Below are 144,179 nucleotides of genomic sequence, written 5' to 3' on the forward strand. Positions count from 1 at the left end.
GTAAGTATAATTTATATAATTTTTCTGTGTTTTGAAGATCAAAGCCAAGCCGAAAATATATAATAAATAATATTTCAATCGATATAATTCATAAAAACGCCAAATTGACAACACTTTTTGGCCATTTCTCAAATCGTAAATACAAAAAACCATTAAATTGACAACACTATTCATTTTTAATTAAAATTTGTTCAAGCTTGTATTCTTCTTTATATAAACGTTATATTAGAAAGATGGAGTAATATTCCTTAAAAAACACTAACTTGACATTATTCGCGTTTAATAAAAAACGCTAAATTGACAACAATGTTTGATAGAGTTTCAGTTCAGTTCAAAATTCAACCGTATTACCATGCCAACAGAAATGCGAAGAATATTCCTTAAAAAGCGCTAACTTGACATTATTCGCGTTTAATAAAAAACGCTAAATTGACAACACTGTTCAAGTGAGTTTCGGTTCAATTCAAAATTCAACCGAATTACCAGGCAAACAGAAATGCGAAGTAGGTGTATTTTACCCACTGAACCTCAAAACCCAAAGCATACTTTCAGGCGCTAAAATATGTCATGACGCCACATGGTGCGTTTTTACACTCTACACACTTTTGCAAAGCATACGCTCACGGCGTATTTTACGAATGTCAGCGTTTGTATTAAGCTTTTATAAAACGATGTAATTTTATTATAGAAAATATTTGTTTTTGTAACAAAATACATAATTATGTGTACATAAATGTTATTAATAAATAAATATTTATATAATATTCTTTTTAAATTTTATTACTATCATCTTGAACACCATTGACACTAGTTGTAGCCTCTTTAGTTTTTGGTTCTGGGGCAATTGGAGATTCCAATTCTATGGTCACTGGGCCATCGTTTTGTATATGAACCTGCATATAAGCTCCAAATTTTCCATCTAAAAATGAAAAAAAGATTAGTTTTAAAAATTTATATATTTTTTATAGATTCTAATTTATTCTACCAAGGTACTAAATAATGGAAGGAAAGAGGTTTAAAACTGCTGGGAATTTTCAGTAATTATTATGAAAATGGGTCATTTGGAATGTATGTTGCAGGTACTACTTGGACTTTTTTAATTTCAGTTCTTTGTATATATATCGACAGTATGTTATTATCTAATAATAATAACTATATGTAGATGAATCTATGGTTATGGCATGGAGGCCGATTGGCTTTACTTTACTTTTTCACAAACATTGCTTTACAGCCTGTTTTTGTAAAATTCCAAAGGAACGAATTCGAGTGACTTACGACCAAACATTTATTTATGTTTATAAAGGTTTTCCGATTCAAAACAAAAATAAATTTTTCAAAACCAAGGAGTTTGGTCGTAAGTCACTAGAATTCGTTCGTTTGGAATTTTACAAAAACAGGCTGTTAATTAACTTCGATTTTTAGATTTTAAAAAACATACAATTATTTAAAAAATGCATTTTGAGCTCTTTAAGGATGCAGATCTTCTTGCATTAGGCATTTAGATAATGATCAATAACACATAAACAACTGAAATAATATTTTGCTGTTACCCTCAAGTATATGTCAAGCTTTCTGATTACAAGTTCCATACCAACTAAGCTGAAAAATATGTCCAAGACTATGTAAGAAATTGAATACACTGTATAAAGAAAGCCATTGGAACTCGAATATCATAATAATTCTTTTTCCAAATGATTTCCCATCTTTCTCAATTTATTTTAATTCTAATGGTTTCCTATATTGAAATCTTCTATATATTTTAAATTACAAAGTAGTGAAAAGTTTAACGAAATTCTACTTACCCTTTATTTTTGTGGCATCATATGACTTGCCCAAACGTTCCAGAAACGTTTGATATAATTGCTGAGCTTTGTCGCCTTGCATGGCCAAATGGAAATCTGGCTTATTTCCCTTCAGTCGATGGTACAGGGTAAATTGTGAAACACACAATATTTCCAATTTTTCATCTTGTACACTTTTTTGCCAGCGTTTTCCAGCGGTATCTTCAAATAAACGTAATGCGAGTAATTTGCGAGTTCTACGAAAAATGGGAATGGTATTTAGTAGAGTAAAATTTAGACAAAATTTTTATAAGACTTACAGATATTCCACATCCTTTTCCGTATCAGAGTGTGTGATGCCAACCAATACACAGAGGCCTCTTCCAATTGAACTAATTAACTCTTCGTTTACTGCAAATTCGTGGGAGCACTTTAAAATTTACTATTAATTTCTTTAATAATATACAATCATATGGAAGAAATCTATTTTACAAGACCGGAGAATTGTGGTGATTCTATGAAAATAAAAAGACCATATCTTTGGACATCACACTAAATTTAAAGGCCAGAATTTTCTTGGGGAATACATTTTTTCATATCATTCTGGAAAACTCTGTTTTAGTAAGAACGATCGGATTCTTCCGAAGGTAGATTTATTATCTCGAAAAACATATTATATAAAGCTTCTGAAAAATCTATTGATGGTAACTCATACCATTCCAGATATATAGCTAGAAAACCTGTTTGGAAACTACAATTTTTAAATGGTCTACAACAAGTTCTAATTAATACGGGTGAACTTGTAGATGGTACGTTGGCCATTTCATTTCTTAAGTTCAGGTCGAAATTGGGGTAGGAGAACAAAACAAATTTTTGATATAATATTTTTTATTAATATTCGGACTACGGTTGAAGTGATTTCTTTATGGGCTTGGGGTCCCGATTACAACTGTATACTTTTTTCTTGCGGAAATCAGTATTTCCTGGAATATGTGCTTCTTAAGTTCCCTTTGGCCCTTTGTGTTCTCTTATGGTTTTCGAAATTTAAAGCGTTTGAAGTCATGATTACACAAACGCTATTCACATTAAGAGAAGATTCGATCACGTAGCCGTAGTTCCTAGTCCACCACAAACATCCATATTGTTTTTTTCAAAATTGTAAGTGTCCCGCGGAATTTTGGAGACCCATATCTAAGAAATTATGAATTTATTTGATAAAAATAGCATATTTGAAAAACGGATTCCGTTGCAATCAGGGTTCCAACGATTATATGTGGTAGGAATTTCAAAACGATCCGCGTTATCCATATAGTTCCTCAATAGGTATAACAGAGATTATGGAACTGACAAAATTACAATAATTTTTGGAATCGATTTTCTGTCTGCTGCACTATTCCCACAGAATCGCTTTCGTATGAGCATGTTTGGTTTTGTCACACAAAGTAAGTCGGAACCACCTCTATACCGGTCCGGTCAATTAAAATAGATACGCTGTGCCTAACTTACCTGTAACTTTGGCTGATGTTACACGCTGAACAATTGCTTTCATTTTTACTATATTTCTTAAACAATTTAATTTAAAAATTATGAAATATTTTTACAAATTCTTCAAATTTGTGTGTTGCGTTGTGTCAACCAGATGAACCTACTTATACAGTTGTACAGTTTTTACGAAGGAACTAGTTCAAAAGGGCGATTCACTTAAAGGAACGTTTGAACTAGGTCTTATAAAGAAACGTTGCCAACCTTTTATGTTGCTGGCATCTTATGTTGGCAAACTACACAGTTATAATTTTCCAGTTTTTTGTGGATTAAAGCCTGTATTTTTTTAAAGTTTTAATATGTCTAAATGTCTGCGGGCTTTGAAATTATTATTAATAAATAAATATAAAAAAACATAGTTATATTTGGATGCATTTTAAAGAAAATGGATCGGCTAGGGCGACATTTAATTATTGCCAAGCATCACTGGGGGATCGACATATGAGGACAGAACACCCTCTTTGATGATGGAAAGGCAAGGAACACCCATGCAAATACAGATTTCTCAAAATTTATTATAACTTGTGGATGAGTGGTACATTTTTAAAGAAGCAGCTGCTAATTTTTGGTATTATCGTGGGGTATCGACCGAAAAGAATGCAAAAAAAAAAATATTTTTTTATAGTTTCCACATAAACATGTCCTTTTTAGAACAAATTTTTACTTTTCAGTAAAAAAAAAACATCCATCAAAAATTAGTCAATATCTTCATTGCTAAAAATAGAAAATGGACTATGTTATTATTGAACGCAAATGCAATTCAAAATTTCAGTAGTAGTTTTGTATTATGTTTTATTGTAATACATTCTTTTCTGAAATTATCAGTAAACAACTGTTGTTATCTACTATTAAAATTGGCATGAACATCTACTGGAATTTAGCAATAAATAGAACGTTATCATTAACCCCCCAAGTGGTTGGTTTTACGGCTGCTATTATCATAAAATAAAAAAATAATAATCTTCTTGATAAATCGACAACAAATGCAAATTGTTTTTCGTTCTTATATTATCGCAAGATTAAACAGCAAAAAGGTTCGATCGATTATAGCCAAAAATATCACTATATATTATATTTATATATACATATGTACAAAAACAAATTTTTTCAATAGAAAAAATTGAATGCAAATCCAGTCTTAAGCTGCAACAATATTTTGTTTGCAATCTGGTGGAATGCCATCGAAAGGACCGCCACCTTCGCCACCGCCACCAGACACAATGCCGCCAATTATTTTCAAGAGATCGGTAAGGGAGTATGCGCCCATAATGCCATTAATTTTCTGTAATACAAAAAAGAAAACATTCAAATAAAAATCTGTATGTTTGTTTAGCTATTGTTACTTACATTTTCAACAAATTTTACAGCACCCATATCTTGAGCTTCCACCCAGACATCGTTTAATAACTCAATTCCCAATTCATTGATTACGGCATGCAAAAAGTCATTGATTCTTGGCTCTTCAATGATATCTTCAATATTTACCCACAGACCACCAAGGCTAATCTGAAATATAGAAAAAAAAACATTGTAGTTATAAAAAAATATTGAAATTAGTATTTCGTAATGTGTTCGTACATACTTCAATGGTTAAACTGCGAATACCAACACTGCTGAGACCAATGCTGAAAATCCAGGAAATTGCTACTCTACCATCCTGAATATAACCCCTAGAATTGGATAAACGAAAATAAAAATAATAAAGAATGTCGTTGTGTATTACAACGATGAACTTACTCAGCTTCACCATCACCATTCATATTAACAACACGAGCAATGGAGCCCTTTGCGGTGTACAATGTTTTCAATACCGCTTTGGGTAATACAATTTCTATATTTGAACGACGCAATGGTGTGGTTGTAATTTTTAGAGATGTCACCTCAAAATCAGACAAGCCTGTTAATTCTAAATCTGTTACAGAACCCGTGAAACTGAAATCGAATAAATCAAACAATAATAACCAACAGTATTCAAAATTATGCAATAATAAATACTTACTCGACAATATATTTATTATCCATTTCGGCTTCAACATGACCAATTCGTAGCGGATCCAAGGCGGGTAATCCAAATTTAGGTATGGGATGGCACATACGCATTTTTAGCTCATCCAAAAACTCTAAAATGGCATCCTCCATTAGGCCATGTGCGGAGGGGATTGTTGTCGAAACAATGGCTAATATAGCCACTAACGTAAACACACTGGACTTCATGTTGCAGTATTTTGAAAAAAGGACCTTATTTGAATATTAAAATTGCAAATTTCCTTAACCGAAACCAAACCAGTGGACTGTTAATCCCTAACTAAAGGCGTAACGTTAAATGTTTACCTTTTTGTTAAATTGTCGTAATCTATAGATATGCATGTTGATTTTATTTCGGGTAGATTAAAATACAAAAAATGCCTTGTATTATCAAAATAACAACAACAAAAATTGGACTAACAATGTTGTTAGTATTTTCTTTTTTGCGAAAACTAAAGCAACTGAAAACGTGTTGTCTTTACATTCCTTTTAACCTTGTTTGACTGTAAATGGTTATAATTTGTTATCAACCGGTAGCTATATTTCTATAGCTTACAATAAATTAACTTTGTTTTTATTTTTATTTTAACAAAACTTTGTTTATTTGCTTACTTTGTTTTTTCTTTCTTTACATACTAATATGAACTAATCGAAACAATATTTAACTTTCACTGGGAATATCCCGTAGATGCTCGGGTATTTCTTGTATTTCGGTCTTTGTAGCATTTAGTGCAACACCTTCAGGCAAATTACGTTCAATATACTCTAAGAAGGTATCCAATGTTGATCCGGTTAGTTTGTGGAAATTCATATAACGGAAATATGTACGAATTTCATATTGAACACGATGTTTTTTATAAATATGTACCGATTTCAATAATGTCATACGTTCCTTGTGGGCTTTTCGTGGTGACCAGCTGAAAAGGGTATAAGAAAAGTACATTTAAATTAAACAAATAATAATCAAATTGAATAAAAATGACTAAGTAATTAATTGGCCTTGAATCCTTTAAACAGACTTAGGAGCGATTAATTTATTATTTTTTTTTAATTGTCTTTATTTACTTTGTAATTGAAGCCGCCAAATTACAATTTAATGGCCAATTTATATATTATTACAAAGAATCCACTTTACATCATAGCTACTCTAAAACAAATTCTTATAAATATAATATAATAAATATTTTAAACATGTTTAAATCTGCATTATATCATGACTACTCAAATATATCCACTTTTTAAACAAGTTATTATAAATAAATGATGTTAACGCTAATAAAACATTATGAATATAATTATTCAGATGCATTTTAAAAACTTCGTGACATCATGGCTACTCAAATTAACATTAGATTAGCATTTGTAAAATAATTTGTTCCGGTTGGGCCAAAGAAGGCCCCTATTTTTTTGGTAATGATGTGTTAATATTTGGGGGATCAAAAGTCAAAGTCGACTTTTAAATATTAAGGAAATCGAAATGTGGACTTTTGAAGATCGATTTTCGGTTTTCTTCACAATGCCCAGATTGCCCAAAAATTACAAATCGTCAGCTAAAATGCAAAAAGGCGTAACTAACAAAAAATTTAAAATTGACTTTTTGAATGAATATTGTGAATGTCAATAAACTACATGTGTTGAAAAAGTTTTACACGTCTGCGGTCAAAAAAGGAGCTTCTATTAACAAAAAACAAAAAGACGTAACTACAAGTGGGTTTATTTGATAAATGCAAAAAAGCGTAACTAACAAAAAATTCAAATTTTTACTTAATTGTTATGACTGCCATTAACTAAATAACTAAATTTGTTGAAAAAATTATAGTCTATTATTTGTCATATGCAATATCACCCTTTCATTTCACATGACATGTTTATAGTTTTCATTCAAAACAGTTTTTTGCTTCCCCTACACAATTATGCTTTTGTTAGTTACGCCTTTTTGCATTTTAGCTAACGAAATTTTAGTCGATTTTGCATTAGTCGTAAAAAGTCGAAAATCGATTTTGAATTGGTTTGGCAAAATCTAATGATCGAAAAATCGACGTTTTATGCCATGTTCTGACGAGCATTCGAACAACGTAGTTCGCTCTCAGAATTACCTACATGAATTAACCCGTTCATACAACACTATTCTTAATTCATGTCATCAGAATTTTCTTTTTAAAATTTGTTGTTTCTCCTTTTACACCGAAATCTCAACATATTTGTGTATATTGCCTATGGATTTAAATAGAAAAAAATATTCTCTTTCTCCTGAATATAGTCAGAACCCATAGCCATTTACTTTTCATTCATGTTTTCCATTTTTTCTGAAAACTTTGTTGTTTTTAACACATTTTTATATTTTCTCAATTCAAATGTCACATACTGTCACATATACAAATTTGGAGAATTTTTTGTTAGTTTCCCCATATTTGTTTCTTGTTTTGTACGCTAATTAGACAAGGGAAAGGAAATGCATATTGCATTATGTAGAAAACAAAATTTACATCCTGCTGCATATATAAAATCTATACAATTTTTTACTTTTCATTCATCATTTTCAATTTTATTAAAAAAGTTCGAAAATTTTATAAATATTTTCAAGCTGTCAAAATTAATTTATTTTCGATAAATGCTCTCAATTGTTAGGGATGGGACAAATTTCTTGGTTATTCAGAGAGTGATTCGAATTGAACTACGTACAAAAATCGGTGTTCGCTCAGAAAAAATTGTATGGGGAACTAAGTAATTACTTCATAATTAAGGGTCGAACAACGAATGAGAGAGCGAACAACGCTCGTCTGTACATGGCATTAGTCAGAAGCAAAAATCGAAAAGTCCAAGTAGATATATAAGGTAGTCTCATCGGCGAATTTCTACAACAAACATCGATTGTTGCATTTTGATATGTCAAAAATATTTTGACAAAACAAACTGACTGAGAAGATTTTTTGTACACAAATTCTTGTAAAAAATTTTAATAAAAGTTTTGCCAAACAAACTCTGCAAAATTCGGAAATTTTCATTTATAATTTAGTTTTTTAATTTTTTGGTTCATTTGGCCGATGCGGCTACCTTATTAAATATACCTTGGAAAAGTCTAAAAGTCGAGTTTTACTTTCAACTTCTTATCCCTAGTCCAGTTATGACCCAAACGTCTCTAAATTTTGCACGGAGAAAGTTATCTAACCAGAAAAAGTATTGATGTTATCATGATAATCGGTGAAAATTTAGCGAGTCAAATAACCTAAACTTTTGCATTATATGGCGTATATTTTAACTTCTGAGAAAAATAAAAAAGAAAAAAGAAAAAAAGATATCAAATCTATTGATGCAAGAGGGCTTTACAAGTGTTATGGGTTTTTATCGTTACCATAAAAAGGAAGTAAATATGTCGAAATGAAGCCCATATCAATCATATGGTTGGCACCGTCCGACTATACTGTTCCGCTCACTGCTCTAAATGCATAAAGCGAAAAATCGATTTAATAAAATAATTTAAAAAAAAAATCGATTTAACAGAGCAAGGGTTTATGAAATACTATATACGAATACTTAAAACGCCCTCATTCTAGACTTTATCATCAAATACTCTCATTTTTGTAGTCTATATAAGTACTAAAAAAGTTCCCTCTGGTTCTCCACAATTAATTTCTATTCTAATAATAATAAAAAAAAACTAATTTCAGACTCTCCAAAAAACCTCCACTTGATAGACTAAAGTCTGTAAATGCCTTTTTCTTGTACTCAATAAACATTTTCTAATAAAAAACGTTAACAAAATTTCTACTGTCTTCAGTAATCATTCTAGTAGTTAGTCGTTAAATACCCCTTCCATCCTAAAAAGGCCCAAAAATTAACTATTCTCGTCTTGTTCGATTTTCTCCTGGTACTTTAGACGACGATAAATATGAGTATTGTTTAATGGTCTCTAGGAATTTCGTTCTTTCATCCAGTAACGCATTTGCATTCCTACTATAAATTGTATAAAAAAACCATTCAATATGCTCCTACATTGTAAAATTTTTCACTCACCATTTTCCCACTTCAATGTCCAAATGATTAGCTGCAGTGGTAGCAAACCAGGAATAACTTTTCAGTACGGCGGGATCAATACCTCTCAATTCAATTTCTAATTTACTATAAAGTTTATCCCTTTCCTCGGCTAAAGTAGGAGGCAATGGGGTAGTAGCAACATCTTGGCTTGTGGTGGTTGCCGCTGTTGATGCCTCTGTTGCAAGACAACGTATGCCAGCTGCGGGAACACGGGAATATAAAAGGTTTCTTACAATCTGCAAAGTAAGTTATAATTTATTTAAAATATTTTTTTATAAAAGATTTTTTTCTGTAATTACAAACCGAAATCATTTTTCTCGTTCGTTCTCAGAGTATAATGAGAGGTTATGCAAGTTGCCGTTTGACACAATAACAAATAACAGCTGATGGCGATAACACCGATAATTGCACAGTGTTACACGGAATGCACAAAAACTTAATATTTAATTAATAAAAAAAGAAGAACATTCTTCACACTTCTTTATTAAATATATAAAGCATTATTATTTATATATTTTTAATTTTTAATAATTCCTGTATTATAGAAAATCGTAGAAATCATAAAACCGGCACACCAATTTTAATCGAAACTTATAGGCGATTGTGTTATCGTTGCTGCAGTGGTTATTTTTGACAGGAGAATGGACATGTTTTGTTTACTGCCAATCGGACAGAACGACCGTCAGTCATACACGTGCATTTAAATTGTTTATTAATTTATTAAAGTAGAGCGAATTAAAACATAATACAATGGAGCATGAAGGTAAATATCTTGTATATACAAATAAATATATATAAAAAATTTATTATTTTTTTTCACAGATATCCCATCTCTAGAACCAGAGGAGGCCGTTAAGAATGGAGCAATTCAAGATGATTCAGATTTTACCGATGATGATTCGGATGAAGAGTTAATGGACGATGGAGAACCAACCACATGTCTATTTTGTAGCGAAGTTCTAAAGACAATTGATTTGGCTTTGGAACATATCAAAGTGCAACATAACATTAATTTTAGTCAAATGAAGACGAAATTTAATATGGATCAGTATTCATTTATAAAATTAATAAATTATATACGTCAGGAAGAGGGTGTCACAGCGGACAAATTGAATTCTACCACAGAAGCCTTTTGGAATGATGAAAAATATCTGAAGCCCAAAGATTATGAACCATGGCTGACATATGGTAAACAGTTTCTAAATATTTCATGGCAAAAAATAACGAAATTCCTTCAAACACTATAACAGATTACGAAGCGTTACTCTCAGAGGGAGACACATCATGTACAAAAGAACCAGATTTAAAATCTTTGCAAGAACTAATTAAAGCCCAACAAGCCCAACTAGAACAGGCGTCCAAGGATATGGCGACAATGCGTCAAGGCTTTCAACGTCTTTTAGAAAAGGATAATAGCACCAAGGACCCAAATGTACGATGTGTTTCCTCGGTATCAGTTAAAGCCGATGAGGGTTATTTTGATAGTTATGCTCACTTTGGTATACATCATGAAATGCTTTCAGTAAGTGGAGACCTAAATTTCACGTGTTGGCAATATTCAAACAATTTATTCCACAGGATACAGTAAGAACAACAAGTTATCGTGATGCTCTTTTAAAAAATAAGGATTTTGTCAAAGGAAAACTTGTGCTTGATGTTGGCTGTGGTACTTCGGTCTTATCCATATTTGCCTCACAAGCTGGTGCTGAGAAGGTTGTTGGTATCGACAATTCCAACATCATCTATAATGCCATGGATATTGTTAAGTATGTTTTTTTACTCTCCTTGCGAAATGTTCGTAGTAACAACGAAAACCATTAATTTTCAGGAAAAATAACATAGAAAATGTCACCTTGGTTAAGGGCAGACTGGAAGATACGAATTTGCCAATTGAGAAATTCGACATTATTATTTCCGAATGGATGGGATATTTCCTCCTGTTTGAAGGTATGCTAGACAGTGTTATCTATGCCAGAGATCATCACCTGAAAGAAAATGGCATACTTTTGCCCAATCGCTGCACAATGTCAATTGTGGGCTATGGCAACGATGCTTTGTTTAAACAGCATGTCACCTTTTGGAACGATGTCTATGGTCTGGACATGTCCACAATGAGAAAAGAGGTTATGCATGAACCCCTTATAGATGTTGTCGACCCCAAGCATATTTTAACTGAACCGAACTGTATTGCCGATTTGAATTTAATGACAGTTAATTTAAATTATTCTAATTTTAAGTATAACTTTGAATTGAAATGCCTCAAAGATGGTAACATATCATCGTTGGTTGGTTATTTTGATAACTACTTTGAACTACCAGAACATGTAATGTTTAGCACTTCGCCTGATTCGACACCAACACATTGGAAGCAGGTGGTGTTCTTTATTGAACAGCCACAAGCGGTTAAGGAGGGAGATGTTATACGAGGTACCATACAATGCAAACGTAGCATGAAGAGTGCCAGATCACTGGACATTAGTATAGACATATTTGATAAAAAATATACATATTATTTGGATTAAGTTTAATAAAAAATCGTATGTATATGCATACATATTTAAATGAAACGTTTCTTACTCATTTCTACATCATATACAATAAAAATAATTTTATTTTTAAAGATTAAAATAATTTATTGTGTGTAAATTTGCCGCTGCATAGACATTTCAATACAAAAAATACTCTACAAATGGGAGTTTCTAACCACATATTCTGTTGACAGGAGCAATTTTCAAAATAGCTCATCTTCCTTCGGCACATAGTTAAACAGCTCCACCTTCTAATTCCGAAGCTGGTATTTCCGGCTCTTCATCATTGTAAACATTTTCAGCCATTTGCCATACTTGCATAATATTATCTTCCGAAACCGAACATATAATCCATGGCTCATTGGGATTCCATGAGAAATCGGATATTTTCGCTGTATGACCACCGTGAATGAATAAAAGTTCTGGTGGCCCATCTTCGGCATCTTCAGCGCTTTGTTCTTCGCCAATCTTGGATAGATCCCAAACATGAAGTCGGCGATCAGTTCCAGACGATGCCAAAATAGTTTCGTTATGGGGTGACCATTGTACTTGGAAAATTTCATCTTTATGAGATTCAAAGGAATGTAATTTCAATTTCAAATTGCGGAGATCCCATAAAGCAACAGTTTTATCTGCCGATCCAGTCGCCAATATAAATTCGGAATATGGATTGAAACTAAGACAGTTCACTTCAGCGGTATGAGCATCCACGGTGTGCGATGGCTTTGACGTGTTGTTGTTACGTGTATCCCAAATCATTAGTTTTTGGTCGTCAGCCACAGAACCGAACAAGGATTCATGCAGCAAATGCCATGCAACATCTTCAACGACAGCAGTATGACCAGTAAATATATTTTTGGCATCAATGACACGATGTTCTTTCGGCGTTGCATTAATATCCCACAAGCAAATAGTATGATCATCAGACGCCGATAAAAGGTAACCATTCAAGTTGGGATTCCAGGACAAACCATAGCCTTCTTTCTGATGTCCTCTCAAACGCAAATCAGGCTGGCATTCGCCCGAGGGTTCCGGCTTACTGGGATGTTTAGTGTAATCGAACACCAAAACATCACTTGACGGTGTTTTTGTGGCAATGACACAGGCGTTTTGCGGCATATATCGAGCTCGGTTTACTTCGCCTTCATGGTTGATTTTAATTTCAATTTCTATTTTGCCACACACCGAACCAAAGCCACCAAATTCACCCTTTTCATTGTCATAATGCGAACCATCGAACTGAGCATCTTCACTGGGCAGCTGAACACTAGCTATTAACAAATGATTTTGTTCGTCCGAGGTATGCGTACCCAATATCAGACGATGAACGGAATAATCTTTTCCCTCCTGTTTGGTCACATCGGGCAACCATTGGGCCGTTAATGAGGGCCACTCTAGAGCGTGGGTCATTACCAAATCATAAAGGAATGGGGTGTTCTTTTTCCATATCTTATATTCTTCGTTGATGACGCGCTCTTCAACAGCATCGTCAAAAGATTCCGCTATTTTGTTTCAATAGAGGCAGGTGTGAATACTTTTAATATTTTTCAACAAATTAAAATACAAATTTAAATAAATTTTCAACTTACCATTGTCACTACGATCCACCATTATTCCGGCGTTGGTTTAAAACGACAAATAGCTGCAGCAATAATTTATTTTTTATATTTACAGGATGGTGAAGCCAAACTGAGCAAAGCAACAATGGCTCCCGCCAAAACAATAGTGTCGTCGTCGTTGATACAAGCTTCGCAATTGTATACACAGACAATCACAGCGACAACAGCAACAAAACCGAAAAAATAACTCTCAACTATCGTAAAAAGTACAACATAAAAAATTCCGAAAATCAGTTAATTCTATTTAAAAATGTATAAACAATTTCCAACAAAAAACAGTATATTTTAAATGTTCTTAATATTTGCTCAACAGTTTAATATGTGGTGCAATTTCTTTCTAGTACCGGAAAAAATGTGCAAATAAATTGCGAGTCTCACAATAGGGATAGGTAAATCGACTTTCGACTAATCGACTTTTTAGGGGGTTACTCTGTGATGCGATGCGTAAGAAAATTTGTACCGGGTCGAGTAATTCGTACTCTCTAATTCGTTTTCGTACCTCCTTTCGCATCTACTTTACACAAATGTGGCATCACCGCACTCTGTAATACGAAAACTTATATCAAACTCGATCGTTAAGCGCAAATATCTTGCGTTAACAAAAGATTTTATTTATATCTAAATTGTTAATTATATTAGGGAAACGCCAAAAAAGGGACAGACTCAGCAGATAGATGTGCTGATCTCGTTTCGGAGGCTAAAAGGCTAAGCAGAATGTCCGCGTTGAGCGTTTTTTGTTATCGCGTTAACACATGCAAAAAATTAAAATATATTTGACTCCAAAGCGCAGCACATCAATTTCTAACGTTGGTGATATAGTTTATTTTTGGATGTTGCATTTTTGATAACCCATAACGCAACGGATGGCTCAACGCGAACATTCCGCTTAGACCTTAAAGGCTGCCGTTGTCTGGTTGCTCCCTTAATATCTAGATTTGCTCAAAGTCCTGCGCTAAAACTCCTTGTACATTAGAACTTTTTAAAGGGTTAACCTATTTTATGAGGATTTGTTTGACATATATGCAAAGGAATTGACAATTGAAACCCACTGTGTTAACGAAATCCGGTTAAATGTAAACGGACTATAAATCGAAATAATTTCAAATACAACCCTGTTTTTGTAACCAAAGTGTTAATGATTTGAAAATTTTATACTTTGTATTTAAATGACGTTCACATTCAAATTTTTACCGGTCAGTACAAAACTGAAGAAGAAAAGTAGCAATTAAAAAAAAAAACTCACATTAGTGATTATGTTCCCTCTCATAAAGACTTTAACGACAACAGAGTAGATTTTCCTATTAGGGAATACTGGACTAGTGGCTCCTTACCTCTGCCATATCTGACATTTTTCACAGACGGGTCAAAGGTGGAGGAAGGCACTTTTGTAGGCGTTTACTGTAGGGAATTAGAAATCTACAACTCATATAAACTTTACAATCTTTGTAGCGTTTTTCAAGCAGAAATCCTTGCAATCACGGAAGCTGCCGATTATACGGGACCGGTGACTATATATGTAGATAGTCAATCGGCCCTCAAAGCTTTAAAGTCGTACACTATAAACTCAAAAGCAGTTCTTGATTGCAAGGCTAATCTGCATGGTATACGACGAAATGGGACTCCAATGGAGAGGATTACTCCGTGACGAGGATGAAGAGAAGCTAGAAACAATTGAACATATTCTCTGTAGATGTCCATCGCTGAGTGGCAGAAAACACAAACAGTTTGAAAGATATGAAATTGATAATCTAGTTTTCTTCTCTAAAATAAACCCCAATCAGATCCTAGGCTTTGTCAAAAATCTGACATGGCTAAAATAACCATCTTCTAGGCTCTCCAACTCCAACTATTTTTCGGCTCTTCCATTCTTATTTTCAGGTATCAAGGATGATCACAATGGACAATTGTCTCTGAGTGAACGGTTGTAATTAACAACCATACATCCCCAACCTATGTCCCCATCATTGTATATTACCTAATTCCGCTTGTCATTTTTGCTACTCATAAAAAAGTAAATAAAAACACAACAACCTTTATATAACTAAATACTAACTTTATTTCTTTCGTTTTTAGTTTATAATTTTTTTCTTGTTTAAAAATAATTATATTTTATATCGAATAACAAAAAAAATAATAAAAATTTTAAAAAAATAATATATTCGTTTGCACAAATACACACGTATATAGTATACAACTACAGCTATAAATTATTATATAATATGCGAATATAATTTTTAATTTATTGAACCAATTTATCTATAAAATGCCTAACTCTAGGCAAATCATCAGAGATTTGTATAGGCAAATAATTCCAAAAAATTTTTTCTAAACTTAAAATTTTTGCGAAAAAAAAATATTGTGGAAATTTGTCCAAAAAATGTGGAGCTGGGGGGAAAAATTAAACACAAACGCAAATAAAAAAATATATATTTTTTACTAATTTTATAGGTATTTGATGTTATTTAGCAGGTTAAATAATACATTGACACATTTATGCTCCTAGTACTTTGTTAATGGATGCACATGAAACAAACGATTCCGTTTTTAACAACAATTACAATAAAATCGTGTTTGGATTCGGATTTTTTTCATTATCTTTATAATACACTGTTCGTGTGTGATTATGTTAACGTTAGGTCGTTATTTATATCATTTTTTTATCATGAGAGAGAATCTTTGTTATTGCTCTATATAAGATACACAAACACAACGCATTCCCCCTTGGATTTGGATAAATTCCAAAAAGTTTGTTATTTAAACATTGAATTGTACCTTTCATATCTTTTATATTGGCAGTAAGCAACAATATCTTCTTATTACAGGGTCCCGAGAAGAACCCCTCATTTGTATGCAGCCAAGAATTGTTTAGATTACACATTTTAATGTTTTTTCGACTCAATTTAATATATTACAATTTTTTTGAAATTATGATGAAAATTGAATTGTCCTCCCCATGGATTTTATTGTGTTTTGTTGGCATATCCATATACTATATATTGGTAGGATTCATCCAGGTTTTTTCAACAAATTTAGGCATATGAAAAAGCAAATCAATCATAAAAAAGCTGTAAACAATTTGTTTTGTATATTACTACACTTTTCAAATATTGGGCTTTCGTTATATATATAGATATATATATATATATATATATTTTTTTTTTTCAATTAATAATTATAACTCTTATTTGATTTGTGTAAATAATTTTCTGTAGTCATTATAATTATTCAAACAATAGTTTTTCTCTTTATTTATATTTGTTTAAGTTCTTCAGGGTTTTGTATTTTTTATTTATTTATAATATATAGTATTATTCTCATAATGATTCTTTATAATGTTTCTGTTTTAATATTGCCCTCAAGAATTGGGGGGGGCGTAAAAGGAAAGTAGTAGGCTGGGTAGAACTTGAATTGATTTTCTTTTAAATGATGGATGATGCTACTAGACGACATTGGGAAATAGTTGCGTATTATTTTTGTTTTCTTTTTCAAATAAATATGTTATATGGAATTTAACAAAATTTTGTAAAATTGTTTATAATTACAATACACGGATTGAGAAGTTTGTTGTGATATCCAATTGCATAATAATTTTGTTTAATATATTTTATTTCTAGGAGAAAGGGAGGAATATATACGTTTGTTTTAATAATTGCATTTTGAGTGATTCTTTTTAGAACGACGAAGATAATAAACAAAGGCCGTAACTGTAACAAAATAGTAGACAAAGGACCGATATAGTGATGAATGACATTTCGATTTAAAAATAATTCATTTTAGTCTTATGTCTAATTGATTGAATGGATTAAATTGAAATTAAAATGTGGAAGAGGATGCTAAATGAAATTGTCCTGATTTGTACCTGTTTTTTTTTTATTATCTTCGCAATGTCTCTTAGTGGTCTAAACATATTATAAATGTGTTGGATTTTTTGTTTCATTGTGGTAATACACTCTTGATCAATCAACTTTTAATGATCTTTTTTTTAAATGTGAAATTTTCATTTGTTTGTTTAAATAATTAGAGATCGTCTGCACAACTGAAACACGGAATACATTCATTTATTTCTTCATAATTTACAATGGTGCCTTTTTTTAAATAAAAAAACACAATTGGTTAATTAGTTTTACTCCATTCATTAGTTACCATCACGTAGATGCATCTGATCGTGTAAATAATGTTAATGTTCCATGAGAGCGGCTGAAATGAGAAGAAGAAAACATGTAATTTTTAATAAAAACTATTTTTATTAAAAGCATAGCTATAGTTCTAGGTGTAGGTATGGAATTAAGAAGAGAAGCCAACACATAAAAAAACATTTTTTTAATCCACGCCTTGGATGGATTCATAAAAAATATTTTTTTAAACAATCCACGCCTTGATTGGAATTATTAAAAAATATATACTTTTTAAACAATCCACGCCTTGATTGGAATTATTAAAAAATATTTAAAAAAAAAATCCACGCCTTGGTTGGAGGTATTAAAAAATATTTTTTTTTTAATTCCACGCCTTGGATGGATTAATAAAAAAATTCATAAAAAAAATAATAATAAATAAATAAACTTACGTGAAGGTGTGCGAACTGCTGCATTTTCATTTGGTGTGAAATTCAGAAAATCCCAAATCAATATTGTATCATCATGAGAGCTGCTGACAATTTGGAACTCATCAAATTGTAGGCGGAAAACACGACCAGTATGTTCCTAGAATGTAAAACAAAATTTGAAATAATTAAGATTTTCTTTTTTCCCATAATAGGAATGTTCGAAGACTAAACATACCACCAATGTATTTAAACATAACGAATTTGACTGAGCTCTAGGATCCAAAGCTGCAACTAAATCCCAAACTTTAATTTTGCCATCGTAAGCTCCGCTTACAATACGTTTTGAATCGAAACGTATGCAACGGACCAATTCTTCGTGACCCTCAAGCACGCGTAGGCAAGCACCGCATTCAATATCCCAGAGTCTATAAACAACAAAAAACAAATTTTAATAAGGATTTAACACTAGAGATATTTTTATATTATAAAATTAAAATATGGGAATTTGTAAGCAAATTTCGTTGTCTAAAACACCTCAAATACCAACCTGATAGAATTATCTGAACTACCACTGACAACTAAACGATCTCTGTATTGTAGACACGCAATACCACGTTTATGGCCATTCAATGTCCTAACAAATTCACAACTAGAAGTGGACCAAACCTTAATTGTACGATCACCACTTGCAGACACAATATATTTCTCATCAAAATCAACAACATTGACGGCGGCACGATGTCCGACCAAAACACGACGCAGTGTTATTTCGCTGGGCGAAGTCATATCCCAAACGGCAATTGAACGATCTTTAGAGCAGGTAACCATCATGCCATTATTGAAACGTAAATGTAGAACAGCTTCACAATGATGTATGAGGGTATTGACCATTTCACCGGTATTAACGTCCCAGACGCGTACCGTTGAATCTGACGAACCGCTAATAATGACTTTGTCATCATATTGTAGGCATAAAACGGAGCCTGTGTGTCCGGTAAGAGTCTGCAAAAAAGTACACATACATCATCAATAGACTCTCTATTCGAATGCAATTTCAATCAAACCTTAACACACTGCAAATCCGTACGGTCCCATATTTTAATAGTGTTATCACGAAGACCAGATACTATTTTAACATCATCGTATTGTAAGCAATAAACACCTTTTGAATTTTCCGAACGACAATTGATGCGACGTAACATATGACGGCCAGTTCTCCAATTGTTTTCAATACTTTCAATGTCCTAGCAAAATAACATAAAATTTAATAAACTTTATCGAAGACTTAAGTTTCTTTCGATTAAACTTACATTCATAATTTTAGGAAATAATGCCCGATAAAAGGAGTGTGGTCTATGTATAGTACCAGGACGTGGCTTGAATAGATACTGAATCCAACCACGACGTTCTGCCAATCCACGCCACAGCGAATCGGTGCGTACCTTACGTTCAATCAATTTCTTCCATAGCATACCCTCCGATATGACACGAAGCCATTCTTTGCATACCAATTCAGCAGCTTTCAAGGAATCCGCATCCAAATATGATAAAATATTTTCGCCAATGTGATCCAAACCCTTTTCTGTAAGAAAGGGAAACGTAAATTGAAAATATTAGAATTTGTTACATTTATTTACTGGACAAATCAAAATTAAATTAAATTTAGGTCCTTGGAAAAATATTTTTTTTTTAAATCCCCGCTCCCTATAAATCCAAGCCTTTTTGGGGTCCTTGAAATTTTTTTTATAAAATCCACGCCTTTTCAGGTCCATGAAAAAACAATCCACTCCTTGGAAAAATAATTTTTATAAAACCCACGCTTCTATACATTTTGGGAAAAATATTGGTTATTAAATCCACGCCTTTTAGTCCTTGGAAAAATAATACACACCTTTTAGGTTCTTGGAAAAATAATCCCAGCCTTTTTTGGGTCCTTGGAAAAATAAACCAAACCTTTTTAGGTCCTTGGAAATTTTGTTTATAAACCCCACGCCTATTTAGGTCCTTGGAAAAATAAAATATTTTTAGCTCCTTGGAAAAATAATCCACGCCTTTTTCGGTCCTTGGAAAAATAATTTTTATAAAACCCCCGCCTTTTTAGGTTCTCGAAAAAAAATAATTTTTATAAAATCCACGCCTTCTGTCTTCTATAGATATAGAATTGAATGCTTCAAGAAGTCTTTTTTTTTGTAATTGAAACCCTCAAAGAGTCTTCTTTGGAATAGAAGACCACAACTGATATTCTTTAGAATAGTAGAAAAGTCTTGCAAGGTCTTCTATAGAATAGATCTCATGTTAAATCTAGAATGTAAATTTTTTTGCTAAAATTATTTTTTTTGTAACTTAAAGATTGACATTACAAACAAATCAGAGACGTCGTCGTCATCATCTCCCTACCCTACCAAGCACATCCACACACACCTTTCACTAGACTACTGCTAGATTAATTACTGTAAATACGTGTGTACAATTTAAATCAATGAAAGAAAGGCCCATAACAATGAAATATAAATCAAATCACGTTTAACCCAATTTTAAAAAACAAACAATCCAACACACTAATCCAGAGATGACGTTGAGGAGACAGACTACTACGGCTGCGGTACGGTACGGTACGGAACGGTGGTGGTGTTGACATTTGTTTATTTGCATTGCATTTAATTTTTGTGTGATTTTTTTTTCTTTGTTGTTGTTGAGGTATGGAAATTCATTGGATATAGAGAAATGACACAGCATCTTAAAATTTGGTTAACTAATTTGTAGTGTGTACGTATGTATGCAGTATTCGGTTGTAAGATCAATACAAAAAGTTTATATTTGCAATAATTTGTAATTCCTTTGAAAGGAAAGGAATCAAAAACAACAACAACAGCAATAGTGACACACATTTAAAATAAACAAAAACAACAAATAAAATTGTCATACATATGTATGTATGTATGTCTTGTCTTACTTTTCTCCTCCTTCTCTTTTCAGTTACAAACTAATGGTTTATTCTTCTTTTTTTTTTGCATTTATTTTCTAAACTTATTGTAGATAATAAATTACCAACATCATCATCATTATCCCAAAATACAGAGAGACGAAATATATATATCTAAAACTGGTTTTCCACCAAAAACAAAAAATCATATTGCTTTCTTTTTCTTCATTGGTAGCGGCGCTTCCTTTCTTTAAATGAATGAAGACTAAAAGAATATAACATAATAAGATTTCTATTCATGGAGAAATGTATTTCAAAGGTTCGAACATAGTTCCAAACATAGAAGCTATCCAAAGCCCGAAAATATAATTTCTGGAATTAAATGTTGAACCAAGATCGCTCAGGTAAGTAGTACACGTTTTTTTTATAATATTGAAGGTTATTATTGTGAAGTTGTATCATTCATTTTTTCGGTATAATTGTCTTATTCATCATTCTCGTTCAGAGTCTTTATTATGGTTTTCTGAGCTTTTGATGTTATTAACGTTTTTATTTTTTGCTTTGTTTTAATATCTTGGAATGAGGAGGAGGAGGAGGAGCAGATTCAAAGGTCATTGCTTTCATTGCAAATACACACGGAAGAAGAATTATAAAAATAAAACGCGTACACTGACAATATGTGTGTCGCGAACAACTCTCGCAATAACTTCGAAAGTAACCAAAAAAAAGATTTATATATGAATTTGAAAACGGGAGAGGAGTTGGTACACAAGGTAGCTTAATTAGGGAATCTAAGGAAAGGAACAAAGTAGAATCCTACACCATCCAAATCCAAATCTGGCTCTGGTATGAACTAGGATTTTTAACATCGCACAAAAATTAACAAATTGGCAAGAAAATAAAGAAGATCTTGTACAGAATACCGTATTGAAATTTGGAATGGATTGAATTATTAGTTTTTGAGTTATTCGTAAAAACACGTTTGAAGTTTGAGAATCACTTCTGCCGTCGCTTGACGCTGACACAATAAATAGGCTATATCTTCCAGAGTTCTTGAAATTCTCACTTGAAATTTTAAATGGATTTCTTGAATTAGTGTAGTTTTGAATTAAATAACAAAACAAAATTAAATTTTTTTCTTTCACCGTAGACCTAATTCCGTAAGTTATACATTTTTTAGTGTCATTCGGACAGACAGTGCTTAAAACTAACAATGTATTAGTTTAATAATATCTTAACGTCTATTCAGTTGGAGGGGGTCGGGGCCCTTGTACTTCAACTACATTTAAGTCGTTTTACATATATACAAAGATCACATATTTAATGCAGCCCACTTTCATGTCAATGGGCCTTCAAAAATGTCAAATGTCTGATTGGATGCATCTCTTGATATTGATATCGGCCCCTCCGACTTTACTACTTTTTTACTATTTTTTTTTTTTAAAAAATAATTTTCTTTTGGATTTTAATCCACCATTCCATTCCTACTGGAATAGTTATATATACATTTTTTTGTAACACGTTTCTATATAATTTGCTCTTGTTTTTAAATTGGTAAAAAAAAAATTAGAAGTCCAATATCCCTCCCCCTTTTACATATAAGGCGCTTTATAATAATGAAATTTACATTTAATTGTGAATTGTAGTTTATAGCCTTAAGATCGAAATAAGTAAATATATTAAAATCTCCCTACCATAAATTATCTATATTGACTTAAGTTTCGTTGTAATATCAAATTTTCAATCGAATTTTTTTTATGTTACACTTCGTAATCTTGTTGTGTATCAAATCATCAAAATATCGATTTTAGGTATTTGGAACACCCATCTACAGAAGGAGGGTATGAAAAGTTCGGTCGGATGTTTTTACTTTTTAGGTTAACAATACACTGACTTCGAATTATATTTAAAAACTGACCCTATTCATAATGAAGTAAAAATTATAATGTTACTATTATTTGTTCTGCGTTATTACTTACTCGGCAATAGGGATATGAAATCTCTTTGTAACATAGGCTTTAGGAACGCATCAATGTGACCATGCTGATAATGACACATACGCGATAATAGTTGCTCAACAAAATCCACTTGATCAGTTTCGTTCCACTGTGAAAAATATGTTAAGCAGGTATCGCGTTCAACTTGAAATGTGGGTGAGGTTTCTTTCTTTCGTACGGGGTCATACAGCATCGTTGTAGTAAACTGCAAAAAAAGGAAATGAAAACGTATAAACCAAATTCAAAATGAGGAATAAATAATTTAATAGTACGCTTGATGAAAGGAATTTCGAATGACAATACCGTCGAAATTCTACATTATGTGAATTTAAAATGTTTAAAGATCTTGGAGTTGGGAAATGTGGAATTTATTGTGAAACTTTAGTGTATGCGAATTCCCATACCACACTTTTGAAAAAAAAGAGTTCAAATTTTCCAATTCCCAAATTTTTATAATGGATGTAAATATAAAGATGAACAGTACGGGAACAGACCAATTATCTATTTCATATATATTTCTTAACAAGGTGGGGCCCGAAATATAGGATTTTTATATAAAAAAATATAATTAAAATTTATGTTTTCTTATTTATGATAAAAATTGATTTTGTATTTATATATGCAGCATAATGTTCCATTTTGCAAATTTACAAACATAGACTTGCGTTAAAGTAATAGCGCACATTATATTTTTTAGAGACAACAAAGCGACGACAATTAGAGAGCATTGCTAACAATGTCAAGACATGTTACTGTGCTGTTGCTGCTGCCTAGACTTTATGATACGTCCGAAGGTAACGTACACAACAACAACTACTTAAATAATTATAAATAATAAACACAACAACAACGGTAAACCTAACACATATTTTGTTTGAAGCTTATAAACTGTGTGTGAGTCTGTCTGTCTGTTGGGTAATTGAAAACAATATAAATTATAAATGGTTTTTTTTTGGTGGTAGTTTTCAAAATTCCGAATTCAAATAGACAACATTAAGAAATGTTTACATTTGTAACCTTGACACTTGAAGCAAAAAAAAAAATGATATTTAAACTTGGATACGAAACAAAAAAACTAAATGTATTTAATGAAGGTAAGCTAGAAAACAGCAACAACAACAACATACAAATTTACAGTATATAGTTTCATTAAAAAATACGTTACCACCGCATTGCACTATAATATGATACTTTAGATATAAATTCAAGTTGATAAATTTCAATACAGAACAACAAATGTCTGAATCTGAATAAAATAGATCGTGAAAAGATGTTCTAATGTGGGAATAGTGTTTTTTTTAGTGCACTTCCACTTTGAACTCTGCCAAACGTGTCATTCGCATCCAAAGAGATTTAGTAACCCACTAGACACAAGAAATATTAAAATACAACATATTTAAAGAGAAACCTCTTCTAAAATTGCAATGTTGTCCAAATACCCAAAATTGAGGCTGCTTTTAAAACGGTGCTTTATATAGGCGTGGACCAATATTGAGCGGGATTGTTATATAGGGGGTATACCAAAATAGATTTTAGACAATTGTTTCCAATGCATATTTTGTAACCGACTGACCAAGAAAAATACAAACCTTTTGTAAAATTTCAACATGGTCAAAATACCCAAAATTGAGGCTGATGTTAAAAGGCGCTATATCTAGGCGAGAAGCCATATATTACAAATATTTTTAGAAGATTTTTTTAAAAAATTTTTAGAAGACCTAAAAATATAAGCATAGACGTGAATGTTTTAAAAATGATTTTTGGAAAACTCAACAATGGACGCGAGAAAAAAAAAAATGTTTTAAATTCTCAAAATACCGAATGGTGAAGCTACGGTTCTATGGGGCTATACGAAATCGGGGACCGATATTGATAATTTTTGGTAGTGAGACTTGACACCCAATTAGAATACAAAATAAACAAGTGAAAAAAGCGTTAAGTTCGGCCGGGCGGAACTTTGAATACCCTCCAACATACATGTACTGACAGATACTTGCAATGAAAATTTAGGGAACATACCAAAAAGTGGGCCTACACCGAAATTATCTAAACGTGGACTGGTACTGACAACGCACGGTACTATAATTTAGATTACAAAGTTATATGAGGCTATGCCTTAAGGGGGACCAATATTGACTACATAGTATAGGAATCAGCGAATATTTCGGGTTATCATTATGTAAATTTTCATAACCAGTATTTTGGTTTTGTATCTCAATTCTTTCCTTCAGGAGGTATAATTATATGAGAATGTGTAAATGATGACCGATGTATTTCATTATCGTCAGGTTCAAGTTTTTTTATCACGATGTTTTTAGAAAGCGGAATGATTACAAGCGATGGCTAAATCGCTATCGAATTCCATAATTTGTAGGGTAAAACTGACTATTTCGAGTAACGACTATCCTTTATACTATGCTATAATACGTCTATATGGGACAACCCCAACACACGGAACTAATCAGTTAACTATATTAATATCAAATATATAATAAATATAAATATATACTAGATTAAATATAAAAACTACCCCTAAAAAAGGCGAATATTATTAATTTTTGGTAGGAAGATTTTTTACCATATGCGACTTCAAAATATCAAATTACAGCGAAATCGGTTGAAAATCGCGCTCAAGAATCCCAAAAATACCGAAAACTTGGGGTACCTTAATGTGGGGGCTACCCGAGAAAATGCACCCATATTTATAAGTTTAGTGAAGAAATTTGGTACCCAATAAGAACCTTTATGTGGGGGCTTCCCGAGAAAATGCACCCATATAAGTTTTAGTGATGAATTTTGGTACCCAATTTCAGCGAATTCGGATAAAAAAAGAGCTTAAAACCCCCCAAAATACCGTAAAATGGGGGCTATCAGAAAAAGTGGTCTGATATTTTTAATTTTCGGAGGAGATACTAAATTTCAGCGAAATCGGTTGAAAAACGCGCTCAAGAACCCCAAAACCCCATGTCAATTGGGGGTACCCTTATATAGGGGCTACCAGAAAAAGTGGACAGTCGACCGTAAGAGCTCAATGTATCAAATTTCAGAAAATTCGGTTGGAAAACGTGTCCAAAATTAACTTGAAACCTGGAACTTGTTATACAATGAGAAACCAAAATAACTCATATCAGACAGTTCGGTTGGAGAATGTGTCCAAAATCTCTAAAATACGTAAAATGGGGGCACCGTTTTATGCAAGCTACAACAAAACGTGGACTAACGTTTTGTAATGCCAAATATACTTGAAGTACTGGTGATGTCTGCGCAAAAAATGCAGGGAAATATTTACCTTATAGTGGAGGGAATAAAAATTTCCGAAAAATTTATTGGCATAAAGAATAGGATTCGAATACTTTTTCTTTGACATCGTAAACATGTTTTTTTCTTGTTGTTATGTCAAAAATTCTAACACTTGTCTCTGAATTAAATCTAAATGAAATGTACTGTAATTAAGCATCAATATTTCTATCATTTTGGAAATTCACATATAAATTCCGCCAAATTAACCCAAACATGCATGTGAAATCTACCATTTCTTAAATTCTCATGTAAAATCCCCCAAACTAAATCTTATTCTAATAGGATAGGCCAGACCAAGTCATGTGCAGGCCTACCGCACTTTGTCACCAAATACCCTTTTATTTCTAAATCCAAGTCATCTAAAACCCATAATCCCATCCCAATAACCTATATCTTACATTTTGATCATTATTCACATAAAAAAATAATATATATATCACAGCATTGGGGGAAACCTCAGCAGCAGCAACAACAACAATTCAACGATCAAATCAAAAATCCTAATAAAGGTGAAACTAAAGTTAAATAACTAAAACCTTGGATTACACACAATACCAATGAAATATATAAACGCACAAACACACACACCCGTACACCACCACCAACCACCATACAAATGAACACGAAAAAAAACCTAGGGATCCAAGCAAAAACAAAAAAAAGCAAATAAATCTAGAAAAAGTTGAGTTTTTAAGAAAAAAGAAAAAACATCAAATAAAATTTACTTACAGGTTGAGAATTGGAATTAGTTTCATCCATTATTTTATCAGTCTCCATTTTCAACATGTTTTGTTGTAACTATGTACTTCAACAGATTTTAATATATTTAGTTATTTTTTTGCTTATAGTTTTCTATTCAATTGGATGCTGGGTTTTGCAATGTTTTCAATATTAACAAATATACACCACTAAAGTATAATTTATTATAAATATTTTTTTTTCTCCCTTTGGGAGCACACACAAATTAAATTTTCAATAATTACAAATAATTAAAAAAATATATATGGAAATCACAGTGAAATATCAAAAAAATATTTTAATTTCTTTTATAATAGAAAGGTAAAAAAAATCTTCTTCTTCGCACAACAATAATATGGCGACTCATCACCAGCAACTTCACAGAAGACAATTGAAAGTACTCGGTACCCTGATACTCAATACCTAATTCGTACCAATGTTGAGTGAATTTTTTTTCTTTTTTTGCTATTTGACAATGGTGGGCGATGAGCAGTTTGTTGCCTTGGCTTTAATCTGATCTGTTTATTAGCAAATTGGCTTTGCAATTTTTGCATATGAATTGCTTAAAATTGACGCCATTGGTATATATTTTTTAAGAACTCTATTCGTTTTGAATGCAATTTGTTTCTTTTTCGTGAAATTCAATACGAACGAACGACCATCCGTCGTTTGGCGAAAAAATAACTAAAATGGTACCTATAGACTAGGGGAAACTAAGTCGACTTTTGACAAATCGATTTGTTTTGTATATCGATTTATAAGCGGTCTTCTTCTTTGGATTCATGGCCTATAAATATATATATTAATAGATCTTGTTTGGATTTTATAAATGCCTGTCCAATCCAGACAAATTCTTGGTTTGTTCCAAAACCTACAAGAATGTACCATTTTTTACTACGATAACATATTTTTCTTTATGATATCGAAGAAAATAGTAAAAATTAGTAGATTATTGCAGTACGGGAACAGGCCATCTATTTATTTTTGCTTTGCCTAAATTTTCATTGGACAACTTCTAACTAATTTTTTGATATGAGCTTTTTTTATTTTAAAGTTGTCCTCGGAATATTGTCGAGTGTACTCCGAAGGTTATTTGGCCGCTATATCACCATGAAACATTGGAAGGTTTTACAGGTTAAATTCTATTTTCTCCAGAAACTTGATTAAATCATGAGTTTTATCAAATCCATATTTGTTTATGAAATCCACCGTGGATACTGAATTTTGGTATAAGCTTTTTTCATTACATGTTTATCGACATGATAACCGATATTGATTATTTTTTTATTATTTAACGATTATTAAAGCTGTGTACACACTATCACTTTGAAATGACACTCCTTCCAAAGTTTTTTTTTTTTTTTGATAGTTTGCCACAAAAATATTTATTGTTGTTGGACAGCCAGTAATCGATAAAAGTACTGACAGTCCAAAATGATGGTGTGTACGGCATATACAAGCGGTGTACACACAATTGAAACCCACTGGGTTAACGAAATCCGGTTAAATGTAAACGTACTATTAAGCGGTGTACACACAAGCACTTTTGAATGACAATTGGTCTGTTCCCGTACTACAAGAATCTACTATTTTTTACTACGATAACACTTTTTTCCTTTATGTTATCGAAAAAAAATAGTAAAAACTCATAGATTCTTGCAGTACGGGAACATAATGAATCTTGCTAAATTTTTGCTTGTCATCAGCAACCAGAAAAATATTCGTGGTTGTTGGACAGTCGGTTCCATATTGTGGCTTGGTATGCCAAAGTCTGTTCGATAAATTTTACTATTTTCTTCGATATCATAAAGGAACATTTGTTATCGTAGTACAAAGAAGTAGATTCTTGCAGTTCGGGAACAGACCAAAAATGTGTGACTGCGTGTGTAATGTTTTGAAAAATATAAAAACATATATTCTAAAATCCATTACTTTACAGATGAATTCATGGCATAATTTCAGAAGGTAGTCTCATTTGAGAATTTGATGATGGCAACCCTTTTAAATTTGGAACGCATCTATCAATTTTAATTAATATGAAAAATAAATTCCATAAAATTTTATGTATGTTGATTGACATATTGTCAATTAATTAAACAAAATGTATTTTCTAAAGCTAAACATTGCTCTCAAGATTTAACCATTGTTGTTACATCTTATATTTATAAGTTTTAGAGGCAGGAAACATCAAAATTGTTATAAATATAAATTATTTAGCAATTTTGGCCATGAACACATGATATGCGTACATTTCGAATGAAGATATTTCCATTTCAATTTTGAAATCTGAATACTGTCAAAGACAAATTTATAAAAAAAAAATGGGAAACATATGACGTTTTAGAGGCAGGAAACTTCAAAATTATTATAAATATAAATTATTTAGCAATTTTGGCCATGAACACATGATATGCGTACATTTCGAATGAAGATATTTCAATTTCAATTTTGAAATCTGAATACTGTCAAAGACAAATTTATAAAAAAAATGGGAAACATATGACTGCATGAGACTACCTTGTATAATTATGCCCTGAGATTAATTTTACAACATTTCTAAAAGGAAATTTATGATTTGTGTATGAATCAATATCTAAATCATATATCCAAAACGATTTTGAAAAGAAAATCTGGCATTCCATTCACTTGTTGTGTTTTTAGTAAATTTTTAAATATATGTCAAATTAACAAAACGACTTCTTGCATTTGTTTTTATTTATTCTGACATTATTGCCCATAAGATAGAGGTGTATTTATTCTTTGTTGAAAAAAAGATACAATAACTTGTTTAATTGTACCATGATTTTAGCATGTAATTTACAATTGTCAAAAATTAGCTAACGCAATACGCCGAGCATTAGGCGGAGACATTACGCCCTATGGAAATCGCCGTTATTTCTGACAACGGCTCTGTTTTCTAATTGTCGTCTTATGACTTCTTGTTGATAATCGTGCATCGGTGCATTTGTTTCGTCTGTTTTTTTCTTTTCTTATCAAATAAAATCCTAAAAATATATAAATATGCCAAATAATATAAGCGATATCAATAATCTATTGGATTCTTTGTATTTGGAGCTCCTAAATTTAATTGAACAACACACAGAATGTCGCATAAATATTGAACGTACAAGTAAGATCAATGAAGAATACACACACACACACACAAATTTCTTATTGCATTATTTATAAAATGTTAATTTTCTACAGGTAATTCTGGACAATTGCTTTTAGCCAAAACCAGATATAATCAAGGTTCCAATGCAATAAGTACAGCACAAATCCCAACAGAAAACAGTGAAGACTTTAAAGCTCTATGCTATGTGGAAAAGGAGGATAGTACTGAAAACACAATTGCTGGCGAGAGAAAACATTTAATAAGACATAAAGTGGAAAAAAGTCAAGGATTTGTGGAACCATTACATTGGTTTGCAGCATTACCACCCATGACTTTACGCAATGCTGCTGAACATTTTAAGAAATCCGTTGAATTGGTTGTCGAAGCGGCAAATATACAAACGGAATTATTAGCTGTTATGGATAGAATAGATAGTTTAAAACAAATTAAGAAACAACTGGTGCATTGAAATACATTTACATTGTAAGGCCACAAAGTTGCTATTGTTTTATTCACTTTTATATCAACGCCACCGCGTTTCTATTCGTTTTTGCAGTTAAACTTCATTTTAATTATATTGCCAATACCACATTCAATCACATCGCCGTCTTTAACTGGTAACGAATTTTTGGGTGTTCCTGTTAGTATGATATCATTGGGCTCCAATGTCATATATTTGGAACAGAAAGAAATCAAATCGGCAACATTAAAAATCAGATCTGCAGTGTTGCCTTCTTGTACAAGTTTGTCGTTAACTTTCAGCCACAAATCCAAATTGTGGGGGTCGACAATTTCTTGAGGTTTCAGCAAACGTGATACTGGTGTGGAAGTGTCAAATCCCTTGCCCAATGACCATGGATGTCCATTTTTACGTGCTTCACCCAATTCACACTGAGCAGTCATATCTAAGGCCAAGCAGTAGCCACCAACGTATGACAAAGCTTCTTCGCGGGATACATTTTTGCATGGCTTTCCGATAACAACACCCAATTCAACTTCATGTGCCACTTTGGAGAACACTTTTGGTATCTACAATGAAATAAAAACAAAAATATTTGAATATTTTTGTTTTCATTTTGAAAATCATCACGTGCATACCACAATATCCTGGCCCTCTTGAATCAAAGATGTTGATGGTTTAAGAAATACAACGGGATCTTTTGGTACAGGAACATTTCTTTCACGCACAATGTCCCTATATAATAAGAAACAACATCAAATCAAAAATGGGATAGCTTTCAAAATGTATGTCATACTTACATATAATTCAGTGCCGCCCCCAAAATTTTCTTGCTGGTGGTAGCAAATGATTCCAGATCACAGCCTGTAGACATGGTTCTACGTACAAAATGTTGACCGGCAATTTTTGCAAAATTCACTGCAATACAAAAGGCTATTAATATGAGTTTTTACAAAATATATTATTTTTTAAATAAAATATACGTTTAATTACAATGAACAATAGGGCCTCTTCACTCCTCTAAGGGTCGTTTCAATGTGAAACATTGTCTGCGCGTGTTATCACTTAATAAACTACTCTAAAGCACACAGACAGACACAATACATGGAACAACTCTCACTTTTTCCTTAATGCTGGAATTCTCTCCGAATTGTTGTTTAGAAAATTATTAATGTTATCGTTGCTGTGACCCCCACTGCTGATCACTTATTTAACAAGATTTTGCGCGTTGGAACAAAGCAACAGGGATGGAGAGAGGGGTGGTTATGGGGTTGACGTGTTTATTTGTGTGGAGCTATGTTAAAATCAGCTGTTATAAAACTAAATTGCATTTAACAGCTGAGATAGCATCAACAATTAAATTGTGTTTTTTTTGTGTTTTAATATGAATTGTTTTGTTTAAGAAATTTTAATATAAATATAACTGTGTAAAAAAATAATTTTAATTTACTATTGTGTAAGGGTTTGTATGGGAGCAAACAACAGGCGGAAATTTAAACTGTTAACTATTTTGACATTTCATTACAAAGCTGCCTTCGTATATTAACGGCGTTGGCCATGGACAATAACAGCTGTTTTTTATTGCTTGCTCAGCTGTTTCCCATATTCCCCACATTTTGGGCTCGCAATTTTCTTGTTGCGACGGCGTTATTTCTCTACGAAACGCTTTGTAGTCTACTGCAATTTGCAATCTGCTGTCTAGTGACCCCACAATTTGAAATAAATAATATCGATAAAATTAAAACAATAAATAAATTTTCAATAAATTTCTCATGGTATAATTATTCAAGTTGGCTATGGCGTTTACAAAATCTGTGACTGTGTATGTGATGTTGTGAAATATATAGAAGAATCTACTAGATTTTACTATTTTCTTCGATATCATAAAGGAAAATTCGTTATCGTAGTAAAAAGTAGTAGATTCTTACAGTATGGGAACAAACCAAATGTGTACAAAATGTTCCTACTGCTTTTACATAAATCATACATGTCATATCGAACTTGACACGAGTATTTCGATACAATCAAATCAGCAGGGTATTGCAGTTTCCTTGTATAATTGTACCATGATGTTTTCTGAAGAATGCCAAGACACCTTCTCTGTTTAAATGAGACCACAATGGAGGCATTCTATAAGACTCTTATTTTCAAAAAGGAGTTTTCACTAAAATGCCTTCTGCCCTATATGATTACCTTAAAGGTGTCTTCGATTTTATGGATATCGTTATCGAGGTCTTCTCAATTTTCTTGTTGCCACGGCGTCTGTTTCTATTCGAAAAAGCTCTGTAGTTTACGTAGTTGTATTTAATAAGGTCTTTCTAGGTCTTGAACATATAAAATGACTCCTCCAAGCCTTTTTAGATAGAAGACCTTCTTTAGATTTTGTATATATTTGGATTGCTTAATTTATTCTATGGTTTCATTTCATTTATTTCATACAATGTAATATAAAAAAGCCAGCATGGCCAATGACTTATGCGAATTCGGTTGAAAATCGCGCTTAAGAACCTCAAAATACCGAAAATTTGGGGTGCCCTTATATGGGGGCTACCAGAAAAAGTGGGCCGATATTTATAATTTTTAGTAGAGATATTTGGTACGCAATATGAACGCAATGTACAAAATTGCAGCGAATTCGGTTGAAAAGCGCGCTCAAGAACCCCAAAATACCGAAATTGGGGGGTACCCTTATATGGGGGATATCCGAAAAAATTGACCTATATTTAAATTTTTTTGTGGAGAGATTTGGTACCTGCTAAGAACTCAAAATACTAAATTACAGCCAATTCGGTGAAAAATACGATAAAAACCCAAAAAAATACTGAAAATTAGGAGGTACCGTTATATGGGGGCTACAAGAAAAAGTGGACCTATATTTATAATTTTTTGTGGATACATTTACTACAAATTCGCTTGAAAAACGCGCTCAAGAACCCCAAAATACCGAAAATTGGGGGGTACCCTTATATGGGAGCTATGCCTAAACGTGGACCGATATATCCCATCTTCGAACTTGACCTGCCTGCAGACAAAAGACAACCCTATGCAAAATTTCAGCACCCTATCTCAATTCCTTCAGAAGATAGCGTGATTACAACAGACGGACGGACATGGAGATCGTCTTAGAATTTTACCCTGATCAAGAATATATATACTTTATAGGGTCGGAAATGAATATTTCGATGAGTTACAAACGGAATGACAAAATTAATATACCCTCCATACTATGGTGGAGGGTATAAAAAGTACTGGAACAGACCATTTGTTGGCGAAGGTTTGCGTACGACGTCGCTTGAGTCTTGGCAGAACGACGATTAACAAGCGAATTTTATGAAGGCTGGAGTCTTGGAGGCTTCCCACTGTTCTTTTGAATCTCTCTCTCTCTCTCTTTTATTATTTTTTTTTCGTTTTTCCATATATAGTTCCTTTGCTCCATATAGTTCCTTTGCTCTTTATAGTTCCTATGCTCCAAATAGTTCCTTTGCTCCATATAGTTCCTTTGCTCTTTATAGTTCCTTTGCTCCATACAGTTCCTTTGCTTCAAATAGTTCAAAAAAGGAACTGGATCAGAGAAAGGAATTATATTAATTAAAGAACTGGAACTAGTTCCGTTCGTTCCTTTCTCGGAATAGTTCCAATGAACTAGTTCGTTCCGGAACTACCCAACTCTAGATTTTATTTTTCTCTTTTTCTCTTGAATAAATATTATAAACATTTGAATTATTGAATAATTTATTATTTCTGAAATTGTTCGTTACGTAGCAATAATTAAAGAAATTGCAAACATGTAAGTGATTGATAAATAAAAATAATTTATAAATAAAAAGACAGTGGTTTGCAAAAAACCACAACATAGAAAAAGAAAACAAATCAATTGGGTGGCTGATGAAAAGTTGAAAAAAACCGAGACAAACATCCAGCCAAATAAAATAATATGTATTGGTGCGGGTAGTTGTGGGGATTCAATACTATTGGCTTTGGTGCCACTAGTGAAAGCTTAGTAGTTAATACACACATCTATTATTTTTTAATTAAGTAGTGCAAATTACAATTATTAACTATAATATACTATTATTATTAACTTTCATTCTTTTAGCTCCAACACGTGTGAGTGTGCCAACAAAATAGTAGTTTCTCATCTGTGTTGGTTGGTTTGGTTTTTTTTATTGATATTCATAAAATGTTTTCTGAATTTGTTAATTTGCGAAGACGACAACGTCGACGTCATAGCACCTCTATTGTCACGGAAGAGGCAAGTCGAGTATTTTATTTGCAATATTATTTCAATTTGGAATAATGATAATAATAACTTTAAGAATTTGACCACAAACTTTCTAAGCCTTGTGTATCAGTGAACTCTTCTACTGTGAAGGAGTCACATAGTAGCGAAAAGCATCTTCTTTTGCTATTAAATTTACGAAAATTAAAAATTTCAAGCTGTTTGGATTTTGTTGAACACAATTTATAGGTTATCCGTATTTAAAAACACACGTGTTAGTTAAGCGAACGCTTAACAACCGCCATTTTGTAAAAATCTATTTTTAAGCCCGTGGGCGTGTAGTACTCATTTAAAATTTTTTTTACGTCTTTCTTGTGAGCCGTCCGAGGACGAACTGGATTATTTCAATTTGGAATAATGATAATAACAACAACAACCCCTTTGAGCACTCTTATCTATCGCCCAAAAAAATACTAACAACTGTTCACAAATCACCCTTACGTCGCAGATTGTTGGTCATTTAAACAAACATACGTTTATTCCATACTAACAATAACAAGACATATCTTGTGTTTTTCGTCCGTCTTTAGAATCGGTTCCATAAATCCAATCATTGAGCCTGAAATTCGAGGGTATGCTACAAGACACTTCTATTCTTCAATTAAAACCAGGAAATTTTAGTATGACTTTAAATAATTTTATAAATTTTAAAAGTATTATGGAAAAATGGAAATTTCTACGCACATTATTTTTCAATGGGCTAATATCAGAATGTGCAATACTCCCATGTCAAATGCATTTGTCTTCTTTACAATTGCAATTTACAGTAGCCAATCCCAATCTCCACATCGTTTTCAATTGGTTGTGTCAAGCCAATCATTAGGAGGTCACTATTTAAACAAAATATGTAATATTTATTTGTTGTAAATCAATATTGACAAAAGGTGCTGTACACATGGAAATGTTTGGATTATGGGCTTTTGTTTGCATTGCAGTATGTACGTATGTACAATATTAGACGAGTTGATATTTATAATTTAACCATTGTTTTAAGATATATTTTCAAGTTAACGTTAAATGACAACTACAATTGATTCCCCATAGTTACAGGTTGGGTTAATGCACTAACGACTGTCTATTTTGGCAAGGAATGAGATCATCAGTACGATAGTTTTGGATTTTGCTGATAAACTGAATTCGTTTGATTTTGATACGGTCAGAAACCCAAAAAATATTAACGAAACGAACTTTAGCACACAATGCTATTTTGAAATCATGGATCTTATTCGAATTTATAGCTCCCCACCGGCAATCCGAATTTATAGTCATAGGTCTTCCGTTGAAAGAGTCAGTGGTGTTCATGGAATTTGCATGGGAGCTCTGCAATGTTTATTGGTTTTATTTGAGTTTATATACCCTACACCATAACTACAGTAATTTTCATCGGAGACTGAATGATCAGATCAAATTTCTATGTACATTCAGACATCCTCATCTACCTGTTTATGGGGATTCTTGGATTTGAATATTCGATATTTTATTTTTATTTAGTTTGATCATATTTCAATTTCATATTGATCATATTTCAATTGACAACTTTAAAATCTTAATGGACCAATAAGTTTCATCTTCGGATTTGACTTGGGCTTGATCGGTTATTCCATTTGCTGATATTGTATTTAAAAAATATTGGAAATGTTGAACCTTTGTGGGGGAGGTACAAGGAGGAGTGAACGAATGGGTCACATCTTCGGATAATAGGTTGTGCAAAGTTTGGTTCTGATCTTCCCCATATTCGAACTTAAACTAAGTTTGGAAGGAATTTTACGATGTGCAAAGTTTGGACCAAACCGGTTCCTCACTTCGAAATTTGTCGTCTGGCCGACTGTAGAGTTAAAAGTCTTCAAAATAATATATGTTCATTTGAAAGGCAGATAAAATTCGTCGTAATTTGAAATCGAAAATGGGGGGTCCCCTTAACCGTTTTATTATATAAATGTCAATACCCTCAGGAATACCAATACCTATTTTGAATGTATAGATCGCTGTGGAACCTCTTAATTAATTTACCATTCAAGACATTTTAAAGATCTAAGCTGTCTTTTCAAACCGAAGTGGATGTAATTTCAAATTTCAGTGAGACTGCTCTCTGTATCATGGTGGCGCTGAAAAGGTATCCACCTTCAACATTAGTTTATTTACTTTTTTATTGGGAGTGGCTTCAAATTTACCCATATATTTAACATGGCAAAAACTTGACCACAATGCCTAAAACTTGTTTAGACTCCCACAATCAGCACGCGCCCCCTCTTATCACATGACACTAAGTTTGTCTACTTTTATAATGGCTAATCTTTTGACTTTAAAGTTGTACACTAAATCTTATATATACATATTTGCCTTAACACACAAAATTCGCCTATTTCTTCCATCCAGTTTATTACCCCACCAAAAATTGACTCATGCTAATACATATGTATATTTCAAAGTGCAAAAATATACGAAAATACAACAATTCCTATAATATGAATCTGTTTTGTGTTATCTTATCACAGAATGATCATCTTGTTTTTTATAAAATTTTTTTTTACTAGTAACATCATATTTCTTTTTTCTCTTTTTCGAACAGTCACAATTGCTACACTCATTAGGCCAAACCGCTGTTTCTGCTAATTTTTTGGCGGACAGTAAAATGTTTAGCGGTTTTGGCAACACTCCATTCATTGATAACGAAGACGGCAACGACGACGACGCAGAATATACTCACAACACGCGATCCAATCTTCCGGCAATACAACGTCATCCCGGCAATTTTGATACGTATCCGCCAAAGCGTATCAGCCGCAACAGCAGTAGCATTAATAATAACCCGTCCTATACCAAACACCAGCAACAGCACCAATCCATCAATAGTTTAGAACCACCAACCACCAAGAATAATACAACAATGTCAATGCGTACGTCACCGTTACGTGTTACAAATACCGGACGAATCTATACGAAACGATTGTCGGCCAAAAGAAGTTACAGTGAAAGTTCGGCCGAAAAACAATTGCACAAATATACCACAAGTGATAGTAGTCAAGAGGAGGATGAAATAATGATGAATGCTGCGGATAAGAGAAAAATGACCCGACGTAGTATAAGTAATGGTCTACAACAATACAGTAGTAGTCATCATAAGTATAGGAGCAAACATATATCCGATCATTCGGGCGATAATATTGTGCTTGACGGCTGCACGTTGTTTGGGGATTTTTCAAAACAAGTCAGTGATTGGATTGATATAGGAATACGTGTTCTATTGGTTGTTGTTTTTAGGTAAGTTAATTCATTTAGAAAACAAAAGAAATTTGTTTTGATCAATTTTTTTATTTATATGCAAAATATCCGATCGAGATTAGGAGGGTTAACGTATGATAACAAGCGACTAAGGAGTGGAATGTTAAAACAAGGAATTTCAATGTGTTTGGAATACTTGAAGGTTAAACTATTTATGGAAACTTCTTCGACAACTGAACATAATTTTAGGAATTTGTGTTGGTCTTTCCAAAAATTAATACTTCATCATCACACCCTTAATCAATTCGGGGCTGTGGATCAAAATGGTCAGCTAAAACTAAATTCAATATTTTGTACCTTTACGATCCACAGGAAGATGAAGACCTCCAGCTCTTCCACAATAAGAATAATACCTACCTCTCCTATAGGAAGAAGGATACCAGCAGCTCTTCCATAGGAAGAAGAATAGCTGCAGCTCTTCCACAGCAAGAATAATACCACCAGCTCTTTCAAACGAAGAAGAATATCGGCAGCTCCTTCAAAATAAGAAGAATACCTGCAGCTCTTCCACAATAAGAATAATATCTACAGTTCTCCTATAGGAAGAAGAAGACCTCCAGCTCTCCTACAGGAAGAAAAATACCTCCAGCTTTTCTATAGGAAGAAAGTTACATGCAGCTCTCCTACAGGAAGAAGAATTCTTCCAGCTCTTCCATAGGAAGAGGAATAGCTGCAAAGACCTGCAGCTCTTCAACGGGAAGAAGAAGAAGAAGACCTGTAGCTCTCCTATAGAAAGAACATTTAGCTTCTGAATATAATTTTAGAGTATTGAAATACATGGTCCAGATGAATTTTTGATGCTCTTATAAAAATGTTTTCTAGATCGATGAACCTTTCTTTAGCCATGTCGAGACTGTGGGCCAGATCTAAAACAAAATTGACTTAATCTGACATTTTAAGTTCTCGGAGGCAATTTTCTGTCCTAGTTCATACCAGAGTCAGACATGTACTCTTTCGAATGGCGTTATAATTTTTGGAATCGGATGTTCCAATTATCGGAAAGTCTTCAAGTACTTATACACAAAGTTACAAGTCTTCGATGTAAAGCACGCCCATTTGCAATCGATTGAAAATCTCCTTAAATAGATTCCACCCCCATTTTTTGTATTTTAAGGTCTTAGCCGAATATAACATCAAATTATTTTTTATTTTTATTTTACAGTAAATTGGAAACCCAAACGGCATTTAAACGTGTCATACATCCCGAAGAAATGTGGATGTATAAAAATCCACGTACAATGGATTATGTTTCACCGTTGGCGCTGCTGCTGGCCGTTATAATTGGACCATTGGTAATAACATCGTTGCATCTGATGTTCACTAAAGATAAACGGGATTTTCGTGCCGCCTCATGGGCTTGGACATTAATATTGGGCCTAAATGGCTTGGCAACAAGTCTACTGAAAATTAGTGTCGGACGTCCAAGGCCGGATTTCTATTATCGCTGTTTTCCCGATGGTGTAATGCATTTGACTAGCAATGTCACCTCCAGCACCGATAACATGTTGGAGCTATTCAATTGCACAGGCAGTATTACAGCCATTAATGAGGGACGTAAAAGTTTTCCCAGTGGCCATTCGTCATGTAAGTTGGAATTTGTTGTGGTATTTTAATTTTTAGTAAAATATTTTTTTAAAATTTCATTACAGTTGCCTTTGCTGGTTTTGGTTTTATTACCTACTATGTGGGCGCCAAGCTACATGCTTTCAATTATCGTGGCCGTGGCCAAACCTGGCGCTTTTGCATTGCCATAGCTCCCCTGGTGTTGGCCACATTGGTGGCGGTTAGCCGCACCTGCGACTATCATCACCATTGGGAAGATGTAACAATTGGTGGTCTTATTGGTTTATTTGTTTCCTACTACATCTATCGACAATATTATCCATCCATTTTCTCACCAAATTGCCATCGTCCATATCCTCGAATAGTCCAACAACAACAGCAACAAAGCAAAAGAGAAATACCTGAAAGTGACAGAGTCACATCATCGTCATGTCGTCCCAGAAGACGTCAGATTTCGTACAAACGTGTACCCAGCGAAGAGCTAAGTGAGGCTAGTCTAATGTGTAAAGAGCAAATATTGGACAATGGGCAATTTGTCAATGGCAGTGACAAGAGGCCGCTAATCAATGACCCAAAGACAGATAATAAATGGTTTTAAGTAACCACAAAAAAGTAGAAAACAAAACAAAGTTAATTAAATAAAAAAAATATTTTATTAGTTATATACAAATATGTATATCATGATGTCGTGATACTGGCGACTGGAATATATTGAGCTGTGCTTTTCATTTTATGTATTTGTTTATCCTTTTTGTTTACAATGTTTTAAGTAGTATCATAAAGACATATTGTATTATTGTTTTAATTATTCATTATAAAAAAATGTGAACTATGAACGCTTAAAGTGAATGTAATTTTAGATAATTATATTTGTTTATTTTTAATAATATTCAATGATATAATTAATTATAGAATTTAAGTTATATAATAATAAAAATAGTTTAAGAAAATATAAAAATGTAAAAAGCCCACTATGCTGTAAAATAAATAAGTAGTTGTTGGAAGTCAGTGAGTTTGGGGAGAGTCTGGGAGGCAATGACCGATATCCTGTGATTCCAAGAATCAAAGTATCGAATTATATACGAGGGTTGTTCGGAAAGTTCTTAGCCTAGCACATAAAACTGTTAAATTTTGTTTCGATCTGGCAACTCATTCATATAGAAACAGGTGTCCAAAAACTACACATCCGCAATTTTTTACAATGGAAACATTAGAAATGCGTGCTTTCATTGTAAAAAATTGCAGATGCGACTTTTTTGAATACCTGTTTCAATATGAAGAAGTTGCCAGATCGAAAAAAATTTAACATGTGTTCATAACGGAGATGGACGTTTGATGGACGCGGATTTTTTCGCTTTACGTCGCTTTAAAGGGAAGAGCGAACAAATTCAATTCAATTTCTTTATTTTTCATGAATGGGAAGCTAGCCACAAAGCCATGATCGGTTCCAAAAACCACTATACATCTACTACTCCAAAATCTTAAACCTAACAATAGATTTATCTTAACATAAAATCTTAAAAAAACATAATTAAATAATTTAAATTTTAACATTAAATCACAGTAGGGTGTATAAAAAATAATTAAGTAAAATAAGCAAAACAATTAAATAAATCAGCTATGCAACATCAATATCAGGGCAAGTATACGAAAGAAAATACATCAAAATCATTCAAATTAGCATATTCAATCAAAGCTTTCTTATAACATTTAATGGAACCACTAAATGTCTTGAGACCCTGTGGTAAACCATTGAATACTCGAGCAATTCTTACATGAAAGGATTTCTCCAACAGAGGGGTCAAACGAGGAACATGAATTTGTGTATTTCTTACAGACCTACTAAATGAGAATAACGCATGACTCGATTAAACAAGAGCCTAAGTTTGCGCAGGACGTAGCCACAACTACCACTAACAATTTCAATACAATACAAAAAGTGTGGCATTATCAGCGCATGTACCACCTGAATTCTTATATCCCTAGGGAGAGCAACATCCAAACAATATAACTTGTTTCACAGTGAATTGATGCCCAGAATATCTCTTCTTCCGCCTTGCAAACTTGATTTCTTTTGAATAAAAGGGGGGGTATGAAATAAAAATCAATATTGTTTTTATAACCATAAATACATTTATTTTAATAAATTTCTATATATATATATAATAATTCAGTGTAGTACAAAAAATATTCTTGTATGTATATATAAATGAAAAAAGTAGGAGCAATATTTAGAGTAACATACCTTTTGTGCTTGTTTTATTAACCCTCTCGTTATACTTACAATTTATTATATAGACGGTGGAATTTTTCTTTCCTAAAATAGGACTCCTTTACTTTAATTAGAAAAAGGAGATGCGAAATTAGTAAAAATATTTTTTTTGTGTGGAAAATATGGCCGAAACAAATGTCTGGTTTTATGTAAACAGTTTGTGGCTAATATGACTTTCAATACAATTTCGATCAATAGCGGGGGCATCTGAGTTATTAATTTCGCGATTATCAGCAATTTTTGTAATTTCTTCGTCTTAGTAATTTAGCTTTAATAGATCGGGTTGCTTCAAATTATAATCATAATAAATATAATCAACATTTAACAACGTTCTTTAAACGTTATAAGTTTCAATAACGACTTAGAATTTTTATCATAAAAAGTGTATTTGAAAATCCACTATTAGCCATCACGTAGCCAACCACTGTAATTGATACATTTTGCCAGTCATTGTTTTCCATAGACCTGTGACTGGACCATGCTACTTTTTCGCCAAGTTGTTATAACAATTGCACGGCATCCAGTTTGTGTTTGGGTATTTCTCTTCCCTCCTTGCTGCAAAAAGATTCAATACAAATATCGAAATTACAAAGTTCTCTTAGTGGTGTGTGTTGAGTCTTTAGTTGAACCCACCTTAATTGACCGATGCAACTTGTTGTGTGACAAGCTGATCAGCACTATAGCCGGGTTGTCTCAGTAGGCGCATCCAAGAAGGTGCATTTGCCCTGAAATGGCGAAAATAATGTTTAATACCGTTTGCTTGAACACGCATACAAAAATGTAGTCTACTCTAACTAGTGCTCCCACTTTGGTTCTTATTTTGTTTTTGTTTCATTATAAATTTAAAATTTAATATCATTAATTGGGATTGAACTTATTTCTAATTTTGTTTTGTAAACCTAACCTTAATATTTAATTAAATAATTATATGTATGAAAAACATAACAAAAAATAATAAGAAAGAAAAACTAACAATATAATTTTTATGACAATAGTTCATCGTTGAAAAGTTGTAGGGGTGGACTTTGACTTGGCATATTACAATTACATATTATACAGAATTCATCTGTACAATCCTTACCCCGATTTATGTGCAAACAGCTTCCAGCAGATGTGGGTGCTAGGTACCCGACATCATCGTTCCAATTGAAATCGTTGTAGGTGGCTGTGAAATCTGGTGATGATTGGGTCTCCGACGAGGATGATGACGATGTAGTTGCATAGGGGTGTTCATCAAAAACATTGCATGTTTCTGAAGAACTAAGGGTTGCCTCACTTGATGTATCACAATTAATATTCCACAGGATATCATCCAATGTAGAGCGACAATCATTCATATCTAATTGAAAGTTGGAGAAATTAAAAAAATCGGACGATGAAAAGTCATGTAAATCATTCATGTTGCTCATGTTGCTGTCTGTACCCGTACCATTGTTATCAAGTTCCAAATCTGTTGCTGCTGAATCTCCATAGTTACAATTGCTGTTTTGATCTTGATAACCACCAGCAGTTTGCTTCGATAATTTCTTATTTTCCAATATTGAAAGTAAACTTGATATTTCTGCTTGATTGGCTATTATATTCTGGTAGTATTTTGTCCTCTGCTCCAATTGTTTCGATATGGACATTTGACGTTTTAATGCCTTTACCAAATTCCGATTGGCAATACGTGCCTCTTCTACTTCCCTCTCCAGTGACTCCAAGTAAATTTTTTTCTTGCGACGATTTTCTCTGGCCAATAGTGCATTCCTATTATACACCTTGGGATCTGGACGTCGCGTTGGCATTCTTTCTTCTCCATTGCGTTTTCTTGTTGCCGTAACCTTGCTTCTCTCATCAGAAGATACTGAAAATGGTGAAACTACTGCGTATTTTTCTAATCCATATGGCGAAAATTCATCCACGTCGTCAGAACATGATGAATAATCATTTTCGTGTCGTGCCAAGATACAGTTGCCATTAAAAGCTTCCATGTTGGTGGAGGTTTTTTTGTGTGAAATTAGGACAAACAGATGCAATAACAGTAGTAACTTCGTGAAATTTTCTGCAATTTCTTTTTATTACTTTACCTTTATTTAATTTTATAGTTTTTTAGCCTTTCTAAATCGCAAATATATCAATTATATCCAGAAAACTGCGAAAATGTGAAAAAATGCGTTGTGAAATATAAGCTCAATGACTCAGTGATGATAAACGTGATAAACGTTTATTGTAGAGTTGGGTAGTTCCGGAACGAACTAGTTCATTGGAACTATTCCGAGAAAGGAACGAACGGAACTAGTTCCAGTTCTTTAATTAATATAATTCCTTTCTCTGATCCAGTTCCTTTTTTGAACTATTTGAAGCAAAGGAACTGTATGGAGCAAAGGAACTATAAAGAGCAAAGGAACTATATGGAGCAAAGGAACTATATATGGAAAAACGAAAAAAAAAATAATAAAAGAGAGAAAGAGAGATTCAAAAGAACAGTGGGAAGCCTCCAAGACTCCAGCCTTCATAAAATTCGCTTGTTAATCGTCGTTCTGCCAAGACTCAAGCGACGTAGTACGCAAACCTTCGCCAACAAATGGTCTGTTCCAGCACTTTTTATACCCTCCACCATAGTATGGAGGGTATATTAATTTTGTCATTCCGTTTGTAACTCATCGAAATATTCATTTCCGACCCTATAAAGTATATATATTCTTGATCAGGGTAAAATTCTAAGACGATCTAACCATGTCCGTCCGTCTGTTGTAATCACGCTATCTTCTGAAGGAATTGAGATAGGGTGCTGAAATTTTGCATAGGGTTGTCTTTTGTCTGCAGGCAGGTCAAGTTCGAAGATGGGATATATCGGTCCACGTTTAGGCATAGCTCCCATATAAGGGTACCCCCCAATTTTCGGTATTTTGGGGTTCTTGAGCGCGTTTTTCAAGCGAATTTGTAGTAAATGTATCCACAAAAAATTATAAATATAGGTCCACTTTTTCTTGTAGCCCCCATATAACGGTACCTCCTAATTTTCAGTATTTTTTTTGGGTTTTTATCGTATTTTTCACCGAATTGGCTGTAATTTAGTATTTTGAGTTCTTAGCAGGTACCAAATCTCTCCACAAAAAAATTTAAATATAGGTCAATTTTTTCGGATATCCCCCATATAAGGGTACCCCCAATTTCGGTATTTTGGGGTTCTTGAGCGCGCTTTTCAACCGAATTCGCTGCAATTTTGTACATTGGGTTCATATTGCGTACCAAATATCTCTACTAAAAATTATAAATATCGGCCCACTTTTTCTGGTAGCCCCCATATATGGGCACCCCAAATTTTCGGTATTTTGAGGTTCTTAAGCGCGATTTTCAACCGAATTCGCTGAAATTTGGTACAGTGGGTTCATATTGGGTACCAAATATCTCTATTTAAAATTATAAATATCGGTCCACTTTTTCATTGTGGGGTGCGCCTCTGTTTGCTATTGAAAATAAGAAGAAGCATGCATATTTACGATCATTCACAATAGTCAAACCATATGTTTGTGAATAATGTCAAACAAAACACGACTGAGAGAAATGGAATAAATTATAAACAAAAGAAAAAATATGATGACAGGAGCCTTTCTTCCTGATTAAATGGATAAATTTCGTTCCTTTTTGATTTGACCTTTGATGAAGATTGGTTGTGTGGCCCTGATTGGAGTGAAGAAAATACATCTTTTTTAAATTTCAATTCGAACTTTTTTATTGTGGAATAGTGTTTTTGAATTTGAAAGACAACACAAAACAGCAATACAATACAAACAGAAACCAATTGAAGGTGCATGAAAATATTAAACATTTGAAAATTAATTTTGCTTAAAATAAAATTAAAAGGAAATATCAGGAGCCACAGCATCGCACATCCAATCCAACGAGGGAGAATCAGCACTTTATGGCATGACCAGTCCGGCATGCCCAGGTATCTTGCCAAAGCGACTACATACTTTGAACGCCGGACGGACAGACGGACGACCAGCTTCGAATTTGATATATTCCAAAACTGATCTTGCTATAAAAAAAATGAACAAAGTTAAAGGGTGAACAAGTGCATTTTCTTTATATCAATTGTGGTCACCTGTTGTTTTTTATTGTTCTAATTCGGGGTTGAGCTCAGGCCAGGATTAGGGACCACCAACATAGACAGCCTTTGAAGTGTAAAGGCAGACACGCCTTGGTTGCCTCTTTCTGTATATTTGAAACACAAAAAAAAAAGAAATTAGAAAATATAAAAATACTGGAATGTATTAAAAAAGGCTACTATATACTTACGAACATACCATACGCGAGCTTTGGGGAAGATTACCCTGAAAATAGTGGAGAAAAAAAATGGTAATTAATGATATAATTTTCTGTAAATAGCTTGAAATGTATTTGGTGTGAAGAATATTTTAGGCGGGTGGTAAAGATGGGATAAAATATGGTAAGTCAAGGGTCAGATCTGGGACGTCCAGTATGAGTAGACGTCATGGCGAGAGGTGTTCTCGGAGGGAGGGCTATCTCCTGGCTGGTCAGCCGCCAGGAGCACTGTTTCTGTGAAGAAAACTAATGTTATTTTGGGATATGGTTGCAGTTAGGTGAACGTTTTCTGCTATTTAATTTTTTTTGTTGACATGTTTCAGGCTTCTTTTTACCCCCTTTTTGATTTAGTTTGAAGTCCGGTATGATTTTTTCTTGTTTGTTCAACCGAAAAGATCTGCAAGTGGCAAGAACCAACCCCCAATCCGACGAGCCATAGCCGCGCTAAACGACAGCATACCGGCAACGCCACTTAATGGTCAACACAGCGATTTCATTTCGTTTTTCTTGAACACGGTTGTTACAAAATGGCGCCCAGAACGTGGGGCCTGAGACATGTTAGCTTTTAATAATTTTTAGTCGTATTGTGTAAATGTGTTTACCATGAATCTTTAATGAGTCCCGTCTAGGTTTAATTAAGAGTCCTGACGCGTTGCTTCATCGAAGACTCAGGTAAACATCATTTATATTTGGGAAAATATGATTTTTATTATTTTTTTTCTAGTGGCTTAGTCGTTCTAGTTTAATACTTCTAATGGCACTAGCTTTTTAATAAACTTTCATATTTTAGTAAAGTTAAAATTTCAGATTTCTTAAAGTTATATCGTTGAAGAAATTCGTCTGGTTTATCAGTTCTCATTTGTGGAGACCCGTCCAAGCAGCCTATAAGAAGGCAGGTGACGCGCTGCTACGCAAATATGAATTTTTATTCTCAAACGAATTTGTTAATTTGGGTTTTTTAGATTTTAGTTTCTGTCTATATTTAATTTCAGTACCCGGAATTTGGTAGCTGATCTCAGACTTACCTAGAGTTTCCATTCGGTCCTGCGACAATTTTGGCTTCCGACCATTGGTCGTATTGTCATGGAATCTTTTAAGGGAGGTCTGAGTAAGCCGCCTATTCCATTTTAATTTTTCAGTCCATTTCAATTCTAGTTTTGCCAGTGTAGCTCACCAAATCCCTGTAAAAAGTGAAACATATTAAAATTCATACAGAAACAGTTTATTTGACCTTGACTTACCACTATTTTGACCAGAAATCCACCACCTAACATTATTTGAATTTTTCCAGTTTATTTTCATCAAAATTATTCTGCCGGATAATAGAATTTGTAAAAGTGAAAAGTGTGAATTAATTGTGAAAGAACTGAATTACATTGAATTTATTTTTTTAGTTTACTTACCACAATTGTTTTTATTTTTTTTTTTCTTTAATTCAAACCACCGTGTGGTTTACTTTCGAGCAAATTCTTTTGACAGATTTCTTTTTGATTTTTTATCGCTTTTTCTGAATTTTTTTGTTTACTAATTTGGTTATATCAAAAAGCAATATGCCTCTTACTAGAGCTGCGAGTGCAGGTTTGGCAGGTAGACCGATATTAGGGCAAAATGGGGTGGTAACCACTTCCGAATCTACAGCCGTAAGCAGTGTTGTTACCGCGGTTCACAGCGCACCTTCTAACGCACAACAGGTTACAACTGCCGCGCATAGTGGTCCCATTGCTTCTCATATCGCACATTTAGCACATGGGGACGTCCCAGCTCAAGGTGTTTCATCATCAATGTCCAATTCATCGGCACCGCCACCAGTTCCATTAAGCATGCAAGAGGCCGCTAACTCGTTTAACACGTCTTTTTGGTCACATGGAAGCGTTGCCTCGCCAAACTATAGTGTTTTGACCGGGTTGCAGAATAGACCAGTTGTCCCGCCAGCAGATCCAGCAGTCAGCGCAGGAGTCAGGGAAATTATTAATTCTGCCATCGCCCTGTCCCAATTGCAGTACCGTCAACAGGAAGAAGAAAGATTGAGAGCTCTGATACCTCGAATTGCTGAAGCGGCCAAGCGTTCGTTGTTGGGAGACAATGACGGCACTAATCAAGTATTTTCACAAGCCGGCTTGGCGATGCCAGCAGCGGCACCACATGCACCAGCGCGCACATCCCGGGAGTCAGTCATTCTGTCTTCACATGCATTGGCGTCAGGCTTAACGTCTCAGCAGCCTAATTTAGCAAGGGGTTACACACTACCATATCCGGAGCGAGTAAATCCACCACCGATTCACGATCCTAGACCGTTGTCACTTGGTCCTTTTAACCAACCGCCACCAGGGTTCACATCAAGTGGTGCACCAGCACAACCACCAACCAGCTTATCGGTACCACCAGTCGCCGGAGTCCAAACTCACACAATACTGCCGGCCGAGAGGTTGCCTAATATCTACAGCAGAGGCATGCGGACAGAGCCACACGAGACACATACCAGTCCACATCCCAGCAATATCATCTCAGAAATCTCGGGGCGTTTTAATTTGGCGAAATGGGGAGTATCTTTTGATGGTACCGACAAAACCATGAGCGTCCAAGAATTCATCTTCAGAGTGGGTGAACTTAAAAAAGATTATAATTGCCCTGATGAAGTATTGATCACCAAATTTCACCAACTTTTGGAAAAACCAGCTCTCGATTGGTATTGGAACCACCGGAAATTGGTCCAGTTTCGCACATGGAAGGAGTTGGAAAGTGCTTTGTTGGCGCAATACCAAAGATTTGAAAATGAATTCCAGCTTCAAATGCAGATTTTAAATCGGCGTCAACTACCACATGAGAATTTTGAAGATTTTTATAATGATGTACTGCGGCTACGGACACAGCAAAAGTCGCCATACAGGGAGCACGAGATAGTGGAAATAATGAGAGGCAACCTTAAGCCGTCTTTAGCCCAAATGATCTTCTCGGCTCAGATAAATAGCTTGGGTGATTTTTATAGGCAGGTGAAGAAAGCCGAAAATCTGGTATGGACCCAAAGACAGCAACGCTACAACACACCACAGAAAGTGCATGAGCTTGAATGGCAGATGGAAGAGGAACCTCGAGGCGATATTGAAGTTGATGCCGTGACCATGACATCCAAGTATAAATGTTGGAACTGCGGTGTTATGGGTCATAGCTGGATGGAGTGCCGGGAGCCTCGAAAGATTTTCTGCTATAGGTGTGGCCAAGAAGGTGTTACCGTCCCCGATTGTCCGAAGTGTCAGGGAAACCGGCACAGGAACCCACCTCAGTCTGGGCAGGTGAGGTCAACCCCAGTTTAAGCCCAGAGCAGAGCAGAGTAGTAGTAGTTCCAGTATTAAAGTTTCTATTTTGAAAAATGTAGAGCAAGAAAGTAGAAAGTCAGAAGTAAAACCGAGATTGAGAGAGTTGAAACCACTTCATATCAGAGTAAGAGAATATTGCGAGGCGAGAGAAAGAATTTTTGGTCAAGTTTCCAATAAAATTAAGAAGGCTAGAGAGCGATATAAGAGGAGAAGACGCATTCGTCAGGAAATAGCCTCGGCTACCCTATTTGAAGGCGAAGATAATCGTTTATATACCAAACTGCATATCAATGGTGAAGAAATAGAGGGATTGCTAGATAGCGGAGCCTCCGTTTCCTGTCTGGGGAAAAATTGCCTTAGCTTTGTGGAGAGAGCAGGATTGGAAATTAAGCATTTCCATTCTTTTATTAAAACAGCAGATGGAAGCCCACATAAAATAGTTGGCAGGGTGACGACTAATGTAAAATTTAGAAAGCAGGAGCATCCTATCATATTCTATCTTGTTCCTTCTCTGAGCCGTGAGTTGTTTCTGGGGGTAGACTTCATGAAACGTTTCCAAATGTTTGCTCAGGTGGACGGTTTGTCACTCCAGGAAGTGAGTCTCTGTGGTGAGCCAGAGATCAGTGATGTTAACAGCCATTCTTTGTCCGAGGAGCAACGAGTTCGTTTGCAAATAGTGAAGGACAAATTTCCTTGCTTTACCAAGTATGGCTTGGGAAAGACTAAAGCTGAGGTCCATTCAATCGACACCCGCGATGCAACCCCGGTGAAAGATAGGCATTATCCCGTTTCCCCGGCTGTGCAGAAACTTATGTATGCGGAATTGGATAGGATGATAGAGCTAGGTGTGATTGAAGAGAGCGAGAGTCCATGGAGTCATCCGGTTACTCTAGTCCGAAGGGGCGAAAAGAACCGTTTGTGCCTGGACGCTCGCAAACTCAATGCACTGACGGTCAAGGACGCCTATCCATTGCCGCATATAGAAGGTTTACTCAGTCGGCTGGGGGATACCTATTTTATTTCTAGTGTCGACCTGAAGGATGCGTTCTGGCAAATTCCACTGGATCCTTCAAGTAGAGAGAAAACTGCATTCACAGTGCCGGGACGACCGCTTTACCAATTTACCGTCATGCCCTTTGGTCTGTGCAATGCAGCCCAAAGGTTATGCCGTTTAATGGATAAAGTGATCCCTGGCGCACTACGTGATAGAGTTTTCGTCTACTTGGATGATCTTTTGGTTGTTTCGCCAGACTTCGACACTCACATGGGATTGCTAGAGCAGGTGGCAGGTTGTTTGGCTAAAGCAGGACTCACAATAAATGTAACCAAGTCGAAGTTCTGCTTCAAAGAGCTTAGGTACTTGGGTTACATTGTTGGAGGTGGCAAACTTAAAACTGATCCGGCAAAGGTGGAAACAATAGTGAAGTTTACATACCCGAAAACAGCAAAGCAAGTGAGGAGTTTCATGGGTACGGCAGGGTGGTATCGAAGGTTCATTGCCGACTTTGCCACCATTGCGGCTCCCATCTTTGAAACCCTCAAGAAAGGAAAACGATTCACTTTCACAGAGGAGGCCAAGGTTGCATTTGACAAACTGAAACAAGCCCTTGTAAGTAGTCCTGTCCTGACACACCCAGACTTTAACAGACACTTCTATGTTCAGAGCGATGCATCAGACTTGGGAATAGGAGCAGTATTATTTCAAAGAGACGATGAGGGTGGAGAGCATCCCATTGCTTATTTTTCGCAAAAGCTGACTTCTGCTCAGAAAAATTACTCGGTGACTGAGAGGGAGTGTTTGGCAGTAGTGATGGCCATTAAGAAATTCAGGCCATATATAGAATTGATGCCTTTCACAGTTATAACTGACCATAGCAGTTTAAAGTGGCTCATGTCACATCGAGATCTGAGCGGAAGGTTAGCTAGATGGAGCCTACAGTTGCAGGCATATTGTTTTGAAATAGAGCACCGTAAAGGAACCCAGAATATAGTACCTGATACTTTTTCAAGATATGATATGGAGGAGATTTCTCTAGATGTGAAGACCTTAATCGATCTCGATTCCTTAGCTTTTAAAGCAGACGATTATTTAGCCTTAATAGAAACCATCAAAAACAATTCTTCACAACTTCCCGATCTAAAAGTGGTTGATGGTTTGGTATATAAACGAACTCAATTCTACGACGGAATACCCCTTAATGAAGATTTCGCTTGGAAGTTATGGGTACCCAGCGAATTGACCCAGCAAATCATTGAAAAAGCACACTGTCCACCACAAGTTTCTCATGGAGGTTTCCACAAAACTCTTCGTAGGGTAAAAGAGTACTTTTTCTGGCCAAATATGAACACTCAAGTTAGAAATTTTGTACAAAATTGTGATATTTGTAAAGAGACAAAACCAGCCAATTCGACTCTTCGTCCATCTATGGGAGCCGAGACTATTACAGAAAGACCTTTTCAACGAATTTATGTAGACTTCTTAGGTCCTTATCCCAGAACCAAAACGGGAAACAGTTTTATTTTCATTGTGGTAGACCACCTTTCAAAATACGTTTTGCTAAAAGCCATGGCCAAAGCAAATTCAAGAAATGTAGTTAAGTTTTTAATTAGTGAAGTATTTCATAAATTTGGAACCCCAGAAGTTATTGTGTCAGATAATGGGAAACAATTTATTAGCAAAGAATTTTCAGATATGATTAAGCTTTTTGGTATAAACCACACCAAAACTGCGTTTCACTCTCCGCAAGCAAATGCCTCGGAGCGGGTAAATCAATCTATTTTATCAGCAATTCGAGCATATCTGGGAGAAGATCACCGAGAATGGGATCAAAATTTATCAGAGATAGAATGTTCTCTGCGATCTTCTGTACATAGTTCCATCGGAACTACCCCTTATTTTGCGCTCTTTGGAGTCAATATGATAAATCATGCCAGTCTTTATAAATTAGCCAGGAAACTTGAACTTCTTAATGACCCCGAGACGACACTCATTCCAAACTCGGTAAAACAGAATCTTATTCGAGAAAAGATAAGAAATAGTCTGCACCAGGCATACTTGAGAAATGAAAAATCTTATAATCTTAGAAGTCGTCAGGTCAAGTTCATTCCAGGGCAAGAAGTTTTCCGAAGAAGTTTCAGGCAAAGTGATTTTAAAAATAATTATAATGCTAAACTTGATAAAAAATTTTTCAAGTGTCGCATTGTTAAGCCAGTTGGGAAATGCCTTTACGAAGTAGAAGATCTTAAAGGACATCCCATTGGCATTTTTCACGCTAAGGATTTGAAGCAATAAATGCTTACGAATTGAAGAAATTAATTTTTCTTCTAATTATTTTTTTTTTCTTTTTACATATATATAGCGACCGAAGTCTAACACATATATATATGAGAATAGCATTTGTTTTTTTTCTTGATTTAGCTAATCTAAATTCAGTTTTAAAATAAAGCGGAGATCTCAAAATGAAATACTAATCCGCTACGTATGCACAGGAAATATTTAAAATTTATCTCTTAATTCTATCTTAACTTAACTTAAAGTTACCTTAAGTTTAAATTTTTCCAATACTCACCTGAATTTTCAAAGAGTTCCGGAAGATCCAATTGAATAGTTAGTAGTAGTAGTACCTGAATTAAAAAAAAAAAAGTACAAATTTTATTACAATTATTTAAGATATAATGTTAAGAGGACTAACCTGAATTTCTACTTACGAAATGTCCTTTTAGTATTCCCGAATTTTTTAACAAGCTGTAGGACAGCTTTTCCTTCCTGAGTGATGTGTAGTTGTGTGAATGGGTAAGGGTTGAACCCAATTTCTCCAGTTTTTTGAGTCATAAAGGAAAAGAAAAAATATATGAATTAGTGAAATATCATTATGTAGGATTATTGGCGAAATAGAAAAATACGAATAAAAATGAACAACTTAAAAATAAAATTAAATTTGAAATGTCCATCCCAAGCCATACTTACAAAGTTTTTTTTAGCTAAATTTTGGTTATAAATTATGAAATTTAAGTTTATAAATAAATAGGGTTCTCATAATTTTTCTCATTTTCCAGAGCAAAATTACGAAAACTACGAAATAGAATTAAAACTACAACTTACGTTCATTTCTAAAGCGCCGACCGTAGTCCCACCACAAGTATCGGCTAGAACATTTGATGAAGTTCGGAACCCTGTTTTTTTTTCCATCCGAACAGGAGTCCAATCTTCTAGGCTCTAACAGCAGATGTCAGAATTGTGAAGTCAGAGTACGAATTAAAGCACTCTGGGTTTACCGACTCTAGTTGATGTCTGCGCATCCGGAGCAGTCAACTGGTGACTGTCTTTGACCATTAGTGCAATTCCCCTTTCGCGGTGAAGCAGTAGCCGTTCGCTCTTTGGCACGGGCCAGGGAACTGTTGTACACGAGGTCGCAGATCCGTCCTTCACCCGACTTACGACACTAGAGTCTGGAAGCCAAAAGACAAAAAGAACAAATACACGTCAGTGCATTTGCACAACATCGTATCCGACATTCTGACAAAAGCTGAAGGTCTAGTCGATGGTACACCTGCTGGAGAAAGAAAAAGGAGAACAGGATTAATCGAACTTACCATCAAATATAATTTCCTGGTTTCACAGGAGAGGCAAATTAAGTCGCATGTAGGTAATAAATGTCTGGAAAGATAAAAAAGGAAGTTATTACTATTTTTCTTATTAAATTATTAGCATTTCTATTTTTACTTACCTTTTTGTGAATGCAATATCCAATTTGAGTAACTTCTCTAGATGTCTTTTGATTATTGAGACCATGGAAAATTTTTTTCTTGCAACCATAGGAGGCCACTCGCCTAGACACCAACAGCAGCGGTCAGAAAGAATTCGTTGGATTACGAACGGAAGCATCCCAGATTTACCGACTCTAACAATATGTCTACGATTCCTGAGCAGTCACGTTGTGACTGTCCTTGACCATTTGTGCACTCTTCCTTTATATTCCCATACGCAACTATGGCACAAGGCAGAAGAGTGTTGTACACAAGGTCGCAGAGCTGTCAGTCATCGATTTACGACGTTAGAGTCTGGAAGGGGGAGACACGATCAAACACATCTAAATGCATTTGAAATAATATCGTATCCAACAATCTGACCAAAGTGTGGACCTAGTTGAGGGTACCCCTACAGAAAAAGAAAATATCAGGTCTCAATCTTACCTTTCGTTCAATCCAAACGTAGGCAGTCACCAATCTGAAAAGATAAGAACAGAAAGAGAAAGTATTAGTTATCTGTGAAAAAGAGGAAACTTTAAGTTAAAATCAAAATATAATTTAGAAAAAGAAAAATGAAAAAAAAAAAATTTAATTTTTAGGCAATCACACCGAATATGTCCGTCCGATTTGGATAACTTTCTCAGTTTATCATTATTAATTTTTCATTCAGTTTAATACTTTCATCAAAATTCAAAACATTTCACATAATTTGTCATATTAAATTTACTGAAGCCCAATTCTTGAATATTTTATTTTCAATTAATTCACAATAGCATTTCAATTTCATTCACTTTAATTTTTTTTATAAATTTTTGTTAGATACAGATTTGCACAGTTTTTAACTAGTAAAATCACTTTTTATGCTTTAATTGTTTTTTTTTAATCATGCAACTTTTTCATGGTTTAGTTCAATTAAATTCTTTGCACTTTTCGTCATTAAAAAAAAAAAAAAATAAACACAATATTTTCACAAATAATTTTTGTCCGTCCGATCACCTTTAACACAAAAATATTTATTTTTATTGTTTTCCTCTTTATTTTGTCTTGGTTCATTTTAAATTAATTTTTTTTATTAATATTTTCTTTTTTTTATTTTTTTCTTTCTTTGTTTTGCTTAGTAGTTTTTCATAGTTATATTTTCATTCACTTATTTTCACTTTTTGTTTTGATTCCGCAGTTTCCATTTTTAGATTGATTCTTTTTGCTCATTATCATTCTCTTTCATAATTATCACTCAAAGTTTAGTACTTTATTATCACTCATATTTTTCGAAAACCTTCTAAGTTTTCGAACACTAGGTTTCCGCCAAGCTCAAGTTTTTGAATAAGGCAATTTTTCATTTTACTTTTACACTATATGCACCCATACACTCACACACACTGGATTGTTTAATTTCATTTTATTTTTGAGTTTATAATTTTTATTATTCAATTATTTATTGTTCTTTACAATTTAATCATAATTTTTCTTAGAATTATTTCTTATTTTGTATTTCATTCATTATTTGCACTTGTAGTATTTTCACATACACCCGCACTGTATGTTTACAATAGGATTTTTCATTCATTAATCTTCTACACTTTAAGCACTTTTCACAATCACTACACTCACTTATTACAATAACCCGACACTTTCACGTATTTTTATTTAATTATTTTAATATTCACTTTAATTTTTTTCACTCTACTTACCATTTTATTTAATAATTTCTGCATACTCCATTTTCCGTCCGTCCGTGATCCAAGCCGCCAAATAATGTTGCCATTTAAGCGTCCCCAACGCTTTCATTCATAAAGTCAGTTGCCCATATGTTATATTGCGTCACACTAAACCGTAACGCTTGGCGTATGACGTCATTCTTACACTCGGTTTACACATGGTAAAACCATATATGAGGTTAACCGTTTACATGTGGCAAATAAAACATGATGTTTTAAATAATTAATTTTTGCTCCGAATTAATATTTAGGGTTGCCAGATCACAATAAAAGTAGGGATTTCGAATACCGATACTTTTAAAAACACCCAAGATGAAATTTTTGAATTATTTTTTTTTTATTTTTGTCGCACTTTTTTTCGCCCTATCCTTCGATAAGGATATCAGCAGGATAGTTGGCTTTGTGGTGTGCGCCTTTAAAAGGGGTAACCCTGAAAATAATTGATAGCTCGAAGAAGAAGAAGAACAATTACTAGGAAACAGCTGATTATTCCAATTACTTAAATGTCAATATTAGGGAATAATATAAGAAGAAAATGAGAAAATGGAAAAATTAAACGAGGAAAATGGCAGCCAGAATTTCCTGGCAAAAATTGTAAGAAAAATCTGCCCTTTTTGATTTTGCCTGCGAAGAAGATTGGATGCGTGGCTCCCTGTAACCGTCGAAGAAAAAAAAACAACCAAAGTTTTTGAGAAGTGAATTCATCTGGTTTATTTGTTGAAACACATACACAAACAACACAAAATACAAACTATTTTAAAGAAAATCTGAAGCCTTTAAATAATTAAGCAACATTAAACGAAAAAAAGGCTAAAAATTGAAAGGAAATTTATAACAAAACAAATAGTTTTCAAAAAATTGAAAATTAAAAGAAAATTGAACTTTTTTTAAAATTAAACAAAGTTTGAAAACAATTTAACAATATTGAAAAAAAAACCCCAACAATTGACTAAAATTCTAAAGCAATGAATATAAATCTTAAACCTAAAAATTCATGAAGAATTGGAGCCTACAAGCCACACCATCGCCCATCCAATCCATCGAGGGAGGCGCAGAGTTTACGCCATTGCTGCTCCAGCGTGGCTTGGTATCATTCCCAATTGACACTGAAACTTATTTAACTCCGGACAGACAGACGGACGACTAAGCTACATAATTAAATTCCGCGGTTTTTCCTGAAAAGAATAAATAAATTAAAAGGGTGAACAAACGAGTTAATATTAAATTTTTTACTTACTTTGTGTTGGTATGCAGGTACGCGACATTGAACTGAGCTCAATTCAAGGTTAGGTTACCAGGCATTGTTTAGATCGTCGATTTAATGTGGTATCGACCTACATTCCTTTGTTCGTCCTCATCTGGAATTGAAAGCAAGAAAATTATTATTTACATTCTGACCGAGGAATATAATTAAAAAGCTGAAACACGAACTAATTCGTACATACTTACGTTTTGGGAAAAAGCCTTAGTCACAAGCTGCCGTCAAGGTTCTACACTCTGGGTGCCCGCCGTTAAGCCCTAAAAGTACAAAAAGAAAAGAATACTTTCGAAAATTGATTTTTATTGGCAATTCTTTGTTTTTTTCTGAAATTTTTATATTATAATTCGCTGTAAATTGTTAGATTTTGATTCAAATTACGATGGAATGAATTGTTTTTTTTTTGCCAAATATGTAATATAGTTTTAATAAATATGTACTGGATTAAACCTGAAAAGATAAAAATGTCTTCGGCTTAAAGCCCTATTAAAAAGGTGGTGGGGATGGGATAAAATATGGTAAGTCAAGGGTCAGATCTGGGACGTCCAGTATGAGTAGACGTCATGGCGAGAGGTGTTCTCGGAGGGAGGGCTATCTCCTGGCTGGTCAGCCGCCAGGAGCACTGTTTCTGTGAAGAAAACTAATGTTATTTTGGGATTTGGTTGCAGTTAGGTGAACGTTTTCTTCTATTTAATTTTTTTTGTTGACATGTTTCAGGCTTCTTTTTACCCCCTTTTTGATTTAGTTTGAAGTCCGGTATGATTTTTTTTGTTTGTTCAACCGAAAAGATCTGCAAGTGGCAAGAACCAACCCCCAATCCGACGAGCCATAGCCGCGCTAAACGACAGCATACCGGCAACGCCACTTAATGGTCAACACAGCGATTTCATAACAAAACAACTCCGACTTTGGATCAATTCCATTGATAAGAACAAACATAAAATTTAGCAAATATGACTGAAAAAACTGTAAGGCAGCGACGTGTACAAAATACGAATAAGCAAAGTGAATTAAAAAAGGATAATAAGGATATACGGAAAAATAAAATGTTAGTATAAACAGAATAGAGTCGCATGCAAAAAATTAGTCTTCTAGAAACGATAATGCAATTATTAGAAACTTATAAGCCTAAAAGTATGCAACATAAAATATATCTAACAACAGCTATAATTTTCGATTTAGTGTTGCAATGACAACTAAGATTGGAAGACAATTGACACAAAATTCAGAAACCCGCCCAGGATTCTATCTGATGTATAGATCATATTAGAGGACGAAAATATATAAAAAAAAAAAAAAATTATGACTCCATCAAAAATTCAATAACTTTTCTTTCTTAATTCAAGTGCTGCCAACAATGAAGAGCTAAGAAAAGCCACCGGCTCATTTAAACATCGTCTATGGACACGTGCCGTTGTGGTCATTTCAGTAGCTGTGATTGTTTACTTTTACAAAATTGGTCAAACGAAAGAAACCAAATTTGCCTTAGTTAAAGAAAACTTGGCTTTGCGAATGCAAAAGTTCAAATGTTCCGAGGAGTATGAAAAAGAAATGCAACAATTTCCCCAATGTGTACCAACGAAATGTGGTCGTTTTGTGGCAGATAAATTAATTGAGTCGAATGAAGTAGAACAACTATTGGACATGGCAACAAATGTTATCAATTTAGCGGGATCTTCTGGTGGGGCATCTATATTGGACATACACTCGGGTGCATTATCCTATGGTGATAAATTTCTAAATATCTACCAAATGCCAGAGGCAAAGGAGCTGATAACGACGGAGCATTTAAGGACGTATAATGTAAGGAGAATATTGTTTTCGATTAGTTAATAATAGTAAGCTGGGTTTCGTAACCGTAAGACCCAGATGAGGTGATCGCAGTAATATGCTTGATTGTAATTCTAACATTTTCTCTCTTTATTTTCTAGCTGGTTAAGGGTAAAATAAAACTAGCAATAGCTGAGCATTTTGGCATTGCCGCTGAAGACTTGCATTTAACATACCCCACATTTTTCTCAAGAATAACAAATGCCACAGCCAAAACCATACACGATGAATATTGGCATGAACACGTCGATAAGGTACAAAAAAAAACTCATTTTTTACAATAAATCGACATATTTTCTTTTTAGGAAACCTATCCATCATTCCATTACACATCCTTGTTGTATTTAACAAGCTTCAAAAAGGACTTCAAAGGAGGTCGTTTTATATTCGTTGATGGTCAGGGTGAAAATCGTACAATATCCAGCGTGGAACCCAAAAGAGGTAGAGTAAGTGCATTTACCTCGGGCTGGGAAAATAAACATCATGTGGAACAAGTTAGCGAAGGCACAAGGTAAATTATAGTTTGTCATTTGCTAATGATTTCAATATTAATTTCGTGTTTATATTATTTCCACAGATTTGCTGTTACCATATCATTTAGCTGTGACAAGAAATTTTCCATAAGTGATCCAAAAATGCCGGCATTAAAAGAATAAATTCTAATTTTTAGATACGTCTAGCCACAGAGAGTCTATCCACCGCACCAATATATATTCCCTATCAATTAAAAAGGAGTATTATTTATTAAATTTAGTTCTAAATATATTGTTTATATACTTGAAATAATATATAGCAATCTTAATTAAAAAATATCATATTCTGTCTACATGATTTATTTGGTAAATATATTTTCGAATTTCTTATTCCTTAACTTAATTCCAAATTTTGAAATTTATCAAAATCGTAAAATCCAGCTCTTACTTGTCGTCCACCAAAGAAGCGACCATTAAGATCTACCACAGCTGTTTGCAAAATTGTCAATAATGTTTTTTAGATTATAAAATTAAAATCGAATGGTATTGTGTCCACAACTTACCCTTAATGGCACTTTCCATACGCTTAAATTCTACAAATATTTTGACGGCATCTTCTGGCGTCGTACCAAATGCTTCGTGTATTAACACCTTGACAACTTCTCCATATTTGGTATTGCATTCATCTTTAACTTCGGGTTCTAGTTCATCATCCACATCGCCTGGGCCTACCATGTTCTTTAAGTATTGGAAATTTTGTTAGTTTCGAGTATTAATTGAAAATCAAGTCTCAAATTAATATGAGTATATATAAAACTATTTATTCAACATTCGAGTCCATGGTTTGTATCATAAGAATGAATAGCTCATACTAATAGCTAGAACAAACATATTTCTGCCAGACATATGGTCTGTTGCCGTACTGCAAGAATCTACTACGTTTTACTACGATAACGAATTTTCCTTTATGATATCGAAGAAAATAGTAATATCGAGTAGATTCTTGCAGTACGGAACAGACCAATAGTAAGCACAACTTACCCTCAATAAAACAACTTTGCTTGGGGCTTTCATAATTTCTGTTATACTTGGATTCGAATTCGATTCACCACTTGCTGACGAAGTTGATGGCGGTGGTGGTGCCGCCGGAGGAGCCATGTTAGCAATTGGACTAGCTGCAGCTGGGCTACCACTCCCTGCTGCAGGTGGCGTTGGCGGAGGCAAGAATACATCACGTTCATGTATAATGCGTCCGCCACGCTTTGAAGTCTTTTCCACTTGCAAAGCCATGGACATACCCTGCTCTTGCTTGCCCAAACCTTGACCATCTTTAAAACCATATTTGGCCATAATTTTGGCCGCAACTGAACTAGCAGAATAGGGTATAGTAACGTTCGACGATGGATCACCCTCATTGGCAATTGAGATTTCCTGCAGTGAGGGAGGCGGAGCAATGGCCACACCACCTTTTGCCTGTCCACCAACACCAGCCGTCGTTGTGGGTGGACTATAACGATCTTCATCGGTAATACGCTGTCCGAAACCGCTAAATTTGACCGGTGGTGAATCGCGATTACGTGAATTTCTACGATTACGTTTACGATCACCCCGATCGTTTTGTTCACGTCCACGACCCCTATCACGGTCATCATTACGATTTCTATCCTTAAGACTTTGCCGCTTCTCTTTTAGTTTTTCATATTCATTTGGCCATGCCGGGTCATATTCATCGACAAAATCCCAATCATCGGTTTTTATGTTCTCCAAAGAAGGCACCAATGGTTGGGCCTTGATTATGGGTTTTGTTTCCGATAATGGCTTGGAAACGGTTATCTCCTCGGGCGATTGAATTTTCTTTGCCTTTAAATTAACCACTGGTGTCATTAACTGGAAAAAATCAAATAGTTTTAATAGAGACTATATTTCCAAGTATTTCATTTACTACCCACCGGTTTCTTAGGCTGCTCCTTGGTTGTGGCCTTTTTTATTGCCAACTGTGTTTGCAACATTTTAATACCCGAAGACCAGCCATCGATTTGTGAGGCTTTGGGTTTTGTATCTATGTCATCATATAAATCCATGCTTTTTAAATATTTTTCAGTTTAATTTCTTCTCAATAATCAATGTTTTCTATTTGTTTACTAAAATCTTCACGTTCCATTAAAATATTGAAAAACGTTCCACTTTCTAAAGAATGGGAGAGAAAACAAAATGGCCAATAAAGAAGAATTTAAAGTAGGATGAAATATTTACGAATGAGTTGAAGAGACGGAGACTGCATGCATGTACGGCCACTGTCCGTGTGAATGCCAAAGTGTTTAATTCAGTGATTCACGGAAATGAGCGACTGAACTAGTTCAATTCAATTCGTCGTTCTTTTTATTACTAGTTGAATTTTGCAAGGTCTATAGGGGAATTTTGACATTTGTGAAATTAATCAGCATTAAAATTTTAATTGCAATTCGATTTTGCGAAGAAAACGCGCATCTTAGTTCAATGTAAAAAATATGCCAAATGAACTCCTCGACTTGTTGCATTTGACATAACAAGCCTCAAGGTAGAGGCCTACTTTTCCAATAAATAAATCAGATATATTCTATAACTTTTTGGATTCAATATATAAGTAATTGAATGCAAAATTCCAGGAGTTTCCAATTAACGGCCATTTTAATTAACCAACAACCTAAATGTTTGGACGACCGTCAAACTGCGCGGCTTAATTGGATAGTCCTTAAAGTCCTCTTTTAATTAGACATAGCTCACATACACAAAATTTACCAGATTTGTAAATATTTCACAAAATAAACACATTTTTCGCCTTTTACGGGTTCTTCCTCTGGACGACCTTCCCATTGGAAGATGAGCCATGAATCTCTCGTAATTATGAACACCTATCTGTTGCAAATTGTTAAATTATTATCTAGTATAAAATTGAAAATAGACTCATCACTGGAATTAGTATTGCTGATTCCCTGATGGAAATGGTGAGCATTAGCATCACATTCTAGGGTGTATTTGCTTCCTCCAGCTCACTTAGCAGCTTCGGGAGAATTTCTTCAGGTGGACCCGGCTCCTCGTAAAGTAACCTGAAAGTGGGGTTAAATTTTCTTGACAAAAACAAAAAATACGATTTTACCTTAAGAGGGAAACACATGCGAGGATTCAGGCCGGGCCTCTTTAGTTGGCTTTGTATGCAATGCCAATTTTTAAAGGAATATTAGAGTTTGACACCGTTCTCCTTAATTATTTTACAATAAAATTAGCCAACTTAACATGCATGCGTAGTTTTTGTCCTCGAGTACAGTTTACCATATTTATGATAATACAAGGCTCTTAGATCAATGTAATGTCTGCTTTTTTTGAGAAGCTCCACTGCCGCAGTCCAACAATGATGCAGGTTTATATTGACCACCTTCAGATGCCATTGTATTTTCTTGTTTTTGTGATGAGGGGAGGCGGAAGTGAATAAGCCGCAAACCCATACATCACAGTGATCTTTCTACTCCTCAATTATTCCACTCCCGCTATGTTCGCGGAGTATTTGACCATCATACCGTCGTTCTTCCTAAATGTGTTTAGATTGCGCTGCCTACCCATATGGCGGTGTGCTTCTCGACCATTCATAAGCTATCGTACCTCAGGGGATCTTATTTAATGATGCAGCCGAGAGTTTTCAACCGTCCCAAAGAGGTTAAAGCCCATTTTGAGGTCGTAATAAGGTAGACGGGTACTCCTAATTACCGCAGTTTATGACTGCAACCGATCATTATCCTGCTGTTAGGGTCAGCTTTTTCAATTATGACTACTCTCTGGTCATCTTGTTTTTTCTTTAGTAACAGGATTTGAAGGTTGCTGTTACAATTTGCCGCTAGGTCCGAATTTCGTTTTCCCTGTTGTGCCTCCCCACTTCCTTCTTTATTCGCCAATAAAGCCGCCTTTGAAGTAGCCCTGAAGGTTCCTGTGAAGACTTGTCAATAGATCCGACTTTCGCCTTCCCAATGACTGGCTTCCGGTCGATCGGAAATTTGGTATTACTGTCAATATCTAACGGCCCTTCAATACGACTTCTTTTGGTTTGGCACTTTTGGGTGTGTTTTAAAGTTGCTTTGAAGCACTCACTTTTAACTTCTATCCCTTCAAGCCGACGGGTTCCCCTTCGGAGTAACCCACATGAGTCAATCAAGAAGTCTCTAAGAGTTCTATTTGGGTAGTTTCTTGTGAACATTGGAATGAACTTGAGATTCCTCTCGATTTAATATATCAATTCCAAAACGTATACATCAAATAAAATCCACGTAATTTACGAATATGATTTACTTCATGCTACATTTAAAATCAAAGGAATTTCGTGGTCTAAACGTGCTTTAATCGTCTTTGTTTGTTTTTGATTGTGCCATGAGAACACTGTTGCATTACGTACTGTTATCAATGATTGCATGTGAGCCACCCATTAACGGAAACGGTATGCATGTTCAATACAAAAACCGTCGTTATAGAGATTTCAAATAAACAACCTGTTTTTTATTCACAAACAAGTTTTCGAAATATTTTTCAAAGACGAAGTTTGCCTTTGGTTTTTAATTGGAGAAATATTTAACAAAAAATATATTTTCCACAAATACTGAAAACGAGATTGTTAATAACTTCAATAAAAAAATATATATTTACAATGTCTGCGAGAAAACAAACGGAACCCAAAGAGATTTTGGGTTTGAATCGTATAACGAAAAAGCGCATTTTAGAATTATGTAAACGAGATAAGCTGTATCAGACTCCAAAGCTAAATGATGTCCTATATTTGCATTATCAGGGTATGTATGCAAAAATCATTTTTCAATATTCTAATTCAATAAAAATAGTTATCTATATACATATGTATATATCATTTCTCCTAATGTCAGGATTCCAATGCATTGAATGCCTAGAAGATTATACGGAATTAAAATGCTTGTGGCTCGAATGCAATGCTATCTCGGAGATACAGGGTTTGGAAAATCAAACCAAATTGAAATGTCTCTATTTGCAAAGCAATTTAATACGGAAGATTGAAAATCTAGAATTTTGCAAGGAATTGGATACCATCAATTTGTCACAAAATCAAATAAGGAAAATTGAGAATTTAGGTATTGATGTTCTGCCGGTTCTGAATACTTTGAATATTGCATCGAATTACATAAAAGATGCCGAGGGCTTACGAGATTTGGAGAATTGTAAAAATCTTTCGGTATTGGATTTATCAAATAATCGCATCGATGATATTTTGGTGGTAAAGGTGGGTAGGGGCTATGCGGTGGTGGGAAATAGATATATATTTTTAATTGATATTATTTTCTAATTGAAGGTCTTTGCCAAAATGCCGGAATTGAAAGTTTTGGTATTACAAGGTAATCCTGTGGTCTCGAAAATCCCACAATATCGTAAAACTTTAATATTGGAATGTGTAAGTTGATTCAAAATAATTTCTTTAAATTATTTTACCAATTAATTATATTTTTTTCTTTAGAAAAAACTGACCTACTTAGATCAACGACCTGTTTTTCCCAAGGATCGAGCTTGTGCCGAAGCTTGGTAAGTATAATATATTGTAATTATATATTTGGTTCTTCAAAATATAAAAAGGAAAATATATAATTTCTTTGATATGGAACGATTTTTACAATCGATTGATTGGAATTCTAGATTTCTTCGAAAATCGTCATTCCTTCCTAATATTTGATATTATTTTAGCTTAAAAAATCCAAGCGTTTAAAGTCGAAAATAGGGATATAATCTGAAAAAGATCAACGTCATATTCTTACTACAGGTTCTGCAGGTAAAATGAGGTTAACGGCATATTAAATTTGACATTCCGTTTGCAGCACCTCATCATCGGATATCCCATAAATGTATATTAAGAAAGGGTGAAATGATTGACTGACTTAACGATTCGTCAATGCCTAGACGGCTGAAACTAGAATCTTGTCATTTTATGTGAGGCTCACTCTTAGTCTAAAGGTTTCAGATAAGGCTGAATTTTTAGAAAATTGTACTAGAACGGCACGAAAAGTACTAAATGTGGTACCATTTGTATTTGACGAACCGGTAGAGCTAGAACCCTTAAATTCGAAATGAGGGTCACAGATGGAGTGTAGAATAGATGTAGCAAAGGGGTTTTTTGGATACTCGAACTAAAAGTATCCGAAAAGTACTAAAATGTACTAAATTTGATACAAGTTCGTAGCATGTGAATGGAAACAACTAAAAAATTTAAATTTGGAATGCAAACTAGGGTCGATATAAAGATATAAGCGTGTACTCATTTGTACGAAAAGTACTAAATGGTACTATATTTGGTACAAATTTAATTTGAAGGTACAAATCGAGCTGGTATCCTGAAAATTGAAATTAACATTACCGTCGTAGTGTAGGATTGGTATATGTACGTAGTTTTGGAATTTTTGTTTACTTATGTGTACGAAAAGTACTAAATCGTACTATAATTGGTACCATTTGGATTTGGGTGAACCGATAGAGCTGAAACAATAAAATTTGAGGAGCGTAGGATTGGTGGTGTTGAAATGTGCCATTTAGGAAGTTTTGGAAATTCCTACTAATGTGAACTAAATTTGGTACAAATTAAATTTTGAGTGAACCGAATTTGTACTAAATGGTACCAAATGTGAATCTGGGTGAACCGATTGAGCTGGAATCTTGAAACTTGACGATGAGATTACTGTTGCGGTGTAGGATTGGGCTTTGTAGATAGTTTTTGAAATTCGCACTAACGTGTACTAAATTTGGTACAATTTAAATTATGGGTGAACCAATAGAGCTGGAATCTTGAAATTAGGAGTTAGGGTCACTGTTGAGGCGTAGGATTGGGATATGTAGAAAGTTTTGAAAATTAATACTAATGTGTACAAAATGGTACCAAATGTGGATTTGGGTAAACCAATAGAGCTGGAATGCTGACATTTCGAAATAATGTTACTGTTGGAGTGTAGTGGGGTATGGATGTAATTGGTTTAAATTCATATTTATAGGTACTAAATTTGGTACAATTTGAATTTTGTGAGAACTGATGGAGCTGTGAAATTTGGAATTAGGATCATTATTGGGGTGTAGGATTGGGTTATGCAAAAAGTTTTGGAAATTGGCACTAATGTGTGCTAAATGGTACCAAATTTGGATTTGGGTGAACCGATAGAGCTGGAATTTTGAAATTTGATCATAGGATTACTGTTGGGGTGTAGGATTGGGTTTTGTAGAAAGTTTTGTAAATTCGTACTAACGTGTACTAAATGGTACCAAATTTGGAGTAAGTTATATATATATATATATATATATATAATAAGTAGCATACGAAATTTTAAAAATGGTCGTTATTATAAGGCCCAGACGAAACGGGTGAAGTTGGAATCTTGAAATTTTGTATGTGGGTCAGTATTGGTACGTAGTTAAACATTAAGACTTGATTTTATTCGTAAGTTTGAAAATCAACACTCAGATGAAACGACTGAAGCTAAAATCCTGACATTTTGTGTGAGAGTCAGTATTGCCACATAGGCGTGTGATAAGGGGAAATTCGTACATAAGGGTAGAAAAGTACGAATATGTACTAAAATGACTACTTCTAATATCAGCGTCCAGAAGAAACGGTTGAAGCTAAAATCTTGAAATTTTGTATGTTGAAAGTCAAAGTTTCGAAGGTGTGTGATAAGACTGTAATACAAATTGTAGCACTGATATGGATTGAACGGATAAGTCCAGTACTTTGAAATTTGGATTGCAGAATATATGTGCAAAACGGTTTTTGGAAACAAAGTGTAGAAAATGTACTTAAATGAATCATACCAATTAATATTGATATTGGGTGAATGTATAAACCTAGAATATTGCAATTTTGTATGCCAGGCGTAATATGGTGGTGTACGAAACTCGCCCTAAAGTAGTACGAAAAGTACTAAATGTAACTAAATTTAGAACAATAGGTAGTGCTGAATGCATAGAGATATATTCATGAAATTAAATATGTGGAACGTTGTTGCCGTACAGGGTAGTTGTAATGAGGCTGTTTTTGATAATTTGTATGACAGTTGTACGAAATGTTTAAAATTCGTGCTATAAATGTACAAAAAGTACCAAACAGTGCTCAAATTGATAAATTAGTTGCTGTACAGGTTTGAGGTTAGGAGTTGGATTTGCAAATCAGTTCTGAAAGTGCAAAATTATTTGTAACCTAACCTAGTTATATTGGTACATTTAGTAGTTAACCTTAGAATTGATGTACAGAGCTTCGGTTAGGGTGTGGATTTCCTTATTACAGCAGTGAGTGTAGCATAAGTTGTATATTGTGCTAACTTAATACTTTAAGTAGGAGGCGAATTAATGGAACTTGAACATTGGTAGGAGGATCTCTATTGTGTCGATGTCAAGTCTAAGTGAATTTTGATAGCGAACTTGAGAAGCAGTTGATAGTGTGTTGTGTTGTAATTGCATTTGAATGTAAAAATTAGTATACGAAAAGTTCTAAATGGTACTAAATTTAGTGCAACAAAATCCTGTAATTGAGTATTTTGAATATCGTTGTTGTTAAGGTTTGAGAGGAGGATCCGGAAATACGTACTTTTTTCTGTAACTGACAACGGGGTCCATGGCTTTTTTATGGTGATCATTAGTATAGTATAGGTTTATTGTGCATGTTGAAAGAGTTGGATGTCATAAAAAATGATTGTACTAAATTTAGTACAATTAATATTTAATCAGGAATAAGAATGTAGATTAAGTGTTTGATGTTCGTATCATTAGTTTTAAGGCTAAGGCGAGTGGGAAGTTTTGGAAGTTCGCACTAAAATTGTATTAACAATTATTTTTGGGTGTATATGGTTTAGATAAATTTAATTATAGTAAACATACATAATACTGTAAATTTCGTGCAGTAGATGATGGCAAGGTGTGAGGTTAAAAATTGATTTTGGAAAATTTTACTATATGTGAGTAAAATATGTTTTTGACATTTTTAAGTTATTGAATTGAGTTGCAATTTTAATATTTTGTATGAACATTACTAGCGCATATGATTTTCGGAAATTACTAGCGCATATGATTTTCGGAAGTGTATGAAAAATACTAAATTTGGTACATGAGATATAAAGCAGCAATCTTGAAATTTCAATTGAGAATTGTTGTGATTTAGAAATTTATGCTTAACTGCAACAATTTGCAAAAATTTCGCGGAGAAATATAGCACAAATCTTTAATTTTGTTTTTGTTTGTTGAAATATGAAGGGGAATTTCAAAGTACATTAGTACAATAATGGTACTATTTTATTTTAATTGGAATTTGGTACTATTAGTGTACGAGAACTTTGGTAACTTCATAACTTCAATACAATTGGTTATTTATAAACTTGTAGAGGTAAATATCTAAAATTTTTGTACTCAGTGTTAGATTACTATAATGATTTAGGTTGAAATTTGTATATATGTATGAAAAATACTAAATACTACGAAATATGGTGGTTTTTTAAGTGATAGAACCAATAACAGCCGACAGCAGTGAGTTTTTCCAAAACTGCTCTACACTACAGTTGCTATCCAGCTTGTAGGTAAGCTCAAGGCCTAGCCTTTCACAGTAGACGCCAGTCTCTGTACCTTCTTCCATTTTGGATCCTTCTGTATAAAAAGCCAGGTCGTCCAGAGGAGGGTTACTACGGTTCCAGTCGTCTCTACTAGGGGTAACGACATCTATATCTTATTTGAATCGAGGCGGCTCTTTGTATCTATCTAGTTTGCTGGATGTCGACTTGTGGCGCAAGCAGTGCCACCAAAGGAATGGAAGGGCCTTACCACCGTGTTTTACAACCAGTGTAAAGTAGTTAGCATCTCGCATCTCGTCCGACGAACTTGCGAAGATACGATACGGCACGTTTGTAGTGCTTCGCATCGGATGCTTCTCGGGCAGTTGCGACCTTTGAGGTTATTAACTCCCTGTACCGTAACTTTATTTCTTCTATAATTTTTGCCCATCTTAGTTGAATATTTTAAGGGCACTACCCCGATCCATTTGGAGATCCGAAGATCCCCAATTTTTCGACGAAGTACAGAGAAAAGGTCCGGGCAAGTTTGACCTAGGTCAGCTCCACCCTGCACATTGCACATAATGTTGTCTTTTGTTAACAGGCATGTCAAGTTCGAAGATGGGATATATTGGTCGACATTGAGGCATAACTTATTATGGGGTTCTTAAGCGTATTTTTCATTCAAACTTGCTGAAATTTGGTACATTGTGTTCTTATTAAGTACCAAAATTCTCCACTAAAAATTATAAATATCGGTCCACGGTTTTGGTAGCCACCATATGACGCCTTATTTTTTCGACTGAATTCCCTATAATTTAGTACTTTGAGGAATTATTGGGTAGCTAATCTCTACTTACTTAGCTAGTTTATGACAGAATGGTTGTTTAATAAGCCGAGCTTAAAAAAGATTTCCAAGCGCGTCGGTCTTGTGCGCATCTCATCCAATTTGAAAGACCATTTTCCGAGATGTTTTCTTCTACTTCGACACAGGACGCAGGATACTGAGGTTCCAATCATTGGGCATGTATTCCTCTAGCCAAATTGTACTGACCACCGGTCTTAAATAGTTTGGCTGATAATCCATCGGTACCTCATATAATGATAACTCCAAATGTTCGGTAATTCCTACATTGATCCTGATGTAGATATAGCCTCCAGGGACATACGAAAACAAACATTTTTATCCAAAAAGTCGGCCTGGCCGAACTTGTTTTCAATTGTTTTGATTGTTGTACTTCCTGAGACGAATTTTAGGTTATCTCAAAGATTCAAAAATAAATCTTATAGATTTTATTTTCTAATTTTCTCAGGAAACGTGGTGGCTATGAGGAGGAGCGTAAAGAAAACGAACGTTGGAATCGTCAGGAGCGGAGAAAAATGAGAGATAGTGTCAATGGTAAGTGTGTACATTTAATTCAAGGAACCTCTAACTAAGTAAATCCTTATTCCTATGTAGCCACCATTCGCATGCGTAACAAACATCGTAAACCCGAAGATCACATGACCCTGTTAGTATCCTCCGATTCGGAAGATGAGACGACACAAAAGAAACGACTACGTCAACAAGACGTTTTGGATGCCGGTGTTGATATGGAATTGTGTATATGGGATGAAGTAGCCGGGGATGATCATAAAGTGGAGGTTTATGCTTCTTCATCGTCCTCATCTGAGATGAATGTTAGCTCATCGACATCTGTAATAAGTACGACGGATTCAAATGAAACAAAGTCCAGTGATTTAAATGAATCCAAATCGAGTGATGGTGAAGGCAGGTCTTCGAAGGATGATGATGGTGATGTGAAGGATAATGATGTCATTTGTCTGGCAGAGAAACAAAGTATGGGAGAGATTTTAAGTTATGTTCATAAGAGAAAGCTGGGAGAGAGTGAAGAGAATATTGAGAGGGATGTGGGTAAGGAAGAGGAGATAAGACAGAAGGATAATGATGTTACAAAATTAAATTACAATGTGGAAAAAGACAATTTTGAAAGTATAACTTCGTATGAGGAAAGTCCACAAAGAGAACCTTTGAATTCAGGTAACGATTACCCTGCCAAGGAGGGTTTAAAGATCATCTGTGAAGAGGATGAAAAGGCCTATGAGGAATCGGCTCTTACAAAATCGAATCTCTTGTTGGAAGCTGAAATTCCCGGAGGAGTGGTTTTTGATAAAGAATTTGCTCAATCCGGACCTTTGAATTCCGATGCTGAAGCTATTATGAATGCCACCATGAACATCTTTGTGGAAAATGAAATTCTGGAAAGGGTGATTTCCACAAAAGAAGTTTCTCAATGCGAACTTTTGAATTCCGATGATAATTGTTCTGCCAAGGAGGTATTCAATGAAACCCTGGAAACAATTATGAATATTACCATAAATGATTTGAATAAAGGAAGTCCAAATTCCGACAGAAGAGTTAAAATCCCGATAGAAGGGGGTTTCAAGGCCATCAATGATAAGCATGAAAACGCCTATGAGGAATCGACTGTTATAAAGTCGAACCTCTTTGGGGGAATTCCGGGAAGTGTTATTTCCAACAAAGAAGTTGCTCAGGGCGAATTTTTGAATTCCGACAATTATTGCTCCGACAAAGAGGTATTCAATGACACCCTTGATGCCATAATGAATGTCACCATGAATGATTTAAACAAAGGAAGTCCAAATCCCGACCGGAGAGTTTTTCTGCAAATTGAAACGGACGATGATAGCTATGAAGTCCTGGATGAAATGGAAAAGGCAATGCAACAAATGGAATCTGAATATGGAGTGTCTAAAATAAATTCTGATCAAAATTCCTCTCTGTTACCCGAAAATTCTCAAGAAAAAAGGCAGGATGACGTTGAGTATTCCGCTGAAACTATTGAAATGTGTAATAATTTGGAGGCCATTTCTAAAAATATGGATTTTCAAATTGTCGAATTGCAAAGAGAACAAGAAGAAAGGAAGGAAGTTTTAGAGGCATTATTTTCTCAAAATCAATCCGCTCCTGGGATGAGTAGTACTAGTAGTAGTGAGCATGATTTGGCAATAATGGGAGAAGAAAACAAATTACAGTTGATTGTCGATCAATGGGATAAGGATACGAAATTGAAAAAATATAAACATGATGGGAGTCATCTAAGAGAATCAGGTACTATACAACAAATCAAAGCGAGAAGTTTGAATGATTTGGGAGAAAGTTATGATGACAATATACTTCAAGGAGAAAATGTAATACGAAAACAACAAGAAGAGGAAATAGAAATGGAATTCTCAACCAGCAACCAAAAAGAGAGTAATAATTTGAGTGATAATATTAAAATAGAGAATTCATCACTGGAATGTCGTGATAATGCAGAGAGTATTTCAAACGGAGAAGAGAACTCAATTATTTTCAAATTGGGAGGAAAAAATTCAATAGGTTTTCAAAATCCTTTGAATAACGCCAACGATTTTCAATATCAGCCACTGGATATTGCCTCGCTTACGAGAGCCTCGAATAAAGCCTTAGATTCTTTGGAAAGAGAAACCAAAGAGCTTATGGCTCTATTACAAAAATTGGAGGATGATAATGAAGAACAATTCAGGGGGAGTACTCAGCAATTAGAAGAAATTAATCACAACATTTCGGATGATAATAAAAAAGATTATGACGCGAATGAACAATTAATGAATGACAGTTATGATATTTACAAAGAGAGTAATGAAATGGAACGAGAAACTAAGAAAGGAAATAATGAAGAGAATGATCATCCCAAAGAGATCTTTGAAAATAAAGAAGAGAAGTATGAAGAGAGCATAAATTTCAAGGAGAGAAATGATTATATTCTAATGAAGGAGACTAAAATAGAAGAGACGTTATCGTACCGTGAAAAGATAGAGCCAACTGAAATCGTTGGAGAACATAGCGAAGGAGGTTATGAAGAGAATATACATTCAGAAGATACGAAAGAAGAAACAAATGAACAAATAAAGAAGGGAACTTTTGATGAAATCATCCGTAGAGAGAACTCAGAAATCGTAAGAGTAGATAAAGAGGAACACTATGAAGAGTGCATAAATTCCATCAAAAGAAAAAATCATACTCTTACGAACGAGATTAAATTAGAAGAGACATTATCGGACCGTGAAAACAGAAGGCTACCTGAAATCGTTGGAGAACATAGCGAAGAAAGTTATGAAGAGAACATAATTTCACAAGGAAAACAAGAACATCTGGATGTACAAATAAATAAGGAAAGTTCTAATAATCTTTGTCAAAGAGAGAACTCTGAAATCGTAAGAGAAAAGGATGAGAAAAACTATGAAAAGAGTATAAATACTAACGAGAAAACTGCTAATAGCCTAAAGAAAGAGATTAACATAGAGGACACATTATTGGACCGTGAAAACCAAGAGTTATGTGAAATCGTTAGAGAACTTAGCAATGAACGCACTGAAATTGCAAGAGAACATATCAATGAAGTATGTTATAAAGAGAGTATTACTGCAGGAGAACACGATATCGCTATGTCCAAGGAGATTGAACTGCAAAGTGAAAAGGAAAAGCAGCAATTCCAAGCTGAACACTATGAGATCGTTAGAGAACATAGTGATGAACTCAATGAAATTGTTACAGGATATAGCGATGGACGCAATGAAATCGTTAGAGAGCATAGCGGACTAAGTTATGAAGAGAGTATAACTGCAGTAGGAGAAGAAGATATTGTTATGTCCAAGGTTAATACATTTGCGGAAGAAAATGAAGAGCATAAATTCCATGCAATTACATACCAAACTGAACACAATGAAATAGCAAGAGAACGTAGCGATGAAGCATTTTATAAAAAGAGTATACCTGCATCAGGAGAACACGATATCGTTATATCCAGAGAGATTACTGTGCAGAGTGAAAATGAAGAGCAGCTATTCGATGGAATGATATGTCAAGCTGAAATGGAAAATTTTGAAATCGAAAGATATTTAAACAGGGAAGATTTTGTGGAAAAAGAGAAGAATGAAACAAGTAATGATGTGCCCACTATAAACAATGAAAGTCAGAGAGAATTTAAAGAAGAGAATCATGAAGAAAATAATACAAATAAAGAGAATGTATTGATGGAAGTAGATGGTGATATATTAGTAACGGATATTAAATTGGAAGAAACAAAATTAGAGAATGAGAAAAATAATACAATGGAAGGGCCGAAACTAAAGGAAGCACTGAGAAGCAGCGATTCTCTTTCCAACAACATTAAAATTGAAGAGACTGAATTGGAGAAACACATGAGAGAAAAGGGCGGTGCCAAGATTATTAAATCGGATGAAACAATACGAGAGCATGCATTGAGAGAAGACACTGGCGATAATATGTTAAATAATATAAAATTGAAAGAGACAAATCTAGAGAGAATAACTGATGATCAATTGAAAAATATGGAGGGGTATTTAAAGAATGAAATTGGTGATTTAATTATTGTGGCCAGTGAGAAAAGAGAAAAATTGGAAGAGAAATACGCTCAGGAAAAGGATGATAATTGCAAGGAGATTTCTGATCAATCAAAAAGGAACAGTGATAACTTCATGAGAGATACTGGTGGGGAGGATATACAATTTTGTGACAATTTGATGAATGAAAATGAAGAATATTCCAAAGAGAGTATCAAAGGAAATCTTAATGATATTTTGAGAGATGATAACAATGAAGATTTAATATCAGTGAAAGAGTTGGAGAACACAAAAGAGAATGTTAACGAAGAAAATAGAAAATCTTGTGACAATTTGGAGAATGAAAATGAAGAATATTATAAGGAGAGTATCAAAGAGAATGATGATATTTTGACTCAAAATAATGAAAATATGATATCACTGGAACATTTGGAGAATAAGGACGAGGAAAATATCAAAGACAGTTCAGATCATTCAAACGGTAATGGCAATGACGATTATCTTGATAATATAGAGAATTCAAAGTCCAAGATTGAGACAGTTCTGAGTACTGAGGAGGTAAAATCGAATCAACTGATTGCAGAGGAAATAACAAATTTTGAAAATGATCAGGATAGAGAAATAATGGAGCGAAATTTGAGTGACATAAAAGTATGGGAAACTGAAAAGAGAAACATCGTAGACGTGGATGGAAAATTGAATACAAAATCTCAGAGAAATCAAAGAGAAGAAATAATAGAACAGAAATTACCGAAAACTAAAGAGAATTTAAATACAAAATCGGAGCCTAATTTAAGAGCAGGCATACATTTATTGAAAGAAAATATAGAGAATTTTGGAACAGATCTAGGGTGTTCGGATATGGAAAATGATCTTATTTCTAGAATTCGAAAAACTGAGTCCATTTGGAAAATACCAATCAAGAGCGCAATGTCCTCTAGCCAAGAAATCACAGAAAAACGTAGTGATGATGATGATGAGTGTACGGAAACTCCCTCCCCTGAAAATTCTGAATTACAAAATTTACCCCTAACCAAGACCATCCATGAAGTTTTAGAATCTCTGGCAGATGTTTTTAAAGATTTCCCCCGGCAGCAACGAAAAGTTGTGAAATCTACGGACAGCGAAAAAAGAGAAAGTTTAAAGAAATTAGTTGAAAATTCCAAATTGAAATCCCTTTTTAATCAAGATACCCATGAAAGCTTGGATAAACTACTTGGTGAATATAAGAAACAACAGGAGGTTGAACTTAAAGAAATGGTAAATCGGGTCTATGCCCAAAGGGAACGTTATGATGATACCATTGAATTGATTGATGGTAAGCTGATGATTGTCAATAGGGATACTGGGGAGCTAAAGGAGTTAACAAAACCTTCGAAGGGTATTATTTATTCGGATAGCGATAATAATGATTATGATACTGCAGAATCGGATCAGGAAGAGGATGGAGCGTGTTGTAGTAAGCCGAGAAAAAGAACGAATAATAAGGAGAGGAAATTGTCTATTACTCCCAATGATACTGCGGCACAATTCTCATCTTGGAAATCCATTGAGAGTGAGGCTAATGAGGGGGCATGTTGCAGCAAACCTAGAAAATCAATGGTAAAATCTGGTGCCATTTTAAGCCATAAAAATTCCTGGAACTCTATTGAAAGTGACACAGATGAAGGGGATGAGGAACAATTTTATTCTCTCGTTCCTTCTTCGTCATCTATTATTTTTGATAATATTCATCCGGAATTTTTCGATAAGCTATCATTTGATCATTTGACCATGACCCAACAGGATGGAGATCATATTGTACAGTGCTCACGTAGCTATACGGAGTTGAAAAATCTCTTTACCCGGCCGCAAAATGAGAAAATATTAACTCAAGAAGAGCGTAACGTTTGGGAGAGATTACAAGAAAATAATACACATTCTCAAACACGCGATGGAACATCAAACGAAGAGAATAAAACTGTAAATACCAGTAATGAGAAATTCTCTGAGAGCAACAATGAAGAGTTACTCTTAAATAAAATGTTACAGAGAACAAAGAAAAGAGAGTTTGTCAAAGAGGGAAATTCAAATGACAAACAAATGGATTTTATTGTCGAAATTAAAAAGTCTCAGGATGGAGTTAAATTATATGAATATAATGGGGAAGGTATTAAGGAGAGCGATGGTGGAAATCTGAATGGATCAAATAAAATCGGAGAGCCGGAACAGTCAATCTGTCAGAATATTGAAGAAGTCAGTGTGGTAACAAATAATAGGGCAGAGCGAGAAAAAGATAATGCTATCGCTCAGAATATTCCAGAGAATATTAATGATGATGAAAATATACAAGAGATTCAAATTGATGCTAAAGAGAAACACAAAAATCCATGCGAAGACTCTAAAGAAAACCGTTATGGCGATGTTACCGTAAGTGATGACGATAATTCCATTAAGGAAGTGTATAATAAAAATAATATTTTAGAATCTGAAATGGAATCAGAAAATAATGCGGAAATTGAAAAAAATGGTATTGAAATTAAAACTCAAATGAAGGTATTGCCAATTAATGAAAATATAAAATCTGATAATTCGAATGCTTCGCCTTTATTACCCGATGAAAATACAGAAAATTTTGACATTTTGGAATGCAATTTGGAAATATTGGATTGTAACGTGGATGACGGTAATGTTCTTGAGAATATAACTGTTAATGCGGAGATTCATTATGAATATTAAAATCACAAAATATTAATCTAAATCAGAATTACATACCCGAATCTAGGTATTAGTTTTTAATTTGATTTATTAATTGAACAATAAATACACATTTTAAAATATATTTTATTGTTTTTTTTTTAATTTATAGTTTTAGTCTAGATATTTTAAAGATTTGTTTTTCAAGAATCAAACGAGACGTGGATTTTTTAAACATTAGTTTTTCAAGGGACTGACCAAAAGATTAATTTTCCTATTTTTAAGATTAATTTTTCAAGGGGCCGACCAAAATAAGCGCTGATTTTTTAAAGAATAATTTTTCAAACACCAAAAGAGGCGCGGATTTTTTAAAGATTCGTTTTTCAAACACCAAAAGAGGCGTGGATTTTTTAAACGTTAATTTTTTAAACACAAAAACAGGCGTAGATTTTTAAAGATTAATTTTTCAAACACCAAAATTGTCGTGGATTTTTAAAAAATTTAATTTTCAAAAGCCAATAGAAGGGTGGATATTTTAAAGATTAGTTTTTCAACGACCAAAAGAGGCGTCGATTTTTTGAAGATATATAACCGCAAGAACAGAGCATGGACGAGCTATGGTAGCAGCCCCACAGATATCAAGAAAGTTATTTTATTTATGAAAATAATCGGAAAGCCAGATTGCATTCGCAAAAGTTCATATTAATTGGAATCCGACTCAGTGGAGAAATATTATGCCATCGGATGAAATAAAGTTAAATATTAATATGAAAAAAATACCGTGAAAAAGTCCAAAAGGCTCATACCACAGTTCTGCAAGGGTAACACTGTGCGACAAATTTTTTAATAATTACCGGGAAATTCCAAAAGATTATGAAAGAGGGGCTAAAAAAAGAAGACACGTTTATCGGCGTTTTGAAAGTTTACGTCGGCATATTTTTAATTTTTGAATTTTTTAATTTTCGAAAATTTTTGTATATATTTTTTAATAAATAAATCCATTTCTGATATGTTTAAATAAAATACATTTATATTTTAACATAAACACTGCAAAAAAACCAAGCCGTTCAAAAATGTCCAGCCTTGTTCAAAGGTGCCCCTGGGGGGCAGTTTTGAACACTTTGACTTCCTCCCTTAAAACAGCAATAAAATATTTATATCATGCTTAAAGTATGTCATAAGTATATTCATTGAAAAGGTTACATATCGTTAGCTAAAATGCAAAAAGGCGTAACTAACAAAAGCAAAATTGTGTAGGAGAAGCAAAAAACTGTATTGAATGAAAACTATAAACATGTCAAAAAAAAAAGTATGCCCGGCAGGGTGATATTGCATATGACGAATAATAGACTATAATTTTTTTAACAAATTTAGTTATATAGCTTAATGGCAGTCATAACAATTAAGTAAAAAATTGAATTTTTTGTTAGTTACGCCTTTTTGTTTTTTTGTTAATAGAAGCTCCTTTTTTGACCGCAGACGTGAAAACTTTGTCAACACATTTAGTTTATTCACATTCACAATATTCATTCAAAAAGTCAATTTTCAATTTTTTGTTAGTTACGCCTTTTTGCATTTTAGCTGACGATATGTACCTATTAGTTAAAATTTATAACAAACCAAAAATTATAAAATAAAAAATTTTATGAGGCTTGAAAGAAAAAAGTGTTCAAAGTTGCCCCCCTCTCCCCTACGTAAAAAAATCTAAAAAAAAAAAACAAAAACTCATTTTAGGGTTATAATCGTACTTATTACTAGTTACTAGACATCCCACAAGATGTCTTTTTAGAAGTATGGTTTAAGGAACAAAAATATTATCCATCAATTGTTAGCATAAGTCACTGAACAAGGGAAATCTGTATTTATAATAGCTGTGTTCCCAAACCTGCAATATAGAACTATATTGTACTAGTTTTGCAATTTTTGCTAGAAAAGCGTTTCCTTACGCCGAAAAGTAGGAAAAATTGAAGTTACATTTAAGAGAGTTAAAATCAAAATGGCGTTCTCTTCTCCTATTTTCTGCAAGACCAATTTGACCTAGCACGAAATAGTAAATGTAGTAAATTATGAATTTGACATTTGATTGCCAGAGATCGGTCCGATCAGTCCGAAATAAAGCATATGAAAGTTAGCGCTTCAACATAAGGGACACACGCACACAAATTTGCTTGAAAAAAAAAAAAACAAACAAATAAGAAATTTAATAATGGGCAAACAGATTTTTTATTCTCTTTTGGAGGATAGCGAAGATGATTGGCTGGCAGAAGATTCAGATGAAGATACTATTGAATGGGTTGGTTAATCATACTACCTAGATGAAGAATATATCATCAAAATGTAAATAAAATTAAAAAAAGAATTTGGATTGCGTAGCCATGTATGCGCCTGGCCATATGTGAAAGTGTTATTCTTAAGTTCTCTTAAAAAGTACCAGATATAACCTTTTAATGATACCCATATTGCCTTGGTGGCAATAGAAAAATGGTTGTTTTAAACAAAATATATTCCGAAATTTCAAGGCCAATATCTCGGGAAGTATGCATTTACCCACATTAAATTTATATCACTGTAATTAGCACGAGGAGGGCTACTTAGGGTAATCATTTCAAAATGATCCGAGTATTCTTGTTTTTCTAGTTCGCTAAAAAATTCCAATCAAAACATCAAATTTCAATAGCATTAACATTATGGGAGCGTAAAGCCATGAACGCCTTTGGAGTAGTAGGAAACTCCACTTCCAAATATTCGATAATGTTTTCCTCTAACGCAATGGACGCCGTTTAATTTTTTGTTTTTTTTTGTGCATTAGGTTTCTGTAGTCTTTTTTGTCCTTAACAAATGACATTTTTGATTTTGACGTTTCTTCATGTTTAACTATTTTTCGTTCCTTTACTTTTTGCGCAAATCTTGTATGTGAGAGTAATTTTTAATAGTTCGCTCTTTTACTAGCTTTACTATCAAAAAGTACGGGAACGAACCTAATGTATATTCCGAATATATAATAGTCATACATTTTTAAACAAAAATTCAAAATGTTCTTGTATTTTGTTTTCTAAGACATTTCCCAGTACTTTTTTCGACTACGCGCATTAAAGTAACATTAAACTTAATTTAAGGTATATTAGGTTCGTTCGTTTTGCTCAATAATTTGTACGAATTAGTACAAATTATTACAAAATGTTGTTCGTTTACCCAAAATCCCAGTAAAAGAAAGTGAATTGAGGGAGCAGATTTGACAGTTGTGTTGCTGAGTATTTGCAAATTTTTACAAGGAAAATTTACTCAGTAAGAATTTTCTTGTACCATCAGCTGATATTTAATCAGCTGTTTTGTTATGTTTTGTAAACAACCAAAAAATTCTTCTCAAGAAAATTGATTGTTTTGAGAATTTTATTTTGATTTTGTATCATTAAATACAAAAATGGATGAAGAAAACGCAAGTATTTAAAAGAAGGTAATACAAGAGTAATTGGCGAACGATTTTTTAGGTACCAAATCCAAACAAAAAAGTGTGCAACCCTAACATGTCTGGAACACCATCGGTTATGTCCACCCCCATATCAATTGCAGATACAGGAATAACAGGTATTGTTAACAGGTACTTGTTATCCATTTTTCTAATAAAAATGCTGTTTTTCAGTTTGCGCCAATTTGTTTGTTGTTTTAATCAGCTGTGTCGAAACAATCTTTTTACTGGGTGTTGTTCGTTTACTTTTTGCAGTTTTTTCTCTTGAAAAGGAAAAATTCGTATTTACTCTCTGCAAATTCTTACTGAGTAAATATTACTGGGAAAGTAAACGAACGAACCTATTATGTCAAAGAATAAAATATTCTTCGACAAATTCCATTGCAAAGTCCCAAAACAAAGTATATATTTATATATTTTTATTTTTAATTTACAATAGTTCCGTTCCAGAACCTAAAAAATCTACTAATTTTACAAGTTTTACAACTTTTTACTCGAAAACCGTTCCTGAACCCACAAAACTGGTAAAACATTGAATCAAATTTAAGAGAGCACAAAACAAAATGGCGTTCTCTTCGTAAACATTTTACTCAAGAAATTTGGCCGAGTAAAAATGGTTAACAGGAATGCCTACTTCTGATTGGCTGTTATTTTGATTTTGAAGTATTGCCATCTAATTTTGGCATATTTACTAGATTTGCGTTCCCAAACTTTTCAAATTATTTTGTACTCTGAGAGCTATTTTGAAACGTTTCCCTTTAACTTGCTTTACTATTAAAAAAGTACAGGAACAAACCAAAAATTCTTCTAAATTGCCTGTCTATACATTTTTGTAAACAGAGCACAGGTGACATTTATTATCCCAATGAAATGGAATTTGACTCAACGCATTTGTTTGTTCCAGGGACGAACCCTATTGTTTAAATCTGTTGAAGTTTAGATATATGTAGCTCCCATATAATATTCGTCCCATTCCCTGTGCATTGTGAATCAAACAACTAGAGTTTGTGCGTTTGAGACGAAGGTGTTTTTTTATTATAGGTTTAAAATCGGCACATTGGCTGGTGTAACCCTTTGCCAAAGTTATAAAAAATCACATCCGACCTATATGTGACTCATCCTTCCGATAACATTTAATATACATAGCACTGGTGTACTGTATATACTTTCAACGAAATTCATCTAAATGGTGTAGCAAACTAAGTTATCAATATAAATTTCACGTTGTATATACAGGTGGGGTGGCTTAGTGCAGTGTCATACAGATGTGTTCCGGGTTCGAATTCTATCGGAACAGAACAATTTTTTAAAATGATTTTCGAATATTTGTAAGAGAACATATTCATCCGAAGTCCCTGGACATTTTAATAACCAACATCGACATCAATATGTAGGTTCACCTAGGGGAAAATGGCAACACTAAATAAGCAAGGACTCCAACCGTACAGTACAGAAATGAAAAGGCGTTTATTCTACGCAACGACAGATGACAGTCCCATTACTTAGAAATGACTACAGTTGACCAATCATCTATTTACTCAACCCACCTCAATTCGACACCGAGATGAGACAGTTGTGTGTCTCCAAATCAAATATTTAGCGCAATTTACGAAAGATTTGCATCATCATGCATACAAAGTAAAATTGGCTCAGGAACTAAAGCCAGCTGACCATGGACATCGAAGGGATTTAGATAATCTGCCAATAAACTCACCTTCAGTGGAGAGACCCATTTCCATCATTATGGCTTCGTCAATAAGCATTTGGGATGAGGAAAATTTTTGCGTGATTCACGAGAAGCAAATTCATCCTCAACGTGTCACTGTGTCGTGGCAGACATATGGTTCCTTTTGAGAATAAGTATAGAATCACTATCTGAGTCGATTTATGCATGTCCGTCCGTCTGTAAACAAAGTGCAGGTCGAATTTTTGATTCGAATTGGATGAAATTTGGCACAGCTCACTTATTTGGCCCAAGGACGAACCCTAATGAAATTGAAGAAAATCAGTTCAGATTTAGATATAGCTGCCGTGTATAGTTTCGTCCGATGTAAAGTAAATGGGGCACCAAAGTTCCTATATATGTTTCGGCAATATTGCTGATAAAATATCGGGGAATATTTTGCAAACGAATGAATGGTGTTCCGTATCGTAAAATGATAACCAGTCACATGTCATACAGCCAGAGAAATAATTCAACTGCGGCATCAGTTATTTTCCGGTCGTGTTATTTCGCGTTTTGGAGATCCGAGTGGACCATCATGATCATGATTTTTGAAGTTGATTGTTTAATATATTTAATATATTATTCTTTACATAACCTCATTCGGTCTGCCTTACGATATAATAGAGTTTCACGATTTTTTTTAATATCTGTATCTGAGGCCGTAAACCCGTTTTCTCAGGAATTTCTCAATGTAGGTCCATTTTTATAGAATGCATAGAATAACTTTCTGAGACGATTTATTCATGTCCGTCTGTCTGTCCATGTTAAATTGTAAACAAAGTACAGGTCGCATTTATGATCCGATTAAGATGAAATTTAGCACAGCTCACTTATTTGGTCCAAGGAAAAATAGGTTCAGATGTAGAAATAGCTCCTATATATATTTTGGTCTGATTTAATATAAATGATGGACCAAAGTTTGTAACAATTTGTTTTTTTGCACAGCGTACCTAATTAAGTACAGATTGAAGTATGTGAAATTGTGTTGAGATCGGTTCAGATTTAGATATAGTTCCCATATACATTTTCGTCTGATTTTATGTAAAAGGTGTCCCAAAGCCCCTATTTTTTCTGATTTGCACGAAATTTTGCCTATCGTAGTGAGTTGAGTCTAGATTGGTGTGTGCTAAGTTTCGTTGAAATCGTTTCAGATTCAGATATAACTCCCATATATATTTTCGTCCGATTTTATGTAAATGATGCACCAAAGCTTTTATACCTCTCTTGATTTACACGAAATTTGGCATAGCGTATTGAATTGAGTCTAGAATGATGTATGCTAATTTTTTTGACGATGGGTTCAGATTTAGATATAGCCCTCATTTTTGTCTAATTATAGGTAAATTGTGCACCAAACTCCTAATGTTTGTCCGATTGACACGAAAGTGCGCCATACCGAATAGCGTGTATTAAGTTTGCCATAAATCGATTTAAATATGTTTATATTGTACACAAATGACTCTAATTCTGCCTGAATGAAATGAAACTTTGCAAAGGTTTCAGAATATATGTAGACACTGATGTTAGTCGGTTCACATATACATAAATATCGCATATTTAAGTTCGTTAAATATCAAATTCAATGTTCCTTCGAAAAGGCGGCGTCTATTCGGATATATATGTAGAATATACCAAATTGGTGAAGGGTAGCATATAGTCGGCCCAGACCGACTTTACCCACTTTCCTTATTGGTTTTATTTTGACAAAGCGCTGTACCAATTGACACATGTAAAATTTCCTTCCAATCACACCAGATTTACATGTAGCTCATGTACTTCAAACACTATAACTTAGCCCAATTGACATAATTTTCTCCGATTTTAGGCAACTCCGATTTTAGGATACGACCAAAATGATTATAGTGCACTTGTTATCATGTTACTGTAATAAGAATTTAAGGAGGGAAGGGTATCGTGAAGGGTATCATATAGTCGGCCCTTTCCGACTTTGGAATTTTACGTACTTGTTTCATAGGTCCATATATACATATCATTATGAATTGTATAATTTTTGAAAATTAAATATAAAATAACAAACATTTTCAAAATCTTTATATAAGATGTACACGTGGACATAATGATTTCTTTTCCGTCTCCTCAATTTTCCGAATGTATCACCATATTCCCTTTGTTCGATTAAAGTACAAACCTGCATCTGTTTAATATTAGTTAGTTTCATTCTATTTTTTATTTCCAATGCATACATTTGGATTTGGATTCGCATCCTTATCACCATGTCAACCATGAAAGTTCAATTTTACCAGTTTTCCATTGATTTTGTTAACCGGTTCGTAGCAGTTTTCCATTCTATTGTCTATAGGAGTAGCTGGCTGGATGCAATGTCTGGCATTATAGATGTGTATGTCTGTTATTGTATTCGATGTTACGTTATAGACAAAGTAAAAAATGTAAATTACAAATTTTCTTAGATAATTTTGCAATGTGGTAATCGGTAGAAATTAATTCTGACGGTATTCTGGAGGAAGGTTTGCGAGAATAAATTATTATCACATCCAGTCGTTTTGGAAATTTTAGTTACACATTTAAAATCTCTAAATCGGAAAGTAAGGCATCATGTGTAAAGCGGGACAAGTTTGCCTGAAGATTTCCTGATTACGACCCAGTTCCCTCTCCTCGCAAGCAGAGAGATGTATATTGACGTATTATGCCCATTTCCGTTTTACGGGGGTCTAAATATTTGTTTATTTTCCTGCAAGTCACTGTCTTGGCATTTCTTCAACACCCAAGACACACGACCATACTGAGTGATTTTTGCTAAATAGAATGGAGGTCGTACAAATCATATTTTAAAAAATAACCACTGCAAACTGGATTGTCGATGTACCATTTAATTTTGACCCAAAGGGTCATCAACGCAAATTATTTGTGGACTTATTATGGCAAAACAATTATCTAAGAAAGCGCAAAACTGATAAGCCGACTCGGCGATTTGCAAACATTACGTTTCGTTTTGTTCGTTTTCAGTTTTTACTTTGTCTATGGAAACAAAGAGCTCATCACGATGATTGGATCATCCCAGACACAGATTTGACGCTTTGGGAATTTGTGCGCTTCCAGATTTTTAGAAAAAAAACGAATAAACTGCTTCGATCCGGTTTTGAAAAAGTGGAATTTGCCACAATTGAACTTTTGTACATGGCAATAATGATAAGGTGTACTTGTTTTGTTTATTTTTATATGAAAAAAATATTATTTATGCGAAAAAAATTTTATTGGGGGTTTTAAAACTCAAAACAGATGTAATTTTTTTGAAACGCTATAATAAAATAAATTTAGAACAGCTTATGACATAAATGAATTATTTTCATTTGGAAAGAAATACAGTGCTAGTCAAAAGTGTGTATTAAACAGTAAGGAAAGTCTAAAAATCTGACTGGACCAAATATCCTTTAGCAATTTTGGCAGTATACCAAATATGATCCTAAGATTCTTATTGTATCTCACGATTTACATAAAATCGGACGAAAATATATATTGGAGCTGTATCAAATTTTTAATCGATTTCAACAAAACGTAACATGCGCCAGTCAATTAAATACGCTATGTAAAATTTCGTGTAAATTGAACACAGTGCCTTGGTACCTCATTCGACGGAAATCAAATAAAAATGTGTGTATTATATGGTAGCTATGTTAACATCGGAACCGATTTCAAAAAAAAGTAAGGAAAGTTCAAAAGTCGGACGGAGACGACTATATGAAACCCTTCAACTCTTTTTGCGGACGACAAACTGCAACAATTTCAATACGCTGTACAAAATTTTGTCTCAATCGGACAACCATTGACAGGTTTAAATAAAATCGGACGAAACTATATCTAAATCTGAACTGATTTTTCCCAATTTCAATTAGGGCAAAATTAGTGACATGATCCACATTTCATTCAAACCAGATCATAAATGCGACCTGTACGGACATGCATATATCGACTCAGAAAGAGATTCTATGCATATTCTCAAGAGGAACCATGGGTCCATCTCGATTCCTTTTGCCTGTTAGAAACATATGCACAAAGGCATAATACCCAGTACCACAGTGTGGTGAAGGGTATAAAAATGTTCGAATATATGGGAGCTATATCTAAATCTAAAGCGATTTCACTCTTGTTTCCTCTATGCAGACTAATTGGTCTTTATAAAGTCCTGTGGTCTCTCAGCAGACCTACACTTCCAATCGGTCTCTTTATATATAAATTGATCTTTATAAAGGCCAGTGGCCTCTATACAAACCAATTCGACTATATAAACCCCTATGTTCTACATAAATACCAATTGGTATTTATACACACCTGTAGTTTCTCTGCAGACTGTGGTCTCTGTCCAAATGCAATCGGCCTCTATAAAGAACAATAGTCCTGTATTAAGATCTATGATCTCAGTACAGAGCAATTGGTCTTAATAAATTCAATTGTAAGTGAAAGTTTCTTTATAAATCCAATTGAAAGGACATGGGCTATAATGAAAATTCGTTAGAGAGATTTGAAACTGAGATTTTAATATTTTAACATGGAGTACGAATCTATAGTAGTTAGGGTAGTATACCGGATTAAAAAATGAATATAGGTAGTTCCAAATTCAACGCGATGAGTATTTGGTGAAGATTAGTATTTGTTGCAAAATTTCATGAAATCGATCGAAAATATGTATGGAAGCGATGTCAAAATCTGTATCGATTTTCATCGATATCGCAAAGGATTCGCGTTTGGACTAAAAAGCATTTTGTTTAGAATAATTGAACAGAGGGACGGAAAGATGAGGATGTGAAAAGGCTGCTAAGTTCGTTCGGATCGACGTTGTTACACGTTCCCTCACGGGGGTGGAATATCTAAAATACCTTAATTTTATATGGGTAAAATTCTGCCAGGAGGAAACTAAATATCAAACCGACTCTTATGTTGGGAAATAGGGCTACAAAAATCAGTGCAAACGTATATGGGTTTATACCAAAACGTAAACCCATATTGATAATTTTTGGAAAAAAGATTGGGTCCCAACTTCGGACTTGATCTATGCTTGGTAAAGATAATAGGTTGAGCAAAGTTTGGTTCAAATCGGACATTCCATTCGCCTGATATTAGCTTTATAAATATTGAACATTTTGACCATTTGTGGGGGAGGTACCAGAAGAAGGGGACCAATGGGTCCCAACTTCAGACTTGATCTAGACTATATAAAATAATAGGTTGTACAAAGTTTATAAGTATTGAAAATGTTTACCATTTTTAGGAGACGAACCAGAAAGAGTGAACCAATGGGTCCCATATTGGGAATTGATCTAGGCTTTGTAAAGATAATACGTAGTGTAAAGTTTGGTTCAAATCGGATAGTCCTTTCTTATGATATTATAAAATTAATTCTTAGCACAATTTTGATCATTTTGTGTGGGAGAGATATTCCCAATATTCGAACTTTAGCTAAGTTTTATACACAAAACATAATAAAGTTCCTTACATACTTAGCTGACTCGAGACAGAACATTTGTTCCATCTTGTGTGCAGTTTTTCCAGTTTGAAAGACCATGATTTAATATGTCATCCTCCACTTGATCTTCCTATCGTGGCCTTCTCTTCTGCGTGAAACATCAGCAGCCTCGTACAACATGACGTAGCCACCCAATTGTCTGTAGCACGATACGTCTGACAATCTCTCAGACACTTCAAGATCTGTCTCATCTGCTTGCGCAAATACCCATGCTTCTGATCCATAGACCAGCACGGGTAGTATCAGCGTCTTGTAGAGTGTGGCCTTGCTTTTGAGTTGCTTACTCAGACCATAGTAGCATCTGTTGGCCAACACTATTCTCTACCTCGAAACTGTAGTTTTTAAGTTCCACATTTGGTTCGAGTCTACTGGACGTCTTGGGCGATAGTAACATCAGCTTGGTCTTCTCGCCACCTATTACCAGTCCCACTTTGGCAGGAGGCTGTTACCGCTCGCAATGTTCGACCCATTATGTCGATGTTGTCAGCGTAGGCGAATAACATGGCTGTTTGGTGTACAGAGTGCCATTTTTGGTCACATTTGCATCTCGGATGACCTTTTCAAGCAGGATGTTAAAAAGATCACACGAGTGGCTGTCACCTTGTCTGAAGCCTCGTTCGGGCTTCGAAAGGTGCTGACCTTATGCCAGGTAAAATTATCCTGGATAACAGTATTAATTTTGTAGGAATGCCGAACGCAGACATGCCCAATATTGACATTGACCAGTCGTTTACTCAGCACGCTGGATATCACTTAATGTGCACGGGACAAACCGAACATACGTAGCTCACACAATTTGTGAATGTAACGGTTATTTTTTGATAACCCTTGGTACTTAAACGCCCATGTTTCATCTAAGGACCTACTTATGCGCAACAATTTTTTGTAGAATTTTTTTTAAAAATATTATAGAATAAAGTGCAGGAGTGTACGCAGACTTTTTCCACTGAGTGTACATTTCATTCTTACCGAGCATGGCATAATATTTTGGTTTAATTAAAAGAATTAATTTTAATTATTTCCATTGTATCCAAGAGCCTCCCAAGATTTCAAATCTAAACTAGAATAATAATAATCATTGTTATCACTAAATATGTTTGTGTGTCATGTTGTTGTGCGACACATGATCAAAAACATACGATTTTCAAACCACACAAAAAATCTTCAGACCACCAGCTGAGAGATAATATTGTAGTTAATTCATTTATTTTTTTTTAATAATCACTCCAAATTGTTATTCCATGTGTTATTAAAATTACTTGAATTTGTGCATACATCATTCGTAAAATTTAAGGTCATATTAAAATCCTCCGGCATTAAATTTGAAGAATTTTGACGGAATTGTAGTAGGATGACAATGTATGTGACCATATTTGCAGCAATCTGTAATGAAAAAATAAAACAAACGTTTTCAAATTATTATTATTATTATTTATTATTATTTGAAAAAAATCAATGCATTCTTACCGCCATAACAAATTTCAAATTAAGTGTAAAATAATCATTAGCACTTATTCGTATTGGATTGTGTAAGATTTGCATTATAAATGCCTGCAGCAACGAATTGTATTCAGTGACATTCCGGGGATTGGAGAATTTTGATGATGATGTTCTTAGGAGGCTTTTTAGTGAGATCAATATTAAGTTGCACTGAAAAGATAGAAAACATTATTAAAACAAGTAAAAATGTATTGATTTCACTTTCGAGGTGAGCTACATGATCGAAGTTGCAATGAAAAGGAAAGCAGAGAGATACTACATTTCCACATTCGACGCGTTTAGGTTGATTAGGCGGTTCATCAGACATATTGGGCAATCTGTTTGTAACCCGCGAAATATTGGTACTGGTCGTCATATCTCGATTGAGTCGATCTAGATTTGTGTGTTCGTCTGTTCATTATAATTTTGAATACCATCCATCATAGGTATACTGATAGTTATTTGAAATGAAAGTATAGGGTACATACAATTAAATTGTACCGCGCGATTGTTGTAAACCATATGATATACCAAATACAAATTTATATACCGTTATATGGGGGCTACCCGAAAAATTGGACCTATATTAATATTTTTTTAGTGGACAAATTTGGTAAGTACAAAACTTAAGCGAATTGGGGGACCGTGGACCGATATAGCCGATCTTCGAACTTGACCTGCAGACAAAAGACAACTCTATGAAAAATTTCGGCGATCTATCTCAATTCGTTTAGACGCCAGAGTGATTACAACCAGAGATGGTCCGTCAGAAACAGTGACGTAAATGACGTACATATTCGACGTATAATACATACGTCAGAAACGTCGGAAACCTACTCAAAACCATTAGCTTTTTGCAAAATAGCTGTTTCCTTTAATAAATTATCAAATTACGTATGCTTTACTCAAATCCATATCAAATTTCAAAATTTTCATCTCTAAAAAGTTTGGAATTGTTTATCAGTTCCAGTAAGGAATAGTCAGATACATATAAAAATGATATATATTCTACAAAATACCTATATATGGTAATGATATTCAAATAAATAACGTTTACTACATTTATTACATTTTATACAGGTATATGACGTTTTCGACGTTTACACCTGATTACAACAGACGGACATGGAGGAGGGTATAAAAATAGTAAAGTCGAACGGATGGACTATATGATGCCCTTCACCACTTTGGGTATATTCAATAGATGCATCCTTACAGACGTCGCATTTTTGTAGGACCATTGACATGGAATTGGTTGAGATCAATCTTTAAAAATGTCATTCTGCAACCTATACTAAATTTTTCATTTGGACAATGGAGCAATATTATGAAAATCGACTTAAAGCAAATCTCAAGCAGACAACTGTTGATTATTTGGGACCCAATTAAGATTAAGTTGGTCGAAAATATATATATTGGCTATGTCTGCATTTCTACAAAACGCAATTACGTCATTCTATGCTCTATTATGTACGTTGTTTAAAATTTCGTGTCAATCTGAAGACGAGTATGGTGCACCATTTAATTAAAATCGGACAAAAATATATATGGAAGCTATATCCCAATCTGAACCGATTTCAACGAATCTTGCCACAGGATAGGTTATACTAACTTCAGTAAGTTTTGAGCCTATCGGTCATATTTTGGGCCTTTGGGGCAGCATTTAGTAAAAATCGGGAGCTATATCTAAATCTGAACCAATTTTATCAATACTTGACACACGTTATGTTATAGTAATTTAATGTACTTAAAATCGGAAGGCTATAAAGAGACGTTAGAAAACCTCCCAATAGTGGGAAATAATAAAGGAAGAATGTACCAAATCACCAACCCCCCCGCGCAATTTTCTGCTCTCATCCCATCACTGGATAAGAGATTTGCAGAAGTTAATTTTTAAAACGGATTTCCAACGTACTAACGTAAACCAGTAAGGAAAGTAATAAAGTCGGATTGGACCGACTAAGTATCCTTACAATTGCATGTCAATGTTTCCTCGAAGGAACATACTCATGTCTTTCTGTAACCTATGATAAATTTAATTTCATGCGGACCGATTTAGAGTCGTCTGGGTAACATGGGACAAATTTATGGAAAACGATTTATAGCAAAATTGATACACGCTATTCGGTACGACGCACTGTTAAAAAATTAATTTCAATCAGACACCCGTTCGAAATACATATGGATGCTATGGCTGCATCTGCACCAATTTCAACGTTGTGCAAAATTTCCTGTTAATCGCACATTAGGAGTTTGGTGCACCATTTATGTAAAATCGGACAAAAATATATATGTATATGTGGGAGCAATATCGAAATATTAACCGCTTTTCCGAAACTTACCACACATCATTCTTGACTCAATTCAGTACGCTATGCCAAATTTCGTGCAAATCGAAAGATATATAGGGACTTTGGTGCGCCATTTACATAAAATCGGACGAAAATATATATGGGAAAAATCGGTTCAGATTTAGAAACCGATTTTTCCCAATTTAAGTAGGGATCGTCCTTGGTCCAAATAAATGAGCTGTGCCAAATTTCATCCAATTCGAATCATAAAAGTGACCTGTACTTGGCTTACAATGTAACAGACGGACATAAATCGACGTAGAAAGTGTGGTGAAGGTTATCTATCTATACTAATAAAAGAGTAAAGTGATTGACTGACTGATTTAACGATTCATCAACGCCCAGACGAAACGGCTGAAGCTAGAATCTTGAAATCTTATTTGAGGGTCACTCTTGGTCCAAAGGTGTCAGATAAGGCTGGGTTTTTGGAAATTCGTACTAGAACGGTACGAAAAGTACTAAAAAGCACTAAATTTGATACCATTTGTATTTGGCGAACCAGAACTCTGAAATTTGGATTGAGGGTCACTGACGGAGTGTAGAATAGATGTAACAAAGGCCTTTTTGGAAATAGGAACTATAAGTATCCGAAAAGAACTGAAATGTACTACATTTGGTACAATTTCATAGCATGTGAATGGATTGAGCTAAAAATTTGGAATGCAAATTAAGGTTGAGAAGTAGGTTCGATATGAGGAGAGTTTAGAAAGCGTAGAAAAGTACTATATGGTACTATATTTGGTACAAATTTGATTTGTACAAATCGAGCTGGAATCCTGAAAATTGAAAGTAACATTACCGTCGGAGTTTAGTATTAGTATATGCACGTAGTTTTGGAAAAATTTTACTTTTGTGTACGAAAAGTACTAAATCGTACTATAATTGGTACATTTTGGATTTGGATGAACCGATAGAGCTGGAACAATGAAATTTGGAGTTAGGATCGTTGTATTAGTTTAACAAATTAATACTTATGGGTACTAGATGGTACTAAATTTGGTACAATTTGAATTTTAGGTGAAACAATAGAGCTAGAATCATGAAAATTCGAGTCAGGATCAGTGTGGAGGTGTAAGATTGAAATATGTAGGAAGTTTTAGCAATTCGTACAAATGTGTACTACATTTGGTACAATTTAAATTGTCGGTGAAGCGATAGAGTTGAAATCATGAAATTTGGATTTAGGATCACTGTGGGGATGTAGGATTGGGGTATGTAGGAAGTTTTGTATTTAGGATCACTGTGGGGGTGTAGGATTGGGGTATGTAGGAAGTTTTGTAATTGGTACTACTGTGTACAAGATTTGGTACAATTTGAATTGTGGGTGAACCTATGGAGTTGGAATCCTGAAACTTGGATTTAGAATCACTATCGGGGTGTAGGATTGGGGTATGTTGAAAGTTTTGAAAATTCGTACTACTGTGTACTAAATTTGGTACAATTTAAATTGTTGGTGAACCAATAGAGTTGGAATCCTGAAATTTGAGTTTGGAATCATTGTGGAGGTGTAGGATCGGGGTATGCATAAAGTTTTGTTGGATGGTTGAAGAGGGTACTTACGGAGATAATGTGTGCTAAATGGAAAATTTGGATTTGGGTGAACCTTTAGAGCTCGAATCATGACATTTGCTACTAAATGGTACTCAAAATTAATTTGTGGTCGATATTAATGTATTCCACACATTAATACCGACCATTTTTTCTGACATATGCAGTTTCCTACATTCGCTAACGAAGTTGCGGGCATATGCTAGTAAAGAATAAAATTGTATGCTTTAATTAACACGCACTTACTCACTGTAGTTCATTTGTGTACAGTTACTGGATGTCACTATGATATCATCAACATAAACAATAATGCAGCTCAATTTTCCAGAAATATTTCCATATTAGAAATTTTGTATTATCTCTACTCACCCGCTTCTCACACCGATCTCCGTTATAGCATAGGACAAAAAATATGGTGCACAGCGGTAGTAGTGTTCCTCCAGTTATAAACAAATAATATCTTGCATAAATATTCATAATTGTCAGTAGAGACCAGTAAACATGTATTATAATATCCAATACAATAACTGTCAAAATGCCCACCAATGAGACGCCAAATATCCGGTTATATATTATATGTAAAATATATATTTCATCATAGACCATTTTGAAGCTCTCCATATATTCATAGGATTCCAAATGATGATAGTTTACATCAAGAATGCTATAATTCCGCTCAATTTTACAAGACATTACCGCTTTCAGTTTGTCATTTAATAGTTCCAAGTAGTAGCAGAGATAATCCAAGGCAATTAACATTTGCAGGCAACGGGTTCGAATAATTAATACGGCCAATATGGCATGCCAAAAATAGCCAGAATATCGGATGAAACAAATGACCAACATGACGGCCAACAAACTGCCATAGACCACACAGATGTAGAGAAAATATTTACGCCTTTGCCGATGACGTATGGCATCCACACATAGTTGTGTTTGTAGCAGGTGTTGCATTAAGCCTTGTATCTTATCGATACTTCCAATAAATGTAAAATGTTCCTTATAGCCCAAGGCCGTTTCAATAAGGACCACATATATCACCAGCATTTGTATTACAAAAACAATAACACTAACCAAATCCGATATTACTGTCTTATCTTGAAAGGGCGAGAAGACCAAACCGTACAAGGTTAACCATAGATTGAGAATAATTATCGCACCGGTGTAAATTTGTTGCCATCGCAAATGTTGATTGGGGCCAAAATCGACTGCAAAATCACAAACATGATTTACATGATAATTGACATTGTGTGAATACGAATGGGAGGGGTACGGAGGGTACTGATGCTGACATGGTCGTTGGTGTCGTCGTCGACGTTGCTGTTGTTGGCTGCGCCTCCTTTTTCTAATATATGGCGCTAGGCCAAATATGGCAAAGAATTTCAAAAAATTCAAATGTAATTCGTTAACCATGATTACTTTCGTTCGTTCGTTCTTCGAGTCGAGTTGTAGGTTATGTACTGAAGGGACGTAACAATCGATTGCATTATTCTGACATGTTCTGTTGATGAGATCCATTTATTCGTAAAGTCATATTTTGTGATATATGCACATGTCAATATTAATTTATTGGCGATAATTATTTTATGCAAATTCACACTCAAGGAAATTATGCCTGACAAGGGCACGGGAATGTGACAAAAAATTTAATAAGCAATCGTTAGGAATGAACGAACAATAAACTCCTTTTTTGGCGTATGTCTTCAAATTTATATACGTATACATACATATATTTGAATCCTTTATTTTGAAAGTGGTTTTAGGTTTTGATACAAATCTTGGTTTTCTAGAAAAGTTTAAAAAACATATTACGTTATATATTCTATCATGTTAAAGGGCACAAAACCTCAAAGAAAATGAATACCACTTAAAGATAATTTTGAAACAAAACAAATCCAAACATCTCAAAAATATCTCAGTATAAGATTAAATGGGCTTGAACCACTTTCAAAATAAACGAATCATTTAATGCTTCATTATCGCCAGGATATTTTAAATGCTTGGAGATTAAGTTTTATAATTGACTCTGCGTCCAAAGAGATGAAGGCAGATGAGTGTGTTTAGCTGGGTATGCTGTTGGAAAGATGCCGCGATGCGTGAGGTCTTAGGTCACAATCAGGGCATGTATCTGGTATTGTGTGATCAATTCGGCTCCAGTATAAATTGCACAATCTAATCATAATTGAGCTAAAATCACTCTCGTTTGTCTAGATACCTGTCGTTCTTTCGCTAATATAAGTGGTGGGCGGACAGCAAGAAATACATTCGCGTGGTATTGGACCATAGCCTGGGTCACGGCTTCCGCGTGAATACTATTTATACTTGCTCGATAGGTATCTTGGTCAGAGATTCTCTCTTGTACAATTCTCTCTCTCTAGATTGTGTAAGACCGACCTTCTTCTCCTCGCTCGGTCTGTATTCTGGTATGTTCGAATATTCGTCCACTGCGTAGCGCTTACATACGCAAATCACACCAGTACCGCCTAGCATACCATAGTGGTTTGCGCAGGCGACTTAAATATTCAATTCTTCGGAGTAATTTGTGGTCAGAATCTGTACAACATCGACCATGACGTTGGGCGGCAGCGTCATTTCAATCGTCCAAGAGGTGAACAGTGTGGCTGTGGCTTCATATTCCTCATATTTTACATGTGAGCATTTCCGGGAAGTTATAAACCAAAGTACAAGAATTTTTTCATAATTGTACTTAGATACGTAAAAGTACGGCAAAAATTAAAAAAATGCGAAAATGTGTCTCATCGAAATACATACTAGTTTTAGACCCCATGTTTCTTTGGGCCAAATCCATTTCAGACAATTTAAGTCGATTTACAGATGTCCGTCCGTCTGGCCGGTTCGAGGGGAGTGACAGATTTAATCCAAACTTTGCAAATCTTAATATTTCATTCAAACTTAGTTCAAGTTCGCCTCCTAAAATGGTCAAAATTGTGCAAAAAAACTTATTTTGTTAAACTTTGTACAACCTATTGTCCTTAACAAGCCTATATGATGCGAAGATTCTGTATAAATTCAATAGTAGGCGAATGGAATGTCCGATTTGACTCAAACTTTAAATAACCTATTATCTTTATCAAGATAAAGACCGAAGATGTGATCACTTCTGGTACCTCCCCTACCAATAGTCAAAATGTTCAATATTTATAAAATTATATTAGGCGATAGAAATGTCAGATTTGAACCAAACATTGCAGAATAGGCGTCTTTCATTATTATATTGTCAATTTTTTTGCATCGGGCCAAGACCCACAAGTAAACCCAACCCATACCATTGTAATTCCTCAATCGTGCTTCACATTAGACATTTGAATTAGTTTTCATCGCCAATAATGCTTATCGTCGGATTGAAAACGGTTTAATTTGGATTCATACGTTTCCAGTCAACCACTGTTCAACTTTTGGGCTCGTTGAAAATTTTTTACCCTGTTTTTGCATTTTTTTATAATACAGGTTTTTGGTTTTTTTTACTGCTGCTATAGCCACTGTCGGGAAGGGCTCTTCACGTCGTTCCCCCATTAACAGGAGTACTGACGAAACATATTTGAGGTTTGGGATCAACGGAACATAATTATAAATTTTTGTACCCATTTAACCACTAATTGGGACAATTTAAGTCTCTTTGCCATTTCCAGGGTGGAACATCTTTTTTCACTCATGACCCGCATGGCCTCTTCAGAGGTTATTAAATGTTTTATCCATGATTTATTATTTTAGTTAATTATTTGTTTTTTGTTCAAAAATTTCCACAATGCTTTTAGTAATGTAAAACTCATATTTTCTTAAAAAAAAGAACTAATAACAAGTGAAAAAGCGTTAAGTTCGGCCGGGCCGAACTTTGGATACCCTCCACCATACATATACTGGCAGGTACTAGAAATGAAAATATAGGGAAAATACCAAAAAGTGGACCTATACCGACATTTCTAAAAACGGATTATGTAAACCACATGTTGAATGGATAATTATACTTCTTATAGCTAATGAGGGTGTATACACTTTGACACGGTGAAAATAAGCCTCATCGAATTATTGGTTCAAATGTTTTTTACCAAATTGTATTCACAAAATTTTGATTTATCCAAACTTTGCCCATCTTATTATTTCTTCCAAACTTAGTTAAAATTCGAAGATGGGGAATATCGGTCCAATCATCTATCTCCATCTATTTTGAAATGCGATGTATGGCTGTTAAATAAAATATTATATTATTGATTGTCTCTGCCTTCTGATCTGATAGATGTACAGCTTCATCCTAAGTTACTGGTTTCCATTTGCGAGATATGGTTCGCTGAATGTATAACTAAATAAGATTTCAGTAGGGTATTTGAAAAGGGCCGGAATCCTTCCGCATGTTTCTTAACCCTTTCAGTGTCAATAAAAATTTTTGTCGGAAAAAAATCTAAAATTTTGTATTTAAAATCATATAAAGGGCCGTAGTTTAGAAAAAATAGCAACTGTCATTCTAACCCTCGGCCTGTTTCGTCTGTCTTTCAGCAAAAATAAAAACATCAATAGTAACGGTACATAGGATAACCGAAAAATCGCAAAGAAAGAGATTACGTTTAAATGTCGAATATATTCGACAAAAACACTGAAATGGTTAAAAATGGTTAGGATGGGTTCAAATATGTTATATTGTTTATATTGGTTTTGTCAATATTTGAGCGGTACAGGTAACATTTCGAAGTTTGCAGTATAAAAAATGATTAAAAGGGGGCAAGGCAATACCACCATTAGGAATGCGTGTGGTGTTCATGGGAAAGCTCTTTGCTTGGAAAAAAGGAGTTATTATATTGTATTGCTATAAAATGTATTAGTATATTTATAGTTTTCAATCGACGATGATACAATGTCAGTGCCTTCTAATATATATGGTTGGAGGAAACGCAATGAGACAACTAACAGCTCTTCTGGTTTAAATTGTTCAAAAGTCGATTGAATTCTATAAAATGTACAATAATCTAAATAGAATCAAACTTCCTTTTTTTAATTTTACTTATTTTTTTAATAAAATGTGTTTGAAATAATGTGAATGGAACGGTATGGGCATTTCAAAATTGAAAGAATGACCATTTTACACCGCTATGGTGACAATTACTGACCGCAGAAAAAACGTCTCAATTTGTACATGTTCGTGCTCGAAACCGTTGTTAAAATCTCGGTATGAAATTGAGAAGGCAGTGTTCAAGTTGGATGTTGTCACTTTTTCTCTGGGTGTACACCCTCTCCCCTACGGTCCACTGCTCAACGCAGGGATTTATTGCAAATTTTCCAACAGAATTAGTTTTAATTTACTTTTTTCAGTTTATCATTGGGTATAAAACCTTCATACTGATAATTTACCATGGCATAGACCCCTATAAAAATCCATGACTTGCATTTTTGTGGAACATATAAAGATTACAAAACGTCAAATTAATTAATTCCATATCTTTCTTGAAATGTCCATAGATTTGAATTAAATGCATTTTAAACATGGGAAAATTTAAACACATCTACCTGTTCAAATGACGCAGTGTGGTTGCTGTATACGTTTGATGTTAGATAAAAAGGTTCTTCGGTTCACACACACACATCCATACAAATACGATGCACCACAAAGCCAAGAAGAAATCTCTGAAAAAACATTTTCGATTTGTTAAAAAAAAAAAACAAATATTTAGGAAATAAGTTACTAAAAAAGGTATTGCCAATGGGAAATAAATTATTATAAAATATTTCAAATAATCCGTCTCGTATATAGTTTAAATATTCGCTAAAAATGGCTTACAATTTTTATATAGAGTATCGAAAATATAATATTTTATATTTAATTACTTTTTTAAAGAATTTCAGCACTAGATGAAAATATCTTCTTCTTCTTCTAAAATGTTCTTATTTACAAATGTAAAGAATATTTAAAAATGGAAAATTCCACTGACATTCCACTGACAAATGGGACAAAAAATACCTGTTGACAGATCAAGTTACCTGTCTGTCTTACGATGCAGTCAGTGTTAGATAATAAAGGTTAAAAAACCCCACACACACATAAATACACCCCAAACGAAACAAATAAAATACACCGCCTAAAAGGGGGAACATAAAATATTACACAATTAGTATCTATTTAAGTTATTGGACGACACTGTCAATTTAAAAAGGACCTCAAAAAGATCAACGTAAATATTAGTAACAGAAAACATGTATCGTACAAGGTTTGTTCAGATAGGTTGTGCAAAGTGTAATGAATTTCGATTCTTTTGTTATACCCTCCACCATAGTTTGGAGGGTATATTAATTTTGTCATTCCGTTTGTAACTCATCGAAATATTGTTCGGTATTTTGAGGTTCTTGAGTGCGTTTTTCAAGCGAATTCGCAGAAAAAATTAGGTCCACTTTTTCTGGAAGCCCTCATATAACGGTACCTCCTAATTTTCTGTATTTTGGGGGTATTTTTCAACAAAATAGGCTATAATTTAGTATTTTGAGTTCTTGTTCCCCGTTTTGCGTTTGGTTCTAAGACTCTATTGTAATCATATCAAATGCGGAGGATATCGTGATAAAAAACTTGAACGTAAGGTTCGATAATGAACTATAACACATATTTAGGCCTATCCCCTGTATGGGAGGTACCAGAAGGAGTGGACCGATATTCCCCATCTTCGAACTGGAACTAAGTTTGGAAGAAAAAATAAGATGCGCAAAGTTTGAATGAAATCAAAATTTTCTTAAACAAATTTGGTCCAAAGAAATATGGAGTCTAGAACCAATATTTCGATGAGGCTCATTTTCACCGTGTCAAAGTGTATACACACTCATTAGCCATAATGCTGAGGATATAATTATCCATTAAAAAATTCTGAAATTTGTATTATGGTTTACATAATCGGTTTGTAGAAATGTAGGTATAGGTCCACTTTTTGGTATGTTCCCTATATTTTCATTTCTAGTACCTGCCAGTATATATGTGGTGGAGGGTATCCTCCACTTGTTTTTGTTTTTAAATATACAAACAGTGTCCGGAGCAGTTTATTTGGTCTTATTTAAAAGGAGAATGTTGCGTGATGATTGAGGAGATATGAAGTTAAACATGGTTAAGAACGAGAGGGCCGAACCTTGAATAATCCCCACCATGGAATGTAACATATTTAAAAGTTTTTGTATGATGTCCGATTGAGGTCATTTAAGCTACGTATTTGAAACATTGGCCAAGGTGGGAATATGTGGTTAAAACCATCAAAAATGCGGAAAATGTGGCGGGTTCTTCCTTATATTAGTGGGTATGTGAAATCATAAGCCTACATCGAAAATCTTCTGCAAAAATAGTTGCCATAAGAATATTTGACATTCCAAACTACAGTGATTACGTTGGCATACCGGTTATAAAACTCGTTCGTTTTGAAAATGCGGCAAAAACGTTCAATATACCGTGGACCGGTATACACCATTTGTAATACCGATCATCCTAGTGGTAATATCAATAAAAGAAGAGTCTCATAATTTTTATACCCTTCACCAAACTGTGGTACAGCCAAAAGGAAACGAGATAGACAAATGGTTCCTTTTGAGAATATGCTTAGAATTATTTTCTGAGTTGATCTATGCATGTTACCACCACATATCCCACATAAGATGGAAATACACATAAGCCAAATGAGGCCTGTTGTGCGCTCTAGATTTGCGGAGAAAGTCGGATTATTAGTGAAAGCTTAGATTGAAGAGCATTACGGTTTGATTTCCCTATGAATCTAGGAGATACGCATTTTTTGTGAACTCCTTCAGTCTTCACCATTTACACTCCACATGCTGCTACCTTCGCGTCCAATCTTAAGTAGATGTGCCTTCAGGCCCGTGCCCCATTAGAATACCAGTCAGTCGGCTTATTTCTTTTTTGTTTAGCGTTAGAACTTGCTTAGTTTTGTCTTCACTTGGGTCACCATAAGATTTTGGTGATTTATCCTGTCCCCTCATTTTCCCAAAGGGTTTTGTGGGTCTCATTCGCTCATTTCCCCATTTCTTGGAGTGTTTCGCTAAAAGTTTTGGCGGTATTCAAGTCTATTGTGGGTAGTGCAGTAGCACTCCTGGCTAGTTGATTTGCTATCTCATTGCCTATGATTCCTTGGTTACCCAGTACCGATATAATTCGTACAGGTACTTGTTGTGAGAAATCATTAATGGTATTTATACATTCCAGTACAGTTTTGGATTTAACTGGGAGATATTACATTTATAGCTTGTTTGCTATTCGTAATAATATTTATCGTATTTTGTCCTTGGTTTGAACTTAACCTGTTTAGACATTCTGTTATAGCTTGAACCTCCGCCTATAAGATCGTGCTATGATCTGTAAGACGAAGAGAAATTTCGGTACCTGGTTCTTCTTTAAAAAGTTCCAGTCCAGTTTTTCCTCCTAGTAGAGAGCCATCTGTGTAGCAACAGTTACCAGGCGGCATCTCAACTAGTGTTCCACTATTCCATTGTTCTCTATCTGGTATTATAGTTTCGCACTGTCCACCAGACAACAGACGCTTATGTTTGAATTGGTCTAATAACGCTCTTACAGATCCAGTGTATCATCTTTGGATTGAAACCCCATTCTACAGAAAGACCAGCATCTAAGGGTCTTGTCAGCCCTTTGCTGTATGTGGTCTTTCCATTTAAGTTTCTTGTCTAGAATTATTCGCAGATACTTAACTTTGTTTGATATGGCTATCGTTTTGTTTTGGAAGATGGGCTCTTCATACTAACCTATTTTTGTCTTTCTAGTGAAAAGACATATCTCCGTTTTGTCCGGATTTTTTAGCACCATTTAGGCTTTCCGGATTCCATCCCCTAAGAAGTATTATAACGTCGTCTGCATAATGGACTGATTTAAATCCTTCATCGGTTAAGTTCCTTAAGAGTCCATTTAGGGTAGTTACCCACAGGAGCGGTGACAAAATCCCTCCCTAGGTCAGGGAACACCACCCTGACCTACTTTGTGTTTGATTGTTATGTCATGTATGCTACAGCTAATCCATCGATTCCTTAGCATATAGTTAACCCAGTCTAAGATTGCCTGGTCAACTTGGAAGGTATCTAAGGATTGGATAAGCGTATTAGTGCTGACATTGTTGAAGTCTCCTTCAATGTCAAGGTATACATCTTCTCAGCGAAGGTGCCCTCAATATAGTGTACTACCTCATGTAAAACGGTTTCCACTCATTCCTCCTTTATATACGCATGTTGTTTTTATTTCAGCGCATCATTGGGTATACTGCTCTTTATCGTGGTGTCGATTGTACGTTTCATGGAAAGTAGGAAAGAAGTTAGGCTCATTGGCCGATATGATTTTGGTGTAGAGTAGTTTGCCGGGCTTGGGTATGAAGATTACCCTGGCTTCCTATCAGGCTTTTGGTGTGTACATCAACCTTAAACATGCATTAAAGAGTGTGGCTAAATGTGGTGATAAAAATATCGCCTCTTTTTGTAGTAACGAAGTTATCCGGTCCTGCCGCTTTCAATGGTGAGAAGCTTTGTATGGCTTTTACCATGGAATTGTCTATAAAAGGTTCCTCTGATCTTTCTTCCCTATCTGCCATGACTTCGTCCACTGTCGATGTGTTCGATGGGAAGGGAGCATTCATCAGGAACATTAGTGTTTCCTCGATTGTTTCTGGGTTTGGGTCTTCGATAGAAACTTCTTGATTTTCGTCGTTGACACTATCTATCTGTTCGCAGAACAGCTTCCAGGAGTTGCGTTTGGCGTTTCTTGTCAATTTATTGTATTCTTTCAGTTTATCTCGGAAGTTGTCCCAGTTAGTATTGGACTTGTTTCGGAAGTATATGGGTTTCGGCGGTGGCCGTTGGATTTTGAATATAATATATTTGTGGTCACAAAAGGAGTACTTTTCTTAGACTCTCCAAATTATTTCCCTTTCTGTTGAAAAATGCAGCTAAAATCTGAAAAATAACGAATATCAATGTTAGTGCAATGCTTCAAAGCTCTTTTTAAATATTATGATCTCTGACGTGATTTCAAACAACAGATGGACAAAAGCCATTACGAAATTTCCATACCTTATGCTTCAACTAATTTAATATTCGTGTCATTCCAGAACAACTGCAAACTTTAAAAACTCAGTTTTATTATTTATTTTATGTTCATACTTTTGCGATATATCTTATTTTTAACAGTATCTATAAAATATACACCATTATATTTATATTTATTTACTCAATTAAAAAAAGAGTTTATAAAATTTCACCACAATTTGGTAGTGAATTCTAATTCGACTATAAATTGGTAATTAGTTTTCTTTGTTTGTAAACAACATTCAAAACAAAAATCATCTTCAGTTGTTCAAACTGTTTTAAAAATTGCATTTCTTTCATTGCTTTTCAAAATCCAGTAAGAGAAAAACAAATTGTGTTTGTTTTTAATTTTTTTCATTTCATTTAATTTCCTTTGAGTGATTAAAACCAATTGATAATCTCTGGAAACACTTACCTACACATGCACACAAACTCATAGCCACAGCTAAGATGTTCTATCAGTAAAACGAAATAAATAGAAAACTGGACTCAACGCCATCGATTTGTATAAATAGGCAAAGATGTGTTCGAATTTCATTCAATACCGTTTTGAAATTTATTCAGAAAACATCAAGAGGAAAACAGCGAACTGTTTGAAAAAAGAAAATATAAAATAATCAAAAAGAGAAAATTTTGAAATAAATTAACATAATTAAGGAAAAGAAAACATATTTAGAATATTTTAAATGTGTGTGTTGTGTGTCTAAAAAGTGAATTTTGATTAAAAAGTGCATTAGAGGAAGAAAACTATATTCAAAATGAAAGTGAGTAAAACAAAATATTAACAAATGTTATTATAAATTTAAATAGTGGACAAAAGACAATATTGTGAATATAATTTTAGGCCAATTTGGCTTTGTTACTATACACAAACATTTAATTAAATTAAAATTAATTATTGAAGTTAATTTTGCTATTAAAATATTAAAAAAATATCAAAGTTTTTTGTAAATTTCCAAAAAATCCATTTTCTAAAAGAGGCTTCAAATCTGCTATGACATGGCGAAGAAATGTTAGCGTATTAACGATACTCTAGCTTCATAATAAGTCGTTTTAAAATTCTGAAACCCTGCCTAAATTAGACTTTTAAAGCAAATAAATAAAAAAAAATAAATAAAATTACGTAAATTGCAAAAACAAAAATATAATATTATTTATAATATTAGTCACTGAATAAATATAAAATCATTCAAAAATAAGCTGAAAGATTTTTTCTGAAGAACATATTCTGTTAATATGTATGTATTAGTTTTCCAAAAATGGAATTTTGCTCTCTCAAGGAAAATATTGCTTAATATAACAGAGCCAAAATAAAATTTGAGTAAAATGATTTTTGGCTGTTCAATTTTGAAATATTATAAGAAATTCTTGGTTGGATTTTTCAATTTTTTTACACTTCTGGTCGTACAACAGTTGATTAAATATCAGCTGATGTTACCGGGAAATCTTTACATAGTAAAATTTCCTTGAAGGAAATTATAAACACTCCGTAATACAACTGCCAAATTTACACTCCCATTTTAGTGGGTTTTTTTGCGTAAACGAATAACATGCAGTAATAATTTGTACAAATTGTTGAGTAAACGAACATACCTGTTATTATTAGATGTAACCATGGTATTATTACATCTACCATCTGATTGCAATGTTTTTCTCAAGGTGGCTTAAGTGGGCCACACACGTAAAACATGTGCGTTCGATCGGTGTGAATCGAAGCAATGTTTGACGTGTGTGGTACGGTATTCACACCGATTTGCCGGTGCGCACACCGAAAGAAATTAAAAATTTTTAATTCTGTGTATGTGTGTGTTTTGTTGAAAAATTTCATGGAGTACGGATCAGCGGACAATGTCAAACATACGCAAAAAAACCTTTTGGAAGATTTTTTGATGTTTTTTACACATATTCTAGAGTGTGGCAAATAAAAATATTTATTACGGAATAAAATAAAAGTATTTAATAAATTTATATTAAATAAAAATATTTGGTATTTTTTCCGTCACCACTATCGCTGTCCATCTTAACGCTTCAAAAATAAATACGAAATGAAGTTTTGTGGATCCGTTTGACGTGTGTGGGCTAGGAGCTTCACACCGATCGAACGCACATGTTTGACGTGTGTGGCCCACTTTATTCTATCAAACCAAAACAAATATTCTGTGTATGTGTGTGTATTGTTTTTTATACTTACCTTGCTGGCTTGCTACAGAACGGTTGTTCCATAAGCCGAGCTTAAAAACGATTTCCAAGCGCGTCGGTCTTGTGCGCAAATCCACCAATTTGGAAGACCACGTTCCAAGATTTTTTTTCTACTTGGTCTTTCCATCTAATTCGTGGCCTTCTACGGGAACCATCACAACATGACCTAGCCACCGTAGTCGCTGCAGCTCTATACGACTGACTATGTCGATGTCCGCGTATAAATTGTAAAGCTCATGGTTCATTCGACGCCGATATTCACCGTCGACGCAGATCGGCCTGTAGATCTTTCGCAGAATTTTTCTTTCATACACCCCAAGAGCTGCCCCATCTGCTTGCGCAAGTACCCATGCTTCAGATCCATTGTTTTTTATAGCATGTCAAATAAATTCAAACTAAATTGACTATATATTCAAATTTAATAAAAAGGATATTTTAGCGCGTTGTCTGGAAGTAATTACTCTGTTATGAATGAAACAAACATCCCACGTAATTCCCTACTGGATTTTGGGAAGAAATCATAACCTTCCATTCATTTTTGTCGTTTTTAGTTATGCGTTGAAAAAATATCACATAAACACAACATGTTGGGTATATTTGTTTTATATTTGACAGAAGAAGCCACTGCATACATAGTTGTTTTTTTTTTGTTATTCATCTCAAGCTGTCCTTCCTTGTAAATTTATTTATCTCTTAAATGCCTTCTAATAGATGCCACCCTTACACATCATTTTCATCAACCAAAAATAGTTCCCCTAAGCTTATCATCACTTAAAATTCGTTTTCTGAAATATTCTATTCAATTTTTTGTCTGTTTAAAAGATTTCTAGTTGCAGTATTATCGACGGCAACTGAGAAAAGTTGCTACTCATAATCATGATGCAATAATAAGATGATGTATCAAACCAAAAACATTTGTTTTTGTCTCGATTATCTGTCAAATTTTTCCTTATATTATTTCAAATGTTTGGCAACACTGCCAACACTGACAGTTAATCGAGACATCAGCTGCGCTAAATGGACTACCTATTCATTGTGCCATGCTCATAATTTTAAGTTTTATTTCAGTGGCGTTGAAATCGCAACTGGAGTTTCGTTGCTTTCCATAATCGACCCATTAAATTTATTTGTTTATGTTTTCATACCAATACCTCAAAATATATAGATAACATTTTAGTCAGCTGTAGAACGGATCAGCTGTTCATTTTAATTAAATTTCTTTCGGGATAGTCTGTTGCATTAAAGCAAAATACATACAGTATATCAAGAATGAGTTCACACATTAAATAAATTAAAATAGTTTTTATGTCTGAATATTTTTGTGCGTCTATCGATGTTTCTATAAATGCTAAGTATACCTTGCCATTGATTGACATGCATCCCCAAAACATTATTGATATTTTTGCAAATTGGACTGTTCGGATGATGTTCTGCCTATATATTGCTTATAGCGGGTTGCACCAAACGCTGATGGACCCATATTTATAATATAACATAATTTTGTATCATTGCGAAATATAACGTCGTCCCAATATTCAGTAGGGTGTGAAATTTTTATATTGGCGCATGAATATCTCTTGTCTAAAATTGCTGCGGATAGTAAGTCTTGCTGCTCCTGATAAGTCTTTGTTTTTTAATATAGTCAGTCGAACAGTTTCGTGACAAACTTTAACACCACACTCTTCTTCGAACATATTGTAATAAAATATATTTGAATTAATAAAATAATAATGATAATAAACTCCCTAGCAAGCGTCCTTGTGGAAATTTAAGGGTTTTGTCTAATTTTGCCCCTTTTTCTATGAGTCCCGTATTTTTCCCCGTAGTTTAAATTATTCTCTAAATTCGTTTTAAATTGTTCTCTATATTCTATTTTGCAAGAATCAAAAATAATTCTGATGGTAGAATTTGTAACATTCGAATACGAACCCATTTAGATAATTTGAACTGTATACACAAATTAGTACTGTGCACATTTTTACCGTCTTCTCCATATTAAAAATCTCATAACTTTAACAAAACTGTGTATTTTTTTTTTAGATTTTTCTTTTGATCTGTGACCTGATGACTAGGTCTTGACATATGAAATTCATGGAATATATATCCACTAGCTGTATATTAAATATACGCTCTAAAATATTTTGTTGCCTGTGGGAAACATTGGGCCACAAAGAGTTAATTTTGGGCTTCGGAACACCCCCTCGCTTTAACTTAAATTTTCCCTCGTTTTCTGCTCGATTTTATAGATTGTACATCATCTTTCGTACAACTGAAAACATTTCCGACAATTCGATGAAACTTTTCCCCAACTGAAAATTGGGGTAATTTATGTATTTATGCAGCTGACTATCCGATTAAATGTCAAAGTGTGAAGTGTCTACGTGAACTCGATTTGGAATGTTGCCAACCATTATAAATATTGCATCAGTTTATTATTGCATCATGATTTGTTTGTAATTTCCCAATACCTATTAATAAGCTCACCCAAAAAGCCAATATATATTAATAAGGTAACCCAGCAAGCGAAAGTCAGCTGTTTTTCTCAAGCATTTACATTTTCTAAATGGTCATCAATTCACTATAATGAATTTTGACAGTAAAGTTGAGAAGCAGCTGATATGCAGCTAGTCTCCCTGGATAATATTTTTAGTAGACCTTGGCTTTCATACTGTGAAGTAAAAATTTGTATCAAGATCTATTAATAGATCTTAGATCCAGTTTGCGAAAGTCAGCTGTTTGTTCTCAAGACTAATGTCAAAAATGTTGTTGTTTACGTTTTCATAATGTAAGCCAATTCATAATAATGGATTTTGACAACAAACTTGAGGGGCAGCTGATAAAACAGCTGGTCTCCCTGGATGACATTTTTAATAAGCTTTGCATCATTATGTCTACTTGATTTTGACGTGTAGTGTTGAGAAATTTTACTAGATAAAATTTGACAGCTAGTCGAATAAAAAACATATACTAATTATTGCATCATGCTTGATGCCAATATTGACAATTCACATTGATTAGTTTAAACAAATATAAAGCTAGGTTTACATCCAACATACTTAATTAAGATGATTTTTTAAATAAAATATTAACACATATGTTTTAGTGATCAACACATTTTTAATTTGTTATTTCAATAAAGTTTAAGTATATAAAACATAATTACTTCAATTATCATTTTTCTCTCTCTCCCTTTCTCTCCAGAATCCCTTGCGCATTGCCATCATTGGCCAAAGTAATTTTGCTGCCGATGTTTTGGAACTTCTCCTTGAGAAAAACTACAACATCGTTGGTGTTTTTACAATCCCAAACAAAGGCTCGCGTGAAGATATTTTAGCAACCACTGCCAGTCGTCACAATATTCCCGTTTTTAAATTCGCATCATGGCGTCGCAAAGGTGTTGCCATACCCGAAGTACTCGAGCAATATAAATCGGTACAGGCCACCCTAAATGTCCTACCCTATTGTTCACAATTTATACCAATGGAAGTGATCGATGGCGCTGAATTAGGTAGTATTTGTTATCATCCATCGATATTGCCAAGACATCGTGGGGCCAGTGCTATATCATGGACATTGATCGAAGGTGATGATGTGGCAGGATTTTCTATCTTTTGGGCTGATGATGGTTTAGATACAGGACCAATTTTGTTGCAAAAACAGGTGCAGGTTGAACCCAGTGATACTTTGGATACGCTGTATAAACGATTTTTATATCCTGAGGGTGTGAAGTCAATGGCAGAGGCAGTGGATATGGTAGCTGCGGGTAAGGCACCTAAAATTACCCAGACCGAAGTGGGTGCCACATATGATCCGGCCATGTTTAAGGAGGATAATCAATATTTGAATTTGAATCAATCGGCAGAGGGTATATGGAATTTTATAAGAGGTCTTGACTCGGTGCCGGGAGCTTTGGTGACGGTCGTTGATAAGGATCAGGGTGTGGAGGAAAATATACGTTTATATGGTGCTCATTTGTATCAGGATAAAGCAATTGGCCAGTCAAGGGAGCTATATTTGAAAGGTCTCAAGTATCCGGCCTATGTCCATGACAAGGGATTACTTATCCAGGGTTTGGATGGCCGATATGTCAATGTTCGTCGCTTGAAGCGGGGCTCGAAAATGATTAATGCATGTGATTGGTTTAATGTGTCCCAAGGGGTGCAAATTACCAATTTCTCAGAAGATGAACTGAACAAAAAAGAAGTTTTAAATAAAATTTGGTTTTCGATTTTAAAATGCCCCATTGAGGGCGACACTGACTTCTTTGCTGCCGGTGCAGGTTCCATGGATGTGGTTCGGCTGGTTGAGGAATGTAAGGAGGCCTTTGATGTACCGCTGGAAAATGAAAATGTGTTCATGGCTCCCGTTTTCGACGAATTCTTTGGAGAAATTGTGAAATGTTTGAGAGATGGTTCTTCGTCCGGCGGTGCCAAGGTCCACTTCGATGGCTTTGTAATGAAAGCCAATAAAAAAGAGATTTCCATACCCACTCAATTGTTCATTAATGGAGAATTTGTGGACGCCGAACAGAGACGTACCTTGGATATTATAAATCCCACAAATGAGGAGCTTTTGTGTCGGGTGGCCTGTGCATCCCGCAATGATGTAGATAAGGCTGCCAACGCTGCCCACAAAGCCTTCTATGGGGCGTGGCGTCAAATTTCGGCAAGGCAAAGAGGACAACTTATGTTAAAATTGGCGGATCTAATGGAGCAACATAAAGAAGAATTGGCTACCATTGAGTCGGTGGACTCGGGCGCCGTATATACCCTGGCCCTTAAGACCCATATTGGTATGTCCATTGATGCTTGGCGTTATTTTGCCGGTTGGTGTGATAAAATACAAGGCAATACCATACCTGTGAATCCTGCCCGGCCCAATAATGTTTTGACTTTTACCAAAAAGGAACCATTAGGGTGAGTAAAAGAATTCCGATAATTTCCCGAAGCGGAGAATAATTCGATATTGTTTTTATTTTTTCCGTTTAGTGTTGTGGGCCTCATCACACCCTGGAATTATCCTCTCATGATGTTGTCCTGGAAAATGGCAGCCTGTATTGCCGCCGGTAACACCTGTCTTATAAAACCTGCCCAAACTTGTCCACTGACGGCATTGAAATTTGCCGAACTTACCGTCAAGGCTGGATTTCCTCCTGGAGTAATTAATGTGGTCACCGGCAAGGGTTCGGAAGCGGGTCAGGCCATTTTGGATCATCCTCTAATTAGGAAATTAGGCTTCACTGGTTCCACGGAAATTGGTAAAACCGTGATGCAAGCCTGTGCCAAGTCCAACCTCAAGAAATGTTCCCTGGAACTGGGTGGTAAATCGCCATTGGTTATATTTGCGGACTGTGATTTCGAAAAGGCCGTGAAATATGTAAGTTATGATCAAGTATGCTTACAAAACAAACGTCTACAATAACTTTCCCTTTTCCTTTTCACAGGGCATGTCCTCGGTGTTCTTTAACAAGGGTGAAAATTGCATAGCTGCCGGACGCCTCTTCGTTGAGGATCGCATACACGACGAATTTGTCCGCCGCGTGGTAAAAGATCTTCGTTCCATGGTCATTGGCGATCCTTTGAATCGTTCCACAGCCCATGGACCACAAAATCATCGGGCCCATTTTGAAAAACTTATTGAGTTTTGTGAACGTGGTGTTCAGGAAGGTGCCACCTTGGTATACGGTGGCAAACCGGTACCCAATACGAAAGGATACTTTTTCCAACCCACCGTCTTCACCGATGTTGAGGACCACATGTTCATTGCCCAAGAGGAATCGTTTGGTCCCATAATGATCATATCGAAATTCCATGGCAGTGATATTGAAACGGTTATGCGTCGTGCAAATCGTTCGGAATACGGTTTGGCCAGTGGGGTATTTACCAAGGATATTGGCAAGGCTCTGGCCTTCGCCGATAACATTGAAGCCGGTACAGTGTTCGTAAATGTTTACAATAAGACTGATGTTGCAGCACCATTTGGTGGTTTTAAACAGAGCGGTTTTGGCAAGGATCTTGGCCAAGAAGCTCTAAATGAATATCTGAAGACTAAATGTGTTACTATTGAATATTAGGTTAAGATCGAAATGTTAGGTTAAGTATTATTGTGAATGTGTATTTATAAAAATAATAGTTTTAAATTTTCTTAATAAAATACTCATAATTTTATATTTAAGATGTGTGTGCGTGTGTCGTTTGAGAGGTTCCCAAAATCTATAAAATAAATCTGTTAATTACAGTCAATTATTTTGGAAAATGTGTGCAAAAGTAACATGTGAGGATACGCCAAAACGAAGAGTCCTGAATTCTTTGCTAGACTACAAATCGATGGGTTCCAGGTTAAAATCTCAAATATCTCTCTTACACACCATCCAAATGTCTCCGAAACCTCTTTCATACTAATATTATATAAACCCTTGGCATCATCTGGATATGTGGATAACACAAAATAGGAATGGCGGGAGATAGCGCCGCCCAGAGGGAAATGACAATACTAAATAAGCATGGACAACAACCACTGCAAATATACAATGATGGGTTGTTTCTAAGCAATGATAGATGGTAGTCCTATAAAGTGGGACAGGCTATAGCAGACCAATTATCTACATAGGTGGGATAGAAATACAATGATTAAATTGCACAACGTAGTGCAGTTACTATAACCTAATGAGTGGAAAGTTTCGTTGAAATCGGTTCAGAATTAGATCTAACTCCCAAGTTTCGTTGAAATCCAGATTTGGATATAGCTTCCATACATATTGTCGTCTGATTTTAAGTATCAAACTCTTCATGTTTGTCAAATTGGCATGAACTTGTGCACAACGTACAACATTGAGCATAGAATTACGTAACTGCGTTTTGTAGAAATGCAGACTAGCTCATATTAATTTTCGACCGACTATGTGTTATTTGGGCTCCAAAATATTACCGGATGTCCTATTGATATTTGCTTTAAATCGTTTTACATAATTTTATCCCATTGTAACAAACGACTCGAATTCTACTTTTCCTACTCATAAGTACGAATTCCCAAAACTACCTCAGCAGGATGCTTTCAAATAGTAATAGTAAGTATAAATTTAAGCATTTCAGATCTATCTGTTTTCCAAAATCCAAATCGTTCCAGATTTGGTATCATTCTGTAGTATTCATACCATATATTACAAACCTATCTCAATGCTACACTCCAACAGTAATCTTAGTGGCAACTTTCAGGATTCCAGTTCTACACGTTCACCAAATCCAAATTGTACCAAATTTAGCAGCATATAAATTTCACGATTTCAGCCCTGTCCGTTAACACAGAACGAATTGTAAAATATTTTGTACCATTTAGTACTCTTTGGTCCCATAAGTACGTATTTCACTACCTCAATCCTATACTGCAACAGTAATTTTAATTCCTAAATTCTTGAGTCCTGCTCTAACCTTCACACATAATTAACTTGTACCAAACACAGTAGCATTTAAGCACCATACTTCCAAATTTTCAACAGCAACCATTTCAGCTCTTCACACAAATTTAACTTGTACTATATTTAGTATCATGTAGTACTTTTCCTACACATAAGTACGATTTATATAGCCTACCTCAACCATGTACTCCAATAGAAATCCTAATTCTTACTTACAGGATTGCATCTCTATACGCTCAACTAAATGCTAATTTTACCAAATTTAGTACTTTTCATACACATAGGTACGAAACCATTTTCATACACCAACACCTTTACCCAACCTTTATTCCATATAACATTTCAAGATTCTAGCTATATGTTCCGAATATATAAAACTAGCAGACCCGGCAAACGTTGTTTTGCCTTATTAGAATTGCATCAATATGGGGTTGGTCAAAATTAACGAATTCATGGAAAATATATTTCAGACCCTATTTACCAATATTAAAATTATACAGACAGCCGCAGCTCGTCTGTATAATAAATTAAGACACGACACGGTGCTCCCGACCGTACTGTTTGAGTGGTTGTAAGTCACTGATTTTATTTTAAAATATTTATCCTTAGGTTCTACTTAAACAACTCTTTCTTAGCCTAATCTCAAACACAAAATACTTATCAGTAAACTATTTGTTCTAATAATAGAATTTGATCTGTGGAGAGTTTTCCCATCGTGTGCGTCATAAAATCTCACCACTAACAACAACAGTCTTATCAGCGTTCCGTGTGGGATTTTAGACTCTTATCTTAAAACACTCCAACGATCAAATCTTCTGTAACACAGAATTCTGTTCAAAGTATTTTGAACATGCTGACGACTCGCAAGAAGAGCTGACAAATTAAATGTCTGTTCAAAGCATTTTGAACATGCTGACCACTCACAAAGGGATGACAAAAACAATATTTATTTTATTTTTAAATAGTTTGATCCCTTGTGGTGTTTTCTTAAATCTACTCATACATTCTTATATAAATCTAAAGCAATGTGAGCAGAATTATTCTATCAGAATACATATTACTTATTAACAATAATGAACTATTATATACTATAATTAAGGAAATAATAAATAAGATCAGCCTCTAGGTAACAGCACACACGATTCGTCGCAGCCAGTTTTCTATGGGACCGCGATCAAAATTTCCTCCACCTTCGTCTACTGCTTTCATCATCCAGGCAACACCATTTCTTTGTGGCGATTTCTTCTTCCACTCTTCATTGACCGTAGGTTTCTTACTGCGACAATGCACACCATCGACTTCTTTGCGGCTTTCTTCATTGTTTTCAATTTTGACTACAGCTTTTTCTGTTTTTGCGTATGATTTCTTATGTGCCAACATCTTTCTAAACCTGGAGAAGTGATTAAATTTAACACAATTAAAATTACCTTCGGGGATTAGTGAACTGCAGTCCTTTTCCACCTCACACATCACTTCTTCCTTGGCTTTTACATTCATGTAGACAACATCACTATTTTCTTCTACATTGCTTTCTTCAGGAATTTCTTCGTCTATGGAGTAAACATCACAATACTCCTCCTCATTCTGTAAATCGACTTCTTGTTCCTGTTTTTCAAGATCGGTGCCATCATCTTCCTTTTTCATAAGCGGGTCAAACTGCAGGATTTCTTCTTGTCTTTGCTTTTCATAATCATCTGTTTCTGTTTTATGTTTATTCTCCAGTGGACTGTCTCCATCACTGCTTTTTGTAACTAAATTCCCTCCACAGTGAGGGCTTGCCGGGGGCACCAAAATATCATTGGAGGGTTCCAGCTTATTACACAGCTCCTCCTTTACCTCAAAGTATATGTCCTCCATACGCTTCAATTTGAAGAACATATCTTCAGAAAACTCCACATTTGAATTTTTTGGAATCAAATTTTTGATTTCCGTATATATTGCCTTCAAATATTCCATTTCCGATAGGGCTTTTTCTTTGGACATTGTAGGCAATTCCATTTTCACTTCATCGCATCGCTCAATTAAATAATCAGCTTCATTATATATTTCCTCTAATGCGAAATCATAAATCTTCATGTTCTTGGCGTAGATATGACAATAGAACTCCGGATAATTCCGTTTGATTCCATCCACTTTCTTTACCATGCTTTCACAAATTTGGGTCACCCGCTCCAGATCAGCATTTACTCCTTCATCATTGATTTCGAATGCAAGTTGGTCCAGTTCAGCCAACTTGTTTTTAATAATCTTCACCCATTCCTTTAGTAGACCTTCTGGCCGGAAGGGTATTCTTTCCGTTAAATATGCACATATGGCGTTCAACTCCTGCGCCTCTCGATTAAACCGCCTGTACATTTTCGTTCTCTCCTTCTCATCATCTCCATTTTATTTTATAAAAAATGTTCACCTAATAGAACAGAAAATTTGGCAATTCTTGAGCTCCTTACTCAAAATTGCTTTTATATATTTTTTTTTCACTTTTGCTGGTTCTACTGAGTATCTTACCACGGGTGGGGGAAAACTCAGTTTTTCGAAGGTCCAAAAAATATTAAAATTATACAGACAGCCGCAGCTCGTCTGTATAATAAATTAAGACACGACACGGTGCTCCCGACCGTACAGTTTGAGTGGTTGTAAGGCACTAATTTTATTTTAAAATATTTATCCTTAGGTTCTACTTAAACAACTCTTTCTTAGCCTAATCTCAAACACAAAATACTTATCAGTAAACTATTTGTTCTAATAATAGAATTTGATCTGTGGAGAGTTTTCCCATCGTGTGCGTCATAAAATCTCATCACTAACAACAACAGTCTTATCAGCGTTCCGTGTGGGATTTTAGACTCTTATCTTAAAACACTCCAACGATCAAATCTTCTGTAACACAGAATTCTGTTCAAAGTATTTTGAACATGCTGACGACTCGCAAGAAGAGCTGACAAATTAAATTTCTGTTCAAAGCATTTTGAACAACCAAAATTGTACGTCAAATTTCCACAATCAAAACATATTATGCATATTTTTTCCTCATGACGGTAAACCTTCATTTACTGATACTCCAGTAAAATAAGTAATATTGTTATTGTTAAATATTAATATTAAATTATGTCAGTATATGTGGTATTTCAGTTTATCAATTGATCGAATTTATTCCACCAAACATTTTTAAGTAGAAGGTTAACTTTTGATCCAACTACTCTTATCTCAAAAGATAATTACTATTCCTATTTTGATCACATACGATTAATAAATCCTATAAAAGTTGTGTGTTCAATTACTCCAATCTCCGACTTTTTATGTTTTTCTCAAATTTTTCTTTGGTAAAACTCTTCCCACTGCAATTAAAAACAATCGAAGAACAATCACATCATGAATAATATATTTGAGGAACCATAAAGGCACATATAAGATAGACACCTAGAGCATCTAATGCGCAGTTGTCTCGATGTATGATGCATATATATATATATATATATATATTCTTCCTGAATATAATAAATTGACAAAAATACCTACCATAGCTAGCTAAATTGTTGAGGTATTTGTAATATACATTTTGGTATATCCTATGTATATGTATTGACATTTTTCACAAATAAGGCCGGTTTTATTTCCTATTTAGAATACGTTCAAGTTTCAGCCAATGATTCAGATATAGTGTGGGATATATGTCATGTGTTGGTTTTATAATGTAAAAAATTGGCTCACCATTATTGTAATGAGGTTTAATTATATTTGTCCATATTTTGGCATAGTACGATTTTATGTACTTTGAATGTAGTAACAAATACCGTATATATTGCCTTTTATTCGGTATTTCATGTAGGATAAGGAATTTCTCTGTAAATTGTCGGTATAGTATAACTTTATGGTATTTCCCACATATCGGTCCAGCCGTTACTTCAAAATATTTTTTGCAAGATTTTCGCCGATTTTTCTCAAAATGTTCTTGCATAAAAGCCTTCCCTCTTCAATTACAGGCAAGTGAAAGAAATTTTGAGTCAAATCGGTGCCGGCGTTCTCAATTGATGAGTTACTATACATTTTTAAATCATTTTTATAAATAGATTTAAATTAATTTTACTTCAATTTGATAAGTTAATCTTTTTTCGTTTGACTCCCACGCGTATTTTACGAAAACAGGTTATGTATGACTCGGCGTCGGAATACTTAGCGTCGGCACACGCCGATTAAGCACCCAATCTCTAATCGGGCAAAACACAAAGAAGCTATATATCGCGCCATCTGTCGGACGAACTTAAAATTAAACACAAAAACACTACTCACGCCCCATAGGACATATACGTAAAGTTTGGTCAAAATCGATGCATTAGTTATAGTGAAAAACCACAAAAAAACTAAATATTGCGCCATCTGTCGGATGAATTTCAAACTTCACAGAACACTCCTCACGTCCCATAGAGCATGTACATACAATTTGGTCCAAATCGGTGCAGTAGTTTTTGAGTTTATCGATCACGAACATACACGTAATTTTATATATATATATATAGATAGAGATTAGAACTTAATTTTGTAAAGTTTAGTACTTTTCATACACTTATTAGTAGAATTTTCAAAAACCCCTTTGTACATCTTTCAAAGGGTAACATATTTCGTACCCTTCTAGTTCGAATTTCCAAAAACCCAGCCTTATCTCACGCCTATGCACAAACTAATGTGTGGGTTAAATTTCAAGCTTCAGCCGTTTTGTCGTCTCTTTTATATATTAAGAAGATTACTATGTAGCCGGTAATTACACCTTTTACTAATCCGGTAGTCCGGTCTATGGGGTTTCGTGTTCCCTTCGAGGTCGCCTCCAAGCGAAAAAAGAAACAGGTAAAATTGAAAATAGACCAATAGAAAAAAATTGCGAGAATGAAAAATCGCATCTTGTGATAATTGCAGTCCGGTTCAAAAAAATTAAGGACGAAAAGGACATACAAGGAATCGAGTTAGAAGAACGAAATGTTCTATTCCTTTAAGAATAATAGGGTCGTCAGCAAAAAATGATCACTCCACATCTCCTAACTTTGACATATGGCGAATTTTTATTCCCTTCACCACACTGTGGTACAGGGTATTATGTCTTTGTGCATATGTTTGTAACAGGCAAAAGGAAACGAGAATATGCATAGAATCACTTTTTGAGTCGATTTATGCATGTCCGTCCGTCCGTCTGTCCATGTTAAATTGTACACAAAGTACAGATCGCATTTATCATCCGAAATGGATAAATGCGTTCGTCCGTGGGCCAAACAGCTCATTTGTTTGGCCCAAGGACGAACGCTATTGAAATTGCATATAAAGTCCCAAAATATGGCCGATTGTCACAAAATTTTGCAGAACGTACTGATTTTAGTATAAACTAACATGTGGAACGATTTGTTGAAATCGGTTCTTATTTATATATATAGCTCGATATATATATTTTCGTCCGATTTTAAGCCAATAATGAACCAAAGACCCAAAATATGGCAGATAGGCACACAATTTTGAACCTAACTTGTGGCAAGTTTCCTTGAAATCGGTTCAGATTTATATATAGCTCCCATATATATTTTAATATTATATTTTAAGTAAATGGCGCGTCAAGAACCCAAAAATATGGCCGCTATGCACGAAACGTACTGAAGTTAATATAACCTTAATCGTTAAAATCGATTCGGATTTGGATAAAGCTTCGGTATATACTTTCGCCAGATTTATGTAAAGGGTGCACAAAACATTATCAGATTTCGTTTTGTAGAAATGCAGACTTAACGTATACGACTTCATGTTAATATACGAACGACTTCATGTTAATTGGGCTTCAAATAATCAATGGGTGTCCGATTGGGATTTGCTTTAAATCGATTTACATAAATTTGTACCATTGCAAACAAACGACTCTATATATGTTCATATGAAAAAATTAGCAAAGGTTGCAGAATGACATGTCTATGATTGATTTAAGTCGGTTCAGAGTTAGATAAAGGACACTTATTTTAGTTTATTCTATTTCATGTTAATGGTCCTTCAAAAATTCGACGTTTATAAGGATGCATCTGTTGAATATACTCAAAGTGGTGAAGGGTGTCATATATCCGACATTACTGTTCTCCTTACTGGTTCTTTCTGGGGTTTTCATATACTCACTAATAGGAATTTTCCGCTAACCAAAATCTTGTTGCACAGTGTTATTGTAACCATATCTCATATCTGTTAAGAGCTATTATAAAATATGTTGGTATAAACTATCGGAAATAACAAGATTTACAATAATGCTTTCACTCCTTGTTTAGGAACTACTTCCAACTTATGGTCTGAGTCCATCAACTTGGGCAAGCGTGGCTAATGATCTTAAGCCTTCAGTTTTCGCTAAACGAATTTGAGTCGGGGGGTCCGGACTCGGAGTGTCGCGATTTTATTGAAATTTTGGTTTGCTTAAGTATTACATTTGAGAAACGAGATTCTAATCTACTATTGGTTGTATAAAAATGTAGTAATATCAGAGATGTAATTTTTTGTACTATTTACAGATTATTTACATAAGTAACCGTTACTTTCAAATATTTAAATAAGAGTTGCATTTTAGTATTTAAATGATTATATTGTAGTAATTAAATTATGAATAATAAATAAATAGAGTTGATCCGCTACAAATTTTTATTTGTATTTACATCCACTGTGTTGTTTTACAAATTGCACATTCAACCATAAATTCCCATTGCATCTGTTCGCAATTGTCGGAATGCACCATCGTCATATATAAGATCACACACATACATACATACATATGGGAAATTACAAAAATCTTGTAAATTCCTTGAAGTTGAGGTTTGCAAGGTTATAACTCGCGAAATATGAACATATTGCATATAATTTAAATTCAATTCTATAAAATGAAGTGTTCTTGTCAAAATCTTGAAATATTGGTAATAAATAATAAGTTGCGTGGAAGCTGTGATGGTGGTAATGTAAAAAAATGGGTGAAAATGTGTTGAAGCCAACGAGTTTTTTTGTGTTCGTTCCCGATTTGTGGCTAAACTACACAACGCACACACATGTGATCAGTGACTAAGTTGCAGAATACCCCATGAACAATATGGTTCTAATGTATGATTTTTCGATATAATCACTGCATCCACCCAAAATGGATGCTGACATTTTGAAGCCGGATTTTCGGTGTTTTTTGAATTTTTCTTATAATTAGGATGCGCATCCAGACAATAGAATAAACTAATTATAGGATCGTAGAACTCGTGATTCTGCTTCGTTTAGTGTATATCTCATGAATGTGCTCACTGTAGCTTCTTTGCAATTGGGTTCCAAAGACGAAAATTTAGTGCGTAAATTTTTATAAAAAACATATTTTTTTAGTCTAAAATTAAGAAAGTCCATTCCAATTCCGTGGAACCCCGCGTGATTTTAGTTTTTTTACGTGCCGGATCTAATGAGCCCATCCATGTTCAATTCCGCCCATTAAAACGGCGGATATAGGTACCTTGAATGTGGGAAAAACTGCAAAAACTTATTTTGACAAATTCGCGTAAATAATCGCGGTTTTCTTCGAATTAATTTTACATGCATTTATGCTTGTATTGTGAAATTCGCGAATCTGCGTGGAAATGGGTCAAAAATACATTGATACGCGAATAATATGCGTATTTTATCCAAAATTGATTGTGGAGGCACATCCGCGGTTCTTAACCGATCCTTTTAAAATAGGTGTCCTTTTGCGTATTTTCATAGGAGATTACTAAAATCGGATGCGCATAAAAATCGTATGCACGTTGCGTGATTTTTAGCCATTTTTAGGGTTTTTGCATAGTAAAGTGCATCGAGTGGCACACTTTGACCGCTAAATTAAACATTGAAAAATTGATAATTATTGAAAGACATTGATTCGGTTTATACGAAAATCGCATGCGCATCAACTGATTTCAATTAATTCGCGAATTGCAAGCTTTTCAATATTGATCATTTTTATGTATTGTAAATGCAATATATTTAGCCATTAATGACGTCGAAACTCTTATCAGATGAATCTGCCGATATTTAACAATCATCTAAAAGAATTTGCAGAAGAAAGCGTTGTATATTTTAGAAGATTAAGGCAAAACCGTATCCTCTTAACCATACTAAAAAAATCGAAAATTCAAAAAAAAAAAAAATAGTTTTATTTCAAAAATTAATTTATTTTATTTTTCGATATCTTCATGTTTCTATTTGTTTTTCGCGACTATTAAACCGTATTTCAGTGTGATTTGACTAGTATGCAAAGAAAACAATGGTGTTTAAGCATTTGTGAAGAAATTCGCGAATTACAACGAATAGGAATCCATTTAATATATATTTGAAATACAAGATTTAAAACCGCTATAACTTTTGTGCGCAGCATCCGAATTTGTGAACGCGAACAGATTTCGAATCAGCATATTTTTCTTAACCTATGTACCAAAAATCATAAATGTGCTCGCAAAAAAAATTTTCAAAATTTTTTTAATGGAATTTTAAAAGAATTTTGTAATTTCCCATATAGTATGTGTCAATATGCTTGTCCAACGACATGTTAACCCATATGTAACAATTCCGAATACAATCTAACAAAAAATGCAAGCAACTAAACAAACGGGCGGATAACGAAAAAACAACAACAACAGCAACAAAAAACTGTAACAACAAAACAATGTTAAAACTTTTCTTCTTCTATTTCATCCTCTTTTTTGTTAACAAAAGTCTGTTAACTCTTGAAAAGGAAAAAAAGAAAACGACGTCTATGGGTGGAGTAGAAATAGAAATGAAGGCTAAGAAGTATCCGGGGTACATGGAGGACATGAAGAGGTTACAGCTTAACAAAGACTAGTGGATTTTTGTGGAAAAAACAACTGCCACAAAAAGAACAACAACACTAAACAGTAGGAATAAACAGTGACCATAAAATGACCCACTTTAAGTAGTTATGTTTGTATGTGAGTCAGTGTGTGATCGTATATGTGTGCGTATGAGTATTTAAGATTTTCATTTCTGTAGTGTGGTAGTTTTTTTTCTCGCCGCTTGGGCATTAAGTACAAAATGTTGTAAAATATTTGGCTTAAATGCTTGAAAATGTTGTGGACAAGTATACAAAGAAAAAAATAGCGAAAAAAAGAACAAACGAGAATCAGCACAAGGAAGAAAAACTGTTTTCTTTTTTATTAAAGAAATGAAAAAAAATTGGCAATCGAGGTTGAACTAAGGATGTCTTACACAACTAAGAAGTACACAACAAGTGGACCTGAATATAATCTAATCTTCGCAGTCGTACAATCTACCGATTGAGGGATCAGTACAACCACCTATTGGATATTTCATTGGCAAAATCCCAATGAGCTACTGCGAGAAAGTCGGCCAAAAGGATTTACAGCAAAATCTGGATGTAGGATTTCAAAAAATATCTGAGTTGAGTTTTCACGTCGTAGAACTACTTTTTTTCTGTCTCATATCAAGAGAAAGAGAGAAAAAAATTCATTGTAGGGATCGTACCAGGTCATTGTAGGATTAGACCGTTTACATCCAAATCGGACATTAACGAAGTTGGCTCTCCGGGTGATACGGTTGATAATGGCGACCGTACATCCTTTAACCTAACGTAGAATATGCACAGTAATTAATAAGGTAAAATAGATAAATGGTGCATGCCCTGACATTAGCTGTCGAAGGTACTACCACAAGCCCACATAAATTAAAAATTAATGAAGGAACCACAGATTTCTGAGCCAGATGGTACTCTTATTACTAGTCGGAAAGAGAAAGATGATTAGGTCTGTGGAAGAGTAGGCCAGAGAAAAAAATCCTTCCCCTAATTCGACGAGCATCAATTCCACGACAAAGAAGATTGAAGAAGAATCCATAGGAAGAGGGCAACAATATTAGATATTTCAATAAATCTGAGAATCATTACAGGAACAACAGGGCAATATTAATGAGGACGATCGCAGCAGACAAAGGTAAGAAATTGTCGTCTTAGACAAAATTAGTCAAAAAGCCTACACGTCGAGCCCGTCCTCCGGCAGCTGCTTCAATCCACCGGATTGACTCAAAGGAAAACTTCGACCAGAGGCTGTACGACAAGCAAGCCGCATCCCATGTCTAAAAAGACTGCAGAAGGTAAAAAGGAATACCAGAACAATACGAACGAGAAAGAGGTTAGCAGACAAATTTAAACCGCCATCGTAAGAAAAAGTAGTCAAAAAGCTCAACATATATGCCGGAATGCCTGCTCCGAACACTTTTGATCTGATCTATAGAGTAGTGTAAATAATGTGAGGAATAAGTGGTTCTTCTGGATTCGAGGTTATTCGGTATCGAGCCGGAAACTGCAGTACTGCGTTCGTATAGAAACATTGGGCATTGGTTTTGTGATGTCCGACAGAACCGCATCCACTTCAGACCTACTTCAGTGACATGCACCGAATGTGGATAATGGGTGCATTTCGAGGTCATTATGGACTACACCGATAGGAGTTATATTGCGGAGCCAGCACATTGCCCAGTGACGTCGGAATACGAGTGGGGTGCACTTAAATGTGGAATCGTTGCTTAATGTTTACACACCGATGCCTGATAATAAAGTAACCTGTCATTTCCTTCAGATCGGACCACCTCCCTATCATTGCCTCCATTGATAGGCTGGGACACCTTATAATATCTAAACATCGTTCCTTCCTAAAAGCTGATTGAGGTGTTCAACCCATACCTTTCTGATATTCCATAACGACATAGATATCGTAATGCATGCGTTTTTTCTCTGATAACTATGCAAATATCCCTCACCACAGTCGCACTGTTCACCATTTGGACGGGTAAAATCAAACTCCCGCTAAATACAATGGTTGATGGACAAATTCCAACGACTGAATAAAGTTGTCGCTGAACATTATTGTCGATGGAGAACAGATTCCGATCACGAATTACCCTACGATATCGGGTGTAACGTTTGATACCATTTTCTAGACGTTAGCGCAATCAACTGCAATGATATGGGAATTGGGAAATTAGGTCCTCAAACTCGCGGGGCGGCAGGACTGGCAAGCAGAATTTGCTGTAAATCAGTAGGACGGTGTGGTTTGTGAATGTAAATCATACGCAGTGGAAGAATATTCAGAATTACCTCTACATCTCATTGAAAGGTCATTGGCCCTAGAAAAAATGTGAGCGGAGTAGTATAGTCGGACGGGGTCGACGATATGATACCCTAAATAACTACCACTGAGCTTTAAATTTTAGCGGATCTATATTCCGAGCCAGGCACATATTTCGCGATATTTACACTCTCCTTACCGATTAGATGTCAACAGCTTCTCTGCTGCATCATGATAGCCATTCGAATTAGTTGGTCAGACCACCTTCTACACGGAAATTTTGTGACCTTCGGATTATACTTGTGGCCTCTCAAGTGACTTGAAAAATCACACGAAAATAAAGTTATCGGTGAATTTTATATCCGAAATATCATCATCATCGAAAATTATAATTTCCTAGCTATCGGCGCTACATTTCCAACCTATAGTGTGAGAATGGTAGTTTTAAACAATATCGGAATACGCAAACCCTTTTAAATAGAATGAAAATTTTGGAATTGTTCACAAAAAAGTTTGGGTCCATTTGACCCGCTAAACATTGATGGATATCATCAAAACAGTCATGCTTATTCTTTGGCCAGCCCGCTTTCCGCTTTCCCGCTTTCGGGTCATAATTTTGGCCTTTAAAGCGTCCAGAAAAAAAACAGACAGAAATAAAATAAAATCCATTTCATCCCCCAAATGTCAACCGATCATTACAAAAAGCAATAGAGTCTTTGGCCACTACACGTCATACATTTAAAAAAATTGTCAGTTCAATATTAAGCGATGGGAAATCCGATTTGTTTCAAACTTTGCAAGTCGTAATACTTTTACCAAATATTCGGACTTGGACTAGACTTGGTGAAGATAATAGGATGTGCAAAGATTGATTTAAATCGGACATTCCATTCGCCTATTATTGGATTTTTAAATATTGTAAATTTTGAACATTTGTGATGGAGGTACCACAGGGAGTGGATTAATGGTTCCCATGTTCGCTCTTGATCTAGGCTTGCTACAAAAATAATAGGATGTGCAAAGTTTTGTTTTGGGACGCATGGTATATTTTGAGAGGATTTAGTGTTTCACTATTGGACATGTGGTGATACGTCGCCCCTTTATCTGCTTCTAAAACTATTCGACCATTGAATATTTATTGTCAGTAGCTCTTATAGATATCGGTGGGTCTTATAGAAGACCAGTTGGACTCATAGATGGCCAGTAGTGTTTATAGAAGACCAGTTCGTCTCATTGAAGATCAATTGGTGTAATAGAAGACCAGGTGGTCTTGTTGAAGAACCCTTGGTTTCATAGAATCCTAGTCGATGTTATTGTAGACCAGTTGGACTTTTTGAATTAAAGTTAGCTTTATAGAAGACCATTTGGTCTTATTGAAAATACCGGTTGGTCTCATAGAAGACCAGTTGGGTTTATATAATACCAGTTAATCTTATTGAATTCCAGTTGATCCCATAGAAGACCAGTTCGTCTTATTGGAGATCAATTGGTGCAATAGAAGATCAGGTGGTCTTGTTGGTCTTATTGGAAAAACCAGTTGGTTTTATAGAATACCACTTGTTCTCACTGAAGACCGGTTGGGTTTATATAAGCGCAGGTAATCTTATTGAAGAAGACCAGTTGGGTTTATATAATACCAGTTAGTCTTATTAGATATAAATTGGTGTAATAGAAGATCAGTTGGTGTTGTTGGAGACCAGTTTGTTGTATAGAATCTCAGTTGGTCTTATTGAAGATCAGTTGGTTTTATAGAAGACCAGTTGGTCTTTTTGAAATCCAGTTGGTCTTATAGAAGAAATGTTAGTTGTCCTAATTGAAGACCAGTTGGTCTATTGAAGATCATATGGTCTAATGTTATTATCCAAGACTAGTAGGTCTTCTATAAGACTATTTCGTCTTATAGAAGACAGTTGGTCTAATAGAAGATCAGTTGTTCTGATACAAGTCAAGTTCGTCTTATAGAACACATCGGTTATTCTTCATACCAATATAACCTCACCTAATCACGTACCGCACCATGAACAAATGAAACAACAACAACAAAAAATTACATTCATTTAAAAGCACAATCATATTATGCGGATGAAGATATTACAGTTTAATGTAATGTCGTTTAGGGTCTCGAAGCACAATACCGAACACACATACACACTCTGATGCATACCCACAAATATTTGTTAGATATACATATGAAATGTTTGTATGTGTGTAGTGGCATGGTATGAATGAAATTACAATTCGATTTGTTGTAGACAAGATGGGAGCTATAGCACCTTAAAAAAGTATTTTTGAGCGAGGGATATTGTGAAATGGTTGTTGAGGGGGTGAGTTGGATGGGGGCTTTTGGCAGCCATGAGGTTCAGAGTACCAAGAACAGCTATAACGACGGCTACGACTTCGAACGACACTTGGCAACCGAGACATTTCATGCTCGCACTCAATAGTCAACCTAGAATGGAAGACAGCCACAAATAGAAAAGGGAGACAGGTCGACTGGCTGACTGACAGACAGACATATAGACATACAAACATTTGAAAGTAATGTGAATAGAAAATTCATGATGAAAACAAGTAGTAGTAGAAGAAGTATAACAAAAATCGATTTTACAGCTCCAACAACGAAACAATGAATGTTCCGTGAAACAGGGGGGGGTGGTGGAGTAGGACAGTAATTCTATACACAAACATATTTGTCTAACTTAACGAGGGTATTTGTATGACTGATGTTTGTTGTTAGTGGTGGTGGTGGTGACGGTGTTCGACGGAGTAGTTAGGGTGTGTTCTGAGTAGGGGAAACCCGAAACGAAGACACGAAGAAAACAAAATTAAGTAAAACCAATAAAAAATTCAAGGATTTGTTAGCTCAAAAAATAATAATAATCATAAGGGGGAGGAAGACAACGACCACAAGCACGACACGAACAATAAGTCGAGAGAACTATCACCAACAATAACAACCATGGAATTGTGTCATATTTTTTGTTGCTGCTGTTATTGTTGTTGTGACAATGAAATGACAATGTAAACGGTAATCAATTGGATTGGTTCATGTCTCGAAAAAAAAAAACATTCCTACTTAACTAAGCTACAACATTTTGATGGATTGCTTCAAAGAAAAAATTCGTTCATTTGCAACAAAAGTTGTTACAAAATTAAATGAAAACCGCATAGAACGTTTGAAAATGCTATTGAAATAGCAGATAACAAGGCATTTTTATGGCAGTTGAAATGAATGGAGACTACGTACTTGAGAATTGCGTCTAGGTCCACACATTATTTGATCATAATTTCAAGATATTGGACACACTTCCGTAATTAAGTTGTAGCATTGGCGGGTGTAATTCTGTGTCGTAAAAATAATCAAATATACAAGTGGCCCTTGTAGTTCGCATACAATAAATACGCTTTTTAAATACTTTGTAGATTTTATACACTGTCTCCAATACTTGTTTATACTCCTTGGAATTGTAAATATATTTGTTTATAATTAGAAAGATTATTAACTAATTCGAATGTAATAAATTGTTTTTTTTTTAATAAAAATATGACCAGATTTTGAAATTAAAAATGGAAAAAATTAAACAATTAAAATAATACTTTTTTAACTTAATCATCTACTCATCGTATATTTAAGGAAGGCAAAATTTGACTTTTTTCATTTCGCACCATCGGGACTTGATTTGATATTGATTTGAAGACGTTTGAGGTTTAGATATAGCCTCCATATATATATTCATCAAAATGATGCACCGATTTCATCAAAATGAAGCACCAAATAACTAAAGTTTCTCCCCTTAGGACGAATTTTTGCACAACTTACCAAGTCGAACCTAGAATAACGTGTATTGGATTTTGTGTCGAGATAAATTTTGGATAGCGCACTGTGTAGCAGCATACCAAATGGTGGATGCCACGGGAATAGCCCATATTTAATTGAATTCATATATTTAATAATAAATATATAAAACGGGTTAAAATATAACGAAACCTAAACAATTATTCCACTATCTTAGTCAATGCAGTCAACGCCCGGTATAACAAATCTTAAATTGTCAGGCCCATTCGTTAAAGCGAAAAATTCGTTCTTTTTTGAAGTGTGAAATCGGATGCCTTTAAAAGCATATGACCATTTCGGAATTTATAACGAGTTTCTTCGAATCAAAAACAAATAATTTAGAGAAACTTAGAAACCGCTACATAGACTTGTGTGATATTTATATCATTTGATTAATTGTGGTGTTTAGATTATGTAGATATTTTTAAATTATTTTTTAGGTGGATACATGTCATATTTTCGAAAATGGGCAAATTTTTCCCGATTATTATGATATATTAATTTTATAAGAAGGAAGTCATATAACAACGTTTTTTTTGTCAACATAATAAACGGACATTTTTCTCTATATGTGTACCAAATAACAAAAAATCTTTTACGAAAAAAAAAAAAAAAAAAAGATTTTTTGAAAATGGAATATGAAGCCAGTAAGAAAAGTTTAAAAGTCAAACGTGGCCGACATACAAGAGATTTTCATATGTATAATATCCTTTAGATAGAATAGACATAGCATCTTTGGAGGACCATTGAAATGGAATCGGACGAAAGTAACTGCATGAAGTACATAGATATTTGAACAAAATCAATCAATGTCAATCATGGAGAAAAAACATGTATATGAACTATATATAAATTGAAGTATTTGAGCAACCGGGGCATCCACCATTTGGTATGCTGCTACACAGTTCGCTATCCAAATTTTATCTCGACACAAAATCCAATACACGTTATTCTAGGTTCGACTTGGTAAGTTGTGCACAAATAACTTTAGTTATTTGGTGCTTCATTTTGATGAAATCGGTGCATCATTTTGATGAAAATATATATGGAAGCTATATCTTAACCTCAAACGCCTTCAAATCACTATCAAATCAAATCCCGATGGTGCGAGTAGCCTCAAACGCTGTTCAATGCTCTGATTCTATGACTTGCCAAACCGATAAGTGAACGATGAACAATGAAATTAAAGTATTTAAGTATCAAGGTTGATTAAGAATTGATGTATTTGTTCTTATAGATGTGGTTCTTGGAGCTAAATTACAGGTGATGATTCCTCAAGAGGTTGCCGAAAATAGAACGAGAAAAAGGAAGTGGTCTTATAAGCAGTCATAGTTGCTGATTATTTTAGTACAGGTATTTGTGCGCCGTGACTACATTTAGATAACTGGGGATTTCATACAAATTTTTTATAAAAGGGAAAGTATTTAGGGATGCACGTTTTGACATAAACAGCGTGTATATTAAAAGTTTTGCATTAAAAAACCAGTGAGCGGAGCAGTATAGTCGGACGGGGCCGACCATACGATACCCTACACAACTACCACGAACTCTAACTTTCTGAGGATGTTTATTCCGAGTCTGAGCAATATTTCGTGATATTTGCCCCCTCTTGCCGGATTAGAGGTCAACAACAACTCTTCCTTACTTTTTTGAATATTCAGTACAGTCATTCTAATTACTTGTCCAGATTATCTTCACGGTGGGTTGTGTTGTGATTTTCGGATTATACTCGACTCGAAAACACACAAAAAATTAAGTTTTCGGTCCATTTCATCCCAAAATTTTAATCTGATCATCACCGAAAATTGTAGGCGTTGTTCTTGACCTTAACTGGAACTTCATGAAAAATTTAAAGCCATCAGCGCGATATTTCCCCCTCTAATGTGGTAATGGGTTACTAAATAATATCTGAATACCTAAGCACCTGTAAATATTTGACTGTAACTCCCACATCTGAGTAGATACATCACTATATTTGGTATCAATTTAAAGGCCAACCACTCCTCTTGGATATACTATCAACTCCTCGGGCCTACATCCTCCAGGAGTAAATATATATGCCACAGAATACAAATTTTGTCATTTTTCACACAAAAGTCAGGGTCCATTTGACCCGCTAAATATTGACCGATCTTTATCAAAACATGCATGCTTATTCTCTGGCCCGATCCCCTTCTCCATACAAAAATTCGCGGTGTTTGGGCCATAATTGCGGCCTCTGGAGCGACCAGAAAAACCGACAAAAATAAAGTTTTTGGCCCATTTCATCCCCTAAATATTAATCGATCTTTTCCAAAAACAATAGGGGTCTTCATTGGCCAGAACCCATCCTACACGCAAAATTTCGTGAAGATTGGTCCATAACTGTGGCCTGTATCGTGTTTACAAATTTTAATGGACAGACGGACGGACACACATGTCTAGATCGACTCAGCTAGTCGAGATATGACGATCGGTATACTTAAAGGTGGGTCTAGGACCAATATTTCGCGGCGTTACAAACATTTGGGGCTGCACAAAGCTATAATACCCTGACAACATAGTTGTGTAGGGTATAATTATGAGTATTTCAAATCAAGTCTTCTATTTTTAGAATTTTTAAGATTTATGCATAGACAGAAGAACGTGGGATTTGTATTTGATTTTTCAGCTACCCTATTACTTGACGTGGGGTAGAAAACCTTCTTTCAGCTAATGCTGTGGTTACCGGTATTGCTATTAACATTTGTAACAATATATTTGTATTTGGAAATCGATTTTGGTCCATACTACAATCGCATCAAGTGAATTAGATGCGATTAGGTTGTGGATCTTAGTTACTTTGGAGATCATAAAATTATATGATTTATTTAAAGTCTTAACATTCCAATTTTATAATTCTCGATAATGTTTTAACTTTTTTAATTTTCCAGAAATCTGTTCGTTAAATTTACAATTAGTTCGTTCAAACATGGTACAAGTAATGTAATTCTTCTTGCCATTTTCCCCTATTTCTTCCAACGATTCCACTATATTTTCTATATTTGTACGCAATCATGCTGCTCAATCTATAGTGTTTCACAATATGAATGTGATAATTTGAGAGATTTATTTGATTATTGAAATATTCTACATAAAGTAGCAGACCTTTTTGGATTTTCTAAAGAATGAGAAATTTTCCAAAATTGTAGAAAATATACTTCAGCTGCATTTAATTTTGATTTAATAATTGCCGGGCATGTGAGACGCGCCGTCATATCCTTGACCTTTCAAATTGTTTGATTCAAACCAAAACTTATTATTGTGTTTATTATGACGGTCGAAAATTCTTTACCTGTTAATCCATATAATTCCAGGTATTAAAGGAAACATTCTATGGCTTTTTTAGATATCTTGCCAAAAATCTTCTACATTTTTAGTTTCATCCACTATAACCGAAAAAGAATACAGCAATTTTTGACTTCTTCAACAATAGACTTCTGGATGTATTCTCTAATTAGTTCTATTAACTCGTTCTGTATTCTAAGACTCAGGTATGTTGCATTTTTGGGTGTATTCTCCAAATTTTCGTCTAACGACAGTATTCCGGAGGGTTTACTTCCCCTCAAAGCGATGTTTTCCCGTTCACACAATTGAATTGTCTCAATTATCACTTCAGCTGTATAAGTTTGTTGTTTCAATATATCTGAGGCTTGTTTGCCCGCAACATGTTCTATACGTTTTGAAACATCTATCATTCTCGATATAAAGTCCTGAGTCCTCATCATCGCATCTTTGTGGTATTCCATTTTTTTTTGTGGGCGGTGAAGCATCCAATTTGTAAGAGGGCACGTCAGAAGTAATTTTGGAACTTGGCTGTTGCTCTTTCCGCACCCTCCTTCATTTGAAAATAAGATGCCGAGTTTACAAAAAGCACGTTTTGCTAAATCTGAAATGAAAAACAACTCAATTCGAACACTTTTGCACGTATGTATAAGAAAAGCTAAAAATATTAAGCGATCTTTAATATTTTGTCCACTAACTATGCTCTTTTTTACACTCTTAATGTTGTTTGGCATATTTTTATGATTTCATCTAAAATTTTGTTACATTCCTCCCGTGCCCCCTGGCCACCCCCTGCGTACGTCCATGATGGGAGCTATATCTTAGTCTGAACCGATTCCAACTAAACTTCGAATACATCAATCTAGAGCTAATTCGGTACTTTGTACACAAATTTGTCTCAATCGGACCGATATTGGGAGTATGAATCGGACGAAACTATATATGGGAGTTATATCTTTTTGAATCTGAATAATCTGAACCGATTTTCTCCAATTTCAATATGGTCTTTGGGCCCAATAAGTGTCATTCTATATATATTTCAATTGTAATTCGGGGATGCTCACATTTCATATGTAGTTCGTGAATTTCACTTGAATTTTTAGATGTTTTAATAGTGATCTGAGCACTTCAAATTGTATTTAAATTTATTTGAAATTACAATTATCGCATTTCTAATTCGAATTATTTAAATTGTAATACGGATTATAATACATTTGATTTTAGAACAATTATTTTGAATATTTAAAATTTTAAATGCCTATATAGGTCAAGGTTTCAATATTTTAAACAATATGTTCAATCGAATTTGGTAGTTTGATTTCTACGTTTGTACTCTACCGAACTTTTAGATTTGAGTTAATTATTTTAGTTCTTATTCAAACTACATATTATATAAAGACCCACAAGTTTCTTGTGTCTACTTTACCCCCATTTGTAACTGATCAACTACCTTGGCAAGTGCAGTAGTTTCTATTTTATTTAAATCACATGTTAATATACATAATCGCCTTTAACTAAATTCAAATGGAAATTTTCACACATTTCCCCAGAGTGTGAAATCACTCAATGTCACAAATGTCTACGTACGTGTGTATGTCTACCGTGTCCGAATCACATATCCACATTTATAGACAATGCTACCATTAGCACACCCACCCACCCCAAAAAGCATTTCAACAAAATTACTGTCGAAATCATTTCAAGGACTACTGGGAATACACGACAACGATGACGACGATCCCACAAATGGACTAATTAGGATTTAAGGAGATTTCTTGGTAAAGATTGGTAATGTTTGTTGTTGTTGTTATTGTCACACAACAATGTCATGCAATGTGTTACAAAAACAATGTACAACTCAATGGAGAAGAAGGAACAATTATCCTTGGTAATCAAGAGGAGGGGATAAGCGGGTGAATATGACCCTAAAGTGTTTTGAAATTCCTCTAAACGGAGAAGAGAAGGGAATTAAACTAAAAATGTCCCCAAATAAGCGCGATGACAAATTATGAGGAACAACAAAAAAGTGCATAAATTGAATACCTAGGAAATGAAATAGAACAATTTCTTAAGTTTTTTTTTATTATTTTTCTTTGTTTTTCGCTTTAATAAAATAAGTACACAGGACACAGAAGTAGTTGTCGAGAATATAACCCCAAGTAAATTACAATACAAACATACACTCACTCACAGTCGTACACCTACAAATACATAATAACAATAGTCAACAGCCCTACAGACATACAATTGTACACACAATCAACTGATGCCACTGACTATACGAAAAACTACTCTCTCTCTCTATCTTTATATCTGAGTACTACCTTTGCTTCTCTTGCACTCCAAGGGAAATTTAACAATTGAACTCTATGTCCTTTACAGGGATGCCATACTGGTGCAAAAAAATGATGACCAGATTGTAGTTGAATAATAAGGAAGGAAACGGGTCTTATCTTTTATTCACGAAACTAATGAATAAGATTTTGGATCGCCCGGGTATAAATAGCCAATCGGCAGTGAGTTTAAAAATGTTACTCGGGCTAGAATAAGCTGAAATCATACTCATTTCAGCTTCTTAAACTACATCAGGAACTAGAATGGCCGGCTGAAATGAAACGATTAGAATCATCAGGAGTCGTGGACCATCGGAGTAAATTAGCTTTATTATACCCGCGCTTGGACAAATTTGAGGTGATGAGAATTGAAGGAAGACTTTAATATTCATCGTTGCCGTATAAGTAGAAAAATCCAATTCGACAATCCCATTCAGAAACATTTGGTCCGTTCCTGTACTGCAAGAATCTGCTAGATTTTACTATTTTCTTCGATCGAAAATTCGTTATCGTAGTAAAATGTAGTAAATTCTTCCATTACGGGAACAGACCAATTATATGAAGGAATTTGTGTAATAAAAATATAATCAAAAGGAAGTACTGGATTATCGAGGCCATAAGCAGAATAGAGTTATGTTTAAGACGCTGCTCAAAATGTGTCCCCAACTTTCAACTATAGAGAAACGTAAATCCGGTTCGAAGGACCGATAACGAGAGGTACAGTGTTTAGATGTTAATTGGTTCTGATTTTATAGAGAATATTAATTCGCCTATGTGCTAGACAGTTATATAAATCTTGGGGTATTTTATTCTATGCAGAACTACATGGTCCCTTGCTGAGTACATTATCAGTTGGGCATTGTCTTTAATATTTATGCACTCCAGCAGCTCACACAAAAGTTATCACCTATGCAAGTGCTATTCGATGGAAATATTATTATGTTAGGAACTGAAATATGTGTAAATTATGTTCAATTGAACAATATTATTGATATAGGATGTGCCTGGACTATGGGCTGTAAGGGTATGCCTAACTTTTATAGAAATGTAACTTTTCCTAGATAATGTTTCTGCAGGAAAAAGTTAGTGGTGGTTTCTTCGGTTAGGGAACATTTTGTGCATCTAACATTGTCATCTCAATGTCGTATTTCGGGCTTCTGTTATTACGGCTAAGAACCAGACTCCTATCATATTCGCAGTACTTCGAGACAGACATCCTATGAGGTGGTGTATCTAATCTCTTTACCTTTTTAACCAGTATTCTCCCTTTTTTCGAAATTGGCGCCCGAATAGCTTCAAACATTTTTTACTGCTTCTGTTAGATGACCTTAGTATTAATCAAGAAAAATAATTGACAAAATTGTATGCAATAATAAACCAGTAAGGAAAGTATTACATATATCCGACTATATGATACCCTTCACCACTTTGGTATATTCAACAGATAGAATCCTAACATTTTTGAAGGACCATTAACATGAATTAAACATATACTAAATTTTTCATTTGATCAGATATAGAGTTGCTTCTTACGATGGGACAAAATTATGTAAATCAATTTAAAGCAAAATATCGAAATCTAAAGCGATTTCATCGAAACTTGTCTCAGGCTATGTTATACTAATTTCTATATGTTTGCGCATATGGGCCACATTTTGAGTTCTTGGTGCATCATTTACATAAAATCGGGAGAAAATATATGGGAGCTATATCTAAATCTGAACCGATTTCTACAAAACTTGGCACTCGTTAGGCTATACTAATTTCAGTACGTTGTGCAAAATTTTGTAGCAAACGGCCTAACTTTTGGTCTTTGATGACCTCTTACTTAATGTCGGACGAATATAAATATATATAGGAGCTATATCTAAATCAGAACCGATTTCAACAAAATTTGCCACACGTTATGTTATAGTAACTTCCGTACGTTGTGCAAAATTTTATGTAAAATCGGACGAAAATATATATGTAGAAGCTATATCAGAATCTGAACCGATTTTAACGAGACTTGCCAGAGATTAACTTATATTAACTACAGTTCATTGTACAAAATTGTCTGGCAATGGGACAAACTTTGGGTCTTTAGTGCACAATTTACATAAAATCGGACAAAAATATATATGGGAGCTCCATCTAAATCTGGACCGATTTTCAGGAAACTTAATACAAATTATTCTAGACATAATTCAGTACACTATGCCAAATTTCGTGCAAATCGAATGATATATGGCACAATTTACATTAAATCGAAAGGAGAATATAGAGCTATATCTAAATCTGAACCGATTATCACAAAACTTGGCACACATCAATCCACACCCAATTTATTACGCTTTGTCAAATTTCGTGTAAATCTGAACCGATTTTTACGAAACTCAGCACACATCATTCCATACTCATCATTCAGTACGCTATGCAAAATTTCATGCAAATCGAAAGAAAGGGACTTTTGTGCATCATTTACATAAAATCGGACGAAACTATATATGGGAGCTATATCTAAATCTGAACCGATTTCCACGAACCTCAGCAAATATGATTCAAGACTTAATTGAGTACGCTATGCCAAATTTCGTGCAAATCGAAAGATATATAGGGATCTTGGTGCACCATTTATATTAAATCGGACGAAAATATATATGAAAGCTATATATAAATCTGAACCGATTTTCATGAAACTTTGCACACATCATTCTAGCCTCAATTCAGTACACTATGCCTAATTTCGTGCAAATCGAAAGATATATAAGGACTTTGATGCACTATCTACATTAAATCGGACTAGAATAAAATAATGTGGGTCTATCTTGTATATCAAATATATATATTAAACATCTCTGGTTTTCCATATTTCTGTGTTTCTGAAAATCTGCAACCGAGCTGCTGTTCACTCTCTCTCTCACAACACATACACCACCCAACTACTCGCAGTGCAAAAAGGCTCGTCACCTTTCAATGTTGTTATACCAAAAAAAAAAAACCTTTTCAGTAACTCACTCCAGTGTTTACCGTGAGTTGTTTGTTCTCTGTTAGTTTGTTGTTGTTGCCATTTTTGATGTTGCTATTGTTTTGCTTTGTTGCTACCGCTGCTTCTGATGTCTTCTTCAGCAAGAATAACAACGACAAGGAAGAACAATGAAACCAAAAGCGTGTAGAAGACAATTCATTTTTTCATTATAACAATATTGTGTCATGTGAAACGTCCTTCAGCCTAAAGGGATTACTTAACTTGAAGATGAATAAATATCCGTGCAGGACAGTCACTCACACATACACACACACACCCAGAAACAAATGCTTGTGTTAAGGCATTGTTTGTGGTGAAGAATGACAACAAAAACAGAGAAAATTAATTGCCGAATATATTTTTCTTCTTTCCCAAAACTTTATTTTAAAAGATTTTTTTATTTCCTATTTGGGACCAACGACCAAAATTGATAGCTGGAACGTGATTCCAAGTAATCAAATAAATGTGCCAAAAATTCTGTGGATGAATATTAAAGGTGACACAGTGGGCAATATAGCACAAATTTCTGTAAGGAAAGGACCAAAGGTGGGCGGGGCCGATTACATGTTACCCTACAGTGTTTTGGGCGTTGGTCTGAGGAAACAAAAATTAACCGTTTCCTATTAGATGGGAAATAACATTATCTGCGCCGCTTACATGAAAATTTTCGGGGACATAGGGTAAAGCAAACTGTAAAAAATGGCTGGTAGTTGAACGTTGGTCCTATGGTTAATAGAGAAAGTATAATGAAGAAGAAAGATTACCTCAATATCATTCAAATCAATTTGCCAGAATATGTACAGAAATGTTCATATCCCGAGGAGAAATTACAGTTTCAACAAAATACATATAGATCTCATGAATACCTCAAAACTTGTCAGAAAATTAAAATTTGAAATGAAAATTTAAGTGGAAGAGCATCAACGAACTCGAATGAACTCTTGCAATGGGTACACGAGAAATGGAACAGAATCCCAGAAGAAATCAAGTGTAAAAAAAAAACAAAAGATTGTGGACAAAATCGCTTAATATTTCGATTATATGTGTAAGGGTTTGAATTGAGTATTTTTAATTTAAAACCAGTGAGCGGAGCAGTATAGTCGGGCGGGGCCGACCATGCTATACCCTACACAACTACCACAGAACTATCTTTCTGCGGATTTTAATTCTGAGCCTGGGTAATATTTCGTGATAGTTGAACACTCTTGCCCGATTAGAGGTCAACAGCACCTCTTCCTTACACTCACATATTTTCGTAATACTATTGAGGCCTATAGATCGACACGAAAAAACACAAAAAAATAAGTTTTCGGTCCACTTCATCCCAAAATTATTATCTGATCATCACCAAAAATTATAGGCGTTGTCCTTGACCACAACTAGAACCTCATGGTACATTTCAAAGCGATCAGCGCTACATTTCCGCTCTCTAGTGTGGTAATGGTTTATTAAATAATATCTGTAAATATTTACGTGTAACTTCCACATCCGAGTACATACGACAATATAATTGGTATCAATTTAAAGGCCAACCACTCCTCTTGGATATACTATCAACTTATCGGCTCTATCCTTATTATCCTTCAGGAGTAAATATATACGCCATAGAATACAAATTTTGTAATTTTTCACACAAAAATCAGGGTCCCTTTGACCCTCTAAATATTGACCGATCTTTATCAAAACAGGCATACTTATTCTTTTGCCCAATCCCCTTCTCCATGTAAAATTCTGGGTATTAATTGCGGCCTCTGGAGCAATTAGAAAAACCGACAAAAATTTAGTATTTGGTCCATTTCATCCCCTAAATATTAACCGATATTTACCAAAAACAATAGGGGTCTTCATTGGGCCGAACCCATCCTTCATGCAATATTTCGTGAAGATTGGTCCATAACTGTGGCCTGTATCGTGTTTACAAGTTATAATGGACGGACGGACACACATGTCTATATCGACTCAGCTAGTCGAGATATGATCGGTATACGTAAATGTGGGTCTAGGACTAATATTTCCCGGCGTTACAAACTATTGGGGCTGCCCAAAGCTATAATACCCTGACAACATAGTTGTGTAGGGTATAAAAATAAATAAAAATGTAACCAAATCTGAAACATTAATATTGCGACATCATTCATTAGAGATTTTTGGTTCTGTAGTTGAACTGTGTATGCATGAAGATCCAAATCCAGATTTGCATCTTCATGCTATATCGGAAATTGTCGGCAAGAATCAAGGTGTATTTAATAAGGTGTAAGTGACAATCATATGATTTTAAACCTTTTTCTTGTAAAATTGTAATTGTAAAACACATTTTCGACATTTACTTTCGATTTTAAAAATGTCGTTAAATTTAGGTTTATAATAATTATACCCTACACAACTATGTTGTCAGGGTATTATAGCTTTGTGCGCCCCAAAAGTTTGTAACGCCGCGAAATATTGGTCCTAGACCCACCTTTAAGTATACCGATCATAACTCGACTAGCTGAGTCGATCTAGACATGTGTGTCCGTCCATCCGTCTCTCCATTATAATTTGTAAACACGATACAGGCCACAGTTATGGACCAATCTTCACGAAATTTTGCATGTAGGATGGGCTCTGGCCAATGAAGACCCCTATTGTTTTTGGGAAAGATCGGTTAATATTTAGGGGATGAAATGGACCAAATACTAAATTTTTGTCCGTTTTTCTGGTCGCTCCAGAGGCCACAATAGTGGCCTGAACATCGTGAAATTTTCCATGGAGAAGGGGATCAGACCAAAGAATAAGCATGCCTGTTTTCATAAAGATCGGTCAATATTTAGCGGGTCAAATGGACCCTGACTTTTGTGTGAAAAATGACAAAATTTGTATTTTATAGCATATATATTTACCTCTGAAGGACATAGACCCGAAAAGTTTATATTATATCCAAGAGGAGTGGCCGACCTTTAAATTAATACCAATTATATTGTGGTATGTGCTCGGATGTGGGAGTTACACCTAAATATTTACAGGTATCTCCGTATTCGTATATTATTTAGTAACCCATTATCACTCTACAGAGGCGAACTATAGCGCTGATCGCTTTGAAATGTTCCATGAGGTTTCAATATGGTCAAGGACAACGCCTATAATTTTCGGTGATGACCAGATAATAATTTTGGAATGAAGTGGACCGAAAACTTAATTTGTTGGTTATTTTCGAGTCGATCTATAGACTACAAATGAAAGCCGAACATCACAACACATCCCACGGTGAAGGGAATCTGGACAATAGCAGTACTGAATACTCGTAATATTTGGAAAATATGTCAGTGTAAGGAAGAGGTGCTGTTTACCTCTAATCGGGTAAGAGGGTGCAAATATCACGAAATATTGCCCAGGCTCGGAATATACATCCGCAGAAAATTTGAGTTCCGAGGTAGTTGTGTAGAGTATCGTATGGTCGGCCCCGTCCGACTATACTGCTCTTTTCTTTTCCTTTAATTGCAAATATTGACGCTAATGAAAAAATAACTGATTCGAGCATCAGTCATTGCAAGCCTGTCAACAAGTTTCAATATGCAGTTCGTATTTATGTAGTGTCCACTGTGCATAGTTTTCCTTGGAGTTGAACCATAAAGAAACGAGTCAGTGTATGATAGTTATTTTATTTCATGTTTTTTATATTTTGTTGGCTTTGCTGCTGCTGTGCTTTTTTTGTATAGTAAGTACTCTTGTCTGGCGTTCTGATTATTTTTGCAATACTGCGAATTTTTGGGGGGTGTTGTATAACACACACAGTAGACCGACCCAACGACTCGTTAGGTAACAACAGCTGAGAAATGACGTAAGATTTGAAGGGGTAATAAAAATGTGCTATTCGAAGTATATGGAATGAATGAAGCATGCGAAATGTAGCACAGAAATGTGAAGCAATCTCTTGGTCTTCTTCGTTAAGCTCTCTCTCTAGCCTGGCATCATCATCACCAGCCCAATGATATGGTATGCAATCGGTTATTGTTGTATAAGAGTTTTATATTTTTTTCGTTCAAAAACCAACAACCTCTCGAAGATTATTTAACGAACAACAATAACATATCACGTGGTGTGGCCCAATGCAAAATCACGCTCTTTCTCTCGTGCTTATCACCAGAGTGTACTGCTGGTTGGTTGTTCGGTTGTTGGGTCTCTTGTGTATGGGATTTCCGCATAATTACCATTATTACCGAACCCTGTAAATGGGCAAATAAAACAGTTATAATACCAATGTATAACCAGATTTATGTTCTAATACCACAACAAAGGTCTGACTAGGGGGGTGACGTCGTGGTGGCATGCTGGCATTAACAGGCCAAAAAAAGAACTGCAGATATGCACATTTTCCGAACATATTGGAACTGGCGTCTTCGTCAGTGTACATGTCCCTACCATACCTACCTCCCCACCCACTCACCTAATGTTAAATAACTTTTTAATCAATATTGTATGTATGTGTGTATTTCACACTCATACACAACGAAGAAGAAAATGTCCCTCTCCCATTTATATTTTTTTTGGGGGAAAAATACTTATCTTTTCTCTCGCAAAAATTGTCTTCCTCCTTAATTTGCCATTTTCGCAAATTTATTCATTTCGTTTTATTATTTTAAGTTGCCATTCCATTTTTCGGTACGTAAGGACTTGCGCTACCCAAAATTGTAGTTTCCTTTGCGAAGCACTCTACAAAAGTGTAAAGGAAGCCAATGTTAAAATGGAATAGAAGAAGATAACAACAACATTACACTCAAGTGTGTGCGTAAAAATATATATTTTTATATTTGTGTGCATGTGTGTGTTTGTATGTATGAATGTGTGTAGTCCATATAAATATCTTACTTAATCCGCAAAGACCGAACAAAAATTTTTAGATACCTTAAGGGTGGAACTTTTTTCGAGCCGATGAATTTGGTAATACTTACAGTTCTAATAGTTGAAGAGTAATTGTTTTTAGTACCACAAGAAAAGAGAACACGAGAGAGAGAGAGTGAGAGACAAAGCTTAAATCTTCACAATGTTTATGAATTTTGTCCAGATGCTCCAGAAATGTTTGTATGTATTTGTCAGAGCTTTTTCGACATTGTGCAAACAACGGTTGATACCCTTTGATACGTGTTCGTTATCCTTGTAGAAAGCTTTGACAGGGTGAACCAAAAGTCACCACACTGTGGTACATGTCTTTGTGCATATGTTTGTAACAGGCGAAAGGAATCGAGATAGACCCATAGTTCCTTTTGAGAATATGCATAGAATCACTTTCTGAGTCGATTTACGGATGTCCGTCCGTCTGTCCATGTTAAATTGTAAACAAAGTACAGGTCGCATTTATTATCCGAATTGGATGAAATTTGGCATCTATTTGGTCCAAGGACAAACCCTATTGAAATTGGGAAAATCGGTTCATATTTAGTATAGCTCCCATATATATTTTCGTCCGATTTAAGGTAAAAAGTGCACCGAAGTACCTAAATATCTTTCGATTTGCACGAAATTTGGAACATCGGTCCAAATTAAGTCTAGAGATATGTGTGTTAAGTTTCGTGAAAATCGGTGCAGATTTATATATAGCTCCAAAGTCCCTATATATCATTCGATTTGCACGAAATTTGGCATAGCGTATTGAATTGAGTCTAGAGTGATGTGTTAAATTTCGCGAAACTAGGTTCAGAATTAGATTTAGCACCAAAATCCCTATATATCCTTCGATATGCATGAAATTTGTCATAGCGTACTGAATTGGGTCTGTGGTAAGTTTCGGGAAATCGGTTTAGATTTCGATAGAGCTCCCACATATGCATATGTATTCGTCCGATTTTACATAAATGGTGCACCAAACTCCTAACGTTTGTCCGATTAACACGAAATTTCGCACAACGTATCAAATTGAGACTTGAATGATGTTATTGCGTTCTTTTGAAATTGGTGCACATGCAGCCATAGCTTCCATATGTATTTCGAACGGGTGCCTGATTGAAATTTGTCCATGGTACGCAGACGACTCTTAATCTGCCCGAATGAAATTAAATTTATCATAGGTTCAAAAAGACATGAGTATGTTCCTTCGAGGTAACATTGACATGCAATTGTAAGGATACATATGCACAACGTACCGAAAGTGGTGAAGGGTATCGTAAAGTCAGTCCAGTCCGTATTTACTACAGTCCTTACTGGTTTAAAAATATTTCTTGAAGTAGCTAACGAGGCGTGGATTTTTTAAAAATATTTTTTCAAAATATGGATTTTTTAAAATATATTTTCTCAAGTAGGATAACAAGGCGTGGATTTTTTAAAAATATTTTTTCAAAATATGGATTTTTTAAAATATATTTTCTCAAGTAGGATAACAAGGCGTGGATTTTTTAAAAATATTTTTTCAAAATATGGATTTTTTAAAATATATTTTCTCAAGTAGGATAACAAGGCGTGGATTTTTTAAAAATATTTTTTTCAAAATATGGATTTTTTAAAATATATTTTCTCAAGTAGGATAACAAGGCGTGGATTTTTTAAAAATATTTTTTCAAAATATGGATTTTTTAAAATATATTTTCTCAAGTAGGATAACAAGGCGTGGATTTTTTAAAAATATTTTTTCAAAATATGGATTTTTTAAAATATATTTTCTCAAGTAGGATAACAAGGCGTGGATTTTTTAAAAATATTTTTTCAAAATATGGATTTTTTAAAATACATTTTCTCAAGTAGGATAACAAGGCGTGGATTTTTTAAAAATACTTTTTAAAGTTGCTTACAAGGCGTGGATTTTTTAAAAATACTTTTTAAAGTTGCTTACAAGGCGTGGATTTTTTAAAAATATGAATTTTTTTAAATATATTTTCTCAAGTAGCTAACAAGGCGTGGATTTTTTAAAAATACTTTTTAGGGACCCAAACGAGGCGTGGATTTTTTAAAAATATTTTTTCATGTAGCTAACAAGGCTACATTTTTTAAAATATTTTTTCATGTAGCTATTAAGCCGTGGATTTAAAAAAATATATATTGTTTTCAGATAGCCAACAAGTCGTGGATTTTTTTTAAATATGTTTTCAGCTAACATTAACAATATTAATATTGCACGAGAATTAAATTTAAACTGCAAATTTGAATTAAGTTCATGATTAACGAATTATTTTTCGAAAATTATTTATTAATCGATATAAATGACTTAAAGCTCTGTAATGCTCTCTAAAAAACTACCCCTTCAGCATACAGAGAGTCTGTATGATGGGGCTCTCACAAGAGCACCCAGTCGTATTGGCAATTTTTGTTGTACTAATTGAATACCAATTATTGTGCGAAGTTCTAAAAAAAGCTCTCACACAAACAATCTTACAATATTAATAAGCTTTTGCTATACTGGAGATGTGTGTGCGTGTGTGTGAAAACGCCAGACATATGGCGACAGTGAATATGAATATTTCTACTCCCCCTTTTCGGGGTTTCATTCACATATACGTACTCACACACACACACACACACAGAGTCATTCTGGCATACTGAGTAATTTGAAATTTCGAATGGTTGTTTGGTTGG

At 34.6% G+C, this 144,179-nt stretch overlaps 14 protein-coding genes and 2 long non-coding RNA genes across 19 annotated transcripts; 6 read left to right on the forward strand and 10 right to left on the reverse strand.

Moving 5' to 3' along the window:
- Nucleotides 1-2,097: 2,097 nt before the first annotated feature.
- On the reverse strand, nt 2,098-3,330 carry LOC133332362 (D-aminoacyl-tRNA deacylase). The gene is made up of 2 exons (XM_061540764.1): nt 3,288-3,330; nt 2,098-2,192 (listed from the first exon to the last, which is right to left on the reverse strand). Exons 1-2 carry the CDS (start codon nt 3,328-3,330, stop codon nt 2,098-2,100), a joined length of 138 nt encoding a protein of 45 aa, XP_061396748.1.
- A 1,113-nt stretch (nt 3,331-4,443) lies between these two features.
- Nucleotides 4,444-5,537, reverse strand: LOC133332339 (uncharacterized). Its single transcript, XM_061540738.1, has 5 exons — nt 5,323-5,537; nt 5,061-5,255; nt 4,906-4,993; nt 4,671-4,829; nt 4,444-4,605 (listed from the first exon to the last, which is right to left on the reverse strand). The coding sequence occupies exons 1-5, from the start codon at nt 5,535-5,537 to the stop codon at nt 4,462-4,464; spliced, it is 801 nt and encodes a 266-aa protein (XP_061396722.1). The 3' UTR covers nt 4,444-4,461.
- Nucleotides 5,538-6,006: 469 nt separating this feature from the next.
- LOC133332340 (small ribosomal subunit protein uS10m) lies at nt 6,007-9,695 on the reverse strand. The gene is made up of 3 exons (XM_061540739.1): nt 9,687-9,695; nt 9,363-9,619; nt 6,007-6,265 (listed from the first exon to the last, which is right to left on the reverse strand). Exons 1-3 carry the CDS (start codon nt 9,693-9,695, stop codon nt 6,010-6,012), a joined length of 522 nt encoding a protein of 173 aa, XP_061396723.1. The 3' UTR covers nt 6,007-6,009.
- Nucleotides 9,696-10,261: 566 nt separating this feature from the next.
- LOC133332361 (protein arginine N-methyltransferase 1) lies at nt 10,262-11,905 on the forward strand. The gene is made up of 4 exons (XM_061540763.1): nt 10,262-10,571; nt 10,634-10,905; nt 10,962-11,149; nt 11,212-11,905. The coding sequence occupies exons 1-4, from the start codon at nt 10,298-10,300 to the stop codon at nt 11,903-11,905; spliced, it is 1,428 nt and encodes a 475-aa protein (XP_061396747.1). The 5' UTR covers nt 10,262-10,297.
- A 240-nt stretch (nt 11,906-12,145) lies between these two features.
- On the reverse strand, nt 12,146-76,001 carry LOC133332334 (chromatin assembly factor 1 p55 subunit). The gene is made up of 3 exons (XM_061540732.1): nt 75,991-76,001; nt 13,501-13,526; nt 12,146-13,413 (listed from the first exon to the last, which is right to left on the reverse strand). The coding sequence occupies exons 2-3, from the start codon at nt 13,520-13,522 to the stop codon at nt 12,146-12,148; spliced, it is 1,290 nt and encodes a 429-aa protein (XP_061396716.1). The 5' UTR covers nt 13,523-13,526; nt 75,991-76,001.
- LOC133332335 (F-box/WD repeat-containing protein 11) lies at nt 17,596-27,128 on the reverse strand. The gene is made up of 8 exons (XM_061540733.1): nt 27,026-27,128; nt 22,979-23,201; nt 19,387-19,658; nt 19,141-19,320; nt 18,624-19,078; nt 18,312-18,501; nt 18,098-18,233; nt 17,596-17,727 (listed from the first exon to the last, which is right to left on the reverse strand). The coding sequence occupies exons 1-8, from the start codon at nt 27,080-27,082 to the stop codon at nt 17,708-17,710; spliced, it is 1,533 nt and encodes a 510-aa protein (XP_061396717.1). The 5' UTR covers nt 27,083-27,128; the 3' UTR covers nt 17,596-17,707.
- On the forward strand, nt 30,056-30,618 carry LOC133332341 (uncharacterized). The gene is made up of 2 exons (XM_061540740.1): nt 30,056-30,164; nt 30,242-30,618. Exons 1-2 carry the CDS (start codon nt 30,056-30,058, stop codon nt 30,616-30,618), a joined length of 486 nt encoding a protein of 161 aa, XP_061396724.1.
- On the reverse strand, nt 30,690-31,245 carry LOC133332342 (acylpyruvase FAHD1, mitochondrial). Its single transcript, XM_061540741.1, has 2 exons — nt 31,240-31,245; nt 30,690-31,178 (listed from the first exon to the last, which is right to left on the reverse strand). The coding sequence occupies exons 1-2, from the start codon at nt 31,243-31,245 to the stop codon at nt 30,690-30,692; spliced, it is 495 nt and encodes a 164-aa protein (XP_061396725.1).
- Nucleotides 47,867-52,922, forward strand: LOC133332344 (uncharacterized). The gene is made up of 3 exons (XM_061540742.1): nt 47,867-49,606; nt 49,818-51,239; nt 52,824-52,922. Exons 1-3 carry the CDS (start codon nt 47,867-47,869, stop codon nt 52,920-52,922), a joined length of 3,261 nt encoding a protein of 1,086 aa, XP_061396726.1.
- LOC133332355 (uncharacterized) lies at nt 53,059-54,881 on the reverse strand. The gene is made up of 3 exons (XR_009754417.1): nt 54,358-54,881; nt 53,323-54,287; nt 53,059-53,254 (listed from the first exon to the last, which is right to left on the reverse strand). It is a non-coding gene; the product is annotated as an uncharacterized LOC133332355 (long non-coding RNA).
- On the reverse strand, nt 56,715-58,185 carry LOC133332365 (uncharacterized). 4 transcript variants are annotated; one of them, XR_009754419.1, is made up of 3 exons: nt 58,167-58,185; nt 57,335-57,615; nt 56,715-57,272 (listed from the first exon to the last, which is right to left on the reverse strand). It is a non-coding gene; the product is annotated as an uncharacterized LOC133332365 (long non-coding RNA). The 4 variants fall into 4 exon arrangements; XR_009754421.1 differs by lacking the exon at nt 58,167-58,185 and adding an exon at nt 58,085-58,101; XR_009754420.1 differs by lacking the exon at nt 58,167-58,185 and adding an exon at nt 57,806-58,075.
- Nucleotides 58,309-59,847, forward strand: LOC133332345 (2-oxoglutarate and iron-dependent oxygenase domain-containing protein 3-like). The gene is made up of 5 exons (XM_061540743.1): nt 58,309-58,403; nt 58,702-59,158; nt 59,287-59,439; nt 59,491-59,696; nt 59,763-59,847. Exons 1-5 carry the CDS (start codon nt 58,309-58,311, stop codon nt 59,839-59,841), a joined length of 990 nt encoding a protein of 329 aa, XP_061396727.1. The 3' UTR covers nt 59,842-59,847.
- LOC133332351 (splicing factor 45-like) lies at nt 60,046-61,739 on the reverse strand. The gene is made up of 4 exons (XM_061540750.1): nt 61,608-61,739; nt 60,700-61,545; nt 60,222-60,396; nt 60,046-60,147 (listed from the first exon to the last, which is right to left on the reverse strand). The coding sequence occupies exons 1-4, from the start codon at nt 61,737-61,739 to the stop codon at nt 60,053-60,055; spliced, it is 1,248 nt and encodes a 415-aa protein (XP_061396734.1). The 3' UTR covers nt 60,046-60,052.
- On the forward strand, nt 64,328-82,620 carry LOC133332346 (dynein axonemal assembly factor 1 homolog). Its single transcript, XM_061540744.1, has 7 exons — nt 64,328-64,469; nt 64,560-64,930; nt 65,000-65,098; nt 65,162-65,226; nt 70,529-70,614; nt 70,675-77,289; nt 82,367-82,620. The coding sequence occupies exons 1-7, from the start codon at nt 64,328-64,330 to the stop codon at nt 82,618-82,620; spliced, it is 7,632 nt and encodes a 2,543-aa protein (XP_061396728.1).
- A 6,593-nt stretch (nt 82,621-89,213) lies between these two features.
- On the reverse strand, nt 89,214-94,783 carry LOC133332347 (putative gustatory receptor 39b). The gene is made up of 3 exons (XM_061540746.1): nt 93,740-94,783; nt 89,460-89,642; nt 89,214-89,375 (listed from the first exon to the last, which is right to left on the reverse strand). The coding sequence occupies exons 1-3, from the start codon at nt 94,781-94,783 to the stop codon at nt 89,214-89,216; spliced, it is 1,389 nt and encodes a 462-aa protein (XP_061396730.1).
- Nucleotides 94,784-104,202: 9,419 nt separating this feature from the next.
- On the forward strand, nt 104,203-111,718 carry LOC133332348 (cytosolic 10-formyltetrahydrofolate dehydrogenase-like). Its single transcript, XM_061540747.1, has 4 exons — nt 104,203-104,208; nt 108,845-110,559; nt 110,632-111,019; nt 111,087-111,718. The coding sequence occupies exons 1-4, from the start codon at nt 104,203-104,205 to the stop codon at nt 111,714-111,716; spliced, it is 2,739 nt and encodes a 912-aa protein (XP_061396731.1). The 3' UTR covers nt 111,717-111,718.
- Nucleotides 111,719-144,179: the final 32,461 nt, after the last annotated feature.

The sequence above is a fragment of the Musca vetustissima genome, unplaced genomic scaffold (assembly GCF_032173495.1).
Source record: "Musca vetustissima isolate MV318-11 ecotype Yass unplaced genomic scaffold, APGP_CSIRO_Mvet_v1 utg4395, whole genome shotgun sequence".
Lineage (NCBI taxonomy): Eukaryota > Metazoa > Arthropoda > Insecta > Diptera > Muscidae > Musca > Musca vetustissima.

What these genes read in the sequence shown, in the direction of transcription:
- LOC133332362 (XM_061540764.1), bottom strand. Translation starts at nt 3,330, where the DNA reads ATGAAAGCAATTGTTCAGCGTGTAACATCAGCCAAAGTTACAG. An exon ending in AACATCAGCCAAAGTTACAG is followed by an intron (nt 2,193 to 3,287) that starts GTAAGTTAGGCA and finishes ACGAATTTGCAG; the next exon opens with TAAACGAAGAGTTAATTAGT.
- LOC133332339 (XM_061540738.1), bottom strand. Translation starts at nt 5,537, where the DNA reads ATGAAGTCCAGTGTGTTTACGTTAGTGGCTATATTAGCCATTGTTTCG. An exon ending in GATAATAAATATATTGTCGA is followed by an intron (nt 5,256 to 5,322) that starts GTAAGTATTTAT and finishes ATTCGATTTCAG; the next exon opens with TTTCACGGGTTCTGTAACAG. An exon ending in CTGTAAAATTTGTTGAAAAT is followed by an intron (nt 4,606 to 4,670) that starts GTAAGTAACAAT and finishes TTTGTATTACAG; the next exon opens with AAAATTAATGGCATTATGGG.
- LOC133332340 (XM_061540739.1), bottom strand. An exon ending in GACATTGAAGTGGGAAAATG is followed by an intron (nt 6,266 to 9,362) that starts GTGAGTGAAAAA and finishes TACCCTTTTCAG; the next exon opens with CTGGTCACCACGAAAAGCCC.
- LOC133332361 (XM_061540763.1), top strand. Translation starts at nt 10,298, where the DNA reads ATGGACGATGGAGAACCAACCACATGTCTATTTTGTAGCGAAGTTCTA. An exon ending in TGAACCATGGCTGACATATG is followed by an intron (nt 10,572 to 10,633) that starts GTAAACAGTTTC and finishes ACACTATAACAG; the next exon opens with ATTACGAAGCGTTACTCTCA. An exon ending in AATGCCATGGATATTGTTAA is followed by an intron (nt 11,150 to 11,211) that starts GTATGTTTTTTT and finishes ATTAATTTTCAG; the next exon opens with GAAAAATAACATAGAAAATG.
- LOC133332334 (XM_061540732.1), bottom strand. Translation starts at nt 13,522, where the DNA reads ATGGTGGATCGTAGTGACAATG. An exon ending in GGTGGATCGTAGTGACAATG is followed by an intron (nt 13,414 to 13,500) that starts GTAAGTTGAAAA and finishes GAAACAAAATAG; the next exon opens with CGGAATCTTTTGACGATGCT.
- LOC133332335 (XM_061540733.1), bottom strand. Translation starts at nt 27,082, where the DNA reads ATGTTGAAAATGGAGACTGATAAAATAATGGATGAAACTAATTCCAAT. An exon ending in CTAATTCCAATTCTCAACCT is followed by an intron (nt 23,202 to 27,025) that starts GTAAGTAAATTT and finishes CTTTTTTTGCAG; the next exon opens with TTTACTACAACGATGCTGTA. An exon ending in TTTCATATCCCTATTGCCGA is followed by an intron (nt 19,659 to 22,978) that starts GTAAGTAATAAC and finishes CCTTTCTTACAG; the next exon opens with AAAAGGGTTTGGATCACATT.
- LOC133332341 (XM_061540740.1), top strand. Translation starts at nt 30,056, where the DNA reads ATGCCAAATAATATAAGCGATATCAATAATCTATTGGATTCTTTGTAT. An exon ending in CATAAATATTGAACGTACAA is followed by an intron (nt 30,165 to 30,241) that starts GTAAGATCAATG and finishes AATTTTCTACAG; the next exon opens with GTAATTCTGGACAATTGCTT.
- LOC133332344 (XM_061540742.1), top strand. Translation starts at nt 47,867, where the DNA reads ATGCCTCTTACTAGAGCTGCGAGTGCAGGTTTGGCAGGTAGACCGATA. An exon ending in ACCCACCTCAGTCTGGGCAG is followed by an intron (nt 49,607 to 49,817) that starts GTGAGGTCAACC and finishes AAAATTAAGAAG; the next exon opens with GCTAGAGAGCGATATAAGAG. An exon ending in ACAAACTGAAACAAGCCCTT is followed by an intron (nt 51,240 to 52,823) that starts GTAAGTAGTCCT and finishes AAATTTTTCAAG; the next exon opens with TGTCGCATTGTTAAGCCAGT.
- LOC133332345 (XM_061540743.1), top strand. Translation starts at nt 58,309, where the DNA reads ATGACTGAAAAAACTGTAAGGCAGCGACGTGTACAAAATACGAATAAG. An exon ending in GGCATGAACACGTCGATAAG is followed by an intron (nt 59,440 to 59,490) that starts GTACAAAAAAAA and finishes TTTTCTTTTTAG; the next exon opens with GAAACCTATCCATCATTCCA. An exon ending in CAAGTTAGCGAAGGCACAAG is followed by an intron (nt 59,697 to 59,762) that starts GTAAATTATAGT and finishes TTATTTCCACAG; the next exon opens with ATTTGCTGTTACCATATCAT.
- LOC133332351 (XM_061540750.1), bottom strand. Translation starts at nt 61,739, where the DNA reads ATGGATTTATATGATGACATAGATACAAAACCCAAAGCCTCACAAATC. An exon ending in GCAAAGTTGTTTTATTGAGG is followed by an intron (nt 60,397 to 60,699) that starts GTAAGTTGTGCT and finishes CAATACTTAAAG; the next exon opens with AACATGGTAGGCCCAGGCGA. An exon ending in TATGGAAAGTGCCATTAAGG is followed by an intron (nt 60,148 to 60,221) that starts GTAAGTTGTGGA and finishes TTTTGCAAACAG; the next exon opens with CTGTGGTAGATCTTAATGGT.
- LOC133332346 (XM_061540744.1), top strand. Translation starts at nt 64,328, where the DNA reads ATGTCTGCGAGAAAACAAACGGAACCCAAAGAGATTTTGGGTTTGAAT. An exon ending in CGAGCTTGTGCCGAAGCTTG is followed by an intron (nt 65,227 to 70,528) that starts GTAAGTATAATA and finishes TAATTTTCTCAG; the next exon opens with GAAACGTGGTGGCTATGAGG. An exon ending in GGATTGTAACGTGGATGACG is followed by an intron (nt 77,290 to 82,366) that starts GTAATGTTCTTG and finishes TCAAATATTTAG; the next exon opens with CGCAATTTACGAAAGATTTG.
- LOC133332347 (XM_061540746.1), bottom strand. Translation starts at nt 94,783, where the DNA reads ATGGTTAACGAATTACATTTGAATTTTTTGAAATTCTTTGCCATATTT. An exon ending in GAGATCGGTGTGAGAAGCGG is followed by an intron (nt 89,643 to 93,739) that starts GTGAGTAGAGAT and finishes CTATCTTTTCAG; the next exon opens with TGCAACTTAATATTGATCTC. An exon ending in ATTTGAAATTTGTTATGGCG is followed by an intron (nt 89,376 to 89,459) that starts GTAAGAATGCAT and finishes TTTTCATTACAG; the next exon opens with ATTGCTGCAAATATGGTCAC.
- LOC133332348 (XM_061540747.1), top strand. An exon ending in ACCAAAAAGGAACCATTAGG is followed by an intron (nt 110,560 to 110,631) that starts GTGAGTAAAAGA and finishes TTTTCCGTTTAG; the next exon opens with TGTTGTGGGCCTCATCACAC. An exon ending in TCGAAAAGGCCGTGAAATAT is followed by an intron (nt 111,020 to 111,086) that starts GTAAGTTATGAT and finishes TCCTTTTCACAG; the next exon opens with GGCATGTCCTCGGTGTTCTT.